A 144,179-nucleotide genomic window follows, 5' to 3' on the forward strand; every position below is an offset into this window, starting at 1 on the left:
AGAAGTTGGCCTTGTTTTTTTAAAGGACGGTTTATATTTATACTTTGAGATGATCCAAGATTTAAATGCTACCTGTAAGTGTTAACGTAATCCTAATCGTAGGTATATCTTATCTTGATGATATTTTACGTTGAATAAGAAAACATTCTCTACTAACGGAATTGTTTGGATGGTCATGTTACTTTGGCACCACCTTACGGTGTTTATATATTCTAACGCATTCACTATGACCGTGTCTGTGGTGATGTTTCGGATTTCAATGAACGTAATATATGTATTTCTGGTAAACAATTAAGTCAAGGATTTCGTTACCACAAATTACCTGAAACCTTGACTTTCATAGATACAACATTTTGTATGGAATTTTGGCTGTACCTGTCGAAATTATTACCAACGGAAGCACATCTTAATTTTTACGGTGATGTTGTTAACCAGGCACGTAAATTTAGATACAATCCGGATAAATTTATCGATCCTTTAAACATATTCAATCTAAAAGGTTACCAATTCAACACTGTAATAAGATCTATGAATATTGATTTATCAGTATAGATATTGATTTTTATTATCAGTAGATTAAAACCAACATAAATATTATCGATATACCCATATGTTCATACAATCTGGATACCTATATTTGGCCATTGCACAAGATCTTGTTTTTCTGATTGTTCATGACGTCGTTTCACTAAATCCATTGGAGGATGGATGTGTACTGATGAACATTTTAGGCTAAGACACATAATTTGTATTGTGTGTTAATGGCTTTAAACAAGCCTTCAGTAAATGTGAGCACTCTCAATTCTGTATTTTGTGTCTTTTGTGCTTTCGTGGAAGTGTGTTAGCTTTGTATCTATCTGATGAATACATTCCTTTTCAACTGATTCTGATAAGTTTGTTTTTGTGTTTTATTGTTACACCATTGTACCAGGAAAGGAGCATGAGGAAAGGGCAATAACTGAAATCAAATATGTTTTCTTTTAATTTCTTACTAATATTGAAATGTACACATGATATAGCTAACAATATCTTTTTCTATATATTACTATTTCATTGGTAAAATATTGGACGACACTCTTCCAAGATCTTACTGATATAAAACTTTTGATATAAACTTAAAAAATCTAACTAGAGATATAGGAGTAAGAGTGCTAACAGTGCAATGTTCAATGAGTTTACATTCTAAGGGAAATAACTTTTGCTATAGAAACAATTCACCAGTGCTGATAGTTTAATTGTCCAAGACATGACTAATATAAACCTTCGATATGATTCCAAAACAATCCTACATCGAATGTAGGCATGAGAGCGCTTACATATATATATACTTCATTGTTTCAAGGGGCATAATTCTTTTAAAAATAGTTAATCAGCATTGTATTTCAAAATTGTTCAAGGTTTTGCTGATTTAAGCCTTTGGTGTAAATTTCATAAATATTTGGCAAGTATTTTACTCGTGGGAGCGCTTACAATGCAATTTTCAATATAATATATATTTCGAAGGGGCATAATTCTTTTAAACAATGTTGATCGACTTGCTTTGGTTTTAAAACTTGTTCAAGAACTTGCTGATATAAACCTTTGATAGAAATAAATAAATATTTGGCAAGATTTGAACAAGTGAGAGTGTCTATTAGGACGGAATAACGCCCGGTATATCTATGTATAAACTCTTTACGACGAACGTAAGACGAGGATTATTCATTTCTAAATAAAATAGTGCAAACAAACCTGCATCGTGAACAGCCCCGGTCATCTCGGACAAACACTCGCAGTAAACTGCAAATATTATTAGGAAACTTTTATTTCAATAAGTAACACAATACATGTAAGTTTAATTGACGATTTAAAATCATCAGAAATTATACATATAGCTTACAGGTTTTTAGTAAGGTAGCAAGATAAGATAAGCATAAGTTGTGGCACATAGAAAGATATAGTCGTATTATTTATAAAAGCTTTTTCACTCAATAAAATTGTCTTTTAATACGATATAAAAATTTTAAAAAAAGTACGAGTCTTATAATCTAGTGCACCGACGGGTTTTAAATGTTCAATTATGAAGGGATCTCATCAACAACCTCGTAATGCTGTATTTCTGGTTGTGCATACATTCTAGGTTCAGTCGTAAACTGTGAAGTCAGCTCATATTGATTTCCTTCTTGTGTTGCTCTCCAATGACGACGGAGTATGCCAATCCTAAGATAAGAAACAAAATTAGTTTTGATGATTTATTGGATGATTAGAACAATTAGGCAATAAGCAGATGCTGTGCACATTGATGCCAACCTGGAAAGAAGAAGGATATATTCTCCAAAATTAATTTACTCCCAGTGTCAACATTCGATAATATTCTAAATAAAATATATTTTCGACTTTCTAACATTTGAAACATTCATCTAAACAAGATGTTCTTCCGCACACTTCATTATTGTTGGACGAAGTTCTGATACAAATTTCGCAAGTTTTGAACACATTTTGCATTGACGGACACCATAAACTGACATGAGTGCATTTGTATTTAAGATACAAAACATAGCTGTACACATAAACGTCGAATACACATTAGATTTGGTAAAAAATGTCTCTTTTCGTGAAAGCGATAATAGCTCAAAATTGACCAAAATCTTCCATATTTGCAGTTTTGAGACAAATATAGAAATTTATTACATATTCAAAAAAACACACGCCATAATGTTATTAGAACATCAAAGTGTATTCTGTGAATTTGAATAAAGATTGAAAGACTTTCTGAAAATGGGCCTTGTGTGAAATAGATCCAGTGGTAATTAACCCTATCTTGTTAACATGCACTTGAACTTCCAGATAGAATAGTACAACTACCAACTTTAACACGTTTAAAGATTGTTCATTCCATTTTTCATGGTAATGAAACATGAGCCAACGGCTAATAGGGTGTTGAAGACCGAATATTTAATCAACTAGTTGTTCGTGTTTCATGCTCCCATCGAACAGGTCGAACAAAAACTATATATCTAGACGACAATTTTAAAACAGATCATGTAAGATAACATAATGTTAATCAGCCACCTTTAGGAACGCTGGACTATCCTATATAGAGATGTACAGGTTGTTGTCATATATTTGTTTTTTTTAATCAAGTTATTATCTATTTTAAAGATGCTAGATTATTTTAATATTACTGACGCCACTCTAAAATTTAAGTGTTCATTTTTACCGTATGGCTTTTATTGGAAGTTCGATAACTGTCTATTCTAGTTGTTCAAATGTCTAGCTGGCTTTTTTTATTACATGCCTCGTCCTTGTTCTTTTGTATGGTTTCATCGGTTTAATTCTGATAGTTATGTCATATTCTAAATTACTAATTTCGGAAGATATATCATTAAGTTACAAAATTAGTGCTGCTCTTTTATGTTATGTGATTGCTACATGCAGCGACCAACACATAGAAGAAAATAACGCAGGTAAATCAAGTTAAACGTAAAATATCATAACAACAAAATGTGAGAAATGGGCAAATAAAGTTCACTGATATAATCTTCATCGCAAACCGCTATTGATCTTCCGGATACTGTTTGTTTAATTGAATTCATATTTTCCTATCATAATGATGTATAATGAATTCCGTTGTTAAGTGAATCAGGAATATCGACAAAGGGGTCTATCAAACAATGTCAAAACCATTGGAAAAGGCAAAAATAAGAAAATGGATAATACTTACAGTGATACTTGGAGACACACCAAAACAAATACTACAAGAATAACTAGAACCGCTATACCTACGATAAAACAAAAGCATATAAAGCTATACATTGTGCTGCCTTTTTTTAATCACATCTCGTCAACCTCGTGTTTAGCTAAAACATATAGTTTGAGTTCAATAATGAGCAACGGTTCAAATTTCAACTTGTTATAATGATTATTCTTTGCCCTTATCTTGACAGTTTTCCCTGAAGCCGTAAAGGATCTTCGATATAATTAATGTAATACCAACAACCATAGGTGGACATTTAACATTTTTGTTATAAAGCAGTGGTTCGCGTGATATAATTAAGCGCCCTAATTGTTACTAGGTAAATTTTAAATACATTAGAAGATTGATGATTGGTATAAAAATAGATGTTTGTATTTTACAAAGGACTCAATAGTCAAACTGTATTTATTTATATAAGTAGCAGTAAGAGACGCTTAACGGCGAACAATAGTGGTATTTTAGAAGAGAACTGTTATTATAAACAAGACTTAACAATACCGTGTGTAGCACAGAAAGTTGTAATGTGCTTTTTAAGCAATCTCTAAGTACACACATAATCTCTGACAATATAAATCACGCCTTCTTACATTCTAATAGGTACTACTGTTCTTAAGAGTAGGGAAAACAATGCAAATGCAATCAATCTTTGGTATTGGCCATCTCTAAAATAAACTATTGTACATATTTAAACATAGATGCACACAATTACAGTAAAAAACGATTATAAAACAGTTTCTGCGTTAGTATCCCTTTTTAAGCATATACCCGAAAGATCAAAGCAGCTCGTGTGAACAAAAACACGCTAAAAACATAAAAACCGGATGCAACCATTAGGGCTCAAAGAATGACCAATCTAAAAACAAGAAAATGCGGTTTGATTGCCAATGAGACAACTATCCACCAAAGTTCAAATAAAGTGGATTTAAGCAATTATAGTCAACAGCACGGTTTTCAACAATGAGAAAAACCCATACCGTATGGTCAGCTTTAAAAGACCCCGACATGAAAAATATGAAACATTTCAATTGAGAAAACTAACGGCCTAATTAATAACAAATCAATTTACGAAAAACAAATAATGCTAGACATGAATCAACGACAACCACTGAACAACAGGCTCCTTACTTGGGACAGGCACATACAGAATGTGGCGGGATTAAACATATTTGTGAGCGCTCAACCCTCCCCTAAGCTGGGACAGTGGTGTAATAGTACAACATTAGAACAAACTATAAAAATCAGTTGAAAAAGGCCTAACTCATCAGATGGATACAATTAGACATACATCTAACAAAAACACAGAGTGGACGTTGCGGGATACTTATAAACGACACCAAGCACAGATCTGATAGTACTCGCAGTTACTGACAGCTAGTTCAAAGTCAATACCAACTAAAAAAAAACATCATGTATGTAAAACTAAAATATCAATCAGTACATTTCCAACATCCAAGTAATCCCGTTTTTATGTAAACTCTCAATTAAGGACAATGTTAAATATGTTTGTATAATTTGTGCTTATATTTATGTCACAGTATTTATTGAAAACAAAAACATGAACAGATCAAAGGAGGAGAATCAGGACACTTAACATTACCAAAGAGAACCATATCGTCTAAGTACAAACTAGTGTGAGTACGCAACTAGGCAATGTTATCTGGAGGACGAATGCTGTTTTTTAAAAATTGAAAGCCAATTAAAGAAATAATCTTCTATTCATGATACAATTTATAGAAACAAAATTCTCTAAAGATTTTTTAATTGTAATTAAGAAGACGTGCAGAATTAAGAATTGTTATGTGTCGTATTCTGTTTTTTTTTGGGAATGACGGTTCAAAATGCTACGAGAGCCCCAATACAAAAAATATTTCCAGGAAAAATTTATTATATCCCTTTTGAAGTATATATACTTATAGTCATTTATCAATTTTATGGATGAACCATCTATAGAAGTTACCGAATTTGTTTATACTGCATAAATCATTGAAGTGAATTTGTGATAAGTGAGAAACATAAAAAAAAAAAAATATATAATAGAATTTCGATGTGCAATACTATTAAAACGACACGCTTTTTTGCCAATGCAGTGCAGCGTCAAAATATAACTTGAAGTATCGACAGGATATAAACCATGAATAGGCCATGACTGTTCATGTGATGTAGTTTGCATATAAAAATACATAACATTCATAACTTGCTATCAAAAAATAACCGATAATTTGTTAGAAGGTGGATACTAGAAATAAATATTGATGAAGGATGGATGAATTACTGTATAACTACCAAACAAACGAGAATACGCTCCTGCCATATGAATATGAACACTATTTTGAACTACACCGACCTGCTGAGACGAATTTGAAACGTGCTATTTCACAAGTAAACATTACGCAGGGAGACATTTAACCCTAACCGCACACATTATTCTGACTCAGGGCCGAGAAATTTTTGTTCTTCCTTCTAAATGTTGCTTTTTTAGCAAAGAGGTAGAAAACCTTTGATTTTATCTTTTCAGGGATCGAACCAACAACCACTTACACTAAAGGAGAGCACGCTACCACAACACCTAGGCGGTTATGAAATTTTAGGTACATATATACATGTGTATGCAAAACATTTCAAACAAATAAATGTGTCCATAAAACACCGTTCCCTCTAATTGAATGTTCATTGAACCTTAATTTGGTATATGATTTTTTTAAACTTGGAACGGAACGCATGCACAGACGAGACAATATAATAACCCCCTCCTGCTAGCATAATTAAAAAGATTCTTCTTACCAAAACTGCTATGCGATATTCCATACATCTCATAAAAACAATTCGTGAGCAATGACGTTCAATTACACATAAAAACTGTTCTTTCTAGCCATGCAGTATTCTCTTTAAGTAATAGTAAAAGCTCAATGATAAGTTAATATTAATATCAAAAGACCTTCGAACAAAAAGTGTGTTGAGATCCCCGAGCCCGAAGGGCGAAGTGATTTGAACAGCCCTTTTGTGAGGATGTCTTTTATGTCAATATTAACTTAATCATTAAACTTTTACTGACTTACAAAACACACAAAAAAGTACAAAAAAAAATATCTTGCAGAAGCTTAGTTTCCCTGAATTGGACGAGTCTAAATATATTCCACTCAAACGATAGTTAAACAGTACTCAGACTGATATAGACACATGACTAATTGCATTGAAAACGGACCGATTCAGTAGCATTACATCCTTTAATTATTTTTTATCATTATTTTTTAGCAATCAAAATAATACCATAGGATAGTTTTATAAAATTAAGGGGTAAATTTGAATTTTTGAATTCCAACTTTTCAGTATAACGATTTTCTATTTTATAAATGAAGAAATCAAAACCCTATACAGACCTCATTTACAACTGACCAATGAATGTTCTGCACAAATACTTCTTTTTACAAAAATGTGATGTCTTTAATCTGTCAGTAATCATGAAATACATTCGTAAAGAGCAGACTAGATGAAAACAGTAAGTAAACTCTTCAAACAATTAGCTATTTAAACAGTATGTTTCACAACTTCTAATCGAACAGACCTAGATGCAGAAGGTCCTTCACAATATTCAGGTAAATGTTCATTTTGGTTTTGATTCTGTAATATTCCTACACTACGTTACATCAATGGTGGATCCAGAAGGGGGGGGGGGTCCGGGGGTTGAAACCCCCTTTTTGGAAGATCAATGCTTTTAAATGGGGACATATGGTTGGAATCCCCTTTTAAAAATGGCTGGATCCTCTCCTGGTTACATGCAAATGCAAAACAATTAGTCTGTTCAGTCCAATAAATTAATAATCGTGTTTTGTTTTTGATTTTTTTTTTAAATAAAAACTCTGCATGTCAACTCCAATGAATAAAATCGTATTAAATAGCCTAAATGTAACATATTTAGCATTAAGTTATGTAGGTTTGAGTGGCTCGATCAAAACGTCTATAGATGAGATATTTTCACAAGGTTTGTCATCATTCTTAAATTGATATACAATGTATTATATGAAAATAAACACTTTTATTTTAGTCGTCTGTTATTCCCTTTTCACGTCTTAATGTAGCATAAACAAACACCTTGAAAAAAACTTTTACCTTTCTTATTTTTATAATCGCCTAACAAAATCATATATCATAAATCGTATTAAAACAGTAGATAAGAACCATAGTAAAAAAATATTTAATTTTTCTTATAAGTGTTCAGTTATGTAGTACATGTCAATTGCAAAACCATAAAAAAATGCACTATTATTGAGTGATTTAAATGGAAATTTTACATTATAGCATTTTACAAGATCTTATCTTCGTGTACTATGTACATGACATAATTTATGGAGTTGATTGATTGTTGTTTGCTTTACGTCCAGTGGTAAATATTTCATGCATGTTCATGACGAGAACACACAAATTTTAAATACAATAGGTAGGTCTTGCAATAAGAGGTCGACAGTGAGGTAGGACGCAAAACTTTGAATACCACTGGAATTTGAGGGTATACTGAATAAGGACAGAAATTTAGCTTTACAACAGCTGACCACATCCGGCCACATCCACACCCCTTAAATAACTAGTGCAAGAGTTCCTTATTTGCAGAGAGCGTTGATGCATGTAATCTAATCTGAAGTCGGCCATCAATATTTACGTGTAGTTTCCAATATCATTTAACGCATCCAATTTATGTTAGATACTTTAAGCTCGCTTTAGTAACTGTGAAAATTCTGTGAAACTGTATTTGTTGTACACTATTTTTTGGTATGATATTCTGTATACTGCCGCTATCATTGTTTGTTTCGTGGGAGTGTTTTTGCCTCGAGAGCGGGAGCTCGTTGGTTCGAATCCAGACCCGGTCAAACAAAGAAGTTAAAATTGGTATTTGCTGTTTCCACGCTAAAGTAGCGGCATTTAAGAGTAAGAGCAACAGACTTGTCGGCTCGGAGTCAGAAATGTTTCCGGGTAGGGTGTCTTTCTTCCTGCGAACTGATATCTTGTGAACTTGCGCGTTAAAAAAACGGCTCAGCTTGTCGGTCTAGTACAAAGTTATTATATTTGTAAACATGTTATCGTCCTGAATATTCATTTAGTATGCCGCTAGACGTCATTCATTATCGTCATTTATTTTACCGTTATACTATACAGTGAAGTGTTTTTTCTTCTCCTGGTTTATATTGCACCTTCTTTAATTTCCACCGATCGAAATTAAAAAAGGGCAGGTGATATTTTTCAACCAAATATTTGTGCCTGTTGAGATATCTTTAACGGTAAATAGTATTAAATCAAATGTGTTTGTTGTGATATCTTTGACGGTAAATATTATTTAATTAACTCCGTATTTTTTAGTCATGGGACGGTTTTGAGCTTGTAATTATTTATACGCATCTTTCTATAACAAAAAACTATGTTGACTATTAATATTTTGATTTGTCGGTGTCGTTGGGTTGCTGTCGCATTAATGCATACCTTTATCTCTTATTATTCAAAACCAAAGGATTGACTTGGGCAAAGAAATATTAACATCTCTAGACTTCTCCCGTCCGACAGTATACCATTGCTAAAGAGGTGCGTCCGTTTGGCTTTTCGGATATATAAATACGCAGCTTCATCCGGTCGAAACAAAAATGTCGTCTTTCCGATGCCTGATGTAGTGAGAGTTTAACGCTATCTATACGTTAAAGAACCCTTTGAATAACTCTTTGAGGGGGAAATACGATCTTCGCACAAGTTAATTAAATGATTGAAATTTGTACACAACAACAAAGGTCACCTAAATTTTCAAATAATTTGCATGGCTGATTTTAAAATATTTTGGCGACTTTTGCTAGAACAATCGTAGGTGAAAAAAAATTTGAATAACAAAACTGATCAGTAAGACTATATCTAAAAAATAAATGAAACGGCCGAAATAAGTTGAATCCTTATATAAACTGTTGTCAACAATTTTTTTTTATCCATTTTTGCTTTTATAACAACTCTTATACTAGGTATAAAAAAAAACTTGAAACTGCAAAATTTGTCACCTAGACGAGACTGCCGTCGTTGCACGCTTCAATATATGAGTTATTGCCACTCAATGAAGATTTTTGTCTGTTCTACTCCCCTCCTCCTAGTTTGGCTTGACAGGATACAATGTAACCCTTGATGTGGACTATGTTATTTAATGTTAAAAAAAGATTAAATGCAAAGAGAAAAATGAGGGGAAAAAAGCAAATATGAATAAAAATCAAATATAAAAAACGGAAAACTGTTTGAGATAATTATCAACTGAAGACTTATGATTAAACATCACTAAATCGTGCTGATTAATTAATTGCTCCCTTGATGTCCAGTGGCAAATATATCATGGATATTCACGATGAGATGTAAAGTGGATCAACCAGAAGCAAATGATAACAATTTTAGAGTGACACTTTAATAAGATAGAGCGTTGGCTAGAGGTAAAACGTATGCCGCAATAGAATAAAGTTGAACCATGAACAAAATCGTAAGTTAAGATATTAGTCCGCCCTTTTTCCACGGACGACGAATGCCATAAAAAAAACGACATCAATTTACAATCAATAGGCCACTATGAGATATGGACTTATTTTGTAAATAAATTTCTATTGCAGCCAACATTTCCCGGTTTCGGACAGGTTTGTTTTTCCACTCAAATACCGTTTGATTATTGATTATTGACCTGAGATATTATATCAACCAAAATAACTTTGATTCTCTGAAATTGTAAATTATGGTATTTCATTAGCTGTTTTTTCCCGATCCTATTTTGGACCCCCTAATTCTAAGAGAACGTGTCTAATAAGTCATGCCCGATTAACTTTTAGTAAGTTGAACCTCAACTTAAAGACCTACACCGGGTTAATAAGTTCGAGGTACAATAAGTAAATAAAAGAGATCCTTTACGAAATGAGATCTTCCCAGGTGTCTTAGATAATTAGTTTGCTTTGAATAACAATCGAAAATGCACAACAGGTTTGTAAGGACAGAAAGAAAAATAACACAACTTCAGCCCTTATGAACATTTGTCTAATAGTATTAGGTTGTGTTACTTTCCGAAGAACATTTTAAGAAAGGCAAGACGTTCTTTAAAAAATACTGGCACATTAATTTTTTGCTCAGACACCTATGAGATATTACAAAATCTGAGTAGCAGCTAAAAGTTCTTGAATATCATATGAATTAATAAATGTATATTCCGTACGCGGATGACGTTGTTGAATTGCTGCAAAGGTGAGGAAAGTTTATAATTTAAAATTGAAATTGTCTCGTTTGTCGTACATTCTGGTACTGAGATGAATACCATACTCTAATTCCAAATGAGTCGAATGAAACTGTTTCTGTGCATGTTTTTTTTACTCTCCAGTTCAGGATGATATAGTAATTGGACCCAGTCTCAAAAGTTTGGATTGTTAATGGAAACAGCATCACGAATATACATGAATGTGAAATAAAATGATCTACATTCTTTAATCTTTTTGTTTTACAAAGGTCTGAGGAAATCCCGACTAAAATGAAAAAAAAGATCGTCCAGGAGAGGCGCGCACCCGTATGAATGGTGACAGTTTGCCGGAAAACTCTACCTCTGAATTCAACAAACATGTTGTCAATCAGAAAGTCGAGAATACTGAACACTTGTTTTTTGGTGTATCATATTTTATTTTCGGGCTCATTTTCGACAAAATATGCCCAAGTGTACCCAAACCAATAAATGTCTAGCGTATGGTATCCTTTTTTACGGTAGAAAGTACTGGGGATTATTTCTTGACGTCGTGTTTTTTTCAATTTTTCATGGGTTATGGTGGGGTAAAGGGTAGACCAATTAAAGATTTTGATATAATTTATTTCAGAGAATGACAGAGAAATTAAATGTTTCTGAAGTTCATTTGAGTTCTCAAGAATAAACATATGGTTAATACCACTACGACAGAAAACAGAATGACAGTATTTCTGTAAACCCTCTTGCACTGCGGACGCAATTTGGGTTAAACTAAGGGACAATTTTTTAAAGTAACATACAGATTAGCCGGCGTGTAACGTGTAATCAATACATCTAAGGTAAGTTGTCAGATTGGTTGCTCATAAAAGTATTAAACAAGGACATGATGGACTTATGGTTTGTTAAGATATCATCCTCATCAAAAATTACGTGTCTGTACATGAACGTAGCATCACATAACGTTAATTTATTTCAGATTCTCAGATAAGACACTTGTTGTTAAAGGATTCACAGACAAATTGAAGCTGTTTCCGCAGAAACAACACCATATGTGTTGAAAGGAGAGCACAGTAATTTCACATCTTGTTGTTCTCTGAATACGTACTTAGGTCGGACATTTACACAGTTCTTAAATTTGCGAATTCGACGATGTATCAAAGACTGGATTGCTTTTATAACACATTTTGAGAGAGTTTTTGTGTTGCCTATACAAAACAGAGAAGCAACATTCATATACATTTATACGTTAAAAAAATCAACGTGTTTATGTAAAAACATGACATTGATGTACAAATGATAAACAGACAAATTATAAAAGTACTCACTAAATGTAGTAGTGACGCTGAAATGAAGTTCCTTTGTCGAAGATCTTTTGACAAGTTTAGTATAATCTAAATTCGTTGATTTGCTATCTGTTGACATGATCGGCGTTGATGATGCTACAACTTTTATTGATTTGATCGGCATTGATGGTGCTAAAAATATTGTTGACTTTTTCGATGCAAAAAATGCGGTTACGTCCGTCCTTTCATGAGACGAGGGTAAAATCGTCGTTGACGAGAATTTGCTTTCTTCTGCTGATATTTCCTCTTTTGTACTTGATGTAGATCTTTCTCTTGTTGATATTTCATCATTTATACTTGCTGCAGTAAACATTTCTGTGCAATATATTTACACATGTTTAAGTAAACTCTAAATCATACATTGAGGAATGATAAAATTAAGAAGTGTGTGCATAATCAAATTTCACCTTGATTGTGATAGTCCTTTTAATTGACAGTTTTGACTTTTCGACTGTTAACACTACCCTTTAACATAATCGTATCAAACACATTTTTTGGTATTCAATTAAATAGTAGTTTGCAAAAATGATGCAAAATTATTTGCTGTAACTCGTATAAAGCCTTATGGTAAGATGATAATCTTCTTCTTGACAAGATTTATGAACTTTTTGCAATATAATCTATCGACAGGTTATAGGTGTTCCTATGGACACTAATTCGACCCTTCAATATCAAACTTGTGCCTGTACTGTTATGGTTTATGGTCAAATTCAGTAAATACACGCCACAATATATCCAATTATATTTCACTTCCATGATCAAGTTTCCTATAAAGATCGTTATACTTCGATGTAGTGCAATGGTTGTCTTACCCAGCCTTTATCAATCCACTTTTTAAACATATTTCTTTGATTTATTGTTAATGTTGTTATTATTGTTCTCGACCTGAATATGCTTGAAGTATTTGCTATTGGACGTCGAACAGGCAACAATAAATCAAAAGTGATTGCAACAAAAAACCGAAATATTAAATAAATATTTTTTTTATATTCTACATTCATTGCTTTGTATAAAAGTGACACCTAACATCCACGTATTCCAACATCAATCCGAATTCCGATAGCAAAAAATCTTATTCGGAATACTCCGTATACATACTATGTTGTTGATATTGCATTGATAATAGTCTTTCAGATACTAGTCTCTGTGATCACAGAAATGGCTATACATTATATGAAATATGCAAAAAGAAATAAACATAAACGAAGGCTGAAAAATAAAGCTGCAATGCAGCAAAGTAAGCTAAAATTTATGCTACCACAAGCTAGAAAACATGTTGTTAATCTTTCGAATAGAAAATTAATTAATGACGTGTATTTGGTATTATCCAGAGGTTTAAAATTCATTCCTTCACCGTCAGTCAAAAAGGCAAAGCAGGATTTATTACATGATTTCGATGAATTAGCCAGGAAAATGAGATGTCGTTTCTTATATCATGGTAACTTGGATGAAATTCATCCCTTCAGAGTAAAATCTGGACACACACCACCTTTAACCTGCAACACCCTTGAAAATTACCTGTTTAATACAAAGTATGAATTATCTTCAATGCAAATTCCAAAATTTCGAAACAATTTAAGTGTTTCACAGAGGTCCGGCATTTCTTCTCTGTTAAATGATGAATCATTAATCATTAAGAAAGCCGATAAAAGTAATAATGTTGTTATTTTAGATAAGGTCAATTACCTACTTGAAGGCGATCGCCAATTAAATACACAACATTACACCAAATTGGAAAATTTTGACCTAAAAACACTTAGATGTAATATCAATACATATGTGAAAGGCATGTACAAAAAAATGTACACCAAAGGTGTTATAGATTACTCCACATTTAATTACCTTAATAATGGTAATCAAATCAATTATGGGCCTGGGTATATGCATATTTTGCCTAAAATACATCGATTAAATGAATCGGAATAAGTAAAAATCAATAAATATGGGTTTAACCTTGAAAAAAGTATGCCGCCATGTCGGCCAATCATAACTCAGATTGGTACTGTCACGGAATTTATTGGAAGCTATATCCATTATTTTCTAGTACCTAAAGTACAGAAACAACACTCTTATATGAAAGATACGTCTGATCTAGTATACAAGTTGGAAAGGATCAAGCCTATTGCATATTACTGGCTTTGTAGCTTTGATGTAGTATCAATGTACACTAATTGCCTGATTAATGAATTATTAGTTAGAATTTCGTATGAACAGTTTGATAAATCAGATTACAAAATCAAATGCCCACCTACGGATGATTTAATATATCTCCTCAGATCAATTTTAGAACACAACATTTTTGATTTTAATGGACAGCTTTATAAGCAAAAATTAGGCGCTGCGATAGGAGCAGTGCCAAGCCCGGAAATCTGTGATATACTCATGTATAATATTATGAAAGAAATTCTTTCTAAGTTTGAACATAGAAAATATATTTTTTTCTATGGTAGGTATCGTTATGATATTTTATTAATATATCACGGCGACATGAAGGAAATGAAGGATTTGTTAGAGTTAGCAAATAATCATCATCCGTTCTTAAAATTCACACTAGAATGTTCATCTAAAGAAATAATATTTCTTGATGTTAATATTTTCAAAGGAACGAGGTTTTCTAATGAAAACATCTTGTATGTGAAAACACATTTTAAACCAACAAATGCTTTCCTTTATCTACATCGTAAAAGCTGTCACAGTCGACACTTGTTTGCATGTTTTATCAAGGGTAGAGTTATCAGATACATTAGAACAACAAATAATACTGATGATTTACAACATATTTTGTGAAGTTCAGATTGAACTTAATAAAAAGAGGATACAAGGTGATTGAAATCGAACAGTATATAAATGAGGCATTATCATGTGATAGATCTGATTTATTCAGAAAAAAGGCCAAAATACACACAAAGGAAATTCCTTTAGTATTGGCAACGAAATTCAATCCATGCATTCATAAATAAAAACAATGCATTAGTAAACATTGGGATCTACTAAAACAGGATGCGGTATGCAACGAAATTTTTTCAAGCAAACTAATAATAGCTCATAAAAAGCATAAAAATATAGCAGATCTATTGACAACGACAAAATTAAAATAAACTGAAAGGTAAATCCCTGATGATGGCGGGCCTACAATGCTTAAACCCATTCATAAATGTTATACATTTATCATTAGCATATAATACAAAAACCGCCGAAACACTAAATTAGTGTCGGATTGATGTAAAACAATTGCAAGTCTAGTAATACTAGCATCATGTGATCATTATTTTGTAATATATTTAAAATAAAATACTAATAGTATGTATGCAGAGTCTTCCGAATAAGATTTTTTGCTATCGGAATTCGGATTGATGTTGCAATACGTGGATGTTAGGTGTCACTTTTATATAAAATCATAAAAGTATTAAACAAGGACATGATGGACTTATGGTTTGCTAAGATATCATCCTCATCAAAAATTACGTGTCTGTACGTAGCATCACATAACGTTAATTTATTTCAAATTCTCAGATAAGATTTGTTGTAAAAGGATTCACATGCAGACAAATTGAAGCTGTTTCCGCAGAAACAACACCATATGTGTTGAAAGGAGAGCACAGTAATTTCACATCTTGTTGGTCTCTGAATACGTACTTAGGTCGGACATTTACACAGTTCTTAAATTTGCGAATTCGACGATGTATCAAAGACTGAATTGCTTTTATAACACATTTTTAGAGAGTTTTTCGTGTTGCCCATACAAAACAAAGAAGCAATGTCATACGTTAAAACAATCAACGTGTTTATGTAAAAACATGACATTGATGTACCAATGATAAACAGACAAATTATAAAAGTACTCACTAAATGTAGTAGTGACGCTGAAATGAAGTTCCTTTGTCGAAGATCTTTTGACAAGTTTAGTATAATCAAAATTCGTTGACTTGCTATCTGTTGACATGCTCGGCGTTGATGATGCTACAACTATTATTGATTTGATCGGCATTGATGGTGCTAATAATATTGTTGACTTTTTCGATGCTAAAAATGCAGTTACGTCCGTCCTTTCATTAGACGAGGCTAAAATCGTCGTTGATGCGAATTTGCTTTCTTCTGCTGATATTTCCTCTTTTGTACTTGATGTAGATCTTTCTCTTGTTGATATTTCATCCTTTGTACTTGCTGCAGTAAACATTTCTGTGCAATATATTTACACATGTTTAAGTAAATTCTAAATCATACATTGAGGAATTAAGAAGTGTGTGCATAATCAAATTTCACCTTGATTGTGATAGTCCCTTTGATTGACAGTTTTGACTTTTCGACTGTTAACACTACACTTTAACATAATCGTATCAAACACATTTTTTGGTATTTGATTAAATAGTCATTTGAAAAACTGTTGCAAAATTATTTGCTGTAACTCGTATAAAGCCTTATGGTAAGATGATAATCTTCTTCTTGACACGATTGATGAACTTTTTGCTACATAATTTATCGACAGGTTATAGGTGTTCCTATGGACACTAATTCGACCCTTCAATATCAAACTTGTGCCTGTACTCTTATGGTTTATGGTCAAATTCAGTAAATGCACGCCACAATATGTCCAATTATATTTCACTTCCATGATCAAGTTTCCTATAAAGATCTTTATACTTCAATGTGATGCAGTGGTTGTCTTACCCAGCCTTTATCAATCCACTTTTTAAACATATTTCTTTGATTTATTGTTAATGTTGTTGTTATTGTTCTCGACCTGAATATGCTTGAAGTATTTGCTATTGGACGTCGAACAGGCAACAATTAATCAAAAATGATTGCAACAAAAAACCGAAATATTAAATAAATATGTTTTTATATTTTACATTCATTTTTCTTTAATCAGTAATTTTAATTGATTACTTTAAATTTCTTAAATACGAATCTATATCTGTTCTATTAAGGAAACCCTTCCACTGTCGACTCATCCGGTCTTTCTCCTAATGGAGTTTATGCCATTTCCTCAGTTTTTGTTTGTTACCTTGATTTGTCTCTCCGAAATCGATTTACGAGAATTGAACATCATTCATCTTCTGTCACCTTTATTTATCCTTTTGAAAATTTGGTTAAGTAAAAATGACTTTTAGTCGTTTTTTTTTTTGTCATGGCATTGTAATTTTGTTTTTGACTTATACGTTTGAATATCTCTTTATTATCTTTCGCCTTTATTTTACAAATGCACTTTATTTCAATATTCCTATTTTTGTATTCGTGTTTTGAGAACACATAAGTACTATGCAAAATTATATCTTTACTAGTTTGACACTGTCTGATGACAGCTGGATCTCCTGGTTGTTTGGGTTTGCAGATGGCCGTACCGTTGTATTTACAAGGCAATGGAATATACTTAACCGCCCTGTACCTCACTGTTAAATATAAACAATCAACATTTAACAATCCATCTACTTTATCTGAAAAAAATAATAACACAACTAGCTTGAATATTTTAATTAGTTTTTTTTCGTTAATCGAAGTTTGATTTGGATGAAAATTTATATTAATACCTAAACCATACAACCATTAAAAGTTGAAAGGAATTAATGAATTTTAAGAATGCGCTCCTTCGAAATCGTGTAAGTCAACAATATGTTGTTTTAAATGATTATCAAACTTTTTTAACATTAGAATTACGGAAATATTGAACGAGTTGATATATTGATAATAAAGTGGATTACAATTAAGGACATCTTATAGGATTTTTGAGGGAGGCATGTAATTAATTTTAGATTTCACAATAGCTCTGTAATTTTCCTAGTGCATTTGAAGATGTCTTTAAAGCATACATGTATATAGGAGGAGGTGAAATGAAAGGTATCAAAACATAGGATTTCTACTGTGTTGACCTGTCTCATTTTATCATCTTGTCTTTCAGAGTTTTAGAAGAGTCACTTCTTTCTTCATGACAAATATTTTTGAATATATAAATATCCTTAAAGTAAGCAAAGAAGTGTCTGATAACTTGGCCACAAACAGCGAGTTAGCTTTTTACAATTGGTCATTAGACCGATCTTTTGTTTTTCACATCAAAACGTAAAACTCGTTTTGTTCATATAGCTTACAAGCAAAAACCAATCAAATGTTAACTGTGATGCCGATATAAATTTGTTGATAAAATACGCACATACCTTAAAACCAAGTGCACGTGACTGGTTTATTTAATAAAAGTAATTCAATACAATTTATCTCTCACCATGATCAACATTGTGATATATTATGCACATGAGAGGTTTAGCTAGCTATAAAACGGTTTAATCCACCATTTTCTACATAAGGAAATGCTTTTACCAAGTCAGGAATATGACAGTTGTTTTCCATTCGTTCGAAGTGTTTGAGCTTTTGGATCTGTCATTTGCTTAGGGACTTTTCGTTTTAAATTTTCCTTAGAGTTTGGTATTTTTGTTATTTTACTTTTCATGTATACTATTAAACATGGAGAATACGTGGAGTAGGGTTTATATAGTTTACATGTATATAGAGTGATCTGTGAGCAATTTCCAAAAAAAAAAGATAATATTTGTTTTAAGAGCAGTTGTAAAAGAGGTCCTCTATATTATCATGAATTATCATTAATATTATCATTGATATGGTCATTGATATGGTCATAATTATAACTTAACTGTTTACAAAACTTTGAATCTTTTTAACATACTAAGAATTTTTTTCCCAGGAATATATTACCTTAGCTTTATTTGGCAAAACCTTTCGGAATTTTGGGTCCATAATGCTCTTCAACTTCGTACTTAGTTTGACATGTTTAGCTTTTTGATTCGAGCGTCACTAATGAATCTTTCGAAGATGAAACGCGCCTCTGTCATACAAAACTTCAACCCTGGTATCTATGATAAGTTTATTGTAAGGATGGAAATTATGTCATTACTATCGTAAGACTGATATAGTAGTTTTCTGAAAAGTCGTGCGGTTCCGATTCTCTCGTGTGTTTATTTGGCTACCACCGATCATAGCTCCAAAAATATGTGTCTTGTGTACTTAATTTAATATCATATGTTGATATTACTACTACATGATTTGTATCTCAAATATTGGAATGTTATTATATGAAGATATCATTTGCACAGTATTAAATGCATTGATTCTAGAACGAGGTTGATTTAACATAGAAAATAAATTAAAATCATATTCCTTTACTCCAAAACCATCGACAGATTTTCATTGTTCAGTTTAGCTAATTTTTGTGCTTCAATAAATTTATGTATTTCAGCTACCCACAAAATTGTCTCGAGAATATGTTTTGCAGCTTAGATTGCAGACCGTGTAAGCAGTTCTCTACAAGAAATTCATTTGAATACATAACGAATGGTCAACGTTAATGTGTGAACCGTTTTGTGTTTTTTCAAGTAGTCCTAACAAAAAAATTAAACTAACTTGAAAAATAAGGCTGAACATACCAAGAGCACATTCAAAACTCAAGCGTCATAGACAAACGTATAAAAATGAAAAACAACGTAAAGACTAAAAAAGCAAACAAATTACTTCATAGAAAACTATAAACTGAGCAACACGAAAAAAAAAAAACCCTGGGGTGAACTCAGATGCTTTAGAAGCGTTATCAGATCCTGCTCACCATGTGATACTCGTCGTTTTACTCTTATGAAATGCGTTATTTAGTAACTGCAAGTGATTCATCTTCACACTAGTTGATTGTAACTGACCATTATCTAACGCTAAAACATCACTAAATTCTTGAACCATCGGTTATGTAAATTTCTAACCTTAAACTTTACCAATTAGGAAATTTGACTTGGTCCTTGGATTGTTTTTTTTAACAAAAAAAATATAAGCTATAAACCTTTTATATGAGCACCGAAGAAAAACATGCATTTAGACAAACTGACAAGATAGGAAATTAAAAAAAACAAAGAATAACTTTCTCAAGATCAAACAGTCCATAATCGTAAAATATAAGAGCATATACCACAACCACATTGACACCTTCTATTGTTCCATAAGCGACTGAATGACTTCGACAAGACCAGTCATGCATACATACTACTTTGGACTTGGACTCCCCTAACCATTCCTGGTTTAAAGTTCTGAGCTCCTCAATGATCACATACACATGTGATTGAGGACCGTTTTGGATCGAGTATTTTTAAGTTTACTTGCATGATTAATGAATACCATTATTGTTAACATAAACACTACCAGCGGCTAGCTTGGTACGAACAATTCGAATTTAATGCAATAATTGTTAAACATATAAACCTACAGCAGATTTCATCGAATGATTCATTAGTTGTCCATTTCAAAAACATGGATCTAAATATATTAGACCAGTACTCTCTTCCATCCTCCAAATTATCAAGATTGTCGAAGATGCTAAGTATTGTCCCATTTAACGAGGAACATCTACTAATTGCCAACTGATAAGTTTCTGTGAATCCCATTTGTCTAGTAACTAAAATGGAAACAAAAATTGTAGAGACTTGACCAAAGATATAAAAGTAAGAGAAATACAAAAAACAATGTAGAATGATCCTCGTTGCTGACAGTTAATTTACGGAAGTCGACGATTAGATGATGGTGTTCACCGGCACAACTATCAACCCAACGGGAATGTTGCTATGATTTAATATACCAATCTTTTCATACATTAAACATGTTAAATAAAAATAAATTATCAATTTACTCATTTATACATGTTATATGCAGAAATAGCTCAAAATAAACTTGTAGCTACATGCAACACAATGAATATGCTTTAATTCCATCTTTGAAATGCAACGAACATTTGGAAAGATTTTCCTGGTCAGTACAAACGTGTCCTGTTAAAAAAATAAATAAAAACCATTGATGGATAGAAATTCTCGATGTAGACCAGTTTGAAACAGGTTAATGTATTACTAAATTCATTAGCGATTTATTAAAGTAATTACTAAATCGGATAATAAATCTCCGCTGTAGGATTAATGGTTTGTTTTTGACGCCACGAAAAATTATATGATCAACGTTAAATCAACTCCTACATTAAAATAACACACGGCACGCGCAGAGCTGACTATAAATTGAGTGTATCGGTACACTATTAACATGATTAATGTATCGTACTTTCCTTAATCTATATTACCCTGTATATTCGCTCCGTAAACTGTGTATCAAAGCTTTATTTCTATGGAAAACAGAACTGATTACGACGTCACAATGACATCAGAAGGTTTCAATCTACTTTCAAAAGGACAACCAAGCTAAACAGGTGAACAGTTGACACTGCCAACTCATTTTCACCTTACTGCAACATTATTGAGAGGAAATTAAAATCATTGTTATACATATACACGCGAGTTGTCATTCCAAAATATAATTTTGTGAAGGCTTCAATTTTAAACACATTGGGCAAGGATTTTCCAGACTGTCTAGCCCGCCAGGTATTGGGAATACTATTAACACTATCAAAAGTAAGTAATATTTCAATGTAACTAGAACTTTCATTCCAATCAGGAAAGGAAAATAGTTACCAAATGGAAGCCAATTGTCCCAATTTTTTTTTATTTTTAGAGCTATTGATTCAAAAATTAATAGTGATCTTCTCCTATCTAATTTCTTACATCAGTATCAGTACTATTTCCATTCAAATCAAGCTCGGGAAACTAAAGTTCGCATCCGGAAAACAATTAGTTGAGGACACACAGTCGAATGGACGAAAGGCAGGACGGACAAAAACATTGACTATTTGTCCTGGAATTTTGTTGGTAGCATAACATATGTTTATGGGACGCAAAATTGATAACTTTATCAACAAATAATCACTTTAAAAGTTCATCTAGTGAATTGTGGCTAATATTTTATGATATCAATGTGCAATATTTCCTATAATTTACACTTTTCCAACTTTGAGTGAAGAATATGTACAGCTGTTAATCATTTAATGTGTATGTGAAACAACGTCATGTAATAACGGCGCAAAGTTATAATGAATCGATGCAGTATACATTCAGTTTTGTAAAAGGATAAGTTAAAGTTATATAAAAACAAGTTTTAGTGAAAGTATGTTAATCCTGATAACTAGTAAGAGTAATTATTATATAACTGTATACTATTGAATCAGGAATGAAAATTGGTAACCTTACTTTTCTTGACAAGATTTACCTCCATATATTACACATATTGTCCAGTAATTTGAATGGCAGTCAACAGCTTTCAATACAAACGTATCATTTCTAGGCACAATAACGGAACAGCCAAGATTTTGATCGACATCACTTTTGGGTTGTAATTTTCCTATGAATTAAATTAACATCTATAAATATAAATTTACACAAATTTAATTGTTTACTGTAGTGTTAATGAATTACCTAATCTATCTAACACACATCTATACATTCCGAAATCGATATATTTAAAATACTATTAGTTCTTGAACTAATAAAAACGAGGATATATGATTCGTGTTGTCATATTGCTACAGGAGACGATAGCACTGTTAAAAATTGGATATTTGTTTCCATTATATCGTCCATCATCTTAAATTAAGAAAGGCACTTTCAACTGTAATCCCTTTCATTCACTGTAAATCGTGTTACAAAAATGGAATACTACCCTTTTATATAATAGAAACAAATATTTTAGCAACATTGGTGCAACTTCGTTCATTCCTGCAGACTAGCTGTCAGAGTTTTGTAGATTTCATGTTGTTTAATGTAATGCATACTGTGTTAAAAACTCCTATTTGTCTTTTCGATTTTTTTTATTGTGTTTTATGTCTTTCTTTGACTTAGGGTTTTGGAATGCCCTCCAGTATCGTCTACTTTGTTTTTCAAAAGCATCTCAAACAAAAAGTTCCATGAAAGCAAAATTATGACTGAATGGTGAATTGAAACCGTCTTTAACGCAAAAAATCTTAGAATTTTTTTTACCAATTACTGAACTGAAAACCTGCTATTGAATACCACAACATTTCCTATACAATGTATTAATATAATTTCTTTATTACACAAGAAACCTTAAAATTTCTGACTATTGATACAATATCTTATAAATAGTCATATAAAAACCAGTTACAGATCGAGGTTTAAATTCGTTCAAATTGAGCAATATATTTCATATGTAGAAAGATTTGAGTGGCCTGAGGACTTCATCAGTAATAAACAACAAGTTATGTTTATCAACAGCTTTATTTCAAAGCGTTATCAAGACATGAGGTCAGAAGGGCTTAGATGTAGACCTGTTACAATATTTCTCCTCATTTTTGTAATTATGACATGACAAATATTCGAATAATCATTTCACTTGATACCAGTATTAAATTTTCTGATATTTATTTCGAAAGAATAGAAAAAAGTAAAGTAACAAAAGTACCGAATTCCAAGGGAAATTAAAAATTCAAAACGGAACGTCCTTTATAAAATTGCCAAATCGAAAGCTCAAACACATCTAACGAATGGAAAACAACTGTCATATTCCTGACTCCTTATGTAGAAAATGGTGGATCAAACCTGGTTTGATAGCTAGCTAAACCTTTCACTTGTAAGACAGTCGCATTGAATTCCATTATATTGACAACAATGTGTGAGCAAAACAAACAGACAAAATAGGTAAAAACGTCAAAAATTTTAGTACAGCAGTCAACATTGTAATATAATCTTAATCACTATAAAAACAAATAAATGTTCAAACAAAGAAACACAAAATGCCATAGAGACAAAGTACATAAGCCAAAATGAAAGACAAGAATTCAAAATTGACCATAGCACAATAACACAATGACGGGATGTATAAGTACTGAGCCATGTCATAAGTATATAATAAAAAATGGACTAAACAGTAAAGGTAAAAAATATACAAGGACAAAGAAAAGGGAACTATAACACGTAACGATGATAAACAACGACAGTACCTACAATCTATACTTCAAGATCATCATGTATTATTTGTGTAGTTGATACAGAATATTTATTAACAAGGTCTTGGTATCTTCCAATGAACTTTTTAAAAAACAGGACGAGACGTTCTTTGACATAACCTTGGCTCATCAACTGTCTGCTCAGACACGGGTGTTGTTTTATAAAGTCTGAGTAGCAGCTGCAAGCTCTTGAATACCGAATGAGTTGGGAAATGTACATCCCATATGCAGGTGAAGTTGGTATATTGCTACTAAGGTGGGGAACATTTATAATTTCAAAATTATAATCGTCTTGCTTGTCATAGATTTTGGTATTGAGATGATCGCTTATGTCAAATTCGAGGTACACAGACCTTGGGTGGTGTAAACTTCCCAAAAAAAAAAACGTGTATGGTGTAATGGTGTATGGCATATGATGCAATGGTAGAAGGTGTATGGTGCTATGGTGTAAAGTGTAAGGGGAATGGTGTAATGGTGTAACGTGCGATCGGGAATGGTGTGAATGAATGGTGTACGACATTTAAAACTATGCAAAATATTGATAAGAACTGATTTTTAATTTTATACATTAATTTATAATATTGCGATCAAAATTCGTTTTTTAAAACAAATAAATAATTTTGTAGTCGCAGGCTTTCTTTGAAATTAAATTGCATTATGGTGTAATGTGTAAGGTGTATGGTACAGAGGTGTAACGTGTATAGTGTACTGGCACAGGGTGTATGGTGTAATGGTGTATAGTGTTAGTGGGAAGTTTACACCATCCAAGTACTGTTAGTCTAAAAATGAGGCGGAGGAACCTTCTCTGTTGTTTCTTTAATTTCTAGTTCTGGAGGATATATTATTGGAACCCAATCAGAAAAATTTGGATTGTAAATGGAAAGAACATGATCAGTATAATTATATGAATGTAAAATTAAATGATCGGGCTTCTTTGATTTTCATGTTTTTGACAAGTGTCTGAAGGATCTCCGACTCATATGGAAATAAGAAGAGGTCGACAAGGAGAGGCGCACAGTTCGTTCCTATAGGAATGCCATCAACTTGCTGAGAAACTCCAGCATACTGATCACTTGTTCGTCTGTGTATCATGTTTTACCTTTTTCTAAAACGTTCCTTAGGAATGCCGACAACTTGCTGAGACACTCCAGCATGCTGATCACTTGTTCAACTGTGTAGCATGTTTTACCTTTTTGTTCACTATTAACAAAATATGCCATATGGTATCCCAAAGCAATAAATGTATAGCGTTTACTGCCATTTTTATATTGAAAAGCATTGTGGATTATTTCATTTAGACGATTTTCAAATTTTTAAATAGGGAATAGTGGTATTCAGGATTGAAAAATCAAAAGTTTTGATACAATTAATTTCGGAGGAAGATCGAAATTTAAAATTATCAAGAAGTTATTTAGATTTTTTTAGAATCAACATATGTTTGATACCACTACGCGAGTAAACAGTTTCACAGTATTTCTGAAGACCCTCTTTCACTGCGGCCAGAATTTTTGTCAATCTAATGGACAATTCCTTTAAAGAACATGCAAAAACAATATTATTTGAAGCTTTGTCCGCAGGAACAACAACATATTTATCGTGAAGAGATCATAGACATTTCACAGCATCTTTGTTCCTGAAAACGGACTTTGGTCGATCAATCACAAAGTTTTTCAGCTTATGAATTCGACGTTTCATCAGATAACTGATTGTTTTGACTCATTCTGACAATGTGTCCAGTTCAACTTCTTCTCGTTTAGCTCATGCTCTGGCGTAGTCCTCAATGGAATCAATAATTATTCTGTAGTTATGGTTCCAATTGATGTGTTGGGGTTCTCTGAACTTAAGAACATGAGATATCACCTTTCGAAGATGTTCTTGTTTAATTATGCTTAGATCCCCGGTAAGAATTTAGCCAGAGGGACTGTAACTAAAAGGCGAATGGGAACAGTCACATTTCTGAGGTTTTTTTAGGTATTTATCTAAATCAAGGTCCTGCAATGATTGCTTATAGTTAAATACTTTCGGTGCAATGGTTTTGGTGTAACTGTAGGATGCAATAGGAACAGACTGATTTAGAAAATATTATGGATTTTCGATGTTACCTTTTTGTGATGAAGAACGTTGCTGATGTTGATAGCATCAATTCCTTTATTAGTGAACTGAATAAGAAGGAATTTTCTCTTTTTATCATGTTAAGGTTCCGATCTTACTGGTTTAAAAAGACGGTAAAGAGCTACACCACAAATTATACTGACCAGTCTGTATATTGGAGAAAATGTATCCATGCATCCCTTGTCTAATGCATCATCTCTCAAATATTTAAGAATATTAACAGGCAATGAAAAAAGAATAGTTCTAATGTAATGTAACCCTAGCGGATGATGAAGATGTGAAAGAAGGTCATCAAAGCGCCCAGATGGCGATCTATATTTTGAAGACTTTTGAACATTGGGCCCATGGTAATGTTTTGTCCATAAATACGCTGGGGTCTTAAGATAGTGTTAAATCTCCGACTCGTATGAAAATAAGAAGAGGTCGGCAAGGAGAAGCACACAGTTCGTTCCCATAGGATTGCCGACAACTTGCTGAAAAAGTCTACCTCAAGATTCAACAAATATGTTGTCAATGAGAAACGCCAGCATACTGATCACTTGTTCCTTGTGTAGCATGTTTTACCTTTTTGTTCACTATTAACAAAATATGCCGTTTCGTATCCCAAAGCAATAAATTTATAGCGTATACTGCCATTTTTTATATTGAAAAGCATTGTAGATTATTTCTTGTATTATAATAAATCTTGTTAAAATTATTATCGATTTTTCGTCTTTTGTTGGCTACAACTTAAAGGTGATTTCTGGCCGTAACAGAAATTGAGGGCTCGTCAAGGATAACGTTTATTTAAGATTAAAAAATTTTCAGTATTTTATTGAATTAAAATTAGCCAACAAAATTTTACAAAATGGCATTTGATGTTGGTAAATTTTTGAAAACACCATAGGGGTTGGATAAATAAAAGAAAGAGGAATTAGTGTTGCTTGCTAAACATCTGAAAATAGATTTTAGAGTATCTTTGAGAAAGCAATTTATAAAATATTTGGTAATAAACAATTTAATTGACTCAGAAATTTTGGTGAAAAGGCTCTTGAACTTAAGGTCGATAATGTTAATGCTGTCAAATTAAAACAACTTGAATAAGAACATTAATTCAAATAAAAACAATTGGAAAACGAAGAAAGATTAGAGATGGAAAAAATAAAAGAAAAAGAAGATGAATTTAAATTAAAACAGTCAGAAGTTAAAATGAGGGAAATGTTAGAGATGGAGAAAATGAAAATTGAAATGGTCAAAGAAGAAAGCAACACCAAAGTAGAATCAACATCAGTACATTATGATGCAGCAAAAAATATACGTTTGGTTCCCAAATTTTGTGAAAAATCAGTATATAAATTTCTTCCACAATTTAAAATTGCTCAACATTTGAAATAGTCAAAGCCTTATTGGACTACAATGCTGCACAGTGTTTTTGTGGGCAAGGCCGCTGAAATTTACTCAGCACTTTCGACAGAAAAAAGTTCTGATTATGACACTGTAAAACAGGAAGTTTTGACAGCTTATAAGCTAGTGCCAGAAGCATATAGACAGAAATTTAGGTCTTATAAAAAGTTTGAATCACAAACTTATGTTGAATTTGCTAGGGAAAAAAAGATATATTTGATGAATGGCTTACGTCAAAGAAAATAGATAACAGTTTTGATAAAATAAGACAATTAGTGTTATTAGAAGAGTTCATTTAGACTAAAAAACACATTTAAATGACAAAACTGTTGAGACTTTGCAAGATGCAGCTGTTGTTTCCGATAATTATACCCTTGCACATAAAAGAAGATTCAAAGGTCAAAATTTTAGTACCTCTAGCGGAAATTACAAAATATCAAAGTAGTGAGCATGATGATAGTAAGCCTGTTGCAAAGAATAAGAGTCAGTCTAGTTATAATATGTCTAGTTCAAAATCTGATCCTTTTGAGGAGTCACTAACGTGTGCTTATTTTTAGAAAAATGGTCATGTGATGGCTGATTGTTTTAGACTCCAGAAGAAGAATAAAAGAGATAATAAACCCAAGTCCAGTGCTTGTACGACACCCCTTGTTACCAAAGCGTTGGACTGTACTGCGAGTCAGGCTTTTAAGTTTAGATTTTGTGATTACATGGAGGATTACAAACCCTTCATGTCTGATGGGTTTGTTTCTATTGTTGATAATACAACTCCTCAGCCCATTATGATTTTACGGGACACTGGAGCTTACTGTAAACATATTTTATTAAAGAAATCGATATAATATATAGCTACAAGGGTAAAGACATAAATACGAAATATACAAGAGATTCAATAATTGGGATTAGGAAACAAGAGCAGTGCTCTTATATAAATCCGTCTCCCTATTCGAAAATAAGATTACAATCTATGAATACATGCTGAATAGCAAACGAATAAATATGTAACAAAATACAGTCAATGATTACAATAACAAAAGGAAAATTCATAAGAAAAAAATATATAACAAAGGAAGGGGGTGAAAGGCGTTTTTAGAAAAATGAAAGTGTTATTAAAGAATGAAACAATATTTTTATATAGGGGAGGAGTGATTAATAAGAATTATTTGATTGTGGATGTGAATCGATTGCTACTTATAATAAAGTTTTGCACAGCTTTGAATATCAGTATGATTGTTCTACTGCGAGTCTATCGGAGCCAAAAAGTAAGACATTAGTTGAAATTTTGATTGGAATCTGTAGGTTTTGAATGTGTCTTTGGCGAGGTACATTGAATATTTTGCATTTTAATAAATAGTGTTCCGTTGTTTCAGGGTCTCTACAAACACACTTCGGGGATTGAATCAAGTTTCTGTCATAGAGGTGTTTGTTGAGTCCACTACAGTTCATTCTTATTCTCGCATGATATATTTGACCGGATCTGGAACCACAATAATAAAATACCGGCTTAATTTCACGGTTACTTTTAAATTATTTTTGAAGGCGACAAGGGACGGGCTATTTTGGAGCTTCTCAGACTTTATTGTTAAAAGGTGTGTTGCCTTTGTCCAAGGAGACTTCTGTTGGTGCCTCCCTTTTGTTACAAGGTGTGGAGTTAGGTTGTATTAATGTTTTCCTCAATCCAAATTGAAGTCAGATTTAGTTACTGGACCAGTTGTTGGGGATGTTCGTTCTAATCTCCCTGTTGAGGGTGTTTCATTATTGCTAGGAATTGATCTAGCTAGGAACAAAGTGGTTGCTGAACCAACTGTTACCAGTGACACGGTGGTGGATGATAAATCACTTGAAGATGATACTGAACTGTATCCAGCTTGTGTTGTTATAAGGGCAATGGCAAGACAACAACAAAATGAGGATTTACAAGAAGACCAGGATGATAATATGGACCTTTCTGACACTTTCCTTGTCAACATTGAAGATTCCGGTAGCTCGGAAAAGGCCAAAGTAAGACCACCTTGTACTAACAAGCATGTAATTATGCCATGGTCAGACGTAAACAGCCATTCATTAGACAAAAGAATATGTGTGGAAGAGCAAAATAAAGACCCTGAGGTTCTTCAGCTTCGCAAGAGGCTCAACCACAGGAGGAAGCAGACAAAGTGGCCGAATGCTACTACCATCAAGACGGCATTTTAATACGGAAATGGAAGCCCCTGATGCTATCCCAGAGGAGGAATGGAGAGTGGTATACCAAGTGGTGGTGCCCGAAGTTTATAGGCAAACAATTGTTGGTCTTGCCCATGACACTTCTTAGCCGGACATTTAGGTATATGGAAGACTTGCCTTAAGATATTGCAACATTTCTACTGGCCTAGACTTAAAAAAAAATGTCACAAAATATTGCAAATCATGCGATATATTCCAGGTTGTTGGTAAGCGTAACATACCACCAGTACCACTTCTGCCAATTCCAGCCTTTGAAAAACCTTTCAGCCGAGTACTTATTGATTGCGTTGGACCTTTACCGAAGACCAAGACTAGCATTGCGTATTTATTGACAATCATATGTACATCCACTCGCTTTCCTGAGGCTATTCCATTAACGAATATTAAGACACCTGCTATTGTCAAAGCTCTTATATAATTGTTCAAGTTAGTAGGACTTCCTAAGTCTATACAGTCCGACCAGGGTTCAAATTTCATGTCAGGTTTATTTTCAGCAGGTCGTTTACCAGTTAGGGATTTCAGTATAGGTCAAGTGCTTATCATCCAGAATTGCAATGTGCTTTTGAACATTTTCATCAAACATTGAAGAACATGATTAAAACTTCTTGTCTCCAATTTGACAGGGACTGGTTTGATGGTGTCCACTTTCTACTTTTTCCGGTCCGAGAGGCTGTTCAAGTATCCCTTGGTTTAAGCCCTTTTGAGTTGGTGTTTGGTCATACTGTAAGGGGACTTTTAAAATTGGTTAAGGTAAAATGGCTTACTGAACACACTGACTTGAATCGTCTAGACTATGTATCTATATTTAAAGAAAAATTGTATACTGCGTGTCAAATTGCTCAGAAATATTCAAAACATTTTCAGAATAAGATGAAAATATGGTATGATAAAGATGCCAGGGACAGAGTTTTTGAGCTTGGTGATAAGGTAATTGTATTTTGGTCAGTCCCTGGACATCCATTACAGGCTAAATACTGTGGTCGTTATACAATAGAGAGTACAATCAATTATTTGAATTATATTGTACAACTCCAGGTCGGCGCAAACAAAATAGAGTATGTCATATTAGTATGTTAAAACCATATTTTGAGCGTACTAATGAAGGTGACAGTAAACCAGTTGCCACTTTAGCCATGGTTAAATTGGAGAACGATCATGACAAACCAGATATAATTGAACCACCTTTTGATTCAAAGACTATGGAAGAGACAGTTAGATTGAACAAATCAGAAATGGAGCTCTCCTTGTCTCCTTGTGCCCAAACCAGATAAAACCTTTCGTTTCGTTACTGATTTCAGAAAAAAGATACAATTTCAAAATCTCATTCCTATCCGATTCCAAGGATAGACGATTGCATTAAAAAATATTGTGCAAGCAATATTTGTGAGCAAATCTAATTTATTGGAAGGTTACTGGCAGGTGCCCTTGACACCGAGAGCTCGTAAAATATCAGCTTTTATCACACCAGACGGCTTATTTCAGTATACTATTATGCCGTTTGGTATGAACAGTGCTCCAGCTACATTTCAAAGAATGATCAATAATCTTATAAAAGATTTTGACTGTTGTTATACTTATATTTGATGGTCTTATTGTATGTAGTGATAGCTGGGAAGAGCATTTAACACACCTATATGATACTTTTGATAGATTGTCATAATCAGATTTGACTGTAAATCTTGGTAAAAGTGAATTTAATCAGGCCACTGTTGATTATTTAGGGAATACAGGTGGCCAACATGGCAAAGGTCAAGTGAAACCTAGTATGGCTAAAGTGGATGCAACTACCAATTTTCCTCCTCCTACAAATAAAAAACAACTTTATGAGATATTTAGGCATGATTGGATTTTACAGGAAATTTTGTTCAAATATTGCTACTGTTGTTCAACCATTGGCTCATCTTTTACGGAAAGATTCTAAATTCATCTGGAGTGGTATTGTCAAAACGCTTTTGAAAATAGCAAATCACTTTTAATTAACAGTCCAGTTCTGATCACTCCAGACTTTAAAAAAACAATTCAAACCTGTCGTTTGTGATGTTGGAGTCGGAGCTGTTTTATAGCAAGAGACAGATGATAATGTTAAGAAACATATTTCATATTTTTCTAAGAAATTAGATAAACATCAGATAAATTAGTCAACTTTTGAAAAAAAGAGTGTTTTGCACTGTTGTCTGCACTTCAACATTTTGCTGTATATTTAAATCCCACTACTGATCATAATCCTCCCACTTTCATATAAAAATTGAGAACCAAGAACCAGAGGTTGACTAGGTAGAGTTAATTGTTACAGGAATATGATGTTATTGTAAAGATAAAATAATAGCAGATGCTTATCTAGATCTTATTTAAACACTGTATACATACTATATATTTTTGTAGATATTGTTTATGAAAAGTTCTCATTACACTCAAACTTTTTTTAAGGGGGGAGGTGTTATGATATTGTAATTATATGTTTATTTATCTTGGCCTACTTTTTTTTTGTGGCCTTTTAGTTGTTTACAAAATAATGTTATAACTGTGCAGTTAAGAAATCACTGGAACAATCATACATACTCAGATGTAATGATTAGAACTTTCTCTTTGACTTGCATAATAATTCCGGAATGATCATAATCAACGATGTGTAATTTAAACTTCTACAATATTCTAGGAGTTTCCCTTCTACAGTGTTCTAGAAGTTTCCATGACAACTACACAGACACTAAAGTTAGACTTTCAGACAGACATTAATATACTTGTATTCACAGAAGTTCTCTGGAGTTGTTTGACTGACAATTTTATGTACGTTAACTACATCATACTAGATTGTGAACTTATTGAACATATTTCGTTAAAGTTAAAAGAAGAATGCTTGATAAAGAAAAGAGAAAGGATCGGACATATATTTTAAATATTAAGTTGATGTTTCTATTTGTATATTTCTTGTAAAATTGTATTATTAAAAATCTTGTTAAATTTATTATTGATTTTTCGTTTTGTTGGCTACAATTTAAAGGTGATTTCTGGCCTTAACAGATGAAGAACGTTGCTGATGTTGATAGCATCAATGATAGAAATTGATACTAATCATGACCTTTTTGTTTAAATTAATTGGCCTTTAAATGACTTTTATATTTCAAAAAAAAAAAAGATCAAGCATTGATGATCACAAATGTAACACCACCAGAAGTGAAAACTTAATCTTATATTATAATGCTTTAGTTTAATATTTTAATTTGCTTAATGGAGAGTCAACGATATTGAAGTGTGCAGCAGCATGCTTTCATATCAACACATGAGGTATTTTGAGCTTACTTCTGTGATCTGCATTCTTTTATACAGTATAAAAGAGAATTTTTGATATCTAAATGGTATACGTAAACTATACATTACATCCCGTTTTCAAATGGAAAGAAAGACAAATTTCATTTTCTTACGTATAATTATACTATAATAAACTTCTGATTTATAAGGTATATAATTTTTCTCAATAATATTGTGTTAATTGTCTTGGTTGTACGTGTGTTATTGTTTTCTAGTTGACCTCACAAATGGCGTGTGAGAGCTTATTCTTTTTATTTTTATTTTACGTTATACAATGTTTCTTTTGTTTACCCAAGATGATTGGACGACATAATAAGGTTGATATTTTACACCAATAAGTCTGCTGTAAATTCCGAAATAATTGCGAGGTTTTGATTGATGCGAATATTGCGACTGGATGGGCTTCGCATTAAAAACTCGCATTCTGATGATGACACATACATATCTGTTTGCAGATTTTCATGAAATCGCAATAATCAATCATATAATTTTGTCCATTCTTCAAAATTCGCGAAATTTCTGAATTTACAGTTATTAAACACTGTAAAATATTAATATGCCTGTCCCAAGCCAGGAACCTCGTCGGTGATTGTGTTTTGTTATGGTTTGATGAACTTTGTCTTTAAGGAAAATTGGTTAGATACAATTGTAGCAGAACTAGTATTGTGTGTAGCTTTCCATATTGACAACCGTTTAAAACTCGAGACGAGAATAATTTAGAGAAAAATAACACACATATATATAAGGGTAAGTGTTTCTGATCATTAGTGGAAAGAAAAGAAAAGCTGTGTGTATACAAAAGTAGCAGGCAAGAATAAAAAATATTTCACGTACCGGTAATGTGCTTGTATACTGTAAAATGAGATCTTTCTCCACATACATAATTGTTTGAACCTGGACATTTGTACGTGCACTTTGATGAATCAGCATCATTCAAATTGTAAAGAGAATGTAGGCAAAGACACCAGTTGTACTGCAATACAAGTACAATTAAGTACCCTAAGTGCAGGATACGGTCAATCACATAAATAACCTAAATAATGCAACTGTGTATTTGTTAGGTTTATATATAACGTATGTTAAGATCATTGGTGGTATCTGAAGAAAAAGGTGAATATTGCAGTACAGCCCTTGGATGGTGTAAACTTCCCCCAAAAAAAACGTGTAATGGTGTATGGCATATGGTGCAATGGTAGAAGGTGTATGATGCTATGGAATATGGTGTAAGGGGAATGGTGTAATGGTGTAACGTGCGATCGGGAATGATGTGAATGAATGGTGTACGACATTTAAAACTATGCAAAATATTGATAAGAACTGATTTTTAATTTTATACATTAATTTACAATATTGTGATCAAAATTCGTTTTTTAAAATAAATAAATAATTTTGTAGTCGCACGCTTTCTTTGAAATTTAATTGCATTATGGTGTAATGTGTAAGGTGTAAGGTGCAAAGTTGTAACGTGTATGGTGTAATGGCACAGGGTGTATGGTGTAATGGTGTATGGTGAATGGTGTAATAATGCATGGTGTTAGTGGGAAGATTACACCATCCAAGGATTGTAGGTCATGTATCACAATTGTATAATGAAAATATGCCTGAATTTATGAAAGAAAATCTTTGGACTGATAACATCTATGCGTAATGTAAAGGAGAAAAATACACTCAAAAGAAAAAGACAAATTGTTTACATGGTTAAAATTCAAAACAATATCAAAAGCCTTATTTCTACAATACTATATACATTATATATTGAAAGCTACCTACGACACAACAACATACAAAACGGGGTTGAGGAAGCCTAACATAATTGCCACATTAGTTTAAATATAATTTCCAATTTCATTTTTGAGTAGATAGCAATAACATTAACTAAAATAGGAGGAAACACGGTACTTACTTTCAATGCAAAATATGGTATCAATTTACATTTCTCTGAACAAAGTGTTGGTGTTAACCTTTTAATGTCATAGACACTATTATTAATCATTGCTCCAGAATTGCTATAACAACCTTGACAACAAAGAAACAAACATTTTCATATACAAAAATAAATAATTAAATTTAAGAAAAAGATTCCTTAAATAGGGGAACCTAACATTGTTAAATGATTTGTTATATTGTGTTTGATGTGGTGCAATAGTGATGCCTTCGCAAAAGAAAGCCACAAACAGAAGCGTCGTATTTCCTGAGTCATACATGTACGTGTACATTAAATATAAAACAACACAATGTCTATTAATCAATTTTTATCAGACATATTTTGAATTAAAAGGAAAGGCACCTGTTATATTTATTATTTATAAGCTAAACTCGTATGTTACATTTAGGTATAACGTCAAGTCGTATGTCGATAGACGGACAGATATGCAAGCGACATTACACATTACATTTTTGACGTATAAATATTTATGGGAATAAATGAGCACTCAGTTAATCCCACATATAAAAACATATCATTTGACAAGGATGAGATTTTGGCGAATCATAAGTCCTTCATAGCTTCAATGAACATTACATTGAACAGCAAATCTGAGGACTTACCTTGTTTGTATTGGATACCTAAGCTTCAAACATTTCATACAAACAACGGTACATTGCCGGCTCATCTGCATGTTCTACAAAGGAATTGCTTATCAGATTGACAAACATTATGTCCGCAGTGAAAAACGGTCTTTAGAAATACTGTGAAACTGTTTACTCGCGTAGTGGTATTAACCATATGTGGATTTTAAAAAATTCTAAAGAACTTCTGGATAATTTTAAATCTCGATCTTTCTCTGAAATTAATTCTATCAAAACTTTTGATTTTTCAACCCTGTATACCACAATTCCCCATGTGAAATTGAAAAATCGTGTAAAAGAAATAATTCACAATGCTTTTCAATATAAAAATGGTAGCATACGCTATAAATTAATTATTTTGGGATACCATAAAGCATATTTTTTAATAGTGAACAAAGAGGTAAAATATGCCTCACAGAGGAACACGTGATCAGTATGCTGGAATTTCTAATGGACAACATATTTGTTGAATTTGGAGGTAGACTGTTTCAACAAATTGTCGACATTCCTATGGGAACGAATTGTGCACCTCTCTTAGCCGATCTCTTCTTATTTTCATATGAGTCGGAGTTTCTTCAGACACTTGTCAAAAACAAGAAGATCAAAGAAGCCAGATCATTTAATTTCACATTCAGATATATTGCTGATGTTCTTTCCATTAACAATCCAAACTTTTCTGATTGGGTTTCATTAATATATCCTCCAGAACTAAAAATCAAAGAAACAACAGACACGACTTCCTCCGCCTCATTTTAAGACTTATAACTCGAATTTGACATAAGCGGTCATCTCAGTACCAAAATCTATGACAAACGAGACGATTTTAGTTTTGATATTATCAATTTCCCCCACCTTAGTAACACTATACCAACTTCATCTGCATATGGGATATACATGTCCCAACCAATTCGGTATTCAAGAGCTTGCAGCTGCTACTCAGACTTGACCTTTTTACCTATTATGCCTGTTTGTTTTGCTCACACATTGTTGTCAATATAATGGAACTTTATGCGACTGTCATACAAGTAAGATGTTTAGCTAGCTATACAACCAGTTTAATCCACCATTTTCTACATAAGGAAAGGCTTGTACCAAGTCAGAAATATGCCAATTGTTTTCAATTCGTTTAATGTGTTTGAGCTTTTAATTTTGTCATTTGATAAGGGACATTCCGTTTTGAATTATCCTAGCAGTTCTGTATTTTTGTTATTTTACTTTATACATTTTGATATCGCTTGTATTTCTTTCCATAGTAGGTGAAAATGCAAAAGTAACAAGTTGGTCGTTGTGTCTTATAGAGCTACGTACGCCACCAGCACATGACAATTCTCTGGCAAAAAATACATAATTATATAAATAAATGTGCAATTTTTAGGAGGAAATACGTGTTCAAACTTCTTTGTCATGTAGTCTCTAATGAAGAGTTGTTCTATTTGCAACCGTACTTGATCTTCTTTTTTTATATTAAAAGTATATAAACATGAAGAGTAAAATGCAGACAAGATAGGCAAACAATTCTTTAAATGAAGAAATCACACAAATAAAAACATGAACATTAAAGATAAAATTCTTTACGTACTAGTATAATGTCAAACATAATTGGTACACAATTTTACGACAAGATTTCGCTGTAAATTTTTTATTTATTGCAGTGTAGGGCTATTTTCTATTTTTCATTTGTATCCATGCAGATGGTAATCTTTGTCATTTGTTAGTTGTTTTCATGATAATTTTCCTGATTTGTGTTTTCCTGATTATTTTCCTTATTAAAGATTCCTTGACATTGCATTCCTAACAATTTTTCTTAATAGTGATAACCCTTTTATTTGAAAGTTTTATTTAATTAGTTGTCATTTGAATGTTAGTCATGAATAGAATCCCTGCAATATACAAAATCAGTAATTTGTCCTCTCCCGACCACATGGACCATTTGCGAGTTGTATTTCATGAATGAAAACTTCTCTATAATGTTCAATAATTAAATATTTACTTCTAATGTGTATTATTATGATATCCTTATGTTCATAGTGTGGGTTATCGGCCGTCGAAACCAACATTTATAAGAGGGGAATAAAATAAAAGCCATTCGTGATTGCAAAAACAAAGAACTATTATTAGAGTAACATTGTTAGTCCTGTCAATGTTCTATACATTTTCGCGATGATTAAATGTGACCAAGTCCGGTCGATCGAGTGCAGAAATATAGTTGTAAAGTCATTGTTATATAATTTACAAATGAAAGTTTGCCCTTAAACGACCACATCCGAATATCGGAAAGAAATAAAATTATTACATGTTTACCATTCGTATTCAAAAGTTAATAAACAGCTTGTAATGAACAAAATATTTGGGAAAGTAAAGTCTTCCTATCAAATGATAATTGACACGATTTGAAAGCGATGCAATTTTGTTCGTTTTACATTTTTCAATCTTGTGAAAACCTAAACCATAAAAAAGAAACCTTTTATCCAGTAGTTGTCATTTCATAATTATAAATATGTTTGTTCTAATGTTGAATTTTTTGAAATACCTAGGATTTTCTACCCCATGGCCAGTAATAGATTACCTTACTTTGACAAAACCTTTCGCTATTCTGGGTCCTCAATGCTCTTCAACCTCGTACTTTATTTGTCCTTTCTAACAATTTTTTTTTGAGCGTCACTGATGAGTCTTTTGTAGACGAAACGCGCGTCGGCGTACACAATTTTAAACTATGATGATTGTATTGTTGCTGTCTGTCGTATGCTTTTCGTATATTAAAATGTAATTATCTGAACGTAGTTTGTTGCTTTTAAATAAAATATTTTATATTATAATATCCCGTTTCAAGTGTAGATAACTTTGCCTTACGGGTGTTGCTCATTACTAAAGCCGTAAGGTGAAAAAAGGCTGAAGGGTTTTAAAGGGAGAATCAAAAGGAATAAATCGTAGAGAGACGTAAATATACGGTTATATCCAACAATTGCAGAGCTAAATCAACCTCTGTAGCAGCACGGTTTTATTTCTGTAATGTCCAGACACTACTAATCCTGCAAAATCGAATCAACCGAAACGAAATTCAAACTCGATGTGTAACTCCGTATGATATGATTAGGAAAACCAAATAATATACTTAATAGATATATAGAAACTTCAGAAAAGGAAAAAGGACAACATATATATATATATAAACAATATTTGTTATGTTCAATAATCACAAAACGTCCGCACATATCGCTCAATATTATCGAATCTCAAACTCGATCTGTTACTTTTTGTGATATGACTATATACAGTGCTTGCAACCTTAGGCACTACAGTTTGACCGGAACTTGACTTATCGGTGAATGATCGGTGACGGATGTTTGACTGATCGATGAATGATCGATGATCGATGACCTGTAGAATCCGTTATTTTTTTGGATAAAATTATAATAATATATATAAGGATGAAAATAGTTAAAAATTTATTTGTGTTGAATAAGAATAAAATCATTTCTTTATTTTAATAGAAATTATGAACCGCAATTGGATTTTAGGACTATTTTCAAATCAGGATTGGTTATTTTTCATAAAATTAAATGAATATCAGAAAAAAAATAAACTTAAATGTTGTTCGCATTGTTTTAAATTAACAATATTTCCTCTTTTTTTTGTAAAAATTTCAATAATATAAGGAGAAAATTACTTAAACTTTTGTCTGTGTTGAATACGAATGAAATGACTTTATTTTAATAGAGATTATGAACCGCCATTTGATTTCAGTACTTTTTGTACTTTAAGATTGGTTGTTTTTCATGAAATATGCTGAATTTCAGGGCAAAGATACTAAAAATTATATCAGAAATAATGCAACGTCATTTACAAACAGCCATTATTAATGCCTTTAGATAAGTAAGGATAAAGATACTTAAACTTTTGTTTGTGTTGAATAATAATGCAATAATTTCTTTTTTTCAATGGTTTCATTGTTTGAAAATACCAATATTTCTTCTTTTTATAAAAAAAAAAAATTGCACTGCTGTTATTATGATATGTTTTTAAATTTGTCTGATGAAGAAAAAATATATATCTTTTTAAAAATATCGATTTTTGTAATATTGTTGTCAAAACCTACAATAACATTTTAACAAGGAGAAACAGTTTTTTATATCATTAATAGCTCTTTGTAGTATTTTATATATAAATTGGTATAGATATGTATTTTAATAGTCTCTCATAATTCTTTTAAGAAAGACACATACATATATTTTACTTGTTTTTTTTTATATGTTTACTGTATATTTATATATATATGTATCATTAAATGTATGTTGTATGTGGTGAGAATATAATAAACTATTGAGTCTGAATTGAATCTGTTAGCAATCAGTTATTTTAATTGCCTTTGGATAAGTTAGTTTTTATAAAATTTAAAAATATAGGGACTAAGATATTTAAACTCTTCTTTGTGTTGAATAAGAGTGCAATTTTGTTTTTCATTTCATTAAGATTTAGTTACACAAAAACCATCATTGGATATAATTATTTTTGTTGGGTTATTCCCCAAAAATTTTGAGGGAAAATATACATTATATTTTGTATGCATTGTTCATGTTGTTTTCGAGTCTCCAACTTGCATATTTCTTTATTCTATTGAAAATAATAAACCGCAATTTGCAAAAAATGATCCTTCCATTTCATATTTCAGAGCATTTTCGAAAAAAAATTTAACAGTCGCGATCAACACCGTTTTAACTAGCACTCATCAGGTTTAAAAAAAAAAAAAGCTAAATATAAACGACAATCACAATTCTTTGAAAATATTTAAATTTAGTTTTATCTGCATATTGCTCTTTTCTTTTGATTCTTTATTTTGCTGTATTATTAATAATGAAATATCGAGCTTCTGTACTTGAACGATTCGTATTTTTCCGTAGCGCCATTCTAATTAAATGAAACGAAACTAAAATTCCGTAATTTGTATGAGTTCAACATGTGAATTAGTCGAGTTCAATCCGTCAAAAAGGTCAATTCGTCCGATCCGTCCGATCTGTCAAATATTTTTACTATAAGTATGACGGATTGGTGACGTGACTTTGACGCGAACTTGACTGATCGGTGACTGATCGATGACCGCTGGTTGATCGCTAAAATAGTAACCCCTAAGGTTGCAAGTACTGTACCAAAGCTCTGATCTGTTGTGTTATAGCTCGATTTATTGTCATATTTGGGATGTATGAACACATAATACGTGGGATAAGTAGATACATTCAGGATGTACAAATATACAAATACGTAAAACCCTGAGGATAACAGAAAAACAATAAATAATGAGACGCCATTTTGCAACAGGCAGATTTAACAAAAGGTTATTCGTTATGCAAAATATCTGCAGTGCAATACACATTGATTTCTATATATATTGTTATTAAATAATCATGTTGTATTCTCAAGTTTCTAATGCATTTCTCTCTAACACAGACAATTCGGTGATGCAATTATTATAGCCTCTAGTCTCCACAAGTTACGAGCCTCTAGCAAAGTTACATTAATTTTAATCAAGCAGATTGTTTTATCCTAAACCAGAACAAAGATGTATCTTTCATTGAAAACTATGAGTTAACGTTCTTATGTTATATAAGTGTACATGTACATGTAGCAGGAACTTCGTTTAATAAGCTATTGCAATTATATGGCCTCTTTCAAAACTTCTGCTGTTTATTGTTATTATCTCGCTAATATAACAAAAAACCGAAACATTACTTTTGATACCCAATTGATTTTATTGTTACCTTTATGAACCATCCACTGTGAGTTTAAATAAATCCCACCAACCCAACCTCTATATTCTCTGTCACCTAAATAGTGTATACTGTCCTCAGAAGCTAGTCTACAGTAACTTAAGCTTTCTAGCCATGTCATTCTGCTGGAGCTGACGCTCATGCCATGGCCTTAAATAAAAAAAAAATATGAAAAGGTACTACCTCTAACAAAATATTCCACCAATGTTTGCTGTATGACTAGAAACAAATATATGTGACCGTTATCCCCATTCAATTCGTTTAATTCATCTACAAGTCAAGCAGTCTAACAGCTAATAAATCTGATTTTAACTGTCAATACATGGAGATAGGGGGCATGTGCTACTGTCCTCGGAGATATAGCAGCTAATGTTCACATATCTGACTTATTCTGAGACCCCCATTTACATAACTTTTGACTAATAAAGTGATCCTTCTAAAATGAAAATTTAACTATCATTTATTTATAAGTATAAACGTTTATGTTAATAAACAATTTGAAATATATTTCTTTGTGTGATTAAATCAAACATCTCTGTAACATTTTTCTAAAGGTAAACAAAAGAGAGTAATAATTTAAAGGAAAAATGGAACTATTGTGGTAACCCGAATAATTCAGTCCTATTATTTAATTTTTAACATGCATTACAAACTGTGACTTGGATGGAGAGTTGTATCATTGGCACTCATACCGCATCTTCTTATATCTATGTATAATACATTTAAAAAATCGACACAGTTGATTGTTGATAACTTTCCTCTGGTCCTTTCGAGGAACCTTTCACACTTGCGTAGTAAAAGCGTCCATTTTAAGTTTATTTAAATCGTTTATTTATTTGTATATTCCGCTATACAGATGATGTTATGCCACAACATAATTTAAATTTGGTGTCTATGTTGAACGCATCTAACCCATCGAACTTGAAAGACAGGATACCGAAAATACAGTAAAGTCTGCCTTACATCTTGAATCTATTAATTGACAATGTCCCTGATAACTAATTTTACGAGAAAAGGGATTTTTGTGGCTTTCCAATTGTGAAATTTTCATTTCTATGTATCAACATTCCGGCAGCACCTGCATATGTATCTTCAATTTGATACTATATGCAATTATAGCTTGAGTTTCCTATTATGAGTTCAATGGATGAAGGATTGATATTTATCCATACTTTATTGAACAGGATGTTCCAAGTGATCAAGTTGAGGTTATCCATTCGTAAATTCTTCGAGAGTCGGTTGACCGTTATGAAATATCCGTATCACCGATAACCAGGAGTACGTTCGAATTGACGTAAACACACAAACCCAGTCTCTTTTAATACCGTATAGCGGGTTATTTTCGCGGGGTGTTTATTTTCGCTTATTTTCGCGGGTAAGGGGAAATCGCGAAAATAAATTCTGCGAAAATTTATGTATATACACACATATAAGAGTGTAAGGCACTCTGTCAGGTATTTTATCCTTATTGATTAGTGTCAAATTATAAAAGAGTTATATAATCTAATTAGTACATCAAAGGTCCGGTCAATTTGGTAACTAATCAACCGACAAATATCTAAGTACCGGTATTCTATTGATTAACTTATCAAAATGTAAACAATAAATAAGACGACATGCAGGTAAAACAATCATTTAATCATAACAATAGACACTTCTTTGTCAATTTTTACAACTATTTAACTGCAACCATTTCAATATCCGCCAAAATATTTAATTGGGATTAAAGAATCAGCCAAAATAAAAACGGCCAAAATTTTTCGTATACTTTGTTGCCCCTTAATCGCGAAATTTTACACCCGCAAAAATAACCCGCTATACGGTATATAATATACAGTCAAACCTCGTTATGTTGAAGTCGAAGGGACCGGATCATAGTATTCTACTTATCGAGGTTCGACTCAACCGAAGTCTAGTGTGACGTCATCAATTTAAAATGCATGAAATACGGTATGAGATTTATGTAAACTAGATGTTTTTAACTAGTCGAAAACTAATTGACAACGGCATGGCAAAAAAGAAAAAAAACCAAAAGGCAAGCAATTGTACACAAAACACAACATAGGAAAACTAATGCCCGAGAAATACGAACCGCCACAAAAAACCGGGGATGATCTCAGGTGCTACGGAAGGGTAAGCAGATCCTGCTATACATGCAACACCAGACAGACATATAGTTGCTAAGAACATAATGCACGTTTAAGACTAGAATGTATTTACTTACGATTATTTTAAAGAACTAAGAAATATGTTTTAATTACCTGCTATGACTTCCCAAGGTAAGAGACCCAAGACAAATAAAACAGTCCAAAAAAGTTTAGAATCCATTTAATAATGCACATCAATTCCAAAATTAGGACAAATTTCCTGTCACTCAATTGTTAAAATGTGACAATCATTTCCTGTCATTTTTAAATTGATGCCATTAGTATTATGGTCATATATATTTTGATAACAACCAATAGAGAAATCGACCCATTTGAAATAGCCATTGGGAATTTTTGTATTTTTATATTCTATTGCGGAAACAAACAATTATGACCGCTTTTTGAAAATTGTTTTGTGAAAATACATAACAACAAAATAGCACTTTGATATCCATTGTGTATATGCCTACAATTCAAATAAGCGTTATTTGATTTAGAGAGTACATTCGGTACTACAATCAACTCTAGGCCTCTAGATCTAGGGTAATACTTATAATGCTCTATTTACAACATTCCCAATACGATTTACTATCCACTTGATACGTTATCATTCAATGGTTACATGTAGCTCTTTCATGAAAGTTTACCTATTCAAAAATACTAAATTTTAACTCTGATATTTTATAATGCTTATTTTACTTGACTGCACATATTGATTGTATATGCTATTAGACGCATTTGTGGTTACCTCACCTGAAAGTGACACCGTTTTAAAGGGGTGCATGAGGTTGCGTAATAATAATAGCTCTTAACTATTTCTTAATATTAAATTCTATCAGTCTTTATTGATTACATAAATCCTGAATTCAGAAGGGACTGGGAAAACGCATTATAAATATTTTGATATGGACTTATTGTTTTAATTTTTTTTTAAATTATTCACTTGACAATGTTTGATAAACACGAAAGGGTAATTTACATTCGAAAACCTCGTTAATGTTGTATATTACGAGTTCGGGCAGATCAGGGATAATATATTGCCGGCACTTGACATACGATCGTATGTATTTCATTTTCTAGTCCTTACTAATAGGTAATTACATGTATGATACGAACACGAAGATGTGAAAAACTACGTCCTTTCTATAATTGCTGATAAGTTACGTTTTTATCGTATCTACTTGTATTATAATGTATACCAGTTTTCAAATATTGTTGTTTTCGTATAATATAAGATCATATAAATTAAGAAAAAATTAAATCTAAAATTCGAAAGTAAATTCATTGAAATATTGGTATTATTTTGTAAAGAGGACAACCTGCGATTGCACGGCAGAAGGATTCTTCTTGCAGAATGATTTCCACCTCAATTACCTATTTTAACAACACTTTAAAAAAATAAATTACCACTATTGTACTTACAAAAGAAAGAGACTTAAATGAATAAGATTTACACTTGTTTTACATGGTAATTTCGATTTCAAAATTCTTTTGTTACCAATATATAATTTGCTTTGCATGGTGCTGATCAACAGCGTTCACAAAGTTGAAACTCTTAAGTTTAGAGAATAAACAACTATCTTTAATGTTAGGTTGCTTTTATTAACCATCAAGAATTACCTTAGATATACTGTTTCAGGGGCAGATTTAAATTCGTATGAACATCAAGAGATGCTATGTAAACGTGTACTACAAAACAACATAATGACACAACAAATCTCTAAAGGTTAACATTAAGTCTTAACGTATTCACACAATATGTCAAGCTCTAAGTGTAGCAAAGTTCTAAATAAATCAAAAATTCATTGTTACATATTTGCATATAACACCAAGTTCTCTAAACGACAAAAACATTTTAGATTTTAGTTCCATTGGAGTACAAGAATACCACCAAAAGATCGGTATTCATATGAGAAAAACTTGTGTTAATCTATAACGTTATTTGCCATAGCATTGTCAGTTTGTTTTCAACTTATTAGTTTGAATATCACTTTGGTATCTTTAGCAACTGTTTTACTGATATAGATCTTAGTAATATGCCTTACTTCGAAATACCTGTACATGTTTTAAAACAATGATGCGGCATATTCTTTAAATAATTCATATTTTCTAGTCCACTAACTTTTTTCTTACTTAGTCCAAAGCTTGAACAATAGTTATATATTCGTTTATCATTATGATGTTCATATGTTTACTTCTTATCATGCTTATAGAGTGAAAATGGTTGCGTTTCGACAACACAATAATAGAAAAAGGCAACTTTTTCTCTTTATCTACATCGCATTATCTATTTGTTTGATATTTTGTTATATTATCTTATTTTGTCCTATAGGCTTCAATGTGTAGATTTCAGATCGTTGATAGCATGTCGAATAAATTTACAATGTATCTATACTGGAGGTAATTTAGAGATTAATAAATGATATAGAAACCGATGATTTAAGTCTGAATGTTAACCTCCAAAAGTCTGTTTGTTCTTGGAATGCTGAGAACAGTTTCTGTGAATAATTTGCACTTATTGTAAGTGCAAATACGGGAAAATTTTTGTTTGAGGTAAACAAAATTTGGCCAAAAATGATACAGGTATAACATGTCATAAAAAGTTCTTGTCCTTAATCTACCACTAACATACATATCTTATAATTTCCAATCGATAAATTAATAATTAGGAAATTAAGGTTCAAACTTCGTCGAGCAAAGTTGACCTTGCAGGAATTTTACCATTCTGTTAGGGTTCCTAATGGGTATATAGCTTTCTACGTTTCTACGTACCTACAAAATCATTGTAACAAAGTGGGCTTGTTACAAATTTATTTATCATTTCGTATATAAGATAATAGTACATGTATGTACATCTTACTTCAGTCTTATAGTTTATTGTGTTTTTTTTCTATCAAATCGATTAGTTCTACGTGATCGTGTCACGTGATCGCTTGAAAAGTAATTTAGCTACAATTTCTTTTTTTCGGATGTTCCCGAGGTCTCACATAAACGTGGAATATAGGGCCTCTGGAATTTAAATACAAAAAAAACCTGCAAACAACTACAACAAAGTCATTGCACGTACTTGCTTGCATTTCAGTAAAAAAAGTGACCGTCTGATCTTTGAGTTGTTTTTCTTTTCCTTGTAAAATAATTCATGGAAAATAAATTATTTATTTCAAGATAGGTGATGTAGAACTATGATTGAGTCTTTTATGTGTTCATTTCGTTTGGCCACTTTAATACTATGCAAATCTGTGATTATTATATGTTGTTGTTACCGGACGTTCAAATATTAACGAATCTATATTTAGGAATGGATGGTTTTACAGAGAGCTTTTTAACGTCCAGGAGGAACTATTTAATGAAATAACACTTAATAAATTTTGTGCGTCCGAAGCGCTTTTGTTTTAAATTAACCTTCATCATCCCAAACGTTCAAACCTAAACATTTGAAAGCCAGGAAGTTTTACAGACTATAGAAACATGTAAGTGCTGAGCCAGGAACCTTTTTTAAATATAAAAATAAGGAAATGTGGTCATGTGTCAATGAGACACGTCCACCAGAGTTCAAACGAAGTGGAGGTAAGCTATCATAGGAAATCGTGGCCTTCAACAATGAGAAAAAAAAGCCAATACCATATAAAGACCCCGACGTGAAAAATGTTAAACAATTCAAACTAGAAAACTAACAACCTAATGTAAAACAAAACATTTTACGAAAAACAAATATGACAGACAAGAACCAACGACAACAACTGAACTACGCGCTTCTGACATTGGACAGGCACATACAGAATGTGGCGGGATTAAACATGTTTGTTAGCGCTAAATCCTTCCCTAATCTGGGACAGTGGGGTAACAGCACAACATAAGAACACACTGTAAATATCAGTAGCAATTGACTTAACTCAAAAGATCGGTATGAGGCACAAAAACAACATAAAAAACAATGGACATAAAGTACCGATATAAGAGTACTCGCAGTTACTAAAAATTAGTTCAAAGCCAATACCAACTAATAAATAAACTATGTACTCTTAGATTAGCTTGTTTTTCTTTGTTTGGTTGTATCTTAAAATCTTCTGTCATTTTGGGAATTCGGTATCATTGTAAGTCTTTGGTAGTTTCTGTTGAATTTATTCAAACATTTTGTTTACATATTTTATTGATTTATTGATTGTTGCTGCTAAAAGCAACTTTCTGCACTCTAGGCTTGTCATGGCTGCCAGTTTTTATAGCTTATTTTGGAAAACATTCAATTGAAAAGGATGATAGGCGATATTATAATTCTGTGAACAAAATGTCGTGACAATGCGCTTGTAACCAACAATTGTATTTATACTACTTCAAGTGGATGGCAGCAAAGTAAAAAGGACGAGTCCTTGTAGTTGTTTCTAAAAACGAACAAACGATAGTCTATTGATAATCAAAAGTACAATAATTAATTGTAACAGTTAAACACAATAAATTTCGTTGACTTCTTTTTAATTCGTTCATGGATGTAATAGTATTTAACTACAAATGTAAGAACATGTATGAAAATAGAAGATGATACTAGGTAAATTTCAACAAGACAACAACAAAAAATCTTCGTTTGAACATACGGTCTTCGTTTTTTATATAGATTAGACCGTTGGTTTTCCCGTTTGAATGGTTTTACACTAGTAATTTTTTGGGCCCTTTATAGCTTACTGTTCGGTGTGAGCCAAGGCTCCGTGTTGAAGACCGTACTGTGACCTATAATGGTTTACTTTTATAAAATTTGACTTGGATGGAGAGTTGTCTCATTGGCACTCATACCACATCTTCGTATATCTATTCAACGCTGTAATTAGATCTTTGAATATTGTTTCTATTGGTATTAATATTGATTGTGTTATCAGTGAATTAAAATCAAACTAAATATTATTTGTATATACATAATTATACACATTGATGGCTCTACAAACTGTCGATACCTGTATCTTGGCATTGCACAATGTCATGTTGTTCTCTGACTGTTTATGACGTTTTTACACTAAATCCATTTGATGTTGGATGTGTACTGATTGATATTTTGATCTTAGATGCTTGATGTTTTTTATTAGTTGTTAATGGCTTTAAACTAGCTGTCAGTAAATGTGAGTACTCTCAGATTTGTACTTAGTGTCTTTTTGTTGTGGGGATGAATAAGTACCCGTCCACGTCCACTCTATGTTTTTGTTAGATGTATTTCTATTTGTATCCATCTGATGAGATAATCCTTTTTCAACTGTTTTTTATAGTGTGTTCTTATGTTGTACTCTTACATCGCTGTCCCAGGTTAGGGGTCGGGTTGGCGCCTTCAAACTTGTACTCATTCTGTATGTACCTGTCCCAGGTCAGGAGCCTGTTATTCAGTGGTTGTCGTGTATTGCTGTGTAACATATTTGTTTTTCATTCATTATTTTGTACATACATTAGGCCGTTATTTGTTTCGTTTGAATTTTTTATGGCTGACTATGCGGTATGGATTTGCTCATTGTTGAAGGTCCTACGGTGACCTATAAGTGTTAATTTCTGTGTCACTTGGTCTCTGGTGGAGAGTAGTCTCATTGACAATCATACCACATCTTCTTATTCAAATACATGTTGATAATTATCTCAGGCCATTCCTTCTATCCCCAGCTGTAAAAACTGGCAGCCATGATAAAGCACAGAGTGCTGAAAGTGGCGTTTAACACTAACAATCAATCGATAAATAAAAAATAAACAAAACGTTTGAATAAATTCAAAAGAAACTACCAAAGACCTACAATGATACCGAATTCCCAAAAATGACAGAATTTTTTTTAGATCAAAAAATAAGAAAAAAGCTAATCTAGACGAACATGATTAATTTATTTGTTGTAATTGGCTTTGTACTAGCTTTCAGTATTTTCGAGTACTTTTATTTCGGTGCTTTACGTCCATTGTTTTTATGTTAGTTGTGTTTGTGCCTCGTACTGATCTTTTGAGTACAGCCAATTGCTACTGATATTTACAGTTTGTTCTGATGTTGTGCTGTTATCATTGTTATGTTATAGTGTTCTTTTTATTTATCCTTGTGCAATGTTGTACATTTTGAACAGTTACTGTTTAGTCCATTTTTTGAAAATACACTTTTGGCATGGCTAGGTACTTATACATCTCGCAATTGTGTTATTGTGCTTTGGTCAATTTTTTATTCTTGTCTTTTATTTTTGCTATATACTTTTCTATATGCCATTTTTTTCTTTGTTTAAATAGTTATTTGCTTTATAGTGATAAGGATTATATTACAATGTTGACTGCAGTATCAATTTTTTTTTTACATTTTTACCTTTTATGTCTGTTTGTTTTGCTCACCCATTGTTGTCAATATATTTGAATTATATGCGACTGTCATTCAAGTGAGAGGTTTAGCTAGCTATACAACCAGGTTTAATACACCACCTTTTTACATAAGGAAATGCCTGTACCAAGTCAGGAATATGACAGTTATTTTTCCATTTTTTTTATATGTTTGAGCTTTTGATATTGCCATTTGATAAGGGACTTTGCGTTTTGAATTCTCCTTGGAGTTATTTTTTGTTATTTTACTTTCTACATATCTACAACTACAAAGTTCTCAACGCATTGATTATTGATATTGTGAAACTGTTTACTCGCGAAGTGGTATTAACCATATGTGGATTATAAAAAAAAAACTCTTAAAGAACTTCTGGATAATCCTAAATCTCGAACATTCTCTGAAATTAATTCTATCTAAACTTTTCAATCCTGTATACCTCTTTTTCTCATTCTCATGTGAAATTTAAAAATCGTCTAAAAGAAATAATCCACAATGCTCTGCAACATAAAAATGGTAGCATACGCTATAGATCTATCACTTTGGGATACCATACGACATATTTTGTTAATAGTGAACAAAAAGGAAGGTAAAACATGCTACACAGAGGAACAAGTGATCAGTAAGCTGGAGTTTCTTTTTGACAACATCATTGTTGAATTTAGAGGTATAATTTCTTAACAGATTGTCGGCATTCCCATAAGAACGAACTGTGCGCTTCTACTTGCCAACCTCTTTTTATTTTCATATGAGTTGGAGATCCTTCAGACACTTGTTAAAAAAAAGAAGATCAAAGAAGCCAGATCATTTAATTACACATTCAGATATATTGATGATAATCTTTTCATTAACAATCCAAACTTTTCTGATTGAGTTCCATTAATATATCATCCAGAACTAGAAATTAAAGAAACAACAGACACGGCTTCTTCTGCCTCATTTGGAGTCTTATACGTCGAATTTGACATGAACGGTAATCTCAGTACCAGAATCTATGACAAACGAGACGATTTTAATTTTGAAATTATCAATTTCCCCACCTTAGTAGCAGTATACAAACTTCACCTGCATATTTATCATCTTAATTTCGTGTTATAGTGTTCTTTTATTTGTCGTTGTAAATTATGAACCTTTACTGTTTTGTCCATGTTTGCTTTAAGTGAAAATAACAAAAATATCGAACTCCAAGGAAAATTCGCAAAGTCGACTAAAATTATATTATACTGACAACAATGTGTGAACAAATATTTTTTGGCGGGGCTCGGTACTTATACATCCCGCCATTGTGATATTGTGCTATAGTCATTATTTGTATTCTTGTCTTTCATTTTTGCTTATGTGCTTTGTCTAATTTTTATTTTGTTTTCCTTTGTAGACATATTTGTTTGTTTTTTAGATTTAAAGATTATAATACGATTATGACTGCTGTACCCATATTTTTGACATTGCTATCTATTATGTGTGTTTGTATTGTTCACACATTGTTGTAAATATAATGGAATTTCATGCGACTGTCATACAAGTGAGACGTTTAGCTAACTACAAAATCAGGTTTTATCCACCAATTTCTACATAAGGAATTACCTGTACCAAGTCAGTAATATGACAGTTGTTTTCCTTTCGTTTGATGTGATTGAGTTTTTGATTTTGCCATTTGATAATGGACTTTCCGTTTTGCATTTTGCACAACTGTCCAAGGTAATGGGGAGGGTTGAGTGCTCACAAACATATTTCACCATGCCACACTCTTTGTGTGCCTGTCCCAAGCCAAGAGCCTGTAGTTTAGTTGTTGTTGTTTGTTCATGTCTGTCATATTTGTTTTTTGCAAATTGTTTTGTGATAAATTAGGCAGTTAGTTTTCTCGTTTTAATTGTTTAACATTTTTCATGTTGGTGCCTTTTATAGCCGACTATATGGTATGGGATTTGTTCAATGTTGAAGGCCGTACAATTGCCTATAAATGCATACATCCACTTTTTTAACTCTGCTGGATAGTTTTTCTCATTGACCATCATACCACATTTACTTTTTTTTTATATAAATGGCAAGCTTCCTAGCTCAGCACTTGCATATTTCTTAAACTTGGCTTGGTACAGGAAAAAATTGTTTTAAGGTTAAACGAGTGTTACCTGCGCACAGCATCTCAAGTTGTCTATCTTTACCAAACGTCCTAAAACTAAAACATTAATGTTTTAACGAATTCTTTTTCCCTGTATGTAATAGAAAAATTGTTTCAACATAAAAAAAACATACCCCCCACTAAAGATGAATGGTTGGTGCTTTAAGGATACATTCGTGCTATACCCTGTATGACGATACTGTATAATATGTACATCCAACAATTTGATCTGTGAATAAAAGGACCCACGAGTATACTTTTGTATATCTTTCATTCATTGTTAATTTCGTAAAGAGTCAAGAGTGAAAAGGGTAATGATTTATAAATTACATTTGATAAGAATCAGTCTATCTATTTTAGTGTTGTTTTCTCGACTTGAGACACAAACTAAGATGAATGGAATATAGACTATATCATTACATCGTTTGAGATAAAATTTCTGCACTTGAGTCTGCAATTATTTAAGTAAACAGATGACGATTGCATGACACTTTAAATATAGAAAACACTAGCCATGATCCAAACTTAGACTGCACTTGACTATCTACTGTTTTATTAGGAAAATAATAAAATGGCTGCATAAGAATTTGAAAAATTAAAAAAACAATCATGTAATATTTATGATATAGTTTTATATAAATGTTGAATCCAGAAGGTATTCGACTTACCTTCTTTTGTAACCATTATCACAATATATGTTATATTTAAATGAAAAATTTAATTCCAGCACATCGTTTAGCTGAGTGTTCTTACGTTTAGTGAACTTTACTTCAAGAACGAATAAATGCAATAAATAACACAATTTTTATTCTATTGGCTTCATCTTTTTGATCTACTGTCAAACAATTACTATTTGTATACAGCTACAATCAACAGGAAGATTTAAACAAAAGAAGCAAAAAACTCAATAGCCATCCATACTCAACTTTTGAAATTATTGACAGTTTATGAACAAAAACATGAAGAACTAGTTTTTTTAAAGGGTTAAAAAGGTAAAGCTTTGATTTATAGTAGTAACCTAAATTGGGTTTCGATGTAGGATCCTGGGGCCTGTTTATCGAAGCAGTCTTAGGATTAGGACGTGTCCTAAGACCAACTTAGGACATATCTTAGTCCTAAGTGGGTTTATCAAACATGTCGTAACTTAGGAAAATCCTAGGAATTGTCCTAACTTTAGGATACCAATTTAGGTGTCTTAAGATGGTCTTAGGATGGTCCTAACTTTAGGATATATTTAGGATGGTTATTTTATAAACAAATATGGCATGTATTGGTTGCATTTACTTAAGGGAACTACCATTTGATTTTTTTGACGGGGTGGGGCTAGGATGAAAAATGTTGTTCTGCCTATTTTGTTGTTGTAATCTCTGTCCTTCCTTTTTATTTTTCACTCTATTTGGTCCTGCCTTTTTTATTAATTTATCCTGACTTTTTTTTACATACATGTAAATTGTCATCCTGCCTTTTTTTTGCAAAGTTCTTCATCCTTCATTTTTTACTCCCAAACTCCTGCCCTGCCTTTATTTTATTAGTTTATCCTGAATTTTTTTACATAAATTGTCATCTTGCTTTTTTTTGGGCAAAGTTGCTCATCCTGCCTTTTGTTTTACTCCAAACTCCTGTCCTGCATTTTTTTCAACTTTCATCCTAGCCCCCCCCCCCCCCCCCCCCCCCCCCCCCCCCCCCCATAAAATTGAGTTCTCTTAATGCCTATTAAATCCCTATACCTCTGACATTTGACAATTTACCAAAAAGCAAAGTGTTACTCTTGTCCACGTCGTCCAGGAGAGTCTGTAGTTTTGCATCGGTAGAATTCGAACTTCGTCTCTTATATTCACACGTATCATCGCATGTTATTTTCAGTAATAAAATAGTTGAAGTACTCAGTATTTGAAAGATGCACGAGATTTGCCTTTGAACTTTTAAGTATGAAACCGTGACACTTCGAATTCAGCTCACTCAAAGCATATAATGATTTTACCGATTATATATTTTATTTTAACTATTTACAATTCGTTTGTTTCAATTCTTATATAAAACGTAGTTATATTTTTTGTCTTATGTTTTGCTTTATGAGTTTAAATGTACAATTATAATATAAAAAGTATTTATCACCTTTAATTAGAAACTAATAATTATTTTTCTAATTATTTATCTTTTTTTTAAATTATAGTTATTATTTAAATTTGATACAATATTTTCATTTTTTTCATTTTTAATTTGTTATTTTCTTTTACGCCAATACTTAGGACAGCGGTTAGGACATCCTAGCTAAGATAATCCTAAGATAGCTTCGATGTGCATGCTGAGACATGTTGTAAGTCGGTCCTAACTTTATCATAATTTCTGTCCTAAGAAATTCTTAGGACCGATCTTAGGACAGTTTCGATAAACAGGCCCCTGGTCACTACCCTTTTTGTAAGTGGCAATCTTCCGTAAAATATGTTTAATACTTAATAATTTTAATCCGTACCTATTTGAAATTTTGAGACAACAAACCTCCAATATGTAGACGGTTGTTGAAGGTTCCATCAGTTGAATCTTTAGGGACAAAACGCTATAAAACTCCTACATAATTGCATAGCGTTTCAGATCATATTTGTAACAACCAAACATGTGTCCTTCCTCTTAAATATGTCCAATCCCCAAACATACCGGTATTTTGTTGACGTTACTGATTGCCCAAACATGTTTAGATGGTGTTGGACATTTGCACGTGTTCTTTCACTAACGTCCAATCGTTTCCATTTTTGAAAACATTAAATCATATCAACCTTAATGAAAGAGGTTTCCGTTGTCTATAGTTGGATATAATATCGTAACGAAAAATATTCAATGAGACCTGAAACGTAGTTTAATGGACTTAACAATTGTGGTTTTCATAAGAACCTCAATTGAAAAAAACAGATTTTCAAGTGACTTCATTTCTCCTTAAGATAATGATAATTCACAACGGTACTTCGTCGTTATTTTCTTCCAAATACATGTTTAATTCTATGTACCTATTTAAATGTTGGAGTTATAACACTGAAAGCTCAATTATCATTATCATGAGTCCGATGCAAAATAAAATGTTATAGAATAAATTTAGAAATAATTTCCATTCACATTACAATTGAAATAAATGTAGACAAGATATTCATGATATTAACTGTGTAGAAAATATGTTTTAAAATGTTAGTCTATCCCGTATGGAATTAACTGTAATGAAAGCATACGGAAGGTCATTGATAAGCCAGCAATGTATAAAGACGTGACAAACTGTCCAAATTTCTGTCGAACAAGTTTTGATGTGCGGTGAAACTATAAAAATATAAATAATAGGATAATAGTTGTATTAAATTGTTTTAAAACATGATATTACTATGACAATGTACTATTATTTGTCGTGCCTTTATACAAATGTGGACTGATTAAACATTATATATATATTTCGACCATGTTTTTTTGTAATCGCTGCGACAAAATCCAGTCTTCTATGAGTTGTTTGCATAACCTTAAGCCTGGTTTTGTGAATCATACAAGAATTTGGTGTGAACTATTGCAGTATCACAATATGCTACATTTTCTTCTGCAGACTTGTACTTTGAAAATGGACCATGAGGAAAATGTAATGACGTACGCTGATTTTGCTCACGTTTTGACAGGACATTCGGCATTCCATTGATTGACGATGAACTATTTATGTCTGACACCAGCAATGATACTGTTGGCATAGACACATCATATTCCGCTTCCACAAATTTACGCTGCTTACTTCGTAGATCAGAATCAAGATGTTGGTATTGATCTTTCGCTTCATCATAAACTTGGCATTCAGGGCTGCTTTTATCTTTCGCTTCATCAAAAATTTGGCATTCATGAATGCCTATATTTAGGATCTTCAACCCATCCCAGGGTTTTTCGTATGACCTGTTTCATTTTTAGTAGTAGGTTGTCGAACACTGAGCTGAAAGCGAGTTCCTTTACCTTCTGAACGAGCTTTCTTCCTTCTTTGTCTAAAGAAAAATACAAGTGGTTATATAATAAAGTAACTAATTTGTTTAATCCTGCTTCCAAAACGGCAAATTTTAGTTGAATAAAGTGCTTCTAAGCTTTTTTTAACTCAAATTTGTTCACACATTGGTGTCAATATAATGGAATTGTATGCGACCGTCGTACATGTGAGAGGTTTGGCTAGCTTTAAAACCATGTTTAATCCACCATTTTCTGCATAAAACAAACCTGTACCAAGTCAGGAATATGACAATTGTTTTCCATTCGTTTGATGTGTTTCAGGCTTTTGATTTTGCCAATTGTTAAGGGACTTTCCGTTTTTAATTTTCTTTGGAGTTCGGTATTTTTGTTGTTTTACTTTTTACTTAAATATATATTATGTACTGCAGCAACAGCACTATGCAGATTGAATATGATGTGTTAATAAGCTATTTTTAAAAATATTTAATGATATTGACGAACATCGGAGATATAATGTACTCACTTCAGATATTTATTCATATGAAACATATTGCATAATAGATATACAGTCATTGAAATCAATTAAACGGCTTTAAAAGCAGGCTACTAAGATTAAACTACACCAGTATGCCTTACATAAAAGTTCTCATTTTTAGAACATTGCACACGGAAAGAAATAACGAAAAGCCCTCTATATCTAAATCCGCACGACGTATCATTCTGCGAATACTAGTAGCAATCGCGTAACACTTTTGACAATGTCCTGATTTTTTGTTGATGTGTACTAGCTTTGTTGTATGACTCCTGATACGGTTTTGTTGATTTTAACAATCGTATTTTTGAATGAAACGTCGAAAAATCAATTATTTTTGGATACTTATACACTTTGTCTCTATATTGAAGTTTCGAATCATCGTAAATTAATTTTTCTTAACATTGCAAAATTTTAAGTAGATTATCAAATAAGAACATATTTAATTTGAATATTTTTAACGAAGCTGTCACATGGCTTTGAATGGTTGTATCCCTCAAATAACGGATGCTCCCTAAAGTACATAAGTTTAAGCAATATTGTGAACGACATTGACCATTTGCAAATTAATTTGTTTCTTGTCACATTAGATAATTTTTTCTTGGTTTTAAATATACGATGTCAGAATATCATATCGACAAAAAATGACGCTTCGTTTATGTATATTGGGTGTCCTATTGAAAACAGATGTACCATGTACTAGATAAAACTATATCTACAGTAACTGTTACTTCAAAATTTCCGCAATAAGTATATACGTGATCTCCAATTTTGACAGGATAAAATAACCGACATAGACTTCCATTTCATAAAACGACTGATAAAAACATAATTTTTACTTACTTTTATGGAAGCAAAACTTGTCTATCTTCGTCGAACACGGACTTTATGGTGATATTGGCTTATTTATTCAAAGCTTCTCGACGTGCTTAAAGTTTGCAACAACCGATAGCTTCAATATTATTACGATTTTGAATCCCTTGAAAATCAGAACATTCCAGTACTGCAAGCATGCAATGTTACGGATATTTTTTTTTATTTTGGGTCCTCATCTACAGCAAAGGAAACTTATGGTAGGAAATACACCTGCTTCCGATTCACGAACTTAACCAAATATTCTTATACATTGTGGTTGTATCTTACTAACCGTGTTTTTTACCCCCTTGCCCCTTTTACCTCAATTACTTAACTACACTTCGTCAAAAAATGAAAACACTTTATAAATGCGTCCGAAGCGCCTTCATCAGGAATGCTCAAAGCCGTATATTTGAAGAAATAAAAGACAAAAAAAAAATAGCCAAATTCATTCAAGGTTAACTTTGCCTGAGGGAAATGAAAACGTACTTTTTATATGTTCTTTTACGTACCACCCCACCCCCTCACCCCAAATAAAAAAAGGATATAGTCAGCTGGAATCTTGGCAGGTGTATTATATCCCGTAATTTGTTCTAGCGGAAGGCGATGTCTTGATAGTACCTTCTTGACAATTCAAAGGATATTCTGATCACGATGTATATCTTTCTCTGTCGAAGATGGCTTGTTCAAAACACATTTACTACAGAGACCAAATAGACACGTTTGCGATCAAATTTCAATTTCAGTATTAATTTTGCTTAATCTTTATAGATGAATTTAACATATTATCATATTCAATCCACTTAGAGGAGATTACAACATATGTGTTCTTCTTAAAAGAAGTTCCAACAGAAACAACTATTATCCTCAAAAAAATAGATTTATTTCTTTTTTTCGAAGAAATTTTGTTTATAAATTCAGGAACGAATGTTGTTAATTCTCTTCCAATGGATATATCATATAAGAATAAGATAATTTACGATTTATCAAAAAATGAGTGAAATTGAATTTTGATAAGAAATTTAAATAGCACATTTTTTTTGGGGTAAGTGCCATTAGAGCCATTAAAATGCAAACATTCGCTGTATCGGATAACAGCACACTAATATATGTCATATGCATTTATTGTACATACCCTTTTCTTACAATCGCAAGAACTGCAGTTATCACCAGAAGAAAAAATCCAACAGAGACTACAACTAAAATTCAGAGTTCACTTGATCATAGAAATATGGTCATCTTTGTATTCGTCCGACAATACAACCCTGGCCAAAATGGGGAACCATTTTGCTCTGCGTGATGTATAAAAACAGATTCATCCTCGATCAGAATGGGGATGTCAAATCCGATGTCTCGTAGTAAACTGTTGCTTATATTGGCGCGTGCCATATCTATCAATAACACATTCAAGTAACAAAACTCAACCATAAGTGTATCATTACATAAGATTGTATAATGTCAGGTAATCTTGGATATAAAGGCACTCCCGGGAAAAGATATGCTCACCACATATTTTACTTGTAATCAACAACCCTTATTGCGAAAATCAGAAGTGCTGTATAATTGATTTTTTCTCTGATTATAATTTATTTGTAGTTTTTAATAGATAACATAACAATTAGAGTTCTTCACTGATTAAGCATTATTTATCGTCGTTTTCCGATTTTTGCCATGGCATTGTCAGTTTCTTTTCGGCTTATGAGTTTGAATATCTCTTTGGTATCTTTTGCCTCTCTTTTATATATAAATTGAGATAAACTAATTATAAACTTATTATAAAATATAAGAAATAACAGAACTAGAAGAAACAACGATGACTGTAGATATTAAGTTTTACTACTTTTTTTTAATCTAAAATATGTTTTACAGCGAAATCCAGTTCACTTTTCTTATTATACATCAAGCAAGAGAGCTGTTTTAACTAACTTCATTTAAAGCTGTTTTACCCTAGAACCGATGTTGGCAGTTATACTTTAAATCATATTACGACAGTGTTAATTGTTATGCTGATCCTCTCAGTTCTATCTCATAAAATATTTTGACAGTATTACCATACAACTAGTTCTGAATGTTTTACTTTTTAAATGATTCCGACATTTATATTCTAAAACTGATTCTGACATTTCTACTCTAGGATTGATTCTGACAGTTCCACCTGACTGGTGGTATGGCAGATAATCCGGACAGTTCTAAAGAGAGGTTAGATCTGATTCCAACTGTATATGTAAACAGTTAATTTTTTTTCAGAAGTATAATTTGTTGTACGTTTCTATGTACATTTGATTGATTGATTGATTGAATGAATGAATATTTCGCTGATCAATTTGAAGGGTTGGATTAATTGAAAACATAAAAGTTTAAACCCAGGCCCAGTCCAATTACCTATAAAATATAAGAAACTTAAAAGAGAGGCGAAGGATACCAAAGGGATATTTAAACTCATAAGTCGAAAATAAACTGACAACGCCATTGTTAAAAAAAGAAAAACACTAACAGACAAACAACAGTAAACAAAAGACAACATAGAAAACTAAAGATTGAGCAACACGAACCCCACTAAAAACTTGAAAGGTTGTTGTATATTTTATATATTAAAATGATTTCTCGTCTTTCATAAAATTTTGTTATGATGACATATCAGTGATTGTTTCTGTACATGTTAATTAAAAAAAACCTCGTAAGAGTTGGATTTATGTAAAGGTTCAGTACTATAAAGACAACAGTCTATCATTAAAGATTGTACATGTACATTATGCTGACCTCTGACACCTATATTTTTTATATGTCAAGTATACAGTTCTAATTTGGTGTTTAACGTCCATCGATTGAGATATATCGATGTAAATATGTCTATGGGATTCTGTCTCGCTGCAGGTACGTCCAGTAAGAATGTGTACGATTAAAGAGAGAATGCTATACTGAATATGCCTCAAATAACTTTTGTCATAAATGTTTTATGGTTATTACATAAAATTCCAAGAAGCCGATTACAAGGCAACATGTCTCACCTAATCTAACATATATTTTTGTTCAATTAAAATGTATTGTCGTTCATCCTCCCAGTCCGTCCACTTTAGGTTTAGATTGTTAATTTGTTCTCGTTTTGAATCTGCATGCTGTATTAACAATATAACTTTAAAAAATATTCCATTTAGCAATCAATTATTTGAAAAATGTACTAAAACGTAGTTCAAATTAAATACGTACCCAGTGAAAGTAAGAGATCAACATCTAAACCACCATTTGTAGTCTCATATACATACCACTGTTGTATTCCAATAATCAAAAAGTGCAACTAAGGTAGTATATTCTGTATACATAGTGACATTTGTGTCACTTGTACTTGATTCAGATGACGTGCTGCAATCAGGAACATATCCAGTAGATAGTTCTTCTGAAAAAGCTGGTTTGGTAGATTTTTTATAGTTTGAAGTCGTCGAAACAAAATGTCTTGCCATGCTCGACTACAACGATGCTGTAAACACCGTTTTCGTGCTTTTATAAGATGAACTGAAAGGCTTTGTTGACGTGATGTTAATTTTTTTAAGTTGCACTCCAAGCATTTCACAAAAAAAAATTGTGACGTTAAATTATATCCATGCATCTTTAAAAAAAAAAGGGAAAAAATTCCTGATTTTGTATTGTGTAATCATGTTTTCTTGAAGATGCATTTCAATAAACTCCATATTCCATTTTATTAAATTCTACGAAAAGATGACCAAGTGCTGTCAGATAGACGCATCTCTATTTTTGAGTCGGACAAAAGTATCTTGAAACAAATTATAGAATTATGCAAAAAAAAAAGTTAGTCGTGTACACCTTTTACATTCCGGTGTGTTTGAAACTCTTCTTTTAACATTATAACTTATTAATCAAAAATGAGAATATCATCTCGCTACCGATTTCATTATTTTTATTATTTCAAACATAGTTTTTATTTTAGTGGTTTTGAAATCTCCTCATTTGAAAACTAAATATAATAATAGTAATGACAAAACCATATTAAGTAATATCAAATCATCATTAAGTTATGTCAAAACCATATCATGTAATGACAAAATATAATAGAGTAATAAATAAACCACACAATATCAGATACCACATAAGACAGCTGTGGCGTTCCATAGTTAAAGAACATTTTCATCGAAGGATATTTATTCTAGGCCAAAATGAATGAATTTGCATCTGAAAAATTAAATGTAGCATAACTTCCGATAGTTATAAAAATAAGAAGATGTGGTATGGTTGCAAATGAGACAACTCTCTACCAGAATACAAATGACATACAAGTTAACAAACATAGGTCACCGCACAGCCTTCAACAATGAGCAAAAACCCATACCGCATAGTCAGCTAAAAAAAACCCGAAATAACAAATGTAAAACAAATCAAACGAGAAAATAACGGCCTAATTTATGAACAAAACAATGAACGAAAAAAAGAAATAATACATATAGCAAACGACAACCACTGAATTACAGGCTTCTGACTAGGGACAGGCACATAGTGTTTGGTTTTGGTTAAGAATATGTTTCGTCTTTAATCATTCCATGCGTTGAATTAATGTCTACAAGTTTAGCCTTACAACTAAACGCTCTTACAAACTTCAAGTACAAATATAAAGCTTTAATGTGTTTAATTTGAATACATGGTTGAAGTTTTTTTCTTCTTCATATTTTACCAGATGCGAAATAAATTCAGTCGAAATTATCTATCTTTTTATTCAGAGTATTATGAATGTGCTTAGATTTTTTCGTTTTGTGTCATCTTGTCAACGATAACAAAAATACATCGTACATTGACACATATTTTTACCTTTCCATGGACAAACAATTTACGAAAGTTAACATGCACAAATAATGATCTCACTAAACCTAAACGGGTCTAGAATTGTTCGAGGTATATGGTATATTTACGAAACAATCAATCATAAAAAAAAACCAAAATATAATAATATATATTTACCGGATTTTACGCCTAAAAGAATGATTATCAATAAATAATTTAACATAATCCTATCCATGAGTTTACGTAACAATTTGTTGGAAGATATTCCACGTTATGTTTCCTTTCAAACGATCACATTTATATTAGAGTAGGTCTTTCCTGTATATGGTTTGCTAGACTTAATACAGCATTCAACATTTACAATTTTCATTGTTTAACAAGTTCAAGTTTAAAGTCTAATTTTCCGAAAGGTTCAAACTGAGGTATATGAACCCTTACAAAATGATTACGTGCAATGATTTAGGAATTGCCATGCAAAAATACTAGCTTTTAAAGCACAAAAATACATAGATCACATACTTATTTTATTAAAAATGTAAAGAAAGAAGACACAGAGGAAATTAGTCCTAGCATATATGTATTAGATTTTGTCAATTTACAACTGATAAACAAAATAAGGTGTTCTGTACAAAGCCAGACAGGTTTGCGATTTTCTAATCCGAAGGTTTTGTTGCATGTTGTTTAAAGTGAAATATATAACTATATATATAAATTAGATGTGGTATGATTGCCAATAAATCTCCACAAGATATCAAATGACACAGAAATTAACAACTATAGGTCACCGTAAGGCCTTCAACAGTGAGCCAACCCCATACCGCATATTCAGCTATAAAAGGCCTCGAAATGACAAAGGTAAAACAATTCAAAGGAGAAAACTAACGGCCTAATTTATGTAAAAAATAATGAACGAAAAACTAATATGTTACACAGCAACAAACAACAACCAAAGAATTACAGGCTCCTGACTTGGGACAGGCACATACAGAATGTGGCGGTGTTAAACTCGTTTAAAGGCGCCGAATATGCCCATATTTTGTTTGAAACGATATCATCTATATTTTTTGTCTCTCTTTTATTATGAGTATAACCATCTTAATGTACAGTATTCAAGATCACATTGCTGATGGAATCCAGGCCTTCATATGTCACAAACAAATCTAACGACACAAATAACTTTAAAGTCTTGAATATTTACGCTCAATTTTACTATAATTAAGATTTCTTGTGAAACGCAGGTAAAACCGTTCGATATTACATGTAACTAAATATTTATTTTATAAACACAACAATAATCTGCAATACATTAGCAGACAGATAAGTAAAATATCCGGAAGATTTTGAGAATAAGAAGCATTGTCGAGTTGTTTTGAGAGTAAACAGAAAATGAAGCTCAAGCTAAATATTGTTTTTAATCTAAAAATAAGTACATGCGCTTTACTCGTTACATGTATACACAACTTTTTCGATCTACTAATCAGATAATATGCATGGTATGAATGACAATAAGAGAACTATCAGCAAAGACCAAATGATCTAGATGTAAGCAACTATAGGTCATCGCATGGCCTTCAATTATAAGCAAAACCAATACCGTTTTGTGAGTTATAAAAGGCCCCGACATAACCATAAGCTTCAAAACGGTCTGAATCTAAGTAAGGACAAACTTTTAGACTCTAGAACCATTTAAATAAATTTACAAAGTATTTTTAATTACTTCTTTTAAAAGACTCTCTACAGTATAAGCATTATTATATGATGACAAGACATCAATGAGCTACCAAGAAACCAACTAAAGATTTCATAAATAAGAGCGTTTTACATTGTTTTTACGACCGAATAATAGTAAATTCTATCAGATCCAACCTAGATGTGTTTTCACAAAATTCCTCACAAACGTTTACAAACAAGATTAGACAAGAATTTTGAAGGTAAGGACACAAACCAAATAATATTGACTTGAAAAGGCATTTTGCATAACATTTATCAAGCAGGCGCGGATCAAGTCATTTTGAAAAGGGGGAGGGGTCCAACCCCTGGAATACTATGAAAACGTTCACATAGAATAATTATATTATGAAAAAAAAACGAATTTAATTTGAAAAAGAACCGAAAGGGGGGGGGGGGGGTACTAACCCCGAAACCCCTCCCCCTTTCCCCTGGATCCGCCAATGTATCAAGAGAACAAATTTTCCTCGGTCAATAATTCTGAAAATAGGGAACGTATCAATCCTTTTACATGTATATAGATTATAAATAATTGTGTCTAGACATAAGACCAGACTGAATGGATACCAATGTATAATTTTTTCAATGACTGTTATTCCCAAGAGATGAAAATGTTCAAGCGGAAGAGTGCTTGAATGAAAATAATAATAGCACTTCCACATAAATTAACATGACGTTGTCCTCAATTAATAATTTCATGAAAACTGATCAAACACGATTTTCAAAAAATGATTAAGTAAGTGGTACAGCTTTTGATAGATAATGATCGATTTAAAAAAAAAAGGATTTTTAGAATTAACTTTTTTTATACCTAAATTGATTTTAAAACATGACGAAGGAAAAAATAATACAGTGTAACCATGATAACTACTAACTGTATCGCTGATTTTATTTATAGAAGAAAGGATAATATAAAAAAAAAAATTAAGTTTAAAGTTGACACTGCAATTAAATAAGAATATCGTAATGGGATGTCATAATCCTTTTTAATAACTTACAAGTTTAAAAATGAAGTACATTCGTGAAATAACACTACGTGGAAAGGATCTAAGTGTCGTTCTGAATGTTAATCATCTTGTAATGTACCATGATCACAATAGCCAGTGCTTCGATGCTGTCCTGTTAAAAAGATACCATATGTAAATGTAAAGAAAAAAATGAATGCTGTAATTGTGCTAAATCTAAAGTTAAAAGTTCCTTATACTAACATGGCAGTTCTACATACATATAGGCCCTTTTGATTTTCATGTTCTCGAAACTTTTTATATATCTATCTTAGTTTCTTCTGTTACCTATTCTAACATCGGACTCGGACTTCTTTTAAACTGAGTTTTACTGTGTGTTTGTTTATTCCACAATTGCTAGAGATATAGGGGGAGGGTTGAGATCTTACAAAACATGTTTAACCCCGTCGCATATTTGTGCCTGTCCCAAGTCGGGAACCGCTAGCCTTTGTTAGTCTTGTATGTTTTTTTTAAAATTTGGTTCAATTTTATGTTTCGAAGTTTAGTGTGGCGTCCATTGCTGAATTAGTATACATTATTGTTTAAGGGCCATCTGAAGCCCGCCTCCGGGTGCCGGATTTTCTCGCTGCGTTGAAGACCCATTGGTGGCCTTGCACTGTTTTCTGCTCTTTGGTCGGGTAGTTGTATCCTTGACACATTCCCCATTTCCTTTCTCTATTCTATAAGCTGTTTTGCAGTTATGTTAACAAGTTTTAAACTGTTCAATGATGGCTAAAGGACCTATGATATTAATCTAGAATTCTAGGAAACCATGCACAAGAAACACCGTCAAACTAGAAAGGCATGGAACTGCAATATTGTACTTTATCTGACTACTCTGTTGTTGATTAAGGTGAAATCTTTACAAGTTGGTTGAATGTATGTATGTGTTAGTCAATGGGCAAATGAACACTTAATATTGAGGTTGAATAGTTTAACAGCAGAATTGGTGGTATATACATTTCCTTTCGTTGCAAGGCCCGCTATTAGGGTCAGGATTGAGGGAGGGAGGAGGGTCACTTCATTTCTGTATTCTTTACTTTTTAGGCCATTTTTCTCTATTCTTTATACTTTTTTCCCATCATTCTATATTCTTGATATTCTAAGACCTCATTATTCTCTATTCTTTATTTTATTGGTCCATTTTTCTCTATTCTTTATATTTTTGCCCATTATTCTCTATTCTGTAAACCCCCATTCACACTCTCCGCTATGCGCATAAGTTTACATCTACTCTGACCAATTTGCAGTATTTTTATTTGTTTTTCTTAATTCTGATTAAAAATTTCTGGTCACATATGTCATAAACATGATTCTGCTGCTTTATAAAATGACTGGATTTTGCAAACTTGCATCACACAGAATATTTGTTCTTTGTTTCATTGAGCTCTGTATAGAAAATAAATTCTTATTGTTTGATCGAACATGTGTTATAGAACATATGGTCTGAAAAGCGTATAGATCAAGAAAAAAAGAAGATAAACTTTGTTTTGTGACCTAAAACAATTTATTTTCAATAATTATTCATACATACAAACATACATACATATAATATTTGTGATCACGAAAATTCTAAATTAAAAACACTCAAAATATAACATTGAAGCACAAACACCGCCTATTTAGATTTACAATGTAACACGGAACCCCAATTTATTAAACCAAATCAATTGGGAGAAAATGAATAACATACTAACTTCCTGGCACGCTCTTTATCTGTAAGTTAATAGCTGTGTACGGATCGTATCTTTCAGGTGAAACAGAACCGATACAGGTCGTTTGAACAAGCACGGTGTGATTCCCGTAGAAGGAGACAAACGGATCTTCAATGAAATTTGTTTATTCGAAAAACCTTCAAGGATTTTTCACACTTCAGAAATATTTAATTCTGCTATAAGCATAAACTTTGTCCGAAAATTTTATAAACTTATAAAAGGTTGTAAGAGCCTCCGTCTGAAGCTAAAGGATAAGAACTTCACAGGTGTAGTTTTAACATTTACTGGATACAGATATCAACGAAATTTGTAAGATTTCTTGCGTTATTTATAAACCTTTGTAACAGATGTGTTCATATCTATTTGAGTTGTACAACATATTACTTAAATCATGTATCTTTTTAAAATTAAAGCATTTATTTTTTTATTAGATTGGTAAGTACAATATATACAATAATTAATGCCATACTTCAAGGTTGTTTATTATGTACATTTTAGGTGTATCTAAAAAATATATATGTTCTGCAAAATGGTCAAATATTCAACATAATAAGAAGAACATAAAATTAGGAAAATAAATAATGCATGCGCCAATTAAAATTCAAAATTCGCAAAAAAAAATAAATAAATAAAAAAACACACACACACACAGAGTAAAGGAGAATGTTAATTCATTATCATTAAAATGAATTTCAAAGCTTCAGAACACTCATACAAGTATCTTGATCAATTTTGATAATGTAAAAGTTGGCCTCTAAAATCCTTTTCATGCAAGCAAGCACAATATTGATGAAAACATTTAAAACGTTCCAATGTTCCTTTAAACCTTTATAATACCAAACGTACTGAATATTATTTTTTTAATTAATGTCAGACTTAATCTTTATCATCCGCTATTGAACATTATGGAACATGTACAATGCATTAAATTGAAACAAATGTAGATAAGGTATAATATGAAAGTCTTTAAATAAAACAGATAAAAAAACACCAAAGGAACTATACAAACATTACAAGTCTTAAAAATACAGAAATTACTATGGCATAATCGATGGCGACAAAAAGACAAACAGCAGTCCATAACTACATAGAACACTAAGAACTGAGCAAAGCAAACTCCGCTATGAGAGTGATATCAGGTGCTCCGGAACGGTAAACAGATCCTTTTTTAAAAAGAATAAAATTTGTATTTCAAAATAGCTCCTGATTCAAAATAACATTGCTTTCGATGGCACACGCATGCTTTTGTAATCACTGAGACTGAATACAATGTACTAATGTTTATTGACATGCTTAATAGATTGGTGTGGTGTGTCATACAGGAATTTGGTGTGAACTATTGCAGTGTCACAATATGCCACATTTTCTTTTTCAGACCTCTGCTTTGTAAACGGGCCTTGGAGAAAATGTAATGATGTTCTTAGCATTTTTGCACGTTTTGTCATAGGGATTTTTAATGCACTGTTGGTGGTTGGATTCTTTTGGTCTGGCTTCAAAAACGACGTTGTTGCCATAGCATAACCATATTCTGCTTCGAAACATGTTGGCTCTTTATTTTGTACATTAAAATCAAGATGTTGATATTGGTCGTTAGCTTCATCATAAATTTGGCAATCCGGATTGCCTCTATCTTGTGTCTTCCAATAATTCCTTTGGTTTTCGTATGACTTCTTTTCATATTCAATAATCGGTTGTAGTGCACCAAGCTCGATTTGAAGTCCATTGCTTTCTGGATGAGCTTTCTCCCTTCTTCGTCTAAAGAAAAATACAAGCAATTGAGTAACATAGCAAGCAACAATTGTTAATCCTGATTCGTAAAAGGCCACTATTATTTGTACAAAATTAAGACAAGTGATACGTTATTCGATGTTCCTTAAAACATTAGTTTTTCTAGTAACAGCACTGCTTGGAATATATTTTGTTAAGCGATTTTGAAACAATTCTGAAATATAACTATTTTTTAAGTATTTATAAATGAGAAATATAGCGAAGTAAATACTAGTATACAATTATTGAATTCCATCAAAATCACTCAGGTTTAATAGATGAATACAGATTGCAATTGTATTTGTTTTAGTATCTTTTTATGAAAAATAACAATGATCGGTTTTTGTTAGACAGATGCAAATCTTCTTCATACAACCAAGAATGCAAGACATAAACCCAAATCAATAAATATTTGGTTTTAGAAATACCTGTAGAAAAACGTATTACAAACGGGATGTCATATCCTAATTTTTACGGTGATGTTGTTTATAGAGCCCGTCAATTTAAATACAATCAGCGTAAACCTATCGCTCCTTTAAATAGACTTATTATAAAAAAAGAAATCATTTAAACACTGTAAGATCTTTTAATATCGTTTTTATCGGTACAAACATTGAATCAGATTCTTTTCTTCAATAAAAAAGTATAACAAAATTAGTGAACTCCAACATGTCCAAGTGAATAAAAAAAGAGGAAGTTCATAAAAACTGACAAAGTCAAAAGTTATCAATCAGCAGTGATAAACGTGAAGCACAGCTGTCATATTACTGACTTGGTACAGGCATTTTATGAAGAAAATGGTTGTTTTAACCTGGTTTTATAGCTAGCTAAATGAATTAGAACATAACTAAATAGTATAATTGCTAAACATCTACGAAAATTTACGGTCCAACATTCTGTCGATACTGACATTTTGCATTGCACAATTAATTTCATTTTTTTCTGACTGTTTATGAAGTCGCTACACTTAATCCATTGGATGTGTACTGATTAATATAATTGTAGACTTGGATTCTTGATTGTTCCATTAGTTGTTATAGGCTTTGAACCAGCTTTCAGTAACTGTAATTCAGTGGTTGTCATTTGTTGATGTATATCTGATTTGTTTTTTTGTTTATTGTTTTTTTTTTTTCATAAACGAGGTTGTTTGAATGTCCGGATATTGTATGGCTGGCTATGCAGTATGGGTTTGCTCATTGTTGAAGACCGTTCGGTGACCTTTAGTTGCTAACATCACTTAGTCTCTTGTGGAAGTATGTCTCATTGGCAATTTTACCACATCTTTGTATTGTTATAAGAAAGGACAAAGTACGGTTGTCACGCTGGGTTTATACTTTCTGCTCTAAAACCAACAGCTATACGTGTTTCTCGTTTCTCGTTTTTATATAGATTAGACAGTTGGTTTTTCCGTTTGAACGGTTTTACACTAATAATTTTTTGGGGCCCTTTATAGCTTGCTGTTCGGTGTGAGCCAATGCTCCGTGTTGAAGACCGTACCTTGACCTATAACGGTTTACTTTTATAAATTGTAACTTGGATGGAGAGTTGTCTCATTGGCACTCATACCACATCTTCCTATATCTATTCTCAGTTTTAAACTCAATTGAAGAATTATCAAAACAAGATGGAAATGTCAATTAAAGAGATACTTGTGGCAATAGCCGAGGTTTTTTCGATTATCCTTAATTTCCTACGAATGCAAGGAACATTTTGTAGAAGTAAAGGAATAGAAAATTAAAAAGGAAAAAAAAAACATATTTCCATTTGAATTATGATTTATCAACATTTAAACAATAATGGAATATTGATCAGAAAAAAATAGTTCGTTTGGAATAAGTGATTTTCTTGAAATGGCAATGCATACCTCCGCTGTATCGCATACCAGTACAATACCTTTTGGCATGTGCACTCTTATAACGTACCTTCTTACTACAGTTATAAGTACTGCCATTATTATTAGAACGGCCAATGCAACAGAAGCTGGAACTGAAATAAAGATTTAATTTTATAAGTTGTGAAAAAAAGAACTTTCAACACTTCTATACTATACATTTATTTAATCACCAGTTAATATAATTTTCCGGGAAAGTTTAGATCACATAATCCTATGGGTGGGTCATGTGAGCTGTTGCCATCACTTAGTGTCCGTCATCGATATTTGTCGAGGTTGTCGTCCGTCGTTTGTTTTCGTAAACCACAGGACCAATTTTTACGAAAGTTGGAACAGAATATCCTCCGTGTGTCTAGTATGAGGTATTTTTGTGTTACCGCCATGCCTCAATATAGATCAAAAGGATAAAATACAAGTAATTGTCTAATATCATATTAACTTTCATAAGTAGAGACATTCTTACTTAGTAAAATGTTAAGAATATCAAGATCTTCCTACTTTTAATATTCCAACATTAATCAGATGACTCCTAGTTAGAGTTATTGCCCTTAAATGGGATTGTATTCACATGGTTGCGTTTTTGGCAATTATCCTAAAAGCGAGAAACCTTGAACAGTCAAATTGATCATCAAGTCGACATGATTAAAATTGTCAAGCGACTCATGTGTAGCGGGATCTGCTTACCCATCCGGAGTCCTTGACATCACCGCTAGTTTTGATTAAAAGGGTTCTTGTGGCTCTTGCTTTATATTTACGTGTTGTTCTGTGTGCATTATAATTATCAATGTCTGTGTACAGTTTGTTTTCGATTTATGACTTTGAATATCCCTTTGGTATCTTTCGCCTCTCATTTCGGAAGTTGTTGTCCTAGATTATTTAGATAAAAAAAATTCTACAATAAGTTATACAAATGAGAGATACGTCGTATTCTAGTTTCATGTCAGTTGATATTATTTTTAACTGTTTTTTGTTCTGAAACAGTTCTACCCTAGAGTAGTTTTAAGGTTAAACTGCCAGAAACAGTAATAGGGAAAAACTGTCCAAACCTTATTAAGGTAAAACTGGCTTATCAGTTCTAGGGTTGAACGGTCAGAATCTGTTCAAAATGGCGTAAGTTAGAGCAACAATCTGATCATGATTTAGAACAGTAACTGTTCTAGTTGATGATCAAGAAAATAAGGGTCAGTTTGCATGATTTTTGCTTAAAGTCGTATTTCATATAACAAGGATAAGAATTATTATCTTGTATGTATGTTAGTTGTGTTATTGTCGCCATTTTTAGAAAATGATAATAAAAAAAATACTGTAGTTATGTTTTTAAGCAGCGAGGAAATACTAAGGATTTTTTACCCCAGGAAGAGATTACCTTGCTGTATTTTGCAAAACCTTACAAAATTATAGGCACTAAATGCTCTTCACCTTTATTTGGGCTTTTAACTTTTTTTTATTCGGGCGTAACTGGTGAGTCTTTTGAAGACAAAACGTGAGTCTGACGTACAAAATTATAAGCCTACTATCTTTGATGAATGTTTTTAATACTTTTTATATGTCCGTATGTATTATTAAAAATAATGATTATGATACTTCTTTTTACAAAGACATTTATACAGGTCAACGTGCACTTCCGACTGGGAGTTTATTAGTGTAAAATTTGGATTACACACTGATCATATCATTTTTACGGGGTGTTTTATGCGTATATTGTTTATTATTAGTATGTACATTTTTGTATACGATTAAATTAACAAGTCATAAAAATAATAAGAGAGAGGCGAAAGATACCAAAGGATATTCAAAATCATAAGTCGAAAACATATTGGCAAGGTAAAAAACGAAAAACGACGAAAAGACAAACAACAGTAAACAAAACACAACATAGATAAGGGATTAGGAGATTTTGCCAAAACTGAATATTCTGTTTTTTTTCATAAAGACCTTAGTATAATGAAACTGTTTGTGTGTATGTTGTTAGTAATACCTGTATTGTAGATTTGAGCCCCTTTTTCTGTAATAATAACTATTATACTTATCAATGTACCTTTGAAAATGTCACTGACCCATTTCAAAGGAGTAGGATTGAGTTGACACATACTAAAATAAGTTTAACTCCGCACCATGTTTATTTACATGTACAAACTCCAGTTTGTGGCTTTTGAATGTTTTCTCTAAATGATTCTAGTCCTACATAACATTCAGTTTCTATTTACTGTTGATTCTTAATTATAAATTGTGCAAAAAGAAAGTCAAACTCTGAGTATGTTAAGTAATCATCATCACAACTCATTCAGTATCAGCAAGTAGCCGGTTTGCCAACTTTCTGTCCCAACCTAGCATTCATTTTCTATAAATTGACTGTTCTACATTCCAGTAGCCTCACTTTGCAAAACCTACATTTACTATAAATTGATAATCCGTTCTGATTTTGAATATGCATGTGATTTTATACTCTTGTTGTTTATAATTCTATGTCAATCATTATTAAAAAATCAAAGTTAGTAAAGTGAATTGAGCACGTACCTAATGAAAAAATGACACTATAAATAAAACCATCATTTGTAGTTTCATTTGCCACTGTCCTGTTGTCGTTATCCATTTGTGGAACTAAGGTAGTTAATTCCATATGTATACCGACAGTTTTATCACTTATGCTTGTTTGCGACGAGGAAACAAAAAGAGCAGTCGATCTAGACCATACAGACGAGTGTTTACTTGAGATAGATGGATTGAAAGAGTCGATATAATCTGAATTCGTTGAAACAAAATTTGTTGACCCGGACTTTTGGGAAGATTGGGTGACAGGATTTGTATAGTCTGAAGTCATCGGTACGAAATGTGTTGACATGGTCGCCAGCGATGATGTTAAAAACACTGTTTCGGTGCTTTGAGTTGTTGGAGTGGGATCTGCTTTGCTTGATGATTTATTACTGTGTTCTGGTTCTGATTGATCTCTTGTAATTGTGGTGGTACCATTGTCTGTAAAAGCGTTTTAAAAGTTGATAGCGATTCTCATATAAAGAAAATGATAGCATGCTAACATGATAATATTACTATGTTATGAGACATTAATATCTTGAATAAATCATATTGTAACATGTACCAACCATTCTAATGTTTGAATAATGTGTCCGTTTTTAAAAACTTCAATTTTATGATCAAGTTTCTTATAAAGGTCTGAATAGTTCAGTGTAATGCAAATTGCTATACTTACCAGCTTTTATCAATCCAATTTTTGAAATCTATTTATTTGATTTATTGTAAATGTTTTTGTGACTGATCTCGACCTGAATATGCTTGACGTATTTTGCCATTGGACGTGAAACAATCAAGAATTAATCATGCAATAACAAATGATTGCAACAAAAGCGAAATTTAAATAAATATTTGTTATTTTTACATTCATTTCACTTTGATGGTCAATTTTTAATATATTACTTTAATTTGAAAAAAAAAAGAATCTTAATCTGTTTTATAAGGAGACCCTGTCAACTCATCCGATCTCGCCTTATGGAGTTTATGCCATTTCCTCAGCTTTTGTTTATTACATTGATTTGCCTCTTCCAAATCGATTTGCCAAATTGTCTTTCATTTTGAAAATTTTGTTAAGCAAGAGATGACTTTTAGTCATATGCTTTGACCATATCAGTACCCTTCCGTAGCACCGGAGATCATTACCGGTTTTTGGTGGGGCTCGTGTTGCTCAGTCTTTAGTTGTTTATGTTGTGTTCTGTGCTTTTTATTTCAGTGTTCCTATTCTTTATATTCGCGTTTTTATCTGAAGAACTAGTACGGTACTACAATCTGTCGATACATATCATTTGGCAATGCACAAGGTCATTTTTTCTCTGGTTGTTAATGAAGTCTTCACACTAAATCCATTGGAAGTTGGATGTGTACTGATTGATATATTAGTCTTAGATGCATGATTTCTTTTATTAGTTGATATTGGCGATGAACAAGCTGTCAGTAACTGCGAGTACCCTTAGATATGTACTTTGAGTTTTTTTGTTCGTAGGGATGTACAAATACCCTGCCACGTCCAGTCTGATCTTTTGTTAGATATTTTTCTGTTTTAAATCGATGTAATGAGTTCAGCCATTTCAACTGATTTTTATAGTTTGTTCTTATGGTGTGCTGTAAAACAACTGTCACAGGTTAGGAGAGTTGAGCGCTCACAAACATGTTTAACCCCGCTACATTCTGTATTTGCCTGTCCCAAGTCAGGAGCCTGTAGTTCAGTGTTTGTTGTTGATTCATGTCTGTCATATTTGTTTTTCGTAAATTGTTTTGTTATAAATTATGCCGTTAGTTTTCTCAATTGCATTGTTTCATATTTGTCATGTTGGGGCTTTTTATAGCCGACTATATGGTATGGAATTTTTCTCATTGTTGAAAGCCGTATGGTTGCCTATAATTGTTAACATCCATTTCATTTTAACTTTGGTGTACAGTTGTCTCATTGGCAATCATACCATATCTCCTCATTTTTATATACATAAGAAATATGCAAAATTATATCTTTACTAGTTAGACACTGTCTAATGACGGCTTTATCTCCTGGTTGTTGGGGTTTGCAGATGGCCGTGTACTTGTATTTACAAGGCAATGGAATATACTTAACCTCCCTGTATGCCACTGTTAAATATACACAATCAACATTTAACAATCCATCTACTTCAGCTGAAAAAAAATAAAACAAATAGCTTGTATATCTTAATAAGTTCATCTCCTTGAAGTAAATCGAAGTTTGATTTTGATGAAAAACTGATATAAACACCTAAATCAAACAACCCTAAGAAATTGAAAGGAATTTATCAATTTTAAGAATGCGCTCCTTCGAATTCGTTTATGTTACCAATTTGTGTTTTTTATGATTATCAAACTTTTTTAATATTAGAGTTACGGAAATATTGAACGAGTTGATCCGGTTGCTGCATGTACATTGCTAAGAAAGTGAATTACAATTTAGGATATCTTATAGGATTTTTAAGAAAGGTACTATGTAATTCTTTTTAGATTTCACAATAGCTCTGTCATTATCATAGTATATATTTGAAGATGTCTTTGATGCATAAATAAAGCAGGAGGGGAAATAAAGGGTATCACAACATAGGATTTCTACTGTGTTTATCTGTTTCATTTTATCTTCTTGTCTATCAGAGTTTCAAAAGAGTCACTTCTTTTGTAATGACAAATATTTTTGAATACATGAATATCCATAAAGTAAGCAAGAACGTTTCTGATAACTTGGCCACAAAGAGCGAGTTAGCCTTAAACAATTATTCATTAGACTGATCATTCGTTTATAATATCAAAATGTAAAACTCGTCTAGTGCCTATAGCTTATAAACATAAACCAATCAAATGTTAACTAAGATGCCGATATAAATTTGTTGATACAATGCACGCGTACCTGAAACTAAGTGCACGTGACTTGTATGATTAATAAGACTAATTTAATTCAATTTCTCTCCCACCATGGTCAACATCTGTTATACTATGCACATGTATACTATATATAGCTATTGAACACGGAGAACACGTGGAGTTGGGTTTATATAGCTTTCATGTAAATAATTATCAAACATAATTATTAATATTTGTAGGGGCCTCGGTGGCCGAGTGGTCTAAGTAGTTACTACTGTAATCACTAGCCAGTCAACACTGAGGTTGTGAGTTCGAACCCCGCTCGTGCGTGTGCACTCGACTCCAATCTTAATTGACTAGGATTGTCAGTTTTCCTATCGAAGGTCGGTGGTTTTCTCCGGGCGCTCCGGCTTCCTCCACCAATAAAAACTGGCCGCCACGAAATAGCCCAAAAGCGGTGCTTAAAACTGGCGTAAAAACACCAAAAATCAAAAATCAAATATTAATATTTGTTTTTGAGCTCAGTTGAAAAAGAGGTCCTCTCTATTATCCTGAATTATCATTGATATGGTCAAAATTATGGATAAACTGTTTACAAAACCTTGGACTTTATAAAAAAAAAAGTACGGATTTTCTTCCCGAGGATTATATTACCTTAGCTTTATTTGGCAAAATCGTTCGGAAGTTTGGGTCCTTAAAGTTCTTCAACTTAGTACTTGGTTTGACCTTTTTAACTTTTTTCATTCGAACGTCACTAATGAGTCTTTCGTAGATGAAACGGGCGTCTGCCTGGTATCTATGATGCGTTTTTTGTAAGGATGGAAATTCTGTCATCATTTTTCTAAGACTGCTATGGTTGTTTTCTGTAAACTCGTGCGGTTCCGATTCTCTCGTGTGCTTATTTGGCTATCCCCGATCAGAGCTGAAACATATGTGTCGTGTGTACTGAATTCGGTGTCATATGTTTATATTACTATCACATGGTTTGTACCACACATATTTGAATGTTTTCATATGAAGATATCATTCGCACAGTATCCAATGCTTTGACTCTAGAACGAGTTTGATTTAACATAGAAATTAATCAAAATTATGTTCTTTTACTCCAGGCATCATCTACAGTTTTCGTTATTCAGTTTAGCTATTTTTTTAATACATAATGAATGAATGGTCAACCTAAATGTGTGACTCGTTTTGTATTTTTTTCCAAGTAAAAAAGAGGCTGAGGATACCAAGGGCGCTTTCAAAACTCCAGCGTCATAGACCAAGTACAAAAATGAAAAAAGAAAGGAAGACAACAAAAGCAAACAAAACACTGCATTGGAAACTATAAACTGACCAACAAGAAAAAAACAAAACCCCGGGCGATCTCAGATGCTTTGGAAGCGTTAGCATATTTTGCTCCACACGTGACACCCCTCGTAATACTCCTATAAAAAGCGTTGATAAGTACAAAAAAGTGATTGATCTTCACATTATAGTTGATTGTAATTGACCTTTATTCAAAATAAGAGCAACCAAATTGACACCTTCTATTGTTCTTTACCAAATAAGCGACTAAATAACTTCAAAAAGACCAGTCATGCACACAGAATACTTTGAACTTGGACTCCTCTAACCATTCCTCTACTTTAAAAAGTTCTGGGACCCTCAACGATAATGTACACATGTGATTGAGGACTGTTTTGTATCGAGTATTTTTATGTTTACTTACATGATTAATGAAAACCATAATCGTTCACATAATCACTACCAGAGGCTAGAGTGGTACGAACAATTCGAATTGAATGCAACAATTGTTTTGCACATATTTACATATAAACCTACAGCAGATTTTATCGAATGATTCATTAGTTGTCCATTTCAGAAACTTGGATCTAAAGACATTAGACCAGTACTCTCTTCCATCCTCCAGTTTATCAAGATTGTCGGTGGTGCTAAGTATTGTCCCATTTAACAAGGAACATCTACTACTTGCCGACTGATAAGTGTCTGTGAATTCCATTTGTCTAGTAACTAAAATGAAAATAAAGTTGAAGAGACTGGACCAACGATATTTAAATAACAAAATATAATGACCTATTTGCGAACTTTGAGTTTAATGATATCGACGATTAGATTCTTGTGTTCACTGGTACAACTATCAACCCAACGGGATTGTTGTTATGACTTAATTTACCATTTTTTCTATACATTAATAAAATTGAGAATGGAAATGGGGAATGTGTCAAAGAGACAACAACCCGACCGAAGAGCAGAAAACAGTCGAAGGCCACCAATAGGTCTTCAACACAGCGAGAAAATACCGCACCCGGATGAGGGCTTCAGCTGGTCCCTAAACAAAATGTGTACTAGTTCAGTGAAAATGGACGTCATACTAAACTCCAAAACATATAAATGAACTAAAATTAAAAAACATACAAGACTAACAAAGGCCAGAGGCTCCTGACTTGGAACAGGCGCAAAAACGCGGCGGGGTTAAACATGTCCTGTGAGATCTCAACCCCCCCTTTTCCAGCCAGTTTGAACAAACACACACACAGCAATACGCACAGAAAAACTCACTTTAAAACGAGTCCGAGTCCGATGTCAGAATGGGTAACAAAAGAAACTAAGCAAATGACAATGATGCATAAATTAACAAAGGACTACTAGCAGTTACTGACATGCCAGCTCCAGACCTCAATTAAACTGATTGAAAGATTATGTCTTCATCATATGAAAATCAAGCACAATCCCTCCCGTTAGGGGTTTAGTATCATACCATCATTAAATATATGAGAAGAACATACACCGTATCATGCCAACAACTGGTTTTAGAATAAATGTGTTTATTTCCGATGCAAAGACACTATGAGTGAATCAATATTAATACCAAAATATGCGATCTTTAATGACCTGACAAAAGTATCGTAACTATATCCCTTCTGAATAAGTCTGTTTACAGGTTTGGTCAGCTTTTGAGGTGAATGCCGACATTTTTGTGCTTTTTAAAGAATATTACCATACAAGATTGGATGTGAAATACCTGAACGTATAAGATGTCTGCATGTTGATTTATATTTACGAATGATGTAATCAGTTCTGTTTCTATAGTATAAAGCCTTGATACACAAATTACGGAACGAATGTACAGGGTGATTCAGTAAAGTACGATACATCAAACATGTTAAATAGAACAAAATATACCAATTTACTTATATGCAGAAATAGTACGAAACAAACTTGTAGCTACATGCAACACAATGGAGTTGCTTTAATTCCATCTTTGAAATGCAACGAACATTTGAATAGATATTCCTGGTCAGTACAAACGTGTTCTGTTATAAAAAATAAAAACCATTGATGAAAAGAATGCCTCGATGTAGACCGGATTGAAACATGTTTATTGATTAATACACTCATTAGCGATTTATTAAAGTTATTACTAAATCGGACGATGAATCTCCCCTGTATCTTTAATTGTTCGTTATTGACGCCATGAAAATTTAATATTATCAACCATTAATGGCAACTCTTACATTAGAATTGCTTATTGCTTAAGGCACGCACGTACCTGACGATATATTGAGTTTATCGGTACACTATTGATGTATCGTACTTAACTGAATCACCCTGTACATTCGTTCCGTAATTTGTGTATCAAGGCTTTATACTATAGAAACAGAACTGATTACAAATTCACACTGACCATGCTGACAGCTGAAGTTTTCAATTTACTTTCAAATGAACAACCAAACTAAACAGATGGAAAGTTGACACTGCCAACACATATTCACATTACCGCAACATTATTGAATGGAAATACAAATAAATTGCATACATATGCGCGAATAATCATCCCAAACTATAAATTTGTTAAGGTTCCCATTTGGCAGGGGTTTTTCTGACTGACTAGCCCTACAGTATTTGGAACACTATTACTGCTTAATATTAACAAAAATAAGTTACATTTTAATTAGAACTTTCATACCGATCACGAAAGGGAAATTTAAGTTACCAACTGGAAGCGGAATGTCGCAAAATATTTTATTTTTAGAGCTATTGATCTAAAATTAAAAGTCATCTTCTCCTTTCCAATGTCTTACAACAGTATCAGTACTATTTCTATTCAAATCAAGCTCGGAAAACTAAAGTTCTCATCCGGAAAACGATTGGTTGAGGACACAAAGACGAATGAACGCATGGCAGAAAGGAAAAAGACATTGACTCTTTGTCCTGGAATTTTTTTGGTAGCATACATTATGTTTATGGGAGGCAAAATTGGTAACTTTATCAACAAATAATCACTTTATGGTTATCTTGTGATTTGCGGCTAATATTTTACGATTTTAATGTGCTATGTTTCCTTTAATTTACACTTTTCCAATTTTGAGTGAAGAATATGTACAGCTGTAAATCATGTAATGTGAAACAACGTCGAAGTTTTGTAAAAGGATAACTTAAAGTTAGATAAAAACAAGTGTTAATGAAAGTATGTTAATCCTGATAACTAATAGGAGTAATAATTATATAACTGCATATTATTGAATCAGGAATGAAAATTAGGAACCTTACTTTTCTTGATAAGATTTACCTCTAGATATTACACATGTTGTCCAGTATTTTAAAGAGCAGTCAACAGCTTTCAGTACAAATTTGTTATTTCGAGGCATAACAACAGAACAGGCAAGTTTTGAATCGACATCACCTTTGGGTTTGAATTTTCCTATGAATTAAATGAACATCTATAAATATAAATTAACACAAATGTAATTGTTTACTGTAATTTTAATGAACAAACTATTCTGTCTAACACACATCTATACATTCCGAAATCGTTATATATTTAAAATGGTAAAATTCCAGTTATTGAAATGATAAAAAAAAATCGAGGATATATATGATTCGTATGGTCGTAGTGTTACAGGAGACGATTTCACTGTAAAGAGTGGGGTACTAGTTTCCATTATATCATCCATCATCGTAAATTAAGAACGGCAGTTTCAACAGTAATCCCTTTCAAACACTGTAAATCGTGGCACAAAAAAGGAATACTACCCTTTTATAAGATAGTAACAAATATTATAGCAAAATTGGTGATACTTTGTTCATTCCTGCAGCTTTGCTGTCAGAGGTTTGGAAGATTTCAAGCTGTTTAATTTTTAATGTAATGCATATTGTGTTTATATTTTAATAACTCCTATTTGTGTGTTTAAGTTTTTTATGGTGTTGTTTGTATTTCTTCGACCTAGGGTTTTTGATTGCCCTCCAGTATCGTGTACTTTTTTTTCAAAAGTATCTTAAACACTAAGTTCCATGAAATCAAAATTATGACTGAAGTCTATACTTCTAAGCACAACATTTAACTCAAAAATCTGAGAACAAGTTTTGCCACCAACTGAACTGAAAACCTACTACTGAATACCACACAATTTCCAGTACAATGTATTAATATAATTTCTTAAAATTTTCTGACTATTGATACAATATTTAATAAATAGTCATATAAAAAGCAGTTAATGATCGAGTTTTAATTTCGTTCAAATTGAGCAATATATTTCATATATAGAAACATTTGACTGGCTTGGGGGCCTCTTCAGCAATAGACAACAAGTTATTTTTATCAACAGCTACATTTAAAGTCGTGATCAAGGCACGAGTTCAGAAGGGTTTTGATGTAGACCTGTTACAATTTTTCTCTTAAATTTTGCATTTATTGCATGACAAATAACCGAATAGTCATTCCAGAGGATATCCGTATTAATGTTTCTGATATTTATCTCGAAAGAATAGAAATGGATATTAATCATGACCTTTTTCGTTTAAATTATTTAGCCTTTTAATGTCTTTCACATTTCAAAATCAAAGCATCGTCGATGTTGTGATCCAGCCATATTTATAGCTGGTTTGATATTCTTTCTGACCATTCTTTTTTTAATATTTGCTTCTCTTTTCATTTTCAATCTTACTGTAAAATTTATATGTTATTTTCCAAAGGAACTAAAAATATTAATGCAAATATTGATATATATATTGATATTTCAATTTTAGACTCTGTCAGATTTTTTTTGACAAGAATGGAAAGGGAAATTGTCAAATAAGTAATATATTTATTATATGCCATTTATAATAACTGGCTTTATAATTTCCAGAAAGAGACCTCAGAAATGCACTTTCTTAACAACAAAAATTAAAAAAAATAATAACTATTTTTTTTATCTACATTGGTGTTCATTCTTCAGTAAGAAAATTACATTTCCTTTTTTGAATTTAAATGTACAAATACCTAATGATGAGATATTTCCAATTACTGTTAAATAGCAATATAATGGGATTTAAATGTAGAACAAACAAATAATTTTATTGCAGAAAATGCTCAGATAAGAGTTATGCAATTTTGTATATTATTTCAACCAAATTTCTGGTGGCAACTAATTAATTTGAACTTGATTATTAACTTATGTCAGATGATAATGACAGTCTGATTTTACGAGTGAAATAAAATTTGCTTGCATTTTTGATACATATTTTTTTTATTTTTTGTCTTTTCTTTGAAAAAAAAACACATCTGATTAATCATTCAGCTAGCTAGCAAAACTAACTTTATAGTTTTAGTGTAGATTAAAATAAATAAATACATTTTTAGGTTTAATATTGAGAATGTGTGTATTCAGTTAGGTGTGTAATAAATTGTGTCTATTTAATTATTTAACAGGTCATGAGATATTAACTGTGGTGAATTAAGCCTGGAGTCGTTTCCGATCAATACTTACACCTTCGATTGTAATTATTTGAAAATCATGACAGTTGATAATCATACTGACTCGTACTTGCCTATGGAAAGAATTGGAGTAATACCATTTCAAAAAAAGTGTGGGAATCAACTTAGATATATTAATACAGATGTTGACCTACATTTCATTGAACAACAACTTACACAAGCATAAGATACTAATATAATACTTTCAATATTCTTATCGACTGATTCAATTGATGTACAAATATTTTTTCAAATTAATTCATAAATAGTAAATCGTTATAAATTTTGATTTACAAAGGAACTATATGCAAGTGTATATCTAAAATAAAAGGGTTGTTCGACCAATCTTTTCTTGATTTAAGGACAAATAACATGTCAAAAGTTGGCAGTTGATGATTAAAATGGTTTAGGAAGTTTCTGCAAGTCATAAAAACACATAATTAGTTTCATATCATGTCTTCAACTTAGTAGTCTTCACCATCTCCAAAAACAGAGTGATCACATAGATCCAGTATGGCTGAATCAACAAAATATAACACCACCAGAAATGAATACTAAATCTAACATTAGTATGCTTTAGTTTAAAACTTTAATTTTCTTAATGGAGAGTCAACGATATTGAGGTGTGCAGCAGCATGCTTTCGTATCAACACGTGAGGTACTTAGCGCTTGCTTTCCGTGATTTACATTCTTTTTTACAGTATAGAAGAGAATTCTTGATATATCAATGGTATACGTAAAGTATACATTATATCCCGTTTTTAAATGGACAGAAAGACAAATTGCATTCCCTTACGTATAATTATACTATAATAAACTTTTGAATTATGTGGTATATTATTTTTCTCAATTATATTCAATTTGTATCAATTGTCTTGCTTATACCTGTGCTATTTTTATCCAGTTGACCTTAAAAATAGAGTTTGAGAGCTTATTCTTTATTTCTTTTTATTTTACGTTATATAATGTTTCTTTGTTCTCTCAAGATGTTTGGCCTATGGTGTGTTGCTTTCCAAATTGACAACCGTTTAAAAATCGAGACGAGTAACATATATGTAAGGATAAGTGTTTCTGATTGTTGCTGGGAAGAAAAGAACAGCTGTGTGTATACTTAAGTAGTAGGCAAGTGTAACCTAACTCACGTACCAGTAATGTGCTTATATACTGTATAATGAGATCTTTCTCCACATACAACATCATTTGAACCTCGACATTTGTACGTGCACTTTGATGAATCGACATCCATCAAATTGTAAAGAGAATGTAAGCAAAGACACCAGTTGTACTGCAATACAAGTAAAATTAGGTACCCTAGGTACAAAATAAGCTCAATCACACAAATAACCTTATAGCGCAACTGTGTGTTTGTTTTTACAAAACGTATGTTGAGATCATTGGTGGTATCTGAAGAAAAAGGTAAATGTTGCAATAGGTCATGTATCACAATGGTACAATGTGAATATACCTGAATTTATGAAAGTAAATCTTTGAAACGATAAAAACTATGAGTAACAGAAATTACATACACTCAAGAGAAAAAGACAAATTGTTATGATGGTTAAAATTTAAACATTATCAATAGCCTTATTTCTACAAAAGCATTTACATTGAATATTGAAAGCTACCAACGACACAACAACAGAAAGAAAAGAGAATAAGTAAACCGTAAATAATTGCATTTTCTAGTAGATAGCAATAACATTAACTGAATAAGAGGAAAACACGTTACTTACTTTCAATGCAAAATATGATCTTATTTTACATTTCTCTGAACAAAGTGCCGGTGTTAACCTTTTAATGTCATAGATACCACCACTATTCATTGCTCCAAAATTGCTAAAACAACCTTGACAACAAAGAATACAAACATTTTCATATACAAAAATAAAATGAAATAAATTCAAGAAAAAGATATTTTAAAAAGCGGAATCTAACTTTGGTAACATTGTTAAATAGTTTGTTATATTGTAATATATATGGTACAATAGTGATGATTCCGTAAAAGAAAGTCACACACCAGAGCTTCGTATTTCTTGACTCATGTACATTTACTATAAAGCAACACAGTGTATACCATCAAGTTTATCAGACTGATTTTGAATTAAGAGGAAAGGCACATGTTATATTTATTATTAATAAGCTAAACAGGTATGTTACATTTTTAAGTATAACGTGAAGTCTTATGTCGATAGACGGACAGATTGCAAATTACATTTTTGACGTATACATTTCAATATCGCGTGTATGTCTTTCCACAGTAGGTGAAAATGCAACAATGACAATTTGGTAGTTGTGGCATAAAGAGCTACATACACTACCAGTACATGACAATTCTCTGGCGAAAGATACATATATAAATAAATATGCATTTTTCAGGAGGAGATATGTTTGAGCTCTAGCGGAAAGTTGTTTCATTTGCAATCATACAACATCTTCTTACTTTTATATCAAAGGTCTATCAACATGAAGAGTAAAATATAGACATGATAGACAAACAATTCTTCAAATGAAAAAAAATCACACAAAAAAAACATGAACATTGAAGCCAAAGTTCATAACGTACTGGTAGTAGGTCAAACATAATTGGTATAAAATTGTACAACAAGATTCTGCCGTAAATTTTCCTTATTGCAGTGTAGGGTAATTTTCTAACTTCCATCTGTATCAATTCAGAAGGTAATCCTTGCCATTTGTTAGTTGTGTCCATGATCATTTTCCTTATTTGTTAAGTTTTCCTGATAATTGTCCTTGATATGGTTTTCCTAATAATTTTTCTTAATAGTGATAACCCTGTTATTTTAAAGTTTTATTTGAGTTCATTGTCATTTGAATTGAAGTCATGAATAGAATCCCTGCAGGCAAAAAGAAGATCTGCCATTTAACCTCTTCCGACCTTTTGCAAAGTGTATTTCATGAACATTTCTCTATAATGTTAAACATATTTTATAAGCATCTTATTCAGCAATTTATTTTTTACTTTCAATATGTTTTATTATGAGTTATGACATCCTTATGTTATGTTCACAGTGAGGGATATCGACCGTCGAAGCCGAAATCTATAAGAGGGGAATAAGAGTCATTTTTGGTTGCAAAACATAACTTTTCAAGTAACATTTGTTCTTCCTGTCAATGTTCTATACGTATTTGCCACATTGAATGTGATCAAGTCTGGTCAAGTAATTGCAGAATATTTTTGTATAAAAGTCATTGTTACGGAATTTACAAATGAACGTTTGTCCTTAAAAGACCATATCCGAATAACGGAAAAAATAAAACTGTTACATTTTTAGCATACGTATCCAAAATTTAATTAACAGCTGGTACCGAACAAAATATTTGGGAAAGTAAAGTTTTCCTATCAAATTATCAATGAAACGATTTCAAATCGATGCCATTTTGTTCATTTTTCATCTTTCAAACTTGTGAAAAAATAAAACAAATAAAGTAGCCTTTTGTCTAGTAGTTGTCATTTTATAATGAAAGATTGACTGTGTACAAAATGTTAAATTTTTCTACATACCAAGGATTTTCTACCCCAACAATAGATTACCTTTGCTGTATTTGACAAAATCTTTCGGGGTTTTGAGTCCTTAATGCTCTTCAACCTCGTACTTTATTTGTCCTTCCTAACATTTTTTATTTAAGCGTCACTGATGAGTCTTTTGTAGCTGTATGATGATTTTATTGTTGCTGTCTGCCGTATGATTTTCGTATATTACACTGTAATAACATGAACGTGGTGTGTTGCTCTTTAAAATTCATTCTACATTTTAATACGCCGTTTCAAGTGTAGGTATCTCTGCGGTACGGGTTTTACTCATTATCAAAGCCGTAAAAAAGGGTGAAGGATTTAAAAAGAAGAATAAAAAACCCATCAGTCGTAGAAAGACATAAACATACTGATGTATCCAACAATTGCAGAGCTAAATTAACCTCTGAAGCATCACGATTGTATTTCTAAAATGTCCAGACACCACTACTCCTGGAAAAACGAATCAAGCGAAACTCATACTCGATGTGTAACTTCGTATGATATGATTTAGAAAACCAAATAATACACTCAACAGATTCAGGAAAGTCAAAAAGAAAACGAACTGCAAATATATAAAAACAACTCTTTATGCCCAAGGATCACAACCTCCGCACAATATAAACGATTCTCAAACTCTAACTGTTACTTTTAGAGATATGACTATATACCAAAGCTCTAAATTATCCGTTTTGTTATAGCTTCATATATATTGTTATGTTTGGGATGTATGAACACATACAACGTAGGATAAGTAGATACATTCAGGAAGTACAAATACACAATTACGTAAAAACCTTAAGGTAACAGAAAAAACAACAAATTATAAGACGCTATTTTGCATCAGTCAGATTAAATGATAAGGTTATTTGTGAAAAACCTGCAGAACAATACCTATTGATTTCCATGTATATTGTTAATTAATATTCATGTTGTATTCTCAAATTGGTAATGCTATTACTATAGTCTATAGTCTCCTCAAGTTATGAGGCTATACACAGTTACTCCTCTTTTATTCAAGCAGATAGTTTTATCCTAAACCAGAACAAAAATGTGTCGTTCATTGAGAAAAAAGTAAAATCACAAAAATACTGAACTCCGAGGAAATTCAAAAAGGAAAGTCCCTAATCAAATGGCAAAATCAAAAGCTCAAACGCATAAAACGAATGAATAACAACTGTCATATTCCTGACTTGGTACAGGCATTTTCGTATGTAGAAAATGGTGGATTGAACCAGGTTTTATAGCTAGTTAAACCTCTCACTTGTATGACAGTCGCATCAAATTCCATTATATTGACAACGATGCGTGAACAAAACAAACAGACACAATAGATAAAAATGTCAAAAAAAGAGAAACGGGTGTTCTTATGTTTTATAAGTGTACATGTAGCACGAACTTCGTTTTATCAGCTGTTGCAATTGAATGGACTCTGTCAACACTACTGCTGTTCAATGATGTTATCTAGCTAATATAAAGAACAATGATATTTATTTTTATACCCAATTGATTGTATTATTACCTTTATGAATCATCCACTGTGAGTTTAAATAAATCCCACCAACCCAACCTCTGTATTCTCCGTCAACTAAATATTGTATACTGTCCTCAGAAGCAAGGCTACAGTAACTAAAGCTCTCTAGCCAAGTCATTCTGCCGGAACTTATTGTCATGTAATGGCCTGAAATAATTTTTTAAAAAAGGAACTGTCTTTAGCAAAATATTCCTTTATTTATTACATTATGACTACGAACAAATATATAATGCGAATATTAAGCTCTTTTATTTTAGTTAAGTCTACTTCGTCAAAATTTCCCCATTACACCACTTTATTTTTACAATCGTAAAAAATGGAAGGCATTGTAGTGATGACGCGCTGTTAATTAAGCTCTTGGAACCGATAAATTTATCAACATAGCATCATTATCATGATTATGATCCTTATATGACAGTTGTATTTTAAAAGACAAATGTATCCATTAGCTATTGAGAATCATTTAACGTACTTTTATGCATTTAGTTAACTTAAAACTATTGTCTGGTCAGTTGTCAAGGGGAATTTTCGAAAGTTCAAAAACATTTAAAAAAATTCGAATTAAATATTACGTGGAATGGCAGATTAAAAATGTTCAGAGGTTGAAGACAAATAACCCTAGATCACACACACAAAAAAAAAAAATTTTTTTGAAGATATGCATTTTTAAGATCCACTTGTAAAGTCTGTTGTCAGGTACTTTTAGTAAAAATTTGTTATTCAAAGAAATCTAGTCTGTTGTTATGACTCATAAGACATGTATTAAACTTGACCCATATATTTCATTTTAGTACTGTGAATTTTTAATGTTATTATATCAACCTATCGCCTAAATATATAAAAAAAAATTGAATCTGAAGCGAGATTATGTATCAATTTTTTTTGCTTCATACGTTTTCTAGACAAAATAGTCAACTCAAACACGCCTGAACATAAAAAGGTGTACTCAACTTTCTCTTTTTATTGAAATTATAGCCCATTTTAAGAATTTTTTCACACAAAAAAATATATCGTCGGGGGTCAGAGATGAAAAATAATGCTTTAAAAAGATCAATCTTTTATCTTTCTGTGGAATTTTTCGGCGGAATTTATGATTATGCACAAAAAAGATCCACATGTATTTGCACCTACCATAATCGACTGTTTGGTGAAAATTTGTCTCTAATTTACAAGTTTACAAATATCTTGAAACTCCGTACTATAATTTAAGTAAAAACACGTATATCAGATGCATAACATACTAAATGATGCACCATCATTAAACTGATAAAACCCATAGAAACAGATGTAACCAATTCAAATATACCAACTTGGTCTTGTTTGCCTTCTCTAATAAATAGTTCCATTTCTTTTGTTTAATTTCAACTGGGTATCCACCTGATTAAACTCACAACATGGATATTGCATTTGAAATTCTAGACAAACGATTGTATATAATGTTCCTCTCGTCATCATAAGATACCATTCACACTTGCGTCATAAAAGCGTTTATTTTAATTTTGCCATGACTGTTAATTTCGACAGTTTTCCCCATTTTTATTTGATTTTCTGGTGTATTTTTACAACCAGAATTCAAATGTAAAATCTATAAAAACAAACATTTGGAGTAGTCAGTAACATACACTTCGCCTTAAGTGATCGTTTAACAATTCATCTCGTTGCAACTAATTATATATTTTTAAAAGGGCATTAGAAGACAAATTTCACCGATTTGACTCAAATTCCTATATTCGATTGATAACAAACAAAAAAACAAATACTAAAATTGCAAAAAGTGAAAAAGAAAATTTTTACAATGAATATACTCGTTGTTATATATCTGTATTTCGTGTGTTTTGTATGCTAGAAGCCATCTTATTAACCATCGAGATGACAGCCGAAGACTGTCGACGATTCTTATGACCTGTTCTTAACATCGGCATAACTATAAATACACAACCGAGCGTGTGCAATCGTATAATGACGCTTTTTATAGGTCCCTTTGATTTCATGTCATTGAAATATGTTAAGAATCGTTTAACCGTAGGAAATTTTTTTTTTGCTTGCAAAATCAGTCAACGTACCAGATTTTCCCAGTGGCTTCTCTTGTTTACTTTCCGATGTTGTCCTTCTTTTCTTTTAATAACTGACCATCCTTAGCACATGCGTAATTTAGGGTTAAATTGAAGGTCACATGAAAATGGTTTAAATGAGGTTGAATAATTGAATTTCAAGCCAATATTACATTAGCGATATTTTGCAGCTTATTTTGACAAAATAAAACTTAAGTGATTGTTACAAGCAAAAGCTTATTTCACAATTATGCTTCAATAAATGTTTGAAACCAAAAACATCGTATTTTTATTTTGTTATTTCAATTGTAGCTAATGCCCTTAAAAATGTATTGCAATTACCTGCTTTTACTTTCCAGGATAAGAAACCGAAGACAAATAAAACAGTCCAAATAATTTTTAATTCCATATTTATGTTTCACATCATTTCGATATAGAGACACATGTCCTGTCACTTAATTGATCAATATTACAATACTATCCTGTTAATTGGTACAATTAATATTGTCAAGTTATTTCTATTGATAATGAACCAATAGGCTCTGCATTACTATTTGAAATAGATTTTAGAAAAAAAAAAATTTTTAATTAGTGTTTATCGCGGAAATGAAAATAAAGTACAAGGGTAAAACGCTCAAACATAATCTGATAACACTTAAGAAAAATTAATTTGTACAAAAATAAACATGAAACAAAACATGTCCTCCCATCTACTTCCCTTCCATCATAAAGGCCTATTAAAACCAATGTCTGCGGAGAGAAAAAAAAATGTAAGGCTGCGAGTTGCCAGCCGGGAAAGGCAGACGGAGCGGAGCGGATGCCCTGCAGACCAGGGGGATAAAAATTAAAAGGCACCGGGTTTCCACTTATGGGGAAAAATTGTAAACGTTATTTGATTTAGATGAAAAGACCAAACTGCAGTGCATTTTCAATTGTTCGATTCATTTCATCATTTCAATTCATTATGCTACCCCATAAAATATAATTCTTTAACCTTCTTCGTCCGATTTATTTTCATTCAAATGCTTTTTTCTTTCATGGAAGTTATATGATTTTATGGACAATGATTTTAACTTTGATATTGCCTTTTGCGTTTCATACTTGATTGTACATATTCATTGTATATGCTATTAGATGCATTTGTCAATACCCCACCTGAAAGTGCCGCCGTTGTATAGGAGTTGTTTGAAACAAATATTACATCCTATTATATAAATTATGATTGGACTATTCCTTTATTCAAATCAAATTAATATTTAGTTTATTAATTACGTAATTCCTCAACACAGAACGGACTGGGAAAACGCACTAGGATATGTTTATTTGCCATGAACATATTGGGTTTATTTTCTTGGAACATGTACTTTCGGAAATCGGTTTTCATTTTTAAACCTGTACTTTAGAAGTCATAGTAGATTTTGATTTGTTATCTTATATTTTGTATGAATAACAAAGAAAGGTAAGGTGTAAACGTCAAACAAAATTACAAAATGGACTAAAAGATATTTGACGAAAAAGATAGATTCAAGACGCTGGGTTTCTTAAAAGAACGAACACTTTAATTCAAGGTGTAGTAAATAAATTAAATTAACAAAATAACAAGATGATAACTAAAATGAGTAATAAAGACCAACCAATTAGTATTTTCAATGATACTATGAAAGTACTTAGTCAAACTACACATAACATTGAAGGACAAACTATAGCTCACTAAACCTTACGACAGTCTTGATTGTTCTGCAGTCAAAACATTAATCAATTCACACCATATAAACACATTGGAATATGAATAATTTGAATCAAATGAAAATATATAGAATATTTCTCTTACCTTGTAAATGCACGAAAAGGTAATTTATGTCTTGTAGGAAATGCACACATATAGTCAATAAAAGAAAAGTACTTCATTTGTGACTTGAACATATGAAAGTAAATAGCCTATCATTTGAAAAGGAAACATATATCTCCGGGATATACAAGGCTCTGTTGACGGTCAAGTTGTACATCTTTTCACAAAGAATATCAGAGACTTCTAATTAACGAATTGTTTAGATATAATAGAAAACTTCACAATGATAAATGGCCGAAAATTCCAATTATTATCTCTATGGAATTCTTCTATTGTTACAGGAAGACGAACAAGAGGTTTCGGCTGTACAATATCACATTAAGACACAAGAATCCATGTTGAAGACCGTACTTTGACCTTTAATGGTTTACTTTTACAAATAGTGACTTGGATGGAGAGTTGTCTCATTGGCACTCATACCACATCTTCTTATATCTACAACTATTTATAACATAAACTTATTTCAGCATATAACAACACTTGTATCGGCAATGGAGGAATATAAAAGAAGAATAGGGGATAAAAATCGTCAGTATGGTACACGATTACCAGATTTAAACAGAGAATACTCCCAATTTAAAATACAAACTAATAATGATATTGATTTTTAATCGTATTAGAGTTCCTATCAGATTTATATAAAAAAAATGAATTTATAGTAAAATCTGTACAGTGTATTTTTTGTATTTTGTATATTATAAAGTATTGAAAGCGGCATTATATTATCATTTATTTTGTGTTTTATACTTAGCAATTTTTGGGTTGTATCGATAAACGGTATATGTATTTTCAAATCCTATGCAGAACAATGGTGCCAACTTTTTCTTTAAAATATGCCAGGAAAATTTCAAATACACTAGTCTATTGGAATCTGATTCTTCAAAATATGCTAAGAGTGTGTTCAATATTTCAAATTTAACATGTTTCGTAGAATTTTGCATCAAAGAAATATAATGCAGTTAAAGTATTTCTGAAAGACAATACGGCAGAGCTTTGCTTTCGATATATTATCAATTTTGGTTTAGAATGTCCATCCTTTTCATTTTGACGATATCTACTTAAAGTTTACCGAATTCTTACATAGTTTCCGTTTTATGTCATCTGTACGCATTTATAACTTCATAACATGTTTAGAAATACACTACAATGTTGCTAGATTCTCAGTATAAGTACACACATATTCAGCTGTTATACCGTGATTTTGTTTAAATGACCCTTGCGTGAATGAATTTCATGTGAACCTAGTACGACCTCTTTTCTTTTATATAAACTCGTGTGCAATGATTTTTGTTGATATGCATTCCTCTATATAATTCTTCTTTCCGACAACTACTATACTGAACAAAGACACGTAGTGGTTTATGTTTTGTATACTAAATTGTATAACTGGTACCTGAAAATATGTATGTGCCATTTCACAAGCGTTGAAACTCAGCAAATCTGAACAAAATGGTTAAATAAAAAATAAAAAAACCACAGTGTTATAGGACCATAATGTTTACTCTATAGATGTACTTCATGTTACATGTATGCGTCGTTGGGTTACTGTATTGTTGGCGTTAATTCGAAAATTATTATAATTGTAGAAATCGGAACAAAATGGGTAAATAAAAAATTAAAAAAACCACAGTGTTATAGGACCATAATGTTTACTCTATAGATGTACTTCATGTTACATGTATGCGTCGTTGGGTTACTGTATTGTTGGCGTTAATTCGAAAATTATTATAATTATAGAAATGCAAATGCCATACACATTCAAAATACTTCAGTGCCATTTTCAATATCCATACATACCGACTGCTATAGACACCTTGAATTTATGTAATTCTTAATAATTTGTTGAGAAGAATTAATTAAACGTATGCTATAACGATTGACACTGGTGAAAAGATAAGTGAATACTAGTATGAAGTAAAGGAAATTATTGTTATCTTTTAAATTGAGTGACCTATCTTGCTGACAAATTTTTAATTCAATTTTATTTTTTGACAGTCTTTTTGTGTGTTTGTTGGATTGATGTACAGTTGACGTATACCACTCTTCTCTTTTTATTCATATGAAACGGAAGGCTTATTCCATCAACATAGAACATAACCAGCTCCTCTCGAGACATTTGTTTCTTTGCTTTTTCGTAATTTCATTCCTTGTTTTTGTATTTTTGTATCTTTCTTTTTTATATGCATATTTTTATGTTTCCTTAATTATTTTGTTTTTCCACAATAACGAAACAAACAAAACATTTTTTTTCCAATTTAGGAACACGTCAATAATCTGAGGACAATTTAATTTTCTTTCATAATCAATCTTGTTAAACGATTGCCATTTTCCTTCATCAGATCAAAGAGGAATAACTCTCTTAAACGTTTGCACAAGGATAATAGTTGCGCTCAGAGGTAACCTTACCAGCAACTGTTAAAAATGTCTCTCTACGCGACAAAAAATAGTACATTATTTTCGGTTGAAAGTGAAAGTAGGTTACTAAGTCGGTAAACAGTTATTCAGTGAAGCAATACAATATGAATATGAGTTTTCTGCGGGGTTCATATTTAAAAGGACACTGGTATAAGAGATTCAAAAAGTAAAACAAAGATATTTTACGCAAACAATCAATGATTCACTCAAAACCATAAATTGATTGAAAATGAAAATAAGTTATACTTAATTCTTATAAATGTAGATATTGACACGGTTTCGTCTTCAGAAAATGAATGGGCTGGCCATTGTATGTATTGCATTGTCAGGACATATCAATGTAAAATTTAAACCCACACATATATTGGTGTTGGTTACCTCTGGTCATCGTACACCGATATTGGTTTTGGTTACCACTGGTCACCCTACAGAGAAATCGGCTTTGGTTACATCTGGTCACCCTACACAGATATTGGCTTTGGTTACCTCTGGTCACTCTACAAATGTATTCTATTTGGTTACCTCTTGTCATCCTATACAGATTTTGAGTGTGGTTAACTTTAGACACCTTACATAGATCTGGACGTTGGGTACCTCTGGTCACCTTACCCATATATTGGCTTTGGTAACCTCTGGTCATTACATACATATATTGACTTTGGTTATCTGTGGTCACCCTACACAGATATTGACTTTGGTAACCTTCTGACCACCCTACACAGATATTGGCTTTGGTAATCTGGTCCCACTACACAGATGTTGACTTTGGATATCTATGGTTAACCTACACAAAATGTCTTTTGTTACCTCTGGTCACCCTACACAGATTGTCTTTGGTTACCTCTGGTCACCCTACGCAGATATTGACTTTGGTTACCTCTGGTCACGCTATACAGATATTGGTGTTGGTTACCTCTTGACACCCTACAGAGATATTTGATTTGGCTACCTCTTTTCGTGCTGCACATATACTGGCTTTAATTAGATACTGACTTTGGTAACCTATAGTCACCCAACCCAGATATTGGCTTTTGTTGCCTCTTGCCGACCTACAGAAATATTGACCTTGATGACCTCTGGTCACCTTACACAGATATTGGCTTTGGTTACCTGTGGTCACCTTACACCGATATTGGCTTTGGTAATCTCTGGTCACCTTACACATATATAAGCGTTGGTTACCTCTGGTCACCTTACACAGATATAAGCATTGGTTACCTCTTGTCACCTTAAAAAGCTATATACTTTTGATACCTCTTGTAGTTACCTTATAAAGATATTGACTTTGGTTAGCTCTGGTCACCTTACACAGATATTGGCTTTGGTTACCTCTGGTCACCTTACACAGATATAAGCTTTGGTTTTCTCTGGTCACCTAACACAGATATTGGCTTTGGTTACCTCTGGTCACCTTACACAGATATTGGCTTTGGTTACCTCTGATCACCCTACTTAGATATTAATGATGATGGTTAGCTCGGGTCACCCTACTTAGGTATTAATGATGATGGTAACCTCTGGACACCCTATATAAATATTGGCTTAGGTTACCTCTGGTCACCTTACACAGATAAAGACTTTGGTTACCTCTGGTCACCTTATGAAGATATTGACTTTGGTTACCTCTGGTCACCTCATGAAGATATTGACTTTGGTTACCTCTGGTCACCTTACACATATATTGGCTTTGGTTACCTCTGGTCACCTTATAAAGCTACAGACTTTTGATAACTCTTGTAACATTATAAACATATTGACTTTGGCTACATCTGGTCACCTTACACATATATTGGCTTTGGTTACATCTGGTCACCTAATAAAGCTATAGACTTTTGATACCTCTTGTAACCTTATAAAAATATTGACTTTGGTACCTCTGGTCACCTTACACAGACATTGGCTATGGTTACCTCTGGTCATCCTTTTAGATATTAATGATGATGGTTATCTCTGGTCATCCTACTTAGATATTAATGATGATGGTTACCTCTGGTCACCCTATACAGATATTGGCTTTGGTTACCTCTGGTCATCTCACACAGATATTGTCTTTGGTTACCTCTTGTCACCTTATAAAGATATTGACTTTGGTTACCTCTGGTCACCTATACAGATATTGGCTTTGGTTACCCCTGGTCACCTCATAAAGCTATATACTTTCCTTTTGTCACTTTACACAGATATTGGCTTTGGTTACTTCTGGTCACCTCACACAGATATACGCTTTGGTTTTCTCTGGTCACCTTACACAGATATTGGCTTTGGTTACCTGTGGTCACCGTACTTAGATATTAATGATGATGGTTACCTCTGGTCATCCTATAAAGATATTGGCTTTGGTTACCTCTGGTCACCTTACACAGATATTGGCTTTGGTTACCTCTGGGCACCTTAAAACGATATTGACTTTGGTTAGCTCTGGTCACCTTACACAGATATTGGCTTTGGTTACCTCTGGTCACCTTACACAGACATAAGCTGTGGTTTTCTTTGGTCACCTTTCACAGATATTTGCTTTGGTTACCTCTGGTCACCTTACACAGATATTGGCTTTGGTTACCTCTGGTCTCCGTATAGTGCTATAGATACCCCTTATAACCTTGTAAAAATATTGACTTTTGTTACCTCTGGTCTACTTACACAGATATTGTCTTTGGTTACCTCTGGTCACTTTACACAGATATAAGCTTTGGTTTTCTCTGGTCACCTTATAAAGCTATAGATTCTGGTTTCCTATGGTGACCCTACACTGAAATAGACTTTGGTTACCTCTGGTCACCCTAAACAGATAGTGGCTTTGGTTACTTTTGACCACTCTACACAAATATTGGTTTTTGCAACCTCTTGTTCCCTTCAAAGATTTGGGTTTGATTACTTCTGGTCACCCTAACCATATATTTGCCTTGATTACCTCTGGTCACTCTACACATATTGTCTCTGGTCACTTGGTATAAATCCTTATCGCTTGAAATCCTTCATATATCGACTTTGGTTACCACTGGTGACCGTACACAGATATTGAATTTGATTATCTGTGCGACTTACATTGATGTCATATATATATCATGTAGTTTGACTTAAGATAATACTTTTGTTACCTTTCATCGACTTAAATAGATATAAACTTTGGTAACCTCTCGTCTTCTAACATAGATACTTTCCTTGTTCATATTTTGTCTTGACTTTGGTTATATTTGGTCTTTACTTAGGTTTTCTTAGGTTACCTGCGGCTACCCTTGATCACCTGACATATGTACAGGCTTTCTTTTTCTCTGTTCACTTTGCACAAATACATACTTAAAAAAGAGGGACGAAAGATACCAGAGGGACAGTCAAACTGGGGGTGATCTCAGGTGCTCCGGAAGGGTAAGCAGATCCTGCTCCACATGTGGCACCCGTCGTGTTTCTTATGTTATTACAAATCCGGTAAATAGTCTAAGTCGGTAGGTCACATTCGTGAAAAGGGAAGGGTATTGTAGTTACGACATCAGAAACATATCCGATATCATCTGTGAAACGGTTATTTCATAACGGTCAACCAACTCGGTATGGCGTCAGTAACATTTACGAAGGGATGATTTCAACTTCACCATTTGGAACTCTTGTGAGCAGCAATCCTCTATCAAGGAAATCATGATAGGAAATACAAGCCCGGGAATATCGTATCAATTGGGAGATATATACTCCGTGTGCAGGCGCTGCTGATATGTTGCTACATAGAAATGGAAAGTTCGCAATTGGGAAGCTGAAATCATCTCTTTTGTCGTAAAGTTTTGTTTTCAACCGACCCTCATTGTCAATTTCTAGATGTAAGTCAAGATATGAGGCAGACTTAACTGTATCTGTAGTATCCTTTATCTCTAGTTCGATGGGATAGATTCGTTCAACATAGTCACCGAATTTTGTATTATTTAGTGAGAGAACATTATCTATATAGCGGAACGTAAAGTTAAAGGATACTGCTAACTTCTTATATTCCTTCCTAAGAAGTTCCTGTATGAAATCAGCCTCATAATAATAAAGAAACAAGTCGGCAGGAAGAGGGGCACAAATGGTTCCCATTGGAATTCTTACAATCTGTTGAAAAACACATCCTCCAAACATAACAAATATGTTGTCAATCAAGAAATCAAGCATCTTGATAATCAGAGAATAATTTCAGAGAATTTTTTGTTTGAATCAGAGTGATTCTTTACAAAGTAGGATTTATCCCTCCCCAAGACAAGATACTTGTATCTACGTTCGCCATTCTTTTTAATGAAACAAAGTAATACAAACACTTTAAATTTGTCTTTTAGTTTGGAATGGGGAATACTTGTGTAAAGTGTAGAAAAGTCAAATGTTTTAATACTATTGCAAGATGAGAGAGTCTTAGATTGTATGTACTCTAAAAGATCTTTGGAATTTTTTAGTATCCACATCTGATTCACGCCACCCCTAGAATAGGAAGTTTCACAATAACTTTGGAGCCCGGCTTTGATTGCTGATAAAATAGATGTTAATAATTTAGAAAGAGGTTTCGTGGAGCACTTGGAAGACCCAGCAATATACCGTTGTTTGTAAGGACACTTATGTAGTTTAGGTATCCAATACAGTGATGGAAGATCCAGTTCTTCATCTTAGGTTGAAATTCCAAAGGAACATAGAACAGACCTATGATTACCTAGGATTTCCTCTTTGGTAAGTGTCGTGAGGGTATATGTTGAGTTTCCAAGTGAATTGTCAATACCTAATTCATTTATCAAGCAGTTTATGTAATGATATTCACACACAAAAACGATGTTGTTTGGGGCTTTATCTGCGGGGACAACAACATATTAGTCATGGAGGTAGGACAAGTATTTTGCAACATTTGGGTCTTTAAAAATTGACGTAGCGTGGATATTGATAGACCCATTTAGTTTCTTAATTCGGATTTGTATCAATGACCTCACAGCCTTAATCCATTCGGAATGAGTATCTACGTCTTCTTTCTCGCGTTAAGTTACGTTTGGTCTTGACATTTGTTACCTCTTATCATCTGACATGCATACAGACTTTGGTTACCTGTGGTAAACTTAAACAGATACATGTACATGTTTTGGTATTCTGGTCACATTAGACAGATAACTCTGATCACTAAATTCTATGCACCTTTGAGATTTATTTAAACCTGCTCAATAGTTATAACTATCCACTTTATTGAGGCTATGTCTGTAGTGTTAGCCCTGGTTGGTTAACGGAAATATATTCCTTAAGGCTTTTCATGGTTACTTCAGTTATTTGCAATTACTAAGGATAATGATTTGTATTGTTGCAGATTCAAAAGTGTGTAAAAAAGTATCATATTTCAATAAATCGAAAATTATTACTGTTATTTTTTTTCCCTTTTTATTCATTTTCAAATTGATAAAATATGATTTTTATGAAATTCATGCTCAAACTTTATATTTCACAACGATTTTTAGCATTTGATACTATTACTCCATAGGAATGTAATTACGTTTTATAAGTTAGCAAACTAGTATATTATCAAACGGAGCTTGTACATGGTTGGAATAAAAAAATGACGAGCATGATCAAAGTATATATAAGTAAATTGAAACGAAGTAAATCTAACCAAATTACCCATATTGTCAATTTGATAAAACCCAAATTTGATACAAAGGAGAAAGTTGCTGAAAGTGTTTAACAATTAATAACTATCATATTAAAGAATTTCAACAGAAAAAACAATACTCATTATTTATGTTTTAGCCACGTTTGTTGATGACTTTGCTTTGTTCACACCATCCGTATGGGCTGAAACCCCATCTACCGCAAGACGTACCAATAATAGAGCAGAGGCATTCAACAAGAATTACAATGAACTGTTTTATGCTTCTAATCCTTTAATGTTTGTGTTTTTGGACAATATAGTGAAGCTACAAGCTACTTCATACATTTGCCGTTCAAAAGTATGAGACATATGCAGAAGAAGAACTCAGTGTAAACTGCCGGTCCAAAGCCCAAATAAAGGAAGAGGGAAATCATTTTTCTTTTAATTGGCGCAATCGTATATTTAATTTTTGGCGCAAATGATACTATGTAATTTAAAAACAGGTGGCGCAAACGTAGCATTGGAGAAAAAAAGGATGATTTTTTGTGCTAACGGATTTCTCCCTTAACCATGCAAGTTTTCATACGACATTAAACCCATTATAGATTTTTTTTAAATAAAGTTATGACAATTATAATATTTTGATATCAAAATGTCTACATGTATATGTATTTGTTTTGTTTTTCTTAAATCAATAAAACAGATGTTTAATGAGATGGTGAAGTTGATCTTTCAGTTGAGCATGGGGAATAGTAGTGTAATGTGTAGAAAACTCAAAGGTCTTAATGTTGCTGCATAATTGCAGAGATTGTGATCCAAGATTTAGCAGTAGAACTTTGGATTTTTTAGAATCCACATCTGATTGACACCACTGTTTGAATATATTTCTTCATAATATTTTTGAAGGACATCTTTTACTGTAGAAAGAAAAGTAGTGTAAAATGTGTTATGATAACTGTGTGGAAAACGAAATTCAATTTATCATAAACTGTAACTTTTACAACAATCTACGAGTTCAACATTTCTCACAAATTGAAAATTTATGTATACTACCAAAAGATAAATATTAACTATGTCAACATCCGGGAAAAACTGCTAAATATCTATTGCAATCTTTCAGTAAGAGAAAAAACTTTTTATATGAAAATCTTCGATAAAATTTATTTATTTTGTTCGTCGTACCATTGACATTAATGTTTAAAGTGACTTATAGACCCAAAGGGTCGGGTGTTCTAATTGTTGCTTTTATATTTCACTGTATTATATAATATTTTGTGAAAAACACATGTCACTATAATAAATAATTTACTTACTTACTTACTAGTAGTCAACACTTTAGAAAGATGTTTAGTCGAACATCTTGATGATCCAGCTATGTATCGTTCTTTATACGGAGTTTAATGAAGTTTTGGTATCCAGTATAATGACGATAGATTTTCGTCGTTTTCTTTGATGTTAATACCAAATGAAATAAGGACAGATTTGTGATTTTGTAAAATTTCATCCTTTGTAAATAAAGTTGAAGAATATGTAGGATTGCCAGTTGTGCTGTTTATTCCAAGCTCTTTTGTGATTTATTGCAAATAATGGTTTTTACACACGAAGACAATATTATTGGAGACTTTATCTGCTGGAACTAGGACATATTTGTCATGCAAAGAGGATAAAGCATTCACAACCTCCGGGTTCTTGAATGGGTTAGAAACCCTTGTGCTCATAGTACATCGTATTTTCTGAATGCATGATCGAATAGCTTTGATCCATTCAGACAAAGTGTCCAGTTTTGGTTCGTCTGGTTCGCGCTTTACCTATTTTCTAGCACAGTCTTCAACTGCATCCATCAGTAACCTGAAGTTCTTTTTCCAGTTGATGGGCTGGAGAATTCTATATTTTGTTCCCTTGGCTAACATCTTTCTTAGTTGTTCATTGATAACGATGCCAAGGTCGCCAATAATAACATTACCAGCTGGACTATAATTGTATTTTGATGATGCACATGAGCAATCCGGGGGTTTGGATTTCACATCTTTGAGGTTAATGACCTCTAAAACCCTCTTATGGTTGAAAATCTTGGATGCAATAGACTTGGTGTAAGTATATGAAATTACAGTTGTAGCTTTATTTTTGAAGTAATCAGGTACAGTTTTTTTGTACAGATTTCTGGTGGAAAATATTGCTAATATTGATAACATCTCTTTTTCGCATTTTTTGGAAGTAGTTGATACGGGTTTGAATAGTCTATGGTTAGCAATGTCCATGATTATTGCAACTAATCTATACAAAACAGAATTAGAATCAATAACGGAAATATTTTGGTCCTTTTGAAATAGTAAATAAAGTTTAGATGTTAGTATATCACAGGTTTTACAATTTTTACGGTTACATTTTGAAATAGAGCAATATTGTCAGCTATCATTGAAATATATAATATCTGAAAGTTGAACAGTACATGACCGAATATAAACAAACTTGTCTGATTTTTTATAGTACAACGAGGAATCAGAAGACTGCACATGTGTCGTTTTTATTACATCCTTTAAGATGATCCTGGGGACACCTGACAAAACTTGATCTTAAAAAACGTTGATATTCTCAGCTACAATATGACAACATTCTCTTACAAGATCAAGATCATCCATCTTAACCATACTACTTATGAGAATGATCATACAAACATTTAAAGCATCCAGTTAAGGTTAACCTAAAACCTTTAAATAAATATCAACCATGTTAGTAGGTTCCTTGGCAAACAAGAAGTAGGTCACATCACCAAATTTAGTTTCTATGGTAAAATATTCAAAGATGTAAACGTAAATAAGGAACATCGTTCTTGTGCCCCAAAGCACTAATTGCAACAGATGATAATAAACCATGAAATTGAAAATGTTTACAAAAAAGGTATATAACAGAAATACCGACATCCAAGAAAAGTCCAAACAGAGGGGACGTCCATAAGCAACTTGCAAAACCAAAACGCTCGAACTTATCAATAAACAGAATGACTGTAAAACAAATGTCATCTTCCTGACTTGGTACAGGCATTCTCTTTGCAGAACATGGTGGGTTAAATCTGGTTTTATATCTTGCTAAACCTCCCACTTGTATGACAGCCGCATTAAATTCCATTAAATTAAATGTGAGCAAAACAAAAAGACAAAAAAGTGACAGTAATTGGGATAGAAAATCAACTTAGTGAAAACATTACAAATACAAATACAAATACCAATATAAATATTTATGTAAGGTAACTAGATTTTACCGAAGCCAATATCAGTGTACGGTAACCAGAGGTAACCAAAGATAATCTCTGTAGGGTGACCAGATCAGAGGTAACCAAAGCCAATATCTGTGTAGGGTAACCAGGGGTAACCAAAGCAAATATATTTATAGGGTGACCAGAGGTAACAAAAGCCAATATCTGTATAGGGTGACCAGAGGTAACCAAAGCCAATATCTGTGTAGGGTGACCAGAGGTAACCAAAGCCAAAATCTATGTCAATTGATCAGATTTTATCAAAGCCAATATTTGTGTAGGGTAACCAGTGGTAACCAAAAATAATCTGTGTAAGGTGACCAGAGGTAACCAAAGCCAATATATGTGTAGGGTGACCAGAGGTAACCAAAGCCAATATATGTGTAGGGTGCCCAGAGGTAACAAAATCAAATATCTGTGTAGGGTGACCAGAGCTAACCAAAGCCAATATCTGTGTAGGGTGACCAGAGGTAACCAAAGCCAATGTATGTGTAGGGTGACCAGATGTTATCAAAGTCAATGTCTGTGTATGGTGACCAGAGGAAACTAAAGGCAGTATTTGTGTAAGTTGACCAGAGGTAACCAAAGCCAAAATATATATAAAGTGACCAGATTTTATCAAAGCCAATATTTGTGTAGGGTAACCAGAGGTAACCAGAGGTAACCAAAAATAATTTGTGAAGGGTGACGAAAGGTAAGCAAAGCCAATATCTGTGTGAGGTGACCAGAGGTAACCAAAGCCAATATCTGTGTAGGGGACCAGAGGTAACCAGAGCCAAAATCTATGTAAAGTGACCAGATTGTATCAAAGCCAATATTTATGTAGGGTAACCAGAGGTAACTAAAGATAATCTGTGTAGGGTGAATAGAGGTTACCAAAGCCAATATCTGTGTGGGGTGACCAGAGGTAACCAAAGCCAATATCTGTGTGGGGTGACCAGAGGTAACCAAAGCCAAAGTCTGTGTATGGTGACCAGAGGTAACCAAAGACAATATCTGTAAAGGGTGACCAAATTTTATCAAAACCAATATTTGTGTAGGGTAACCTGCAGAGGTAACCAAAAATAATCTGTGTAGGGTGACCAGAGGTAACCAAAGATAACCTGTGTAGGGTGTGACCAGAGGTAACCAAAGCTTATATATGTGTAGGGTGACCAGAGGTAACCAAAGTAAAAAAACTATGAAAAGTGACCAGATTTTATCAAAGCCAATACTTGTGTATGGTGACCAGAGGTAACCAAAGACAATCCATGTAGGGTGACCAGAGGTAACCAAAGACAGTCTGTGTAGGATGACCAGAGACACAGATCATCCATTGTTCAAGCTATCTTTGAGAGCTATCTTAACATTATCAACTATATATATATATATATATATATAAGATTGGTGACCTTTTTTTTCTTAAAAATATTTTACATCTAGTTTTATTCTTGTGAGCATATCCTACTTGATGTGATTCAAGCATTACTGATAAGTATTGTGTAGACGAAACCCGTGTCTTGCCTTAAAAATTAAAAGCCTTGTATCCTTTAAGAGGGTGGTAAAGGGTTATGTTCGTTCAACGTGTTTAGTCATTTTTATTTCACGTGCATCCGTGAAAAAAGCTCTGTATTTACTGTGTTTAGTGAACCTGGTAAAACAATCAACGTGCAAATTAAGCAATTTTTTTTATTTTTCGTTCATCGTCAAATCGCAATTTCATTTCGCATTCGTTAGTGAACATCCCCCCCCCCCCTTTTTTTGACCACCAATCTTTAATAACTATCTTCAACAATTCGTACTTATAAACTTATATTCATGAAATTTCGGTTTAAGCAAATATCAAAGTTTAAAAGGTCATTCAGCAGTTCAGAATATTTAGTAATTTCAAGTCAAATAAATATGTTACCAACAAAAATGTATGAAACAAATATCTGTTGTAATAAACACATAGTTTTTGAATTACTAAATTTAACAACATTTTCAGTTATATTCATACCATAATGTAAATAGAAAGTAGAATTGTGTATTATTATTTTATATTATATATTGACTATTTTTGGAACCACACTATTACTACGCAGAAGAGCACTATTTATAGTGGTTGCTTCTGGGCACCTTTCAGCGCAACTATTATCCTTGTGCTAAACGTTTCCAGTTCGCGGAAACCGCGACGTCACAAACCGTTGACGGCATAATACTGCTGCGCTTGTATGTGCGCATAAACAATAGCTCAATGTGATACGAATAATATATCTTTATGTTGGAAATAGATTGCACGCTACAACCATAAGAGAATAAGATTGTTTTGGCGTACTGAACTATTCGATATCGGATGTATCTAACTTTCACTAGTTGTATATAAATCAATGGGATAGTTAACCAACAATGAAATTAAGCATAAAAACAATCTAGTTTTTGAATTATACAATTTTCGTTTAAACTGCAAAAAAAAATTAGTTTTTTTTTTTCAAATCAAACCAGTATAAATATTAAGGCTATCTTGTTGAAAAAATAGAATGGTTTTTAAATCCAAACGAATAATGTACAAATGTATGTCTATAAAATTGTCCTTAAAATGTTGTTAAATGGATTGAAGACAGGATGAATTGCGAGTCATGCGAAAACTTGATCATTTTTTTTTCCTGAAGACAACCTTCATTAGCCGAATGACAACATAAATGCAACGTTATCGTGATTATTGATAAAAAAAAATAGCCGAATCAAAATTTAAAAATAGACTTAATTTATTAGATTTTTTAATGAGTACTGAGCATTACATACATTGTAGCTGGATTATCTTATTGTTATCAACATAATGAAATACATTTTGTAACTAATTATGTTAAATCAATGGGCTACAAAATCTAACAAAATAATAGAAAATATTATAGCATGAAAATAACAGTAAATACTTCAAATAGTACACTGGCTCATCAAAATAGAGAATACAAGGTGATACTGATACCAATTGGCCTCTCAAATCTAATACATGTACATACGAAACAAGCACGTCCCAATTTTTTTTTCTCTAAATTTCACAATATATATAACTAAGAAGATGTGGTATGAGTGCCCATATATGCATTAAATGATACCTCCATATTTCAAACGTACGGTTGAGATACATAGTATCCGTACATGACCCGTAGCAAATTGGGAAACCTCTAATACGAGAACACAGAAGTCACCACAATCAAATCCTCAAATTCATTTTAGATATATAAACTAATAACTTTCTAGAACCTATAATAGGAATTTGACCTAATAAGGTAAAGCACTGTAACCCTAGTTAAAACTAGTTGGATGATAATTATAAAGTCTCTGAAGTGTCTGTTAGGTGTTGACACTCTGAAAGAATATTCCGAAAACCTTAACATCTAACTGACGAAGCAAATCAATTTACTAGCTAGTACTGTTAAATGTGTCGGTTCAAAATAAAGTCATTTCCATCATTATAATATTATAGAGACGGGTCATTATAACAATGTTATATTGTCCAAAGAGGAATACAATTAGTTCAGCACATTAATATATTAACGGTGATTTAAAATAGAATACTAAGAAAAACTAATTAAATGTTAAATGGAGGTTTGATAAAAGATAATGTGAAAACAGACTAATTCAAATAAACTAGCGTTGGTTGGCGATTTAATCCTGGTTTATATGCTTTGCGGTATTCACTCAAAACCAATCAGGGATCAAATAAACCCATGACTTTCAACACTCGATAATTTTACCTCCAGATATTCGAAACGTTATGTCTCCTAATTGAAAACTCTATATAATTAAGAAGGATAGAAGATATATATATATATTATAAAATATCTTAAATATTTACTTGACTATCAAACCTCGTGTATTTAAGGGAGAAATATACTTCAACGACGTGTAGGATGTGTCATTTTACTTCTACTCGTAATTGTTTGGATATGAGTAATAAAAGAGAGGCGACAAATACCAAAAGGACATTCAAAACTCTTAAGTCGAAGAAAAACTGACAATTCTTTGGAAAACAAATCATGACATTGAAAACTTTAATATAATTAGCCTCGATGTTGTATTTTGTATACTGTTGTTTTACTTTGTTGTTGTTTTTCGTTTTTTGACATGGCGTTGTCAGTTTGTCTTCGACGTATGAGTTTGAATGTCTCTTGGTATCTTCCGCCTTCCTTTTTTCGTCTCCAACTTGGCGGGTTTTTTTTTTTTTGTGTTCAAGTTTGGAAGTGAGAAATATCAACTTTCATCTGAGAAATGTTATATTTGGATGAAAACTTTCAACCGAATGCCATTACGAATATTTTGTACAATTGTCTTTTAAAATAATTTAAACAATGAACTAGAAATGGATATCGGCAACAGCTTCGAAAAAAATCAGGACTGTATAACCTAGAAATTGAAATTATTGGTTGTAATCAAATGATGGTTCGCACGTAAACCGCAGGAAAAGTTCTTATTGGTTACTTTATTTTATTTGTGTTAATGTAGGGAGAATTGGAATTCTAACATGTAAAGAACATTTGATTTATAGCTTAGTCCCTATTTGGGAGATCAAAACAACGTTCAAACGTTTAATCAGTTTTGAAAACGAAAAAATACTGTTTATTTTGATAAAGATCTTGTAATGATCATGCTTATGCACCGCCTACGACAGTAGAAGGGCATTATGTTTTCTGGTCTGTGCGGCCGTCCGTTAGTATGTCTGTTCCACATCAGGTTAAAGATTTGTATAAGGTAAGATGAATTTTAGTTTAAAGGTAGGTTTTAGTCATATTAACTTAAAACTTAGTACACATGGTTATTAGACGGGAACAGTGTAATATATATGTTTCTCTAATTTTTACCCGATTTATCCTTTTCCTGACCTGCTGCTTATTTTTATTTAATCAACGTGAAGTTCGTTTGATCTCAGTTATTCATTGGTCAAAATTCGAGTATGACGTCAAATTTTCTTGCTTTCCACTGAATTTCCTATTGTGACGTCATGAAAAAAGGCGATCATGTCTGATTACGTCATATAGAAAGAACAATTTTTTTGGCAGATCATTTGAAAAGAATGAATAAGTTTGCCTTCATATTGTATAAAAGTCATAAGAGAAACAGATTTTACCACCAAATCTCGTGTAATACGATACGTATCCACTCTCGACAATTAATTTTAAATATATAACTGTCTCGAGTGAAAAAATATCGTATCACACTCGATGTGTATTTCTATATTTCTCTTTTTTTTTATCTTTTTTAGTCTACCCGCGAGCGGTCGATTATTGTTTTATAAACAACGTGTGTATCTGTTGATCTCAGTTCTACATTGGTCAAAATTCAATAATGACTTAAAATTTTCTGGTTTTTGTTTTAATTTTCTATTGTGACGTCAGGAAAATGGCGACCATGTATGATGACGTCATAATAAACGAACACACCCTTTTACAGATCAAAATCAGAAGAGACAAAAAAATTCCACCACCGAATCTCGCGCAATACGATATTTCTTCACTCTCGACAGTTCTAAAAGCTAGGCATGCCTCGCGTATCACTAGATTATGTGATATATTCTATATTCAACTAGGGTATCGACCCAGATTTATCGGTTTACTGAACATAACAATGTCCTATAAGCACACATTCTGGTTATTCCTTTTTTGTACTGCACGTCGTTATAACGATTGTTGTCACGTTAACATTTACCAATAACTTTAACATAAATTATACTATTCATAGCTCTTCAGTGATGCTCGACGCCAAAACATTAAAAACTCTATACCTCAAATAAATGTTGAAGAGCTGATAAAAAAACTAAAAACAGGAACACAAGTCCCAGTAACGGAATAAGGGCCACGCAAGAGGGTGATATTTTTTTAATGTAATATAACTTCCAACATGCTTTATTTAAAATGATTTCTAACATTCATTAAGTTCAAATAATATCTAACATTCCTTAATCAAAAATGTTTGCAACATCCTTTAATCTAAAATAAGTTCCAACATTCCACAACTTAAAATGATTTCAAACATTCCTTAACTGAAAAAGATTCCAACATTTCGCAAATTGATTTAAAGTTGTTTTAAAAATTCATAACAGCAACTTTCAACAAAAATAATAGCCGTATTGTAATGTCAATATCAAAGTACTTGCTACGCAGCTGGCGATACCCTAGTGTATACTTGAAGTCCACAAGAAGAGTTGTCTAGTATACAGGATACATGTTATATAACGATTTTCACATCAGTGTCATTTTTTCTTTGTACAATACATTGAATTGAAAAAAATTTCAAGAATTTTTGAAATGAGACTAGAGTCATTCCAACGTGCATTCACTCTAATGATATCTTAAAAGTCGATAATGGAAAAGGAAATTGTGTAAGGGGTATCAAACTGTCACTAGTAAGCAGTCAGCTTTTCTGTTTATGGGCGTGTGGTAAGGTAATTCTTGAACGATGTTAACGAGATGGTCATACTTTTAAGACGTTGTTTTAAAACAAAAATAGTATATTAAGTATGATTTAATTGTGAATGTACCTGTAGACTCTTGATTTTCCAAATTACATTGATTTCGGCTTAGTTCTCCTTAAATGAAATCTAATTTACTACGGTATGCTGGCATGCCCTATAGATTGTTTTGGTATGTCATACATATATTTGGTGTGAATTATTTCAGTGTCACAATATGAAACATTTTGTCCTGCAGACTTGTTGTTTGTCCACGGGCCATGGACAAGATGTATTGACGAACGCATATTTTGTGCACGCTTTGCAACAACGATTTCAATTGCACTGTGTTGGCAGATGTTTTATCTAGATCTGGCTTCGGAAATGATAATGTTGACATAGACGTATCATATTCCGCCTCCAAGAACTTAGGTTTGATATCGTAGATCAAAGTCAAGATGTTGATAATTATTAGTCGCTTCATCATAAATTTGGCGTTCAAAACTATCTTGATCTTTTGCCTCATCATAAATTTTGCATTCAAGAATGCCTGTTTTTAGAGTCTTCAAATAATCCCATGGCTTCTCGTATGACCTGTTTTCATTTGCAGTATTCGGTTGTCGAGCGCCCAGCTCAAAATGATTCCCATTACTTTCTGAGTGAGCTTTCCCCCGTCTTCGCCTAAAGGAAATATATAATGGATTAAATGACACAGGAAACACGATTTTCAACATTGAATCATAAAAGGCAAACTTAACTGTACAACATTGAGACAATTGTTACTTTATATAAAGGTCCATTTAAACAATAGAAAGACTATGCATTATCTCAAAATATAAAACGTGTATATGCAAGGCTTAGAAACGGGTAGAAAAATCCGAGGCTATGCCGAGCAGTTATATCCTGTTTCAATCCGAGTACAAATAACAATTATATAATATTATTGGTCTCTTTGCACAGAAAAAAGTAAAAGAACAAAAATACCGAGCTCCGAGGAAAATTCAAAACGGAAAGTCCCTTATCAAATGGCAAAATCAAAAGCTCAAACACATCAAATGAATGGACAACAAATGTTATATTCCTGACTTGGTACAGGCATTTCCTTATGTAGAAAATGGTGGATTAAACCTTGATTTATAGCTAGCTAAACCTCTCAATTGTATGACAGTCGCATAATTCCATTATAATGACAACAATGTGTGAACAAAACAAACAGACATAATAGGTAAAAATGTCAAAAATAGGGTACAGCAGTCAACATTGTGTTATAATCTTAATCACTATAAAAAAACAAACAAATATGTCAACAAAGAAAAAACAAAACGGCATATAGTACATAAACAACAATGAAAGACAGGAATACAAGAATTACCATAGCACAATAACACAATGGCGGGATGTATAAGTACCGAGCACCACCAAAAGGATATTACCAAAAATGGACTAAACAGTAAAGGTTTATTATTTACTGTTCCGATGATTGGATTCAAACCTACAAATTTAAGCGTAGAACGTACACAATAAGTGAACCTATATTCATAATTGGCGTCAAAAATATTACTCCATGAAAGACATTATCAACGTCACATACAAAGCGTTATACGATTTTACGGTTATACGACGAAACTAAGAAAAATGACAATAATCAACATAAATTAACAAGAAACTAAGATCAGTTACTGACATGTCAGCTCCAGACCTCAATTAAACTGATTGAAAGATTATGTAGTCTATTTTTAAATATCTTCATATGAGAAATGTAGTAAAGTTAATACAAGTATAAAATTATTAAATTCCTTCAGTCCCATCACGCAATGGTTATCAAAGCTTTTTCCATGCGATTACTGGAGTGTTGTTGCCTCTATAATATATTGTTTATGTTACTTGTACGACATGTTTTCTTATTAAAATTCATTTCTTCTTTCTCCAATTTTGTGCAACAAAATCTAGGTCAGCTACTTTTAGTCTGCCATTGTCGTAGTTCTAGTAACTCAGTTTATTGTTTTTGCCCAATATTAATACAGAGTAACAGTTATTACTTTTATCTTTTATTATGTTACTACTATGATTGTACTGTATGGTTTGATTATTAATATACATGTATGCTCAAGTTTCATGTTTTCTCAAAAGAATGAAATGTAATCAAATATCATAGATTTTCCAATAATTACTAGTACAGATTTTTAAAAAATCAGTCCAGATCAGATGTCTATTCTTGATCTCAGCATTTCCTCATTAGTGGTTCTGTTCATTGAAGTGGTGTTGGTCTAGTCATATATTGCTCAGTTTTATGGTTTTTTATTATAAGTCATTAAAAGTTTAATTTCTGAGTGGTGTTACATTTCATGAACTCATACGATGTCATTCTTAGTCACATCAGAGACATATATTCTTTTGGTCTTTGGTCACATAAATCTCCATGAACTTAATTAACTTTTATTCACTGAAACTACAAAAGCACAGGAACAATATCCATGATATCAATTAAAATCATACAGGTTAGAACCTTTTTGCTGAAATATACAATTTTTAAATTCTGTTATAAACGAATGGCCCACTCATTTGACAACATGGCGCATTAATTCTAAAAATGGCCCATTGATTTTTATTTTTTGGGGTCCCTGGGCCCATAGAAAAAAAATCCTTCCAGATCACTGATGTACAAGTAACATAAACAATATATTATAGAGGCAACAACACTCCAGTAATCGCATAGCAAAAGCTTTGATAACCATTGCGTGATGGGATTCCCTTGACTTGTAGATATGAAGCCAGTGGTTGAGCTAGGGAAGTACTGCTTAAATAGCTCAGTCTGTTAAACTGCTGACTTGTAACACAGAACGTCAGAAGTTCTGGAGGAGACATGCTCACTGGTTACAAGTGATTTCATTTAAGAAGTTTAAAATCATATAAATAACCCTTAAGTTTAACCCCATTTGTATAAATCTTAATGTTAATTGGACTTAAACATCATAAAATATAGTCACTAACTAAATCATCCCCCCCACTTTTTTGCATTGTGTTTGCTTACACTCGTATTAATTCTTGGATTATATTAATCAAATTAACTAAAATATTTCCAGAAGTATTACAATATTTTAAAAATGTGAACTAGTGTCAAATCTTACCAGTTTTAACGCATGATAATGTTATTCTTTAGTTTGTACGTTTCCTTTGTCTTTGTTTACAGCATTGCGGTAAATAAAACATCCGGTTACTGGTTCCAAAATTGCTTCGGATCATGTTCGTTGGTCATCGGGAACAGTCAAATTTAAAATTTGTAAACGTTTGTTGTCGGCACTGGAACAGAAAATCCGGAAAATAGCTATACGTGCACTATATAAAACTATATATGGGAAGAACCGCTTCAATCACCTTTAAGTTTCCGTCATTTGATAAAATAAAGTTTTTATTCCATAACCTAAATGAATGTTTGCAAAATATTGCTTAAACATTTTCTATTAAATGTTTTTGCGAAAATGTTTTCATAATATTATTTTAAAATGTTGTTAAAATATCAGCAACAAAATAATTTGTAAATATATTTTCTCAATAATAAACGCGTAACGTTTTTAAAATGTTTTCATCAAATATTATAAAGAAATGTTGTTAAAATATCAAAAAGGCATGTTAATAAAACATTTCATTAAACGTTTTTAGAAAATGTTTAAAAAAACATAGGAAAAACATTGATTAAGAATGTTTTACCCATATGCTTTTAAAATGTTTTTCAGAGGTAGAACCTACATATCTTCTGAACATTTATAAAACATTCAAACACAATATCTTAAAAAATGTTATTGAAAACATTTTCATGAATATTTTTACATCATTGTAAAAACATTTTCAAAAAATGTTTTAAATAAATGTTTTTAAAATATCGACATAACATCACAAAAAATATTTTGTCGACAACGTTTTGAGAAGACATTTATACAACCTTATAAAAATGTTTTGAAAATGTGTTGTGCTACCTGGGAACATATGAATGTAATTTTCAGTACTGAAAAGTGATTGACATTTTCAAAACTCAAAAATGACTACAATTTACACTGTACTGAAAAATTACTGCATTCTGCAGTACTGTAAAATGACCGAATTTTGCAGTACTGAAAAATAAATGAACTTTGCAGTACTGAAATATGACTGAAATATGACTGAAATTTAGCTGTACTGTAAAATGTCTGAAGTTTTCAGTACTGAAAAATTAATTAAATTTTCAGTACTGAAAAATGACTAAAATTTTTAGTCCTGAAAAACGACTGAAATTTTCAGTACTGAAAACAACTTTTTCTCTGCTTTCTGAAAACATACATACAATTAATTGTACTGAATACATATGAGTAAGACATGTACTGATTGATGACTTTTTATACCAGTACTGTAGTGGCATTTAAAATACATGTAAACGCTGTATAAATTCCTGGTAGTGTAGGCAAAACAGATCATAGAAAACTGAAGACTGAGCAACACGAACTCCATCAAAAACCGGGCTGATCTCATGTGCTCCGGAAGGATAAGCAAATCCTGCTCCATATATTGCATCCGTCAACGAAACAGATATTCCATATCGGTCAACCAACTCTTGATGGCGTCCGTAAAATGTTCGAATGGATGACTTCAACTTCACCCAAGCATCAACCTTTTATCAAGGGGATCACGATAGGGTATGCAAGCTCTGGAATATCGTATCAACTAGGAGATATATCATGTATATACCCAATATGCAGTCGCTGCTGGAGTGTTGCTACAATAGGGAAGCTTACATCCTCTTCTTTTGTCGTAAAGTTTTGTTCACAACTGACCCTTGTTGTAAATTTCTAGATGTAAGTCAAGATATGAGGCAGACTAACATGTATCTTGTGTATCAATTATTTCAAGTTCGATAGGATATATGTATATGCGTTCAACATAGTCACCAAGCTTTGAATTACTTAGTAATCTATTAAATATGACATCTTCTGGTGAGGTTCCTGGATTGTGATAGGGACATGAATGTGTGGTGGAGTACAAATATTTTCTGAAATCAAATTAATCTTCCTTTTAAACCTCCAGCACTTGGTTAACAAAACGCACACGAATAGGCTAAGTAAGTACAATAAAAATCTGGGTTAGTGGAGAAGCATAACGCTTTACATTATAATGATTTTGCAAGATTTCAAATCTTAATTCCGTATTATATTTTTTTTTTAACATTGAAATGTTGCTTTTTAATTTCAGTAAAGCATTCCACAATAAGCCATATCATGCGTATTATTTATTTAGATGTAATATTTGTCACTGGACCTTTAAAAAACTAACGCGTAACGAAATATACTGTTTATCGCGATGAAGCGGCAAGATAACCGTTTAGTTCGATTTAACAAAATCCCATTGGCAATCTTAACTCAAGACCACAGCGTAAATATTCATAAACTATTTATCATTGAGCGTTAAGCAAACAACACATAATCATGATAATTAATCAATCTAGCGTAAATTTACACCATCATGACCATGGAGTTCAAAATACAGGAAATATGTTTCGTGCGCATTTTAATCGGTATCATATATTTAGGTCCTGGTCTTACTGATTGTCATTTTGTATTGAATTTTTCCACCACTACCAAAATTAACACGATGCTAATTACTTCAACCATTACTATATCTTTAGATTGTTTATATTTAAATTAGTTTTAACATTTTACTTTAAAAACGTGTTTAATCAAGATATGTATTGCAATTACCTGTTTTTACTTTCCAGGGAAAGAAAAATACAAATACAACCATCCAAATACTTTTAGATTCCATTTTGTTCCACATCATACAATGTTTTATTTCCTGTCACTCAATAATTCAAATATTATCAATCATTTCCTGTCATTCATCAATTAATGGAATTATTTTTTTTCATATATTATTTTGATAAACAATATATAGTTTGTCTCTATTGTAAACTGCTATGTGGTAATTTTAAATATCATTGTTTTTTTATTGAGGAAATTAAAATAAAAAAAATATACAATTTTTACACATATACAATAATAAAGCACTCCCATTACAAGTATAACAGAGCTTTTTCCATGCAAATAAAAATAAGTATATGTTTACGAATGTTAACCAAACACCAAATGGCAAAGACTTGATACGTTAAAGCCGTGGTCCGGCCTTCAGCAATGTGCAAACCACCTACCGTATAGTTAGCCATAAAGAACACAGAAATAATATCTTGTTAAACGATCAACGAGTGAAAACTGTCGCCATGAAAGAATTTGACAGACGATAATCAACAATCACTGTACTACAGGCCTCATACTTGGCACAGACACCAAGAAGACGCGTCGAGGGGTCAACATGCCATATCGGGACTAAGATTAATATGTAGTTGTGTGCCAATAATCCATTTCAAAAGGAGTAAGTTTATGTACTAGTACTAACAAAACTAGTTTGACTCCAATGCATCTCCATGTCCAAACATGAAACAACACTAGTCTACTGACGTTCAGATCCTAAAAATCGATTTAAAGCTTTTTTTAATAGCTGGAGGAATTTTACCATTGATTGTTATGCACTTTTATAACCATCTGGGTGCAATTTTAATTCTCTGGAGTGTCTACCAATTGTCGACAATCTTAAAGATGGTTCTGAAAACCTAACCTTGAAGCAAACAATTTCCCATCTAGTACAGTTACGTTAAAAATAAATAATTTTTCAACATCCTGACATTAAGAGACGGGTCATTATATTAATTTCATAGATTAATTTCAGTTTAAAAAAAGAACACCAACGAGAAAGATGATAAATACATGTATCCATTTGTTAAAAGAAAATTCAAAACAGACATCACTTTCAGAATAAGCTATGACTGAAAATTTGTAACATAGGAGTCGTCACTTATAGCCAATTGGAGATCAAACCAACAACTTCCCACACTCGAAAACTCGAGTAATCGATCACTTTACTTCGATAATATCGATGCGGTATGTTTCCTAACTGGAAACTTGATATACTTTAACAGACAAATGCTGCAATAAAGCATTTTCGCCTTAAATGTACCAAGTATTATAACATGTTAATCTACAAAATTCAACTAAGCATTTCATTGGCAAATTACACATGTCAATCATAAAATGGTGGAATTTGTGTTACTTTATCAAACTACGTGTATTTAAGGGAGAGAACAACTTTTTCAATGTCGTTAAGGATGTCTTATTTTACATCTACACATAATTATGTGTATATATGAGCAATAAAAAACTGGCGGAAAAACCATATGGTACCAAGGTAGCATTCAAACACATAAGTCGAAGAAAAACTAACAACTCCATGGCAAAAAATGAAAACCGACGTACAGATGAGCATATTTCCAAAAAACTTCATAGAAAACTAAAAATGGAGCAATAACTACTCCGAAGACGATTTTTTTTCCAACGAAATGTCAATATGTCAGTTGTTGACATTCAGACAAATATGATTATATTTAGAAACGGTGTTGTTCTGCTGTTTTGTCCTAATAATTTGTCACATGTATTGAATTTAAGTGCAAGCAAACAATTACCCGTATCCTACCGTTTAATTTGATGGTGGTATGTATAGAATATAATTATGTAGTTTTGCTTCATTACACGCTATTGTTATTCTTGGTATTGCGAATGAGTTTTAGACCAATGTTCTTGAACGGTCTTAGGGTCTAGCATGTTATGACAAGACTTACGACATGGTATCTTTGAATATATTTTACATCGAATTATATCAAGATCACGTCCCTTCCCACTGAGCCGCTTTGGTGGTTTGAAGGTAGCGTCCTTAGCCCGTTCTGGGGAATATTGGTGTTATCCCGTGTACGGTTCAAGCCAACTATTTTGAATAGTATACTAGACTAGTCTGGTTAGATGAGACATGAAGACACTATTAGAATATGGTGAACATTCGAGTCAGCATGTCGAACTAGTACAGAGTATGTTTTTTATTATAGCATGAACATGCGTATTGCTCTCTATGCATGCAGGGTGCTCATTGTAGTCCGTCAATCACAACCAAATGTACAGCTGTTATTAGACCTGCTCAACGTTAAGTGAACATATTTCGTGCATATTCGAGATATAACCAAACTAACAATTAATTCAATAGGTAGGTCAACCGGCATGAAGGACATGAAATAGAACTACCGCTTGACAATTAGGATATGTTGGTAGCTCACGACCCCTCGGAGTTCTTGCTAAGACTCTCTAACTACCAAAGAGCTTGGTACTTAACCTACCCGACAGAATGTAACGTTAGTATTCCGACCGTACGTTGCTGCGTATTTATACATATGTGACAATGATATTTTCCATTTACTTCTAGTGTGAACATATAGAAACTTTAAGAATCATTAATTTAATTAATTTATCTTTCAGGCAATTCTTCTGTTTTCTTGCATGTCAGTCATTTTAGTCTTAAAAGACGTTAACTACATGTATGTGCTAATTACACCGTTTTTGACATTACGTACTTTATAATCCGTTTGTCATTGTCCATTGTCTAAATACTTTAGTGATAAGTTTATTATCTTAACATGCACTTAGGGTGCTTTTGTATTTTGTTGGTTTATAGCTAATGATGTAATATTACATGTAGTAGATAGTTCAATTCAGATTTAGGGTGACCTTTAGTTGGGAACCCGACAGACTAAGGCACGGATGTTGAATTTATATGTATACGGAAACCAGTAGTGCACAAAACATTTATACTGGACTTTGCCGTGTATTTACATGTATGGTTTATACTGTGTTTAACAATAATTGTGGCATTATTTGAAATTGAATTAATATAATATTTGGTAACCGAATTGATGTTTTATTTTCTTATACTGTGAGCTACTCCCCAGAACATTTGTTATAGCAGGGTCGTCCTAAATCCCTGTTATATATACCAAAAGGCAAAACGGACGTCAAATTTCAGCAATGATTTCACCACCGGACGTTATAAGTAGTTAGGTCTATTCGCATTCAACCTCATGGAGCGCTCCACTAGCAAATGTACGTTAAAAAAAACACACCTTCAAAGAAAGGTAGAGTAAACACATCAGTATATTTCGTTAAAAGTTTACTTCATTACTAATAAGTCCAATTAAAGGGTTGAAAACGTTTTATTTTTAGACGTTATTTAATATACAAACAGTTATCTTTCCTTCCTGCATCAGTTCATGCTTGACATTTTACGAAATTGAATTTGTCATGTGTAAATTCAACGTTGTTGCATCAAAAGTCGACATTAATGGAGACTTTATCATTAACAGTTGACGTTTCTGTATAACAAACAAAACTGAAATGCAGTGGTACTTTTTTATCGTGAAGCAGCGTATCATACTTTCTATATATATATATATATTGCTTATTCTTTGAACGTAACCGTCCATTAAAATGAAATCTAAAATACTGAATTATCAACAGTATCGTTATGAGCAGAACTGTATATCCGAGAAATAGGCATAAGTAACTGTGAATACATTCTTGGGTCAGGCGTAGTTCGCGAAGATAGTTCGTATAGACTGCTCTGTTTTGTTTCTCTTCCTCTACGGAGTAAGGCGATCCTAAAATACAAATAGTTTTATTATTATTTTAATTAGGTTTTAAAAGATCAGAACAAAATTAAACACTGCTTTCCAAATTTGGAAAATTAACATGCAACATACTTTTTTTTTATTGCAATGAGACTTAAATGCCAACCTATAAGAATGAGTCATTTGATGTGACTGAGACAACATGTATGCGTTTCTAAGATATTTTTGTCATTTCTTTGGATAATAAATTCACAAAATTAAATGCGATTAACTGATCGCAACATGTTGTAGCTTGTTGCCATTGCTGAAGACCTACGCTAGTCTTTCTCTTTTTATGTTGGATATATGTCGCCAGTACGGCTACTTTCTAATTAACTTTTGCGGTATTTCTATTTGTTAGTGTTCTGTTATTGCTTGTTTGTTACCTATTTGAAAATAAAAGCCTCGTTAGCATTCATCTTAGAAATCTTAAGTCGTGTTTATAAGCTCATTAATTTTGTCGGTAAACAGTTAAAAGACAACATCCCAGAAACTTACCAAAACAGGTCGAGAAAACAAACAAAAGACTAATATTTAGAATATATCATGCTCTTAAATGCCCAAGTGTAGTTTTTTCCCGAAGTTACTAGTAGTAAATTGTCTTGTTTTGAACAAACAAATGAATATTTACAGTGAAACTATAAAACTATTTGTGAACAGAAAGAAATAAAACTGTTAATACTTACATATACGTTAGGAGACAAACTAAAACAAATGCTACAAAGGTAACAAGTGCTACTATACCTTTAAAAAAATTGAAGTAAAAAGTTACGATGTCAGAAATTACAAAAAAGCAAATGGACGAATTTTTAGTTCTATAATCATGTAGTTAATGGTGACTTGTAAAGTTTAAAGAATTTTCTACATTCAAGCCTGGATATTAGTAAATACCGCATTAACCTCCATCTCTCCGCGACAACGGTAAACTAGGGAATGTAAACTTATACGATTGCGACTGTTTAGGGACACGTTATAAACAGTTATTAAACGTCCAAATGTATTTCAGTGCATAGCGTAGTTCTCTGTAACACATATGGGATGCTGGTCAACAGAAACTAGTGCACGGTTAATTTGCAAGACCAAATTGAAGACGATACGAAATTCTGTGTAATTCAATGAGAATTTTTTAATAATGCGTGTTGATCAATTGTTACTGTAATGTTGTGCTTTTGTTATATTTCTGCATTAATTTTTTTGTTTTGTTTTTGGCCATTAAAAGGTCTAAACACATTTTTTTTCTTAGTTTTGGTGTTACTTTCAAAAGATCAATAATGTATTGTCATATACTTCAATTATACTGCCCATGCCGTTAAATATCAATTACCAATTTGAATATAGAAGATAACAAAAAGGTCTTCTGTTCTAAAGATGTCATTGTCATGTTTTGAAGTCTTCATCGTGGTATTCACGCCACTAAAGAGTTCAACTGCACCTACAAAAATTCAAAACAGAAATTTGAATAAAGTAGTTGCACCAGCCTAGATAATTGAATTATACATTTAAGAGATTAACAAATACCTAGTACATAAGCGGAAGAAAACGCAAAACTGATTAATTGCAATCACAAACATGTAAAATAAATTCAGTATGAAAATGTTAACTTCATTCTTTTTTTTTAATTTGTAATGATTTTCCCCCATTATATGATAAATAAAATAATTGGTTACTTCATAAAAGAATTTTACTACCATTGAAAACGTGCACAAATGAATTAAGAAATGACGGATTCAAACATTATGTATGGATCTTTTTACTTACACGTACAATTAATGTATGAGTAGGAAAAGAATTGCCCACACTTACATGTTACAAAGTAATCAAATGTAAATAACTTATTCACCGCGTGTCCAGATTGTGTAATTACAATTGAACTGTTTTCATGTTGTGTTTTGTATACTGTTTTTTGTTATTTGGTCTTGTTCTTTATTTTTTTCCATAGCGTTGTCAGTTTATTTTCGACCTAAAAATTAGAATGTCCCTTTGGAATCTTTTGCCTCTTCTTCGAAGACCGTATGTTGTTTTCTTAAGATGTGGTTTAGGTGTAATGGTATTTTCGGGATGCTGCAACATCATTTCTCATTGAAATTCATAATTACGTAAATGTATCGAAGTGCATTATACATTAAATAATTGATTGCTGCTTCGGGTTAATAAATGTTATTTTCACTATCGAAACGTTTATTGTAATGCATTTTTAGATTGCACATGTACTATTATATAAATATTAATCAAATGACAATTGTAGTGGTCATTTTTGTTACAATAAATGGGAATAAAAAGGTTTATTGTTTTCCTACACTGACTTCGATCATGTGTTCCTTTTTATGCCGTTTGTTGGACCACCGAATGAAATAAAGAGGGATGGGAACTTGAGATTATACTCATAATGTATTCCAGTTAAATATTCACATAGGCGGATCCAGGGGGCCCTGGGGCCCAGCCCCCCCCCCCCCCCCTTTTCTTGGGAAAAATTTGGTTGATAATATAGGGAATCACTGAAGTATGACTGTAGCGGGTCCCCTCCCTTGGCAGTCAGTGACCCCCCCCCCTCCCCCCCACCTTTTTAAAAAGTTCTGGATCCGCCACTGATTCATGTGTTTGTCCCAAGCCTGCAGGAGCCTCGTTCGTACATGTTATGTCATATCTCGATTAATCTTTATATTTGGAGTACTTTAGTGTTGATGGGCTATCTATTGAATAGTTTCTGTTTAATTTATTTTCAATTTTTGTAAAATCTGGATATATCGCTTTAAATATTGTATAGACCGCTGTCTATGGTTGATTGTATTGTGTGACTATGTTGGTCTAATGCTGTCATTGTTTTTTTATGTCGTTCGTTTGCGTTACATTAACGTCTACTCCACTTTCCCTTCTAAACACACTTTCTGAAGTTTAGTTGCTTTGAAATTGACATTCTAGTACATAACATAAAAGTCTGTTACAGAGTAGGCGACAGTCGCTTATTACTTGTGTAGCTGCATGATTGCACAATAGTGTTATCATCATTAAAATAACACAAAATTGTTTTTGTTATTTTTTTAATTTTCATCTTGAAAATAACTATGGTGCTATTTAACTTACTGGGTACTGGTTGTAGAGAAACTTTAGTGGAAGTTGTTGATGATGTACCAGGTAGATTTGTGGACGTGTGAGAAGAGGTAGTGGTTTGCAATAGTTCTAGATCTGTACTTGTTGTAGTCGACAATGTTGTCTGTGCCTTCGTAGTTACTGTAGTAGTTTTGTATCTGTATACTATTGTGCTTTGCACGTTTAACATATACGGATTTTCTGAAGTTGTAGTTTGAGAATAATCTATCCAAAAAAGAAAATAAGTTGTTACCAAAGTCAATTTCAAAAATTAAACAAAACAACAGAATGACCAGAAAAAAGACGAATGGAAAACATTGGTCCACAATATTATTCATTTGTAATTATATCTCAATATGAAACAATCACACTTAAGAGGATTGAACACAATATGTTATTAGAACGAAATCCAAATGCGCATGCCATTTTGATTTTAAAATTTAAATTTTGAAAATTTTTCAGGATGATGCAAATTATCCACAGGACATTTTCATGCCATTTGAACTGAAAAAATAAATAAAGAAATTTTAGACTATTTATAGAGACTTTATAGCGTATTTTTTAATGCCGTGGCGTCATTCAACCTTCAGTGGTTGAGGAAAATACAAACTGATATAGTTCAATAACATACATGAATGAAAAGCCTTACAGTGACCTATAGTTGCTTACTTCTATTTGGTCTCTGCTGGAGAGTTGTCTCATTGGCAATCATCCGGAAGGGTGCTTCGGACGTGTGTGGTTTGCAAAGTGTTGTGTTCGTTTTTCTATTTATTAATGGGTTTAACTACATGAATTTTGACTTGTTTTTTAACTAACGGATTAGTGAAAAGTGTTCTATGTCATTTATATGTATGTACCATTCTTGTTTGTACTTACAATGAAAAACGTTGAAATTAACTGGACATAAAGAAAATTATGAACATCAAATATCAGATTTCTTCAGGACGCATAGAATGGAACTAAAAAAATGGGGAACAGACAAGTTTGATATACAAAAAATATGGACATCCTAAACAGCATATCATTTAGAAATAATCACACCTGGTTGTAGTTTACTGGTTTTCCTTGACACTAGCGTTGCTTTGGCGGTTCTGGAAGTCGTTGAAGTGACTGCTTTGCTCAGGGTTGTGAAGAAATTGAGATTTTCTGAAATAAAATTAGTCTAATAAATATGCTTTTACGCAATATATGTAGGATTTCTTCAATAACATTACTAGTTTAACTATTTTGTTTCTCTCAATAAAAACAATTGTATATATTTTATAGTTTTCAGTTGAAAAATACCATTTGTTAGTCTGAACTTAATCCCTACACCTTTGAAGAGGAAGGAGTCAGATGCGGCATTATGAAGAAGGCAAATTTAATCTTATTTCTCTCAAGAAAAGGAAAAACACATTTAAATGTTTTTTTTTCACTCCACAACTTGACAGGAAGGATGATAATGTTCATTTAAAATAGGGTTTTCTTTCTTTTGACCATTAATTTTCCCATGACTATATTACGAAACGAGTAAACGAAAATGTGATAGTCCTGTGAAGCCTTCAAATGACAGAACCGCTTACCAGGCACAACAAATAAAACAGGTGAACAGAAATGAAGAACGATAAATCTATAGATTAATATTAAAACAGTAAAACATCTATACATTTCTTTTCGTTACAAGGTATAACGAATACCGTTATGCGTAGTAATTTGCACGGGTGGATTCACCCGTGCATATACTAAGCGGGAATTTAAATCATTCGACGGTTTGCATTTCAACCAGTCTAGACGTTTATAATTCAATTGCTGCTAGGGTCTGTTTGACTTTTTTATTTTTTGTTTAAAACAATTTTTGTTCTAGTATAGTACTGTCTTTCACACGTGTACGACAATTCTATAGAATCGTACATTTCAATAGATGCACATGTACACTGCCCAATTTACAGTATTTATTCAATTTTCTTTTTTCATTCATTTAGTTGTGAATTGTTTCTAATATTTTGTAATTGTATTTTGTAGATTGTGCAGGCTGTTGATCATACTTCTAGTGAAGAGAATGTGATAAGGACTGTTTTTTGCGTGACACCTGCCATTCTCAATTTTTGTTCACATGTTGTTATTATGTTTCGATTGTATTATTAAAACGACTGGATGCTGCAAACCTACATCCCATAGAATATTTGTGTTTTGTGTCATTGAGCCTTGTATAGAAAAGAAATGCTTTATGTTCGGTTGAACCCGTGAAAAAAAAACATAAATTTTGATTAATATCTGGGGCTCTCTTGTTGAAAAACTTCGATCTCCGATACTCTTATATACATAGGGTCCTTACTTGAAACCTTGGAGGTTTCTTTGACAAAAATTCCTGGAGTTTGAAATGCTTTGTGAAATCTTGTTGTGTCAAGAATAGTTTCTGTGGATTTATATGCCCTTGTCATGTATTGAAGTCCGCCGGTTACGGAGGTTGTTACCAGTTTTGGTCTGTTCGTTGTATACAGCGTACTTATATTTTCTGAAATAACAAAGAAATGATCGTTTACACACAAAAACAAACATTTTACAATGTATTCCGTCAATTTCTAGTTTTATGGCGTTTTTGTTTAATCTTTACTCGTATTCATTTCAAAGTATGTATCAGATATAAAACTAATAGAAAATATAAGCCAAACTTCAAGGTTAATATTTGAACATGTTACATTTTTTGTCTAGATAATCATGATAATTAAGAACATTTTTAGGCTATTCTACAGCGATATTGTGAGCTTAGGTTACGCAATATCATTATAAACAATTAATTATAGGTAGCATCATCAGTACAATTTTGCAGAAATGTAAATGAAATGGAGCATTTTATAACGTAATGAATAACTAATAATTTTACATCATATAATGATTGTTTACTTGTTTTGCAATGCATTGTGTCGACGCTGCCCTCGACACCCACTTGGTCACATATTACAGGGAACTTAGACTGGCATGATTCTTGAATATATTGCACATCCCCATTTGCCTCTCTTAAAACAAGTAAACATCCCAATGATGCTTGCACTTTATCTGAAAAATAAGAAACAAATGAATTACGTAGTACACTTCTGTTAAAAAGATATATATGACTACACATGAATAAAATTAATCATAATGACAAGAGTCGTCTGGTTTATATTCCATTTTACTAAATACTGTGGACCATAAAACACTTGTGACTGATTGTGTTGCTTATATTTGATACAATAAAACATACAATGGTAGTATTTCCCTATAAAAATATAGGAGAAAATCATTTTTCCCGAAATGTGGTATTACGATTAATTTCGTTTGTATGAACTTACAGCAAATCTGCTTGACCGGTTCGTCTTTTATCCATTTTAGGAATGTACGCCTGTGAATATTTGTCCAGTACATTTTTCCTTCCTCCAAGTTGTTTACACCATCTTCGTTGATTGTGGGTAAGGAATTACCATGAAGAGAACATCGATTAATCGCTGACCGGTAGGATAATCCATGGCCCATAATCTTAATAGCTTTTGAACATAAATAATATTCATTTTTGAAGACTTCGTCACTTGTAACATACGTTTTGCCGTAACCTAATTGAGCATACATGATCACGTCAGTTCCAAAACTATGCTATTGTTTGTAGTTTAAAAGTAATGTATTGTCAACTTTGAAAGTGAATCGTGACAACATTGCAGTTGATCCCCTTCTACTCCATAAAAACAATTAGCAAAATTCCTACCTACCTACCAACCCTATTTTTTTTAAATCAGAAAACCTTAAACACACATATCTGATCTTGTGGCCTTGATAAAAAGCATATTTTGTTCATAACTTTAAAAAATGAAAGTTCATAATAAAGAAATACTTGTAATTGTATCCCTTAATGATAAACTATAATACCTCCAGATTGCATCTCACATGCTGTCCAGTAGAGTCTAGAACAATCAACAGCTTTCAGTATGAATCCTACTTTCTTACGAATGACAACAGAACACGTATGTTTTGGATCACCATCTTGTAAAGGTTTGCTTTTCCCTAAATATTATATAATAAGTGTTTAAGTTTATTTTAAAATAATATAAAATTTGTTTAACTCAAGCCACTAGTTAATTCAGTATTAAAGCAGTTAAATAATTATGTTCATTATGACACTGACGGCAGTTCAATTGCATAACACATTAAACAAAAGCAACACAATATTAGTCATCGGTTGTATTATCGGAAATGCCACACGTTTAAGTTAAAAACAAAACTACAGAAACGTATATGACACAGCAGTCCAATACATGTATACAACAAGAATTTGTCCATAGTACACGGATCTCCCACTCGTACTATCATTTTCTATGTTCAGTGGACCGTGAAATTGGGGTCAAAACGCTAATTTGACATTCAAATTAGAAAGATCATATCATAGGGAACATGTGTACGAAGTTTCAAGTTGATTGGACTTCAACTTCATCAAAAATTACCTTGATCAAAAACTTTAACCTGAAGCGGGACAGACGAACGAACGAACGGACGCACAGACGGAAAAACATAATGCCCCTCTACTATCTTAGGTGGGGCATAAAAAATAGACATGAGATCAACAGATGGACTATGTAGATAGACAATCGATAATACATATTATAAGGAAGTAGTGTCAGTTGAGAATCCAGACTTGAGTATGGTAATATTGTAAGCAATGTTTATCAAGAACCCAAAGATAATGTGTACTTGGGTGTTACAACGGTATTAAGACACACCATAACAGCAAACTTGTTCCCTATTTTATTTTCATTTCGTACAAATGTAAATGTTTCTTCAAAAGTTTATTGGATATTGCAAATACAACCCGCCACAAGTGTTATCGTGAGTTACTGTTTCGACGTTTTGTCTATTATGGAATTGTAACTATTGTTTAAGTTGATGTTCGTGGCAGATCCGAGGAATTCACTGTTGTATGAAAGAGAGGCTGAAGATACCATAGGAATAGTCAAACTTATAAGTCGAAAACAAACTGACAATGATATAGCAGAAAACGAAAAACTTCCAAAAGACAAACAACAGTCTACAAAACACAAGATAGAAAACAAAAGACTGAGCAACACGAACCCCATTAAAAACCCGGGGAACACAGGTGCTTCAAAAATGTAAGCAGATCCTGCTCCATATGTGGCACCCGTTGTGTAGCTCGTGTATAGTACAAACTCGATGATAAGTCTAACTTGCTTGATAGTTAATTTGTCGAAAAAGAGCAGATAGTATATATAAAAATAAGAAGAATTAAATGGGGTATGATTGCCATTGAGACAAATCTCCACAAGAGACCAAATGACATAGAAATTAACTATAGGTCACCGTACGGCCTTCAACAATGAGCAAACCCCATACCGCATAGTCAGCTATAAAAGGCCCCGAAATGACAAACGTAAAACAACTCAAACGAGACAACCAACGGCCTCATTTATGTACAAAATAATGAACGAAAAATAAATATGATATACAGCAACAAACGACAACCACTGAATGACAGGCTTCTGACTAAGGGGACAGGCACATACAGAATATGGCGGCGTAAAACAGTTTTTTGGCGCCAAATCCTCCACCTAACCTGGGACTGTGGTGCAACGGCACAACACAAGAACAAACTAATCAAACCAATAAACGAAAAACAAATATGAAAAGCAGCAAAAAACGACAATCACTCAATTACAGGCTCCTGACTTGGGACTAGCACATATAGAATATGGCGGGGTTAAACTAGTTTGAAGGCGCCAACACTCCCCTAACCTGGACAGTGGTGTAACAGTACAACATAAGAACAAACTATAAAAATCAGTTGAAATAGTATACCTTTTATTGCCTTTTCTGGTTTTACTGTGTAGTTGGGTGTCTGTCTCACTAAATTTCACCCCCTCATCTGCAGTTACGTTTAATGTTTTACTGACGAATGTCTTATTGCATTTAATTGTATTTAAGAAAAATACCTGTGACATGACTGTATACAGAGTAATTTATTCTGTCGCCACAACTGTCATCCTTAGAACCAGCACACGTATACTTGCATTTGTCTGATGTCTCCTTCACCATATTGTTTAGGGAAGTCAAGCATAAGCACCAGTTGTACTACAAAACAAAGTATGTACGTAATTTTATTAAAATATTATCATTTTTATACGTCATAGTCTATATGTAACTTTAATTTCACGTCACGGCTAATCAACAAAAAGGGCAAACACTCTAATACCTAAATTATTCAAAGATTAATTGTTTTACACGTCCTAAGAAATAGTCACGGCTAATCAACAAACAGGGCGAAAACTCTAATACCTAAATTATTTAAACATCGATTGTTTTACACGTCCTAAGAAATAACGCCATCATATTGCAATCCAATTTTACATTCTTTATACCCATGTATATGGTTTCGCTCTTTTTAGTACATACGACTCCCACTTTTTTTTATTACCTTTAAAGCTTTGTTTTCTAACTCAACTTGTGATATTTGAACATTGGTAAACTATTGTTTCCTAAAATTATTACCTAGATTAAATATCGATTTATTATCGAAGCATAAAATTCTTATTTTTACATTGTAAGTTGAAAATAATTTCAAGTAGTGTTGCATTCATCAGCTTGTTAGGTTTGATTTGTCTAATCCAATTACACGTGATATTGTAGTATACCCCGCATTCGAAAGCAGTGGTATATAGTAACAAGAGAGTTGTTCGTTCGTCCATTAGTCTATCCTATCCGTTCGCCCTTCTTTCCCACTTTTATATCAATTTTAGAACTGTTCTTTAACTACTTGACAGGATTATTTGAAACTTTTACAAATTTTTAATCATACATAACTTTTGCACATCGTATTTCATTCTGTACTCTGAACGATATTTGGGGTTAATTTTGGGATGACATGGCCATAGTCATATCTGCACATTATAGCACACATTTTGGAGGTACCCTTTTTGTATTCGCAACTCCTCCTTAACCCTTATTACAATCTCTTAAACTCTCTTATAAATTTAACAATATGAGTCATTGAAAAATTTGGCATGGAACAACTACAATTTAATCCAAGTCGTGAAAATAACATCCTTGAACTATATCTGACAAACCATCTAAGTTGTGTAAAGTCAAAAATTCGGCTCAATAGTAAATTTTCAAACCTCTGTTGACCACAGAAAATCCCAAAGACTGGGGAAAATACAAACTACAAAGGCGAGTCACCCAAAAAGCAGTCCGGCAAGCTCACTGGCAACATTTTAACAAGGTACTTGATACAACGCTAAAGGATGATTGATAGTTGGTTGCTTAACGTCAAGTGGCAAATAGTTCATGCATGTTCAGGACTATAGCAGCAATAAAGGAAGGTAATTGTAAACCTTTCTGGCGATTCATTAAGTCAAAACGTACTATAGCACAGGTGTAGCTGGAATTTAAAAGAACAAAATACTATATCAGGACAGCAAAGCTAAGGCAGAGCTATTAAACGAACTATTCAAGTCAGTCTTTACCATGGAAAACGCATCAAAACCATTACCACAGATTCAGGAATCGAAATATCCCAGTATTAGAAACATAAACATCGATGTTCAAAGAGTTAAAAAAAAACTACTGAGAAACTTAAATACCAACAAAGCTAGTGTACCAGACGTCATTGCAAACAAAGTACTAAAACTAAGGTACGGTCTTCAACTCGGAGCCTTGGCTCACACCGAACAGCAAGCTATAAAGGGTCCCAAAAATTACTAATGTAAAACCATTCAAACGGGAAAACCAACGGTCTTATCTATATAAAAAACGAGAAACGAGAAATACTTATGAACCACATCAACAAACGACAACTAATGAACATCAGATTCCTGACTTAGGACAGGTTTAAACGTTTCAATGGTACCAAACCTTCACCCTTATCTGAAACAATAGTGTAACATCACAACATAGAAAGACACACTATAAAATATCAATTGAAATGGCTTAACTCAATAAAAAGACATATTAACACCAGTGAACATACACTGAACAAATAAATTTGATCTATGATACAATATAAATAGAACGTTTTTAATCAATCATGACGTATTGGTGTACACTTTTGAAAATATTATCCAGAATGCATTAGATTCTGAAAAGGCGAATTGAATACATCTCAGATAAAAGAATAAAAAAAACCCAAAATCAAAACAAAAAACAAATTTTGAAACATTTGCCCACGGGAATAAAGAATATTTGTATTACGGAACATTATATTGGAAACATATAATTATTCAATATAGTCGTCATGTAAAAGTCGAAAAGAATGTTCAATCTCTATGCAATAAAATGTATACAACGACCATCGAAATTACTTAAAAATTAGACAGCAGATTGGAATGTTCTTTCGAACAAAGTGCAATTGAACTAGCCCCAGTAGTAAGTCATATATTCCAACTTAGTCTAGATTCGGGTAAACTTCCATCTGACAAGAGAAATGCGAACAATAGCCTGATATTTAAAAAAAGGAGATATACATACAGTGGCAAATTATCGACCTGTGTCGCTTACATGTGTTTGCTGTAAACGTCTTGAACACATAGTGTGCAACCATATCCTGAACTACCTAGAGATATGATATACTTACATCACTTCCAAATGGCTTCCGTAATGGCCATTTCTGTGAAAGTCAGCTTCTTATAACTATTTTTTTCATAAAATATTTCGATGCCAAGAAGCAATTTGATCTTATTGTACTTGACTTTTGTAAGGCATTCAACACTGTACCCGACCAAAAACTACTACATAAACTAAAAAACTATGGAATTGATGGTAATAAAAATGCATGGATTTAATTATTCCTAATGCAAAGTCATCAGCGAGTCGTTGTCGAAGGAGAGTATTTTTATCTGTCTCTCTCGACTATCATTTGGCCCCTCTTTTCCTATATCACATGAATGACTTATCGCTCTGTGTAAAATCACAGGTACGTGTGTTTACCAATGACTGCCTTTGTACAACACCATACATTCATTACGGGACCAACTTCAAACACAGAAAGACCTAGAATCACTGAATAGATGGGCAAAAGACTGGGAATGCGTTTTAACGCTTGTACGTGCTATGTCATGTCAATTCACTGTAGCAGGTCCCCGTTGACACACAAGTTATAGTCTCAGAATTCATGTTCTAAAACAAGTCAGTAAAAATCCATATTTAAGTATAAACGATATTAGCGATCATTTGAAATGGTCATCTCACATAAATAAAATCTGCAATAAAGCAAGCTCTACATCGGGATTTAGCTGAAGGAACCTTAAACACTGCAACCAGCAATTTAAAGAAACTGCCTACATTTCTTTTGTTCGACCAGTTCTGGATAAACTCATCATAGATACCAGGATTCAAATTTTGTACGCCAGACGCGCGTTTCTTCTACAAAAGACTTTGGATTACTCCTGCACTGTATGGGACCCATATCTACAGAGACACATGAACCGTATAGAGAGCGTACAAAGAAGGCGTCTAGGTTCCAATGCAATGACTATAGGCGAACAAGTAGTGTCATCTCAATGATGAAGGACCTTGGATGGAAACCTCTTGTGGAAGGGAGGCGAGAACAGCGTCTTGTACTATTGTACAAAATATTGAACGATATGGTAGCCATTCCCACCGAACATCATATTGAATTTAAAAACAGTGGAAAGTTTTAAAGCTATTATTTCGCTCGACTAGTTTGAACATTGGCGCACACACACATCCTGGATAAGTTTTACTCGGCAATTTTTAGTTCATTTCCAGATTTATACAGATACAGATTAATTGATACAGATATAATGTTATTGTTCACTTTCTGTTTTATTATCAGACTCATTTTCGCAGTTTCCTTCAGCAAACCTTGTGGACCACACAGTCTGCATTTATTACCCAATCTCGCCCTTAGCGCTAAATCAGAATTTGATCAAATTTCCTCAGAATCTTCACCATATAAAACCAAATTCCATCTCCTATTTTGTTTTTGATGTCAATTATTTTTGCGGTTTTTCTTACTAAAGCATGGAATTTTGCTCACAACACTTTTAGTTTATAATTGTGATAATATATATATATGTGTGAATTTGCAATGCAAAAAATGCATGACCCTATTAAAAAAGTAATCACTGAATTTACCACTGACCGTGACTGCATCAATTGTTATGCAAAAGCACATCGGAATGTTATATAGTGTGTATAAACTACCAAACCTATCTTATGACATCTGTTTGTAAATGCGTTTTCATTTTTCTTTCATATTAGTAACAAACTTAAATTTTGTTTCAAAAATCATTTTCATGATTCAGAATAGACTATTCTTATTAGAAAGTACATCATAAGCCTATTTGGCTGGCTGATTATTTTGTATTTTTAAACATGACTGTATTTATTTGTTTATTCGGGTTGAAATAATTCTTCTTCTATAATCCAACTAATTTGCCGACACATGTACTTGCTTGTTTATTAATGAAATCATTTATTCGTAAATGAATGAAATACAGATTTTAGGGAATTGTTGTGTTCTAATTGGCCGTTTAAGAATCTAAAGGCCTATGGGTAATTTTATTGTTGGTACACCAAAATCAAAATAACGTCACGTCATTGGTTGAACTTCCATTGTTTATAGATATAAGAAGATGTGGTATGAGTGCCAATGAGACAGCTCTCCATCCAAGTCAAAATTTATAAAAGTGAACCATTATAGGTCAAAGTACGGTCTTCAACTCGGAGCCTTGGCTCACACCGAACAGCAAGCTATAAAGGGCCCCAAAAATTACTAATGTAAAACCATTCAAACGGGAAAACCAACGGTCTAATCTATATAAAAAACGAGAAACGAGAAACACTTATGAACCACATCAAGAAACGACAACTACTGATCATCAGATTCCTGACTTAGGACAGGTGCAAACAATTGCAGCGGGTTTAAACGTTTTAATGCTACCAAACCTTCACCCTTATCTGAAACAATAGTGTAACATCACAACATAGAAAGACACACTATAAAATATCAATTGAAATGGCTTAACTCAATAAAAAGACATATTAACACCAGTGAACATACACTGAACAAATAAATTTGATCTATGATACAATATAAATAGAACGTTTTTAACCAATCACGACGTCTTGGTGTACACTTTTGAAAATATTATCCAGAATGCATTAGATTCTGAAAAGGCGAATTGAATACATCTCAGATAAAAGAATAAAAAAACCCAAAATCAAAACAAAAAACAAATTTTGAAACATTTGCCCACGGGAATAAAGAATATTTGCATTACGGAACATTATATCGGAAACATATATTCAATATAGTCGTCAGGTAAAAGTCGAAAAGAATGTTCAATTTCTATGCAATAAAATGTATACAACGACCATCGAAATTACTTAAAAATTAGACAGCAGATTGGAATGTTCTTTCGAACAAAGTTATAAATTACCTTCAGTGCAAAATGTAAACTCATTTCACATTCAGAAGAACAAAGTGATGGAGAGTTCTGTGCTATGGCCTTGACGGTTTTACTGTCAACTGCATCTGAACTTTTGTAACAGCCTTGAATATATAATAATAAATATACTTATCTGCCCATCTTTCTATTGTTATACACTGTGGAATTTAAAGTGTTCAATGTCATTATTGTTGTTGTGACCTATGAACTCTATCGTTTTAAAGGAGAAGGGTTAAGAGGAGGCAGAACTTGTATTTATCATATATGTTAGGAAATTTCTTTTTGTTTCACTTCACCTACAAGCATTAGAATGAAAATGAAATCCAAATTACTTGAAAACAGTTGTGTTGACAGAATAAGTATTGTCCTTCCAACATTTATTATAAAAAGAACCACTTTTTTTTTTGCTGGTGATATTGTTTGGTTGTATTTTGAATTTCTCGGTTGATTCCATATGCAGATGTTTGCAGTGAAGTCTAAAAAAAATACTGAACTTTATATTTTATAATCGAACTCTTTTGTAACAGAGATAAAAAAAAATATCGGTGCTTTTTATCTATTATTTTTATGCTAGTCGGTATTTTTTTGTGTGCTTCGTACCGATCTATTGAGTTAAGTCATTTGCAACTGATTTTTAGTTTGTTCTTTTGTTGTGCCGTTACACCACTGTCCCAGGTTGAGTACTTACAAACATGGTTTGTGTTTCCCTTGTAAATTTTGTGTATAAATGCCAATTCTTTGATGTAGGTCCTTAGAACTATACTTATTTAGACTTAGGAAAATTAAGGGTTTAATCCGTTTCTATTTTTTAAAGCTGTATGTTGACTTCTATTGAGGAACAAAATGTTTATGTGACTGTCCTTAGTCAGTCGTTGTCGTTAATAATATGTTTTGCTTTTTCTTTTTTGCAAATTTAGAGAATTTGGGGATCTTTAATAGCTTCTGTTTAATTATTCACACAAAAATTATTGGATGAGAGATTTTACCCATCGTTTCGATACCTGTCTTTGTGTTTGTTTGGTTGTGTGTTTGTTTGTGAATGTTTAACAACACTTCCTGCGCCCTTGTCTATATCATGGCGATTGGTTATTGTTGGTGGAGGAAGCTTGCGTACCCGGAGAGAACCAATAACCTTTGGCTGGAAAATTAGTCCAATCCTTGTCAATTAAGTACCGAGTCGAACGCATCTCTTTACAACCTAGAAGATTTGGAATACTTGACTCAGTATCTCTGAACTATTTACACAGAGACTTCGTATGCATGTGCAGCGATTGTTATTGCTACATACATGTACATGTATGAATGACATTGATATTGTTATTTTGTTACTACCAAAACAGAAGGTACTTTAAAATCATTAACTTTACCTTTGTGAATCATCCAACGTGTGTTAAGGTATACTCCACTACCCCATGCGGTATATCTGGCGTTAAACAATTTGACATCTTTTTCGGTACTAAGTTTACAGTAATTGAAGCTTTCAACCCAGGTCATTTGCTTTTGGCTTATCCATATAGTATAGCCTACAGTTAAATTAGATTTAAGAATACAAAATACAAAACATAGTTGCCTAATATTTTGAATTCAAAGGGATACAAATCTATGTGACTACTGTATTGTTTATATTTTATGACGATCCTTTGTTTCATTGTTTCATAATAAGAATGACATAATTTCACGAGACGTAAATCAATCATCAGTCAATCATAAAGACAGTGAAATATTTGGACAACAAAATGGCTTTTAAAAGCCAAACAATCAGTGAAAGTACATTTATAGAATTATTTTGATACATGTTGTTTTATAAGTCAAGGTTATGGTGCGCTTAGATGCTTCCTCCAGTCTCAAGGGAACTCGAGTCGTTCGTTACAGTTTTACTTTGGTTTATCATCATAGTGATTTGGAGATAAGTTGCAGTTCGAGATACGTTCTATAAAATATGTTGAAATAAAATATGTTTAAAAAAAACGTTTCTATATTTGAGATGCATATTGCCGAATGATATATCATATCAAGTGCTATTCACTAAACTTAACTACTTAAGCATAACATATTGTCATTGTTATAATTATTATTATTTCACTATATTGTAATTAACAATTTCGTACAATAAGTCGATTTTGGGATAGTTTTTTTTTAAATTTTTATTTTAGTAACAATCCTACCAACCAGTCAAAACTACATGTTTATTTACCATCACCCTCTTTTCTTTAAAAATCAAAATTATTTACCTGTTCGTCTGCTCACATATAAAAATTGCAAACAATATTTAATTATGAAAACATGTATTCCCTTCATGTTAACATGAGCTGCAATTGTCCAGGATAGTGGGTTACATCACAGCTATATGCGATAGATCGAATTTGCATTCATTTAAACAAATAAACAAAACATTTCCTGTTTAAAACCACATTTATCCGGAAATTATGTGTCCTATGGTCTTTTCGGAATCTAGTATATACATGGTGTCAAAAATATTATACAATTACTGTCTTTTGATGAGGTAAATGTGTGGTTTTATTGACTTTTAAAAAACTGATATTCACTGAGGCCAACGGCCGAAGTGAATGTCACTAGGTTTTTCGAAAGTCAATTAAACCACATACTTACTGAAACAAAAGACAGTAATTGTTTTATTCCATGTTCCGAGCGAGAAAAATATGTATAAAATAAGTTATTTACCAAAACCAACTAAACGTCAAACATTGTATCATTATTATACACGTAAAAGCACGCGACGTTTTGCGCGGTGAATATACTTTTTCCGCAGGTGAATATGCTTATTTATTCAAAATCCCATTCATATAGAAAAACCTACTAAAGTTCTATCAATATGGAATAATATACAATTACTGTCTTTTGATGAGGTAAATGTGTGGTTTTATTGACTTTTGAAAAACTGATATTCACTGAGGCCAACGGCCGAAGAGAATGTCACTAGGTTTTTCAAAAGTCAATTAAACCACATATTTACCGAAACAAAAGACAGTTATTGTTTTATTCCATGTTCCGAGACAGAAATATATGTGTAAAATAACAGTTATTTGCCAAAACCAACTAAACGTCAAACATTGTATCGTTATTATACACGTAAAAGCACGCGACGTTTTGCGCGGTGAATATACTTTTTCCGCAGGTGAATATGCTTATTTATTCAAAATCCCATTCATATAGAAAAACCTACTAAAGTTCTATCAATATGGAATAAAATTCTTTTACACGACTGAAGATTTTTCTTTAGTCAGACATCTCTGCTGGATTAGCTGACCACGACGAATCAATTAAGATGGTATACCATTAACAAAATTGTACAATGTATACTATTACTGAAAATTAACATTCTCGTCCCACTTACCCCGCCCCTTCCCACCCGCCATAAACAAGAAGACTAGAGGTTTCCAAAATATGTTTGTAAAAACATAATCCCGTGCTGAACTTTGATAATCGGTATATATTTTGTGTGCTTTAAATGCTTAAGAAATAATTAATGGGGGCTTAAATTTATCGTGATTTTACCACGGGTTGGCCCTTTATGCTAAATATTTTACCCCGAGCGACAGCGAGGGGTAAAATATTAGCACAAAGCACTAACCCGTGGTAAAATCAATATAAATTCAAACACGCATGAATTATTTCTATCCTAATAGGACAAAGACAGCAATTATTTTTGATCGAAGCGCTTTATGTGAAGGGAAATGTTTGCTGTTCCCGAAATTGAACACACTTTTAATATTGACGTAAACGACGAAGAAAATTGAATAAGTGACATTCTTAAACGATATACAATAACATACTAAGATAGATTTGAATGAATTTAATTGACTATCTTACTTTCATTTAAGAAGATATGGACATTATACAAACTGTTTTACTATCGTTTGTTTAAATTTTCATGTTTTGAGGACTCAGTTTCCCATTCGTGCATTTTCCCGTAAAACCCTTACATTCTTACGTCATCGTTCAATGGCGTCATTTACACCATCTGACGTGAGGTAAATCATTCATAAAAAGCATACGACGTGGGAGTAGGATTGGAACAACCCTAACAAATCATGACGTTGACTATCAGATGACTTGAATATATTTGAATTTTACCACACGCGGGTGTGTACTCAAAGCGTTTGAAGAAAGTCATATTAGAATGTCTGATTTAAATTTACTTCATTTTTCGTTTAAGTCTGAGTGTTGTCTTGTTTATGTTCTGAGTCTGAAACAGCTTGTTCTCATCGCGACCTCGTTTGTCATTTGCAATCAACTTGCGCAGTCCATGCTCCTTTAACGTCATACATTAAATTATCCCAAATATTACCGAATTGCACTTCAACTTATCGATTCTAGTGTCGAAAAGTGATAATTATACATCTCCTTTACGGTAGGTACCTTTACATTGAATATGGTTTGTACATGTTTCGAACTATTATCTATGTATATCAAGTTCACATTTTATTTATTTTTTTCTCAGAAAAATAAAATGTTCTACACGTGAGATCATCATATATTCAAAACAGTATTAGATGTATCATTAGCTACTATAATCCTTGTTTTTATTATCATTCGCAATCGTATGATTAATATAAAATCATATACCACATATCGTTTTGTTTTTGTTTTTGTAGTTGTATTGTACATACAAGAAAGTGTTGCAATATTATATCAAACTTTTCTGTTTACAATATCGGAAATGTATGTTTGATTGATTGATTGTTGGTTGCTTATTTTTAATTCACGTTCAGTGGCAAATTGTATGTTTGAATACGGCATCAACTGTATTTGGTTCGGTTGGTAAAAAACTTTTAAAACCCTATGGTTTCACAAAGATTGTCATAATCTGCGCGTTGATTCCACAGGTCAAGGAAGAAGAACAGAAAATTTAAGACTAACAATAAAAAAAAACTGATGAATATGAAGGCGAAAGAAGACCAACAACTGCTAATTAAGAATTACTAAGTTGCCTATAATTGCTTACATCCACTTCATTTGAACTTGGTGGGTAGTGGTCTCATTGGCAATCATACCACATCTCCTTATTGTAATATTATATTGAACCACAATAAACATCTATGTTATATCAAAATAATGGTTCAATATGGAAGATGAAAATTGTATTATTTAATGATTTGTTTCGTATATGGGATCAAAAATATTAAAGCAAACTGATATTTTAATGATGTTTTTGTATAACTAGAACAACAGGTTTTTTTAAAGTACGCATTTGAATCAATACGGCGTCAATAAAATTACCTTACATAAGGAAATATTTAACTGTCTATTGGAAATTGTCTCGCCTGTTTTATTTTAAAACTATTGTACATTCAAAATAGAGGGTATTTAAACCATATTTGGGCTTATATCAGACATATCGAATTCTAAAATGTATGTCACAAGCATTCGGATATATGTACTACATTGTAAATAAACGTTAGAAAAATAGGAAATCCGCAGTTTAGTGTAAATATTTCATTATTTAACATGATTCATACTATTATTAATATGGTGCAACTTTTTATACGTTGAGTCTGATTTGGAATGGTTAATATGTGGGTCTGGATTGGGGGAGGGGTCCTCCATTTCTGTATTCTTTAATTTTGTATGCCATTTTTCTCTATTCCTTATACTTTTTGCCCATCATTCTCTATAATTTTTTATATTTAAGCACCTCATTATTCTCTATTCTTTATTTTTTTGGTCTATTTTTCTCCATTCTTTATATATTTTTGCCCATTATACTCTATTCTGTAAACCCCTATCCACACCCTCTAATATTGTAGACCAATGCGCATGTTTTGAAAATGCGATTCGCAATGTGTTCTTAACCTGTTCTGTTGATATTTTAATATAAGATTCTTATTTTCGAATCCACCCAGTTGATGATTGTTTAATGCGACAGAAAGATTATAATTCTCTTTCTCTTGGTTGTCTGCATATCAAACAATTTCATAAACTGTATAATTTATGTTTGTCATAAATGGCTACGTGCATGTATGAAACAGTTGACCCTGGACGTTGAATTACAACATTATTCTAAATAAATCATTTGAGAAAATATATGCTTGTTCTTGTCATGAAAATTTCTGCGTAAAATATTTGTCACTGGACTTTGAGTTACAAGATTGGTTTTCCGTTTTCCTATAGAAAGTGGAATATTAATCTCGAAGACCAAGACTCCAACTTGCTAGTAATAGGCATACTAAAAATGAAGAGTCAAGCAAACACCAAACCAAAGTCGGAAATCTCGTTACAGATCGTCTTTTGTCATACCTTAATGTGTGTGTATGGGGTTTGAATTCGTACCTTAATAAAATATAGGTTAGATGATTCATGTCTTTTTGTTTTTGACCTTTTTTCCCATTTGGCTTACCCCTAATGTCCTATTTTGTATATCAAATAGACATATTTCTTTGGTATTGAGGTCAATAGCTTAAAAGACGGGGTGGTAGTAACTTCAAGTATTGTCATGTGATTACTTGGATGTAACCTTTTATTAGCAATGATTAGTACCAGACATGCATAGCCAAGATGTTGCGCGGGATTTCATGTAAGTATACTGGTGTGAGCCAATGCTCCGTGTTGAAGGCCGTACCTTAACCTATAATGGTTTACTTTTATAAATTGTAACTTGGATGGAGAGTTGTCTCATTGGCACTCATACCACATCCTCCTATATCTATGGAGTAGTCATTATTCATTGACGACATCGGTGGTCTGGTGGTAGCGTGTTCGCCTCGAGTGCGGGAGGTCGTGGGTTCGAACCGCGGCCGGGTCAAACCAAAGACTTTAAAATTGGTATTTGCTGCTTCTCCGCTAATCTCCGCTAAGCACGCGGCATTAAGGAGTAAGAGCAAAGACTGGTTGGCTCGGAGTCAGAATAATGTGTGCGGGTAAGGTAACATGTCTTCCTGCGGACAGTTACTTTGTGGACAAGCACGTTAAAAATCCGGATCATGCAGTGTGTCGGTCTAGTACAAAGCAGGGTTTATATTCATATTACATTAACAAGTTCTCGTCCTGAATATGTAAATTAATTTGCCGCTGGACGTTAAGCAAACATCTATGCTCATAGGGTGTAATTAAAAAAATAACTTATCGTTAAACACGAAATGACTGCCGGACTAATATGAAGATCAAATATGACTATTACATCATATACATGTACATGTAAGAAGTCACGAAAAAAAAGTCACTGGTATGTACAAGTTCAAGCAATAAAATTATTGTAAACATATTATAAACATTGCAACGGATTTTCAGAGAAAACACAAGAATATGCTGAAAATATATACATTAGCACTTCCACAAAAGTCAGCGTATGATTTCCAGACAATTGAACACTTCACCAGGAGTCAGCGGAAGACTGCGAAAGATCTCCAAACGATCTTTAACGTTACCAAAAGGTAATAAAAAGGATAACAAGCAACTAAAGTCAGTGAAAGAATTAGAAAGGTCTATTAACGGCAAATTAATATATCAAAAATTCTGCAGAAAAGTGCTGAAGATCTCATTACAAAGTGTTATCCTCATTAAAAACACAGCGCAAGGTTGAGGAAGATTTCAATGCAAAGTTGTATCCTCATTTGCAAGAAAATACAAATGTCCGGGAAAGTTTGCGTAATTAAGAATTAAATTAAATGACTCATTCACAGCCAATAGGCAGAGGACGATTGCGGAAGAATTCCAGACAATTAAACACTTCAACATAAGTAAGTGGACGCCTTAACTTTACCAAGAGTAAACGGAAAATTGCGGAAGATCTCCGAACAAGCTTTTAACTTTACCAAAAGTCAAAGGAAAATTGCAGAACATTTTCAAACAAGCTTTTAAGTTTACCAAAAGTCAAAGGAAAATTGCAGAACATTTTCAAACAAGCTTTTAAGTTTACCAAAAGTCAACCGAAGACTGCAGATAATCTCTAAACGAGTTTTTAACTGTGCCAAAGTCAACGAAAGATTGCTAACAATCTCTCAACAAGCTTTTTAACTTGACAAAAAGTCAATACAGATTGTGGAAGATCTCCAAACAAGCTTTAAATTTTACCAAAAGTCAACAGAAGATTGCGGTAACCGTAGATCTCCGACTAAGCTTTTAACTACATCCAAATTCTGCTGAATATTCTGAAGATTTTAGACAAGCTAACAAGCTAACAATATAGATTCTACCACTGCATCAAGTGTGTTACGATATTTCTCCACTCCCAACAGTTAAATTTTAAAATTTAAAACACGAGGCTTGTCGAGCTTTTTAAATATTTAAAATTTAACTGTTGAGAGTGGAGGAATATCATAATACATTGTACATGAGATATAGTTGTGGAATCTGTTCCTCTAACGATTTTAAGACGATATATTGTAAACAAGTTTATCCTTCCTCTTCAAATATTTGCAGAAATTTGTTGTTCTTTATATATGTGAGGTCATCAGGCATGGTCGCCTTTTTTCATGACTTCACAATAGGAAATTCAGAAGAAATCAAGAAAATTTGAGGTCATTATTGAAATTTCGACCAGTCATTTGCCGAGAACAAAGTTCTCTCTAGAGAGGAGAAATATTTTTCTCAAAACGATCAAGACATGTGAAAATAGCATGAAAATTAGAGAAGAAGAAAGGAAATCTTTTCATCATAATGATCACACTTATCATAAGCAATCTAGACTGATTGTATTTGCCTTATTACAAATTGTAATCATTTAACTGGTAGGCTAGACAATTGGTCAAGTTTACTAACTATATAAAGCCCGAGGCTCAGCCAAGGGTTTAAAATGTTCATAAAACATAATCAACTATTGTTCGACCAATTTAGAACAATCATACATCTGCAAGTGACTTTACAAATTTATCCTTTCCCAATGTTATTATTCAAACATTAATATTAGTTCACTTAAGAGTGTAAACAAGGTTGATTTATGGGATGTAAATCATATTTAATAGTCATTTCAACAGATCGAATAAAATAGTACTGAGATAGTTTATTAAAGACAAAAAGGATATTAAATTGTTTAAAAATGTTGTCTGCTTCATGTAAAATTATTTACTTATATCTCAAAATCCTTCATTTAAAAATTCACAAAATGGTAAATCAATTTTCGAAAACTTAAATAAATAAAATTAATGATAAACTTAAACAATAGATATCAAAATAAAGATTGCCATCATTTTGATTGATAAATGTATGGGTTTCTCCTAGTAAAAAATGTCCTATATCTATCAAAAATCACCGTATCTTAAAAAAATATAATAACATTGACTCAAGGGTCCGATACAATAATAATATTAAATATGGTCTTACTTACACCATTTCTCCTTTTCCAATTATTTTTTTCCATCCATATATATACCAGTATATAACGTTTGCAATATTTAAACCTAAGAATGTTTTATCATTCTATTTTCTTGTTTTTATTTAACAAGAGGCTGTCAAGAGCCTGAATCGCTCACCTGTAATTTTTTGCTTAAATCTTTCATCAATGATTATTTTTGCTTTTCAATATATATTAATGAGTGGCTTAAAAATGGCATTTAAATGACTGTTCTTTGTATCTAAAAAATGTATCATATTTTCTTCAAAAGCTCAAAAATGCATTTTACCCCTATGTTCCATTTTAGCCATAGTGGCTATGTTTCTTGACGTATGTAAGGAAATACAATACAAAATTTATACTAGATAATATGAAACTCATTCAGCGCAAGTTTGGCTGAAATTGATTCAGCAGTTTCAAAGGAGAAGATTTTTTAAAGTAAGCAAACTAGATGAACAAATTGTGAAAAATTGTCTTTAAAGGACAAAAACTCCTTAAGGGGTCAATTGACAATGTTGGTCATATAAAAACTTATTTGTAGATCTTGCTTTGCTGAACATTTTTGCTGTTTACAGTTTATCTTTATCTATAATAATATTCAAGATGATAACCGAAAACTACAAAATGTCCTTAAAATCATCAATTCAGGGACAATAACCTAAATATCAGATACCCGATTTGGCTGATAATTTCAGGGCAGGTAGACCTTGATCTAATGAATACGTTATCTTCTTGTCTGATTTGCTCAATTGACGGACGACGACGACGGATGAAGTGATGGCAAAAGCTAACATTTCCTTTGGAAAGGTAAGCTAATAATTAGACAAACTTCATTACGCTTTATTTACTTTTGTTTTATTTTTCTGTTTTCCTATGAGGACTGTACACTTTCTTAGTGCCGTTTTTAAGAGTATTGGGTAGCATTCTCTTGTCCAGGATCTGAAGTCCAAAATAAAGCACCGCTACCAAATAACATAGATCTGTTTCTGCTTTGATAAAGTTAAAATGGCTATGTAAGTTATTACCATAGTTGCTTTGTTGTCTTTTGTGTATGTGTGGGTGTTCGGTTTCTTCTCATTTTTTAAAATATGCTAAAAATTCTTCAACATATTCCATAAAATATGCACTTAACTGAATGTAATTGAACATTTTTTGAATAACTGTATACAGTGCACGTCCTATTGCCAACTGGACTTTCTGGATAGTTTAATACTCTTGCCAGTCGTGTGTGGCTTATTTTTAGTGATACAAACGAATTGCGTATAAGCAGTCATCAAAGACCGTGATACTAAAAGAGAGTGGACGGTAACTGGCCAACCGGTGTAGACAAATAATTTTCAGCATTTACGAACGCAAAAAATGGAATTTGATACAGGTTTGATTCATTGATTGGTGTTGCCTGGACACCTAGTGACCAATACTGTATGCATATTCAGGACAAGACAAAAAAATAACACTGATACAATAATTTCTGCTGCAACTGGAGAAGGAAAGCATATATTTTGTCTTGTTACAGGTTCCCTATGGACTCCTGTTTCATAGGTTCTGTAACGTGTAGAATCGATAATTTTACTCTCCCTACATCTGATTTAACGTCTCCATTCTGATAGACGTGGTTGTGTACTTACAAATCCTGCACAACGCCTAGGTTTTACTATTGGATAAGGTCTTGTATAGAATTAGTATTGCTACATTCCGCAACACAAAACAAACGCTACACCAGAAGTTTGAGTTAC

At 32.5% G+C, this 144,179-nt stretch overlaps 3 protein-coding genes across 4 annotated transcripts; all 3 read right to left on the reverse strand.

Annotated features, from left to right (window-relative positions):
- Nucleotides 1-1,871: 1,871 nt before the first annotated feature.
- Nucleotides 1,872-90,029, reverse strand: LOC127709100 (uncharacterized). The gene is made up of 10 exons (XM_052214448.1): nt 89,918-90,029; nt 87,513-87,671; nt 35,113-35,225; nt 34,044-34,182; nt 22,430-22,561; nt 20,553-20,741; nt 17,581-17,736; nt 16,148-16,480; nt 3,704-3,761; nt 1,872-2,199 (listed from the first exon to the last, which is right to left on the reverse strand). The coding sequence occupies exons 1-10, from the start codon at nt 89,982-89,984 to the stop codon at nt 2,058-2,060; spliced, it is 1,488 nt and encodes a 495-aa protein (XP_052070408.1). The 5' UTR covers nt 89,985-90,029; the 3' UTR covers nt 1,872-2,057.
- LOC127709102 (uncharacterized) lies at nt 66,481-83,746 on the reverse strand. Of its 2 annotated transcripts, none has more exons than XR_007985498.1 (7): nt 83,608-83,746; nt 80,296-80,427; nt 77,434-77,735; nt 74,877-75,032; nt 72,873-73,328; nt 70,387-70,450; nt 66,481-68,452 (listed from the first exon to the last, which is right to left on the reverse strand). XR_007985498.1 is itself a non-coding variant. In XM_052214451.1 (7 exons), the coding sequence occupies exons 1-7, from the start codon at nt 83,705-83,707 to the stop codon at nt 67,972-67,974; spliced, it is 1,578 nt and encodes a 525-aa protein (XP_052070411.1). In that variant the 5' UTR covers nt 83,708-83,740; the 3' UTR covers nt 66,481-67,971. The 2 variants fall into 2 exon arrangements, 1 of the variants encoding a protein (XP_052070411.1); XM_052214451.1 differs by having other exon boundaries at nt 77,547-77,735; nt 83,608-83,740.
- A 28,140-nt stretch (nt 90,030-118,169) lies between the features above and the next one.
- Nucleotides 118,170-135,517, reverse strand: LOC127709101 (uncharacterized). The gene is made up of 13 exons (XM_052214449.1): nt 135,386-135,517; nt 134,522-134,677; nt 133,146-133,258; nt 127,680-127,818; nt 125,608-125,742; nt 125,040-125,231; nt 124,612-124,764; nt 124,043-124,222; nt 122,770-122,874; nt 121,723-121,953; nt 119,966-120,073; nt 119,328-119,385; nt 118,170-118,632 (listed from the first exon to the last, which is right to left on the reverse strand). The coding sequence occupies exons 1-13, from the start codon at nt 135,450-135,452 to the stop codon at nt 118,470-118,472; spliced, it is 1,800 nt and encodes a 599-aa protein (XP_052070409.1). The 5' UTR covers nt 135,453-135,517; the 3' UTR covers nt 118,170-118,469.
- Between the last annotated feature and the right edge of the window lie 8,662 nt (nt 135,518-144,179).

The sequence above is a fragment of the Mytilus californianus genome, unplaced genomic scaffold (genome assembly GCF_021869535.1).
Source record: "Mytilus californianus isolate M0D057914Y unplaced genomic scaffold, xbMytCali1.0.p SCAF_7, whole genome shotgun sequence".
In the NCBI taxonomy this organism is placed as follows: domain Eukaryota; kingdom Metazoa; phylum Mollusca; class Bivalvia; order Mytilida; family Mytilidae; genus Mytilus; species Mytilus californianus.

Coding starts and splice junctions, on each gene's coding strand:
- LOC127709100 (XM_052214448.1), bottom strand. CDS start 89,984: ATGGAATTAAAAATTATTTGGACTGTTTTATTTGTCTTCGGTTTCTTA. Junction 17,737..20,552: donor ATCATTCGATGAAATCTGCT/GTAGGTTTATAT, acceptor TATTTTTTTCAG/ATAAAGTAGATGGATTGTTA. Junction 3,762..16,147: donor CAGCGTCACTACTACATTTA/GTGAGTACTTTT, acceptor GTTTTATCGTAG/GTATAGCGGTTCTAGTTATT.
- LOC127709101 (XM_052214449.1), bottom strand. CDS start 135,452: ATGAAGGGAATACATGTTTTCATAATTAAATATTGTTTGCAATTTTTA. Junction 127,819..133,145: donor GTTTACATTTTGCACTGAAG/GTAATTTATAAC, acceptor TTTGTTTTGTAG/TACAACTGGTGCTTATGCTT. Junction 122,875..124,042: donor AGAAACCTCCAAGGTTTCAA/GTAAGGACCCTA, acceptor ATTTTATTTCAG/AAAATCTCAATTTCTTCACA.
- LOC127709102 (XM_052214451.1), bottom strand. CDS start 83,707: ATGGATGTCGATTCATCAAAGTGCACGTACAAATGTCGAGGTTCAAAT. Junction 80,428..83,607: donor AGTATATAAGCACATTACTG/GTACGTGAGTTA, acceptor TTTAATTCATAG/GAAAATTCAAACCCAAAGGT. Junction 77,736..80,295: donor AACATGTGTAATATCTAGAG/GTAAATCTTATC, acceptor TTTTCATTTTAG/TTACTAGACAAATGGAATTC.